At 36.3% G+C, this 144179-nt stretch overlaps 1 protein-coding gene and 1 long non-coding RNA gene across 4 annotated transcripts; one reads left to right on the top strand and one right to left on the bottom strand.

The window, feature by feature from the left end:
* Window positions 1-31774: 31774 nt before the first annotated feature.
* Window positions 31775-133149, bottom strand: fng (Fringe glycosyltransferase). Of its 2 annotated transcripts, none has more exons than XM_014240250.3 (7): window positions 132417-133149; window positions 110364-110975; window positions 79112-79160; window positions 67657-67759; window positions 34160-34298; window positions 33901-34093; window positions 31775-32691 (listed from the first exon to the last, which is right to left on the bottom strand). In XM_014240250.3, exons 1-7 carry the CDS (start codon window positions 132543-132545, stop codon window positions 32456-32458), a joined length of 1461 nt encoding a protein of 486 aa, XP_014095725.1. In that variant the 5' UTR covers window positions 132546-133149; the 3' UTR covers window positions 31775-32455. The 2 variants fall into 2 exon arrangements, with proteins under 2 accessions (XP_014095725.1, XP_014095726.1); XM_014240251.3 differs by having other exon boundaries at window positions 110364-110972.
* On the top strand, window positions 40962-42160 carry LOC118680762 (uncharacterized). Of its 2 annotated transcripts, XR_004976362.2 has the most exons (3): window positions 40962-41063; window positions 41133-42033; window positions 42087-42160. It is a non-coding gene; the product is annotated as an uncharacterized lncRNA (long non-coding RNA). The 2 variants fall into 2 exon arrangements; XR_011396970.1 differs by having other exon boundaries at window positions 41133-42160.
* Window positions 133150-144179: the final 11030 nt, after the last annotated feature.

The following is a 144179-nucleotide window of genomic DNA, read 5'->3' as shown; positions in this document are numbered from 1 at the left end:
TAATTATATAAATAAATCCAATAGAGAAGTATCAACATTATTGAGACAAGCCATGGAGGAAATAAATGCAGGGAAGTTCTCCATTAAAAGAAAACTGCAGCAAATCGGAAACAAATTTGTGAACGGATCGAAAATATCGGCTCAAGAAGCAGCTTGTAATATTTTTGGACTGCATCTATCAGAAGCCAGTAATGGGGAAATATTTATAAATACATCACATCCAAACAACCGAGTAAGGATGATAAAGCCCCGACTTGAATTGAATGCTTTACAGGAGAACTCTACGGACATATATGTGCCGAGTGTGCTGGAGACTAACTCTCAAAGGCCCGATCAATTGGAAGAACTATGCTTAGCAGATTTTGCAGCATGGTCCAGATTTTGCAAAACAAGCAGAAATGTTTCTGATTATAGCGAAGAATACAACGAAGTAGAGAACGAGGATGACACGACAGCTGCACTTCCAATGGCATTAAAGGATAATAATAATAATAAACCCAACGATTACCCTCCTCCCGCCCAACCGACGCGAGGGGCGCAATCCGCATACGTGCGGAATTAGCCGAGTCAGAAAAGGCAAGAGAGTTTTTTAAGTGTTGAGATCTAAAACTGCTCAGCTACAGAAACAAAAATTTCAACAGCGAAGATCTAAAGTTACAATATAATAAATTGTTACCTTTTCATTTATTAAGAGAAAACAATAAAGTCTTTTTAATTTTGAAAAGTGAGTCAGATAAGTCAAATGTGCTGGAATGAGAATTAAAATCGTGACATTACGGCGGAATGGCTCGTTTAGTTCAAAATTTGATCTACAGGATTTTAGCAGTAAAGGTCTAAACTGCCTCGAAAGGCGAACCGGGATATTAAATTTAATTTCAGACAGGAGAAAAGAACTGCAAACAGTTCCATTCAAAAGTTTCACTAAGAATATTATGCCAAGCATTTCCCTACGACTAGAAAGTGTAGGTAGATTAATAAGTTTTAAACGACTTGTGTATGGAGGTAGACTTACCCTAGTTTCCCATCGGAAATGCGCTAAGGCGAAAAGTTAAAATTGTTTTTGAACCGACTCTAACTTGTCAGAATGGATTTGGTAGCTAGGGTTCCATACCACAGAGCCATATTCCAATATAGGTCTAACCAAAGTTGTATAAAGTGTTTTAGTAATATACGGATCTCTAAATTCTTTAGACCAACGTTTAACAAAACTGAGGACAGCTTTTGCTTTCAAGACCATGGTATCAATATGAAGACTGGAATTAAGCTTAGGGTCCATATTAACTCCCAAATCAACATAGTTTAAAACTTGCTCTAGAATATGGTGTTTTATTACGTAAGAAGAGGGGTGCACAGATCTATGGGAAAAGCACATCGTCTTACATTTATTGAGATTAAATGGCAAATCATTTCTATCACACCATGCAACCAAATTGTTTAAGTCTGTTTGCAACAGACACCTTTCCTCAGTTGAAGTGTATGATTTAAAAAGCTTTACATCGTCAGCGTATAATAAAATTTTTGAGAATTCTATTACTGAAGAGATATTGTTAATAAACAACAAGAACAGAATCGGGCCAAGATGACTACCTTGCGGAACACCAGAAGAAACATTAATTGTATCTGAAGGTGTATCCTCAAATATCACTCGTTGTGTTCTATTATAAAGATAGGAAGATACCCATTGAAGGAATCTTGGCTGAAAGCCCAGCAGATCAAGTTTATGTATGAGAATCGAGATATTTACTTTATCGAAAGCTTTGCTAAAGTCTGTGTATATAACATCCGTATGCTTATGTTCCCTAAAACCCAATGATACATGGTTTACAAATTCAAGTAAGTTTGATATAGTCGAGGTCCCTTTACGAAATCCATGCTGAGATGAGGAAATTAACGGAGAAATCGAAAAGGTTATATGGTCAGTGATGATAGCTTCAAAAAGTTTAGGTATAACTGATAGTTTTGCGATACCTCTATAGTTTTCAATGTTGGATCTAAATCCACTTTTATGCAAAGGGATTATAAATGACTGTTTCCATATTGAAGGAAATACACCGTGTTTAAGAGAGGAATTAAATATCCTTGTCAAAGGCAAGTAAATATATTTGGCACTATTTTTTAGGAAGCATGAGGGTATCATGTCTGGGCCATAACTAAAAGATGGTTTTAACTTATTTAAATTAAAAAGGACGTCTTCTTCAGAAATAACTGGGGCGTTAATTAAAGTATTCGAACACAGCACTTGCTGATAAGAAAAAGTTTTGGAAGAATTATTACAGTAGTTTGACTTGAAAAATTCTGCAAACATATTGCATATAATATTATTGTCACTTGAAATGATAGATTTGTATTTCATTGCGGACGGAAATTTGGAAATCCTGCGTTTGGAGTTGACGAAATCATAAAAAGATTTTGGATTACTTACAATATTTTTTTTAACTTTATTTAAGTAATTATTATAACATTTTTTGTTTAGGTCAAAATATTGTCGACGCAATAGCGAATATTTAGAATAGTCGACAAGTGAACCGGTTTTTTTAAAATGTTTAAAGGCTCGAGTTTTTCTGTTTTTCAATTTATATAACTCTTTCGAAAACCACGGACTTATACTTTTGTTTTTGTTAACAATTACTATTGGAACATACTTTTCAAATAATTTCATAATAATATTATTAAAATGAGAGACACTCAATTCAGTGTCACCATTATAATTAGGCCATGTTATTGTAGAAAGTTCTGTATTTAATTTTTTTAAATTAGCTTTTGCAAAGTTAAACCGAGTACAGAAGCAAGTTTGATGATTATTATCCCGTACATTGCCTGAGATTTCGACAGATATTTCCAAAGCAGGATGATATGAGTCCTCTGGTAGAACAAGAGGATTACTCTGAATAACGGAACACTTTGCAGAGGTATCAACGTATACTAAATCTAAGCATTTACCAAATTTATTCGGAATCAAATTAATTTGGTTCAGACCCAACTCGGACATTTTTTCGAAAAACTCATTAAAACATGACCGATTGCAAATCGGCACGATATAGTCATCGAATGGTTTCCACGAAGCACACGGTAAATTGAAATCACCTAATACAATTATTGAATCTGCATTATTTGCCATCGAGGTAGCACTATTTATTAAAGAAGCATGCTGCATGTATACAGATAAGTCGGAATGGGGTGGTATATAAGATAGGGTTAAATAAATAAAGCAACTATTAACGTATACTCTAATACATTTAAATTCAAATGAGTCGGTCCCCGGAACAAGAATATTTTCAGATGGGATATAGGAATGCACGGCAAATAGAACACCTCCACCGATTCTGTTCAGTCGATCACATCTAAAAATTTGAAATTCGCTGTTTAAATCAGGATTTCTAAGGAAAAGGAAGCAAGCCCTTATTCTGCGTTGGAAACGTTTTAGCGTTGAAAGTTCAAGAGCCGATTTCTTCAGAGAAACCGCCATGATGTTTCACCCATGGAGAAATGAGGAAACAGACTTATAACCTAATGAAGTCGAGAGTATTTGCAATTCACACTAGGAGAAAATTGAGCTGAATAAGCTCAAATATGACAAATTTTCATCGAACGAACTAGAACGGATTTTGGAAATCCTTCATGTCGCAGCGGAAGAAACAGTTGATGATCGAGCTGCCTCACAACTTTTAGATCCCGAATTTAGGGCTCTAGCCGTTCCAGAGCAAACAGGAGACATTAATGTTTTTTAGGAGCACAACAATACATAGGAAGAGGAAGAGGCGGTTCGATTAATTAAACTCCCACCTCTAATATTAGAAGACCATTTACTGGCAATGGTGCAGTCACTTAACAGCTAACAGAGGGAATACTTTACTCATGTAATGCACAATGTCAGTAAAAGGGCAATCTTCTTCGAATATGTCGGAGGCGGTGCTGGAGTGGGCAAGAGTCGGCTTATAACAACTATATATCAGTCGTTAACATTTCGAGCTAATACTGTGCCAGAAACAAACCCCGAAACAGCCAAGGTGTTACTCTGCGCACCCACTGGCAAAGCAGCATTTGGAATTGGGGGCCTAACCCTTCATTCTGTTTTTTCACTCCCCGTCAACCAGTCTTCCGGCGATCTTCGGCCACTAAATAGTGACACATTAAACAGAATTCATGCCAATCTCATAGATATTAGGCTAATTATAATTGACGAAACATCAATGGTTGGAGCAAAGATGTTTGCATATTTAGATTGCCGGCTAAAACAAATTTTCAGGAGCACGGCTTACTTTGGAGGCATACCAATTATCGTGTTTGGTGACTTAAACCAGCTGCCGCCAGTAGGAGATCGATGGATATTTGCGCCGAATAGGATTGATCATTACAGTACAATTACAGGAACACCGCTTTGGGATCAATTTCGGTACTTTGAGCTCACTGAAATAATGCGCCAGCGTGAAGATCAAGCATTTGCCATCGCTTTAAATAACATGTCAGAGGGAAATATGACACACGCTGACATCCAATTAATCAAAAGCAGGGAAAAGACCTCTAATGAGATACCGAACGAAGCCATCCATCTATTTTATTCAAATGCTGGAGCAAATGATTTTAATTTAACTAAACTGGCGAACACGATGACCGAGGCGTTCATTTCGACTGCGAAGGATACAATTAAGTCAAGTTCCCTAACAGAACGCAGCAGGGCAAACATTTTAGATGCTGTGAAATTTTTTAAGTCATCGGAAGCACATGGATTGCTGGTGACAGTCAACATAAGCATAAGTGATGGTCTCGTCAATGGTGCCACGGGGGAACTAATGCAGGTTGATTCCGAATCACATAGATCTGAAAGTTCAGTGGTGCGACTATGGATAAAATTCGCAGAATCAAGAGTTGGAAGCTTTGCACGTTTCAAGCAACCTCACAGTCGTAATGCAGATTGGACACCAATCATGACCGTGGTCCGATCATTCCAATACAAGAGAAATGAGCAAATAACCATAGAACGCAGACAGTTTCCGGTCATTTCAGCTGAAGCCATCACGATACATAAAAGTCAAGGTGGAACATACACACAAGTTGCTGTTTATCTAGAGGGTAGAGTAAGCAGATCATCTTTATATTTAGGATGTAGCAGAGCCACAAGTGCCAATGGAGTGTATATAATCGGGACATTTTCTTCACCGAGCCCATTTGGACCGCAGGATCCAATTAAAAGTCAACTTAATAGGAGCATTGACGACATGCTACAGATTTTTGACTGAAAAATCGGAACAACGCCTAGATATTTATTATCAAAATGTAAGGAGCCTATGCAAGCATATTGAAGATATTAGATCAGACAAGCTGATTTGTTCTGCTGATATTCTGTGCTTTGCCGAGACATGGGCCTTACCCCAAGAAGAATTACCAATAGAAGGCTACAGTGTTATTGCCCGCCTTGATGGAGAAACAAGATCATCCCAACGACGCCCTGCCAACGGCCTTATAATGTACTACAAGCAAGATAGGTGCCCAGGTCTATCAGAAGGATCATTTTCAAGAAATGACACCGGTTCAACAAACGTTTACCAACTGTTAAACGTAAACAATTCAACAGTTTCCATATCACTTGTGTACAGGAACCCCCGCTAGAGACTTCCGGAATTTAGAAACCAAGTGGAAAATAATATCCGTCAGATAACTGAACAGTATAATGGACCGTCAGTAGTCCTTGGTGACTTTAACATATGTCGCCTAACAGCAACTGATGATTTGGAGGCTCGATTGCAACAGTTAGGATTTCAATCTTCATTGGCTAAGGTCGCCACAACAAAACAGGAAACAGCAATAGATTGGGTATGGACAAACATGGATTCTGCAATGACCTCATGTATCACATATGAAACACCATATAGTGACCATGACGGAATATTTTTAAGCTTTAGAAAATAGATATATTATGTATAGATATATGTTAGATTCAATATTATTAAATTTAAGTTTGTATTATAATATAAAGTGTAAGTCATAGATGTAGTTATTGTAATTTATATATCATATAAAAAAGTATTATAGAATAATAAATATTATTATATGTTATATATTTTCTAATTTCTATAAATATTATAATTTGTTTTGTATTCCATTAATTAATGTGAATAATCAATCAGCTTAAAAAATTCAAATTTATGTAAATGTCTGAAAGATCTATTTACTTCAATAACTAACCTTAATTCGAATAGAAGATTGTTTATAGCAAAGAACCTGGCTAGAAAGAACTGGCAAAATGCTTTCCGTTGGATGCAAACCGTTGGCAAGTCACGTTATCAAATGTAGTCATACATATAGTTACTAAAAGAAATGCACCTGTGAAGGGTATTATAGCTTCGGCGCAGCCGAAGATAACGGTTTCTCTTGTTTTTGTTATATGTTTGTGCCTTTGCTTACTTATTTTAGGCAATCCTGCTTACTGTTTTGTTAAAAATAAGGGGTATTGCCGGAAAATATTTTTAAGTAAATACTTGAATTATGTTTTTGTTTTTTATGTTGGTGGAATATGTGTGTTTGAAAACACAAAGGTAAGCTCATAGGCATACAATAATTATGTACATACAATATTGTACCAAACTGTTTTCGGTTTTTCTTATAAATTAAGCCCGAAAGTATGACAGTTTGGTAACCGTTATGTTGTTAAAACGGCTCTTGTTAACAGTTTTTTAGTCAGAAAGCATACATATTTACATATAATAAGTAAAAGGTGAAATCAATACGCTGAATCTGTTTTGTTTGTATATATGTATGTATATATATATGTATTTGTATATATGTATGTATGTATGTATGTGCGAGTGGTAAAATTCCTGTGCTTCTCTCTGCAATGTGTCCAGCTGATATTCTTGTAGTTTTTGTTGTTCGTATTTTTATACTCTCGCAACCTGTTGCTACAGAGTATAATAGTTTTGTTCACCTAACGGTTGTTTGTATCACCTAAAACTAATCGAGTTAGATATAGGGTTATATATATATAAATGATCAGGATGAAGAGACGAGTTGAAATCCGGGTGACTGTCTGTCCGTCCGTCCGTCCGTCCGTCCGTGCAAGCTCTAACTTGAGTAAAAATTGAGATATCTTTATGAAACTTGGTAGATATGTTTCTTGGTACCGTGAGACGGTTGGTATTGCAGATGGGCGTAATCGGACAACTGCCACGCCCACAAAACGCCATTAATCAAAAACAAATAACTTGCCATAACTAAGCTCCGCAATAAGATACAAGACTGTTATTTGGTACACAGGATCACATTAGGGAGGAGCATCTGCAGTTAAAACTTTTTTTAAAAAGTGGGCGTGGTCCCGCCTCTAATAGGTTTAATGTGTATATCTCCTAAACCGCTAATGCTATAATACCAAAATTCACTAGAAGCAAATGTTTTTAGCACTTCTATTGACGGTGTGAAAATAGTTGAAATCAGGTGGCAACTCCGTCCACTCCCCATATAACGGTACTGTTAAAAACTACTAAAAGCGCGATAAATCAAGCACTAAACACGCCAGAGACATTAAATTTTATCTCTGAGATGGTATAAATTGGCTTTATAGAAACCGCGTTCAAAATTAGTCAGTGGGCGTGGCACAGCCCACTTTTAGTTGAGAACCCATATCTTGAGATCTGCTCAACCGATTTCAACCAAATTCGGTGCATAACGTTCTTTTCGTGTTTCTATGTCATAGTGCGAAAATGGGCGAAATCGGATTACCTATTTCTCTTATAACACCATTTTAAAATCCATTTGAATCTTTCACATTCCAGTATGCAAATAAAGCAACAATGATTGTATCAGGGTAAGACTTTGCGTGAATAAGGCGTTTAAAGTATGCCACCTTGTGACCAAAAATTATCTAAATCGAACCAAAACTGTTCAAGCCCCTAAGTACTAAATATGTGGACCCCAGTGCCTATAGTTGACCTTCTACCGAAAATATCAGTCAATCCACAAAGAAATCTCAAACGAGTATACCATTTGACTTTGCGAGAGTATAAAATGTTCGGTTACATCCGAACTTAGGCCTTCCTTACTTGTTGTGGATAAATTTGTTTCGCGCCCGAATATGTGTTTTTGTTTAGGTTTTGTTGTATGGTGCTTTAGTATCGCGCTCAATTTATGTATGCTTTTAGTTTATTGTTTTTTTTTTTTTTGTTTTAGGTTCCGCGTGGATTTTTGTTTGTTTTTATTACATATCCATATAATGCTAGGTTTGTATTATTTTTGTATTTCATTTCACAATTTAAACTTTTTGTTCTAGCTCTTCTCTAGTGCTTTTGCTCTTTTTTAGTTTTTACATATTTTTGGTAATTTTGGCTATATGTATGTATGTGTGAATATATTATATTTTTCGAGTCACTGCACTTTCTTTGTTTTTAACTCCACTGCACTCTTTTGGGTTTTTTTTCACAAAACTGTTTTAATTTTTTCCTAGGACGTAAAATTATAGTGCCTTTCGTTTAGGCTCGAAGGACCATGATTAAATAGGTAAGCGCATACCACTGTAAAGTTTTGATGTGGCACTTACACTCGCGGTTAATGTGACAAATGAAAAGCAGATTTCTTCCTGATGCGAAATAACTGGTAATTTATTTATTGTTACAAAAGATTCTAACTTCAACACTTATTTAAATAATGATAAATATAGCCGTGTAGAACTGATGTCGAACGGAACGATGGCAGTTGACGGTTACAGGATCGAAGCGAATTATAACGCACTTGATCGATTTCGTATTGATGTGTTAATTTACGCGGCGCAGTGTGCTAACGAATAGATTTAGCGATGATCCCGTCCTTTTGGTTAGGTGTCTTCGTGAATGTTGTTCTCAGAGGCAGAGTGTGGCGGTGTCGTTGTGTGGGGTGAAATTCCTTGAGTGTTCACAGGTGTGGTGTGTTTCATTAGGGTGTGTCAGTTTTTCCCGAGTAGAGTGGTGCACTTGGAGGAGGGAGTTTAAACTCATTTAAACAGATGCGATATAAAGCTTTTGTATAAGGTATTTGAGCTAACGGAAGTATTGACCCGATTTTACGTATTTTTGGCATAAGGGCATGCTGTTATTACAAAAATACTCTCCACGAATTTCATTACTAGAACTCATAGACTAACCAACATGTTCGGTAAAAATCATATAAATACACTGGTGTCCACATATTTGGGTCCTTGAAAATTTATAGTCCGATTGCGAAAACTTTTGGGCGTTAGATTAAATACTTTTAGGACGCCATTTGCGTAAAGTTTTACCCTAATAACTGCATTTATGTTTGATTAGTATACTGTAAAGTAAAAGAAGAAACAGATAGAATTTAAGACTTTGTTATATGGGAGGAAGGCGAGCCTGTCAACCGATTTTACCCATTTTCAAAGCATGTAATAATATAAAAATGATTGTATACCTCACACACGAAATTTCGTTGTAAATGGTCTAGTAGTACCTGAGATATAAGATTTCACCTAAAAGTGGGCGGTACCACGCCCATTATCAAATTTTTACACCGGCTGCAAAAAATCCTTTCCCTGCCACCCTGGTTGTGAAATTTAATATTTTGGCTCTTTTATTCAGTGAGTTATCGCACTTTTAGTAATTTTCGACATAACCGTTACATGGGGAGTGGACGTGGTTATTATTTGAGTTTCTTCATTTTCACAGTGTATAAAGATGTGCTAGAAGAACCTTTTCTCAGCTAGTTTGGTTAAAAAAGCTTCTGTAGTTTGACCATTTGACCATTTAGAGGGCGAAGACACGGCCACTTTTTAAAAATGGTTAGCCCAGAAGTGTACCTTACCATTGCGATCCCTCGCACCAACTTATAGGTTTGTATCTTAATTGAGTGCTTAGTTATGACACTTTATAGACTTTCTTTCCCTTGGGTCTCATCTAGATTTCACTCAAGTTATTGCTTGCACGGACAGACGGACGGACGGACAGACAGTCACTCGGATTTCAACACGTCTCGTCACCCTGATCATTTATAGATGTATATATAACTGCATATCTATATCGATTAGTTTTAGGTGATACCAACAACCGTTAGGTGAACAATACTATTATACTTGTACTCTGTGCAAAAACGGTTGAAAGTTTAACATTCATATATTTTGGCTAATAATTTATTTAATCGCTTATTACAAATTTAAACAAACTCTCACTTTCACTTTCACTTTTTTCTTACTGACCGGTTTTTTATGTCCAGTACTGTATATAAATAGAAGTTATTCATTAGCTAATTGCCCCCATTGTTGAATGCTATTAAAACCATAAATTTATTGACACGAAATGTACTACCTAAATATATACAATATATCTAATACTTATATGTTTTCGCTATTTTTCTACCTATTCATGAACAGACATTTGCGGTACGTAAGAAGTAAGTTTTAGAAAACATTAAACCAAAGAATTTCTTAGGGATTTTGCTGGTAAATTCTTTCAATACTATTAAACAAATTATATATTTGTAGAGGTGCAAAACAATCGATGGGACAATCGATAGTATCGATCATTTTAGTTTTCTTATAATTACAAAATTTCACTTCATAAAGCTACATAATGATATACTCATAGTCTGTTAATACCAAATTTGAAGTATAATATTGGATAACATCCCAGCAAGTTACGCCTACGGAAACTCAATGCATTGAAGGAATTAGCGCGGAAACTAACACATACACACCGTGCAACTCATAAGTCCAATGCGTAAGAAAGGGATGAACGATCACACGTACACAAGAGTTTCGGTTAGAATTGTCAATTGGGCTTTAAGAAACTTTAACAGAAATCTCTGATAGCGCGGTTATTTAATAGGCTTGTAGGGATGGTAGCCTCAAAATCATCTTTTCATTCTTGGCTTGGTTGCGCGCATATAGTTCTAAATTGGTTAGTACAGAAAATTTTTAAAATAATATACAAATTATAAAATTTAACTATTTTTTACACTTTGATTAGCTGTTGGATGCGTTAGAAGGAATGTTGCGGAAATATTTACAATTAGGTAAGAATTTCTAATGTTCTGAAGTATCCGCTGCATAAGGGGTTACATACAGTTAGAAGGCCGAAAAAAAGTGATTTTTCAAGAAGTTTTTATAAAAAAAACTTCAAAATTTGTTGATCCAAAAATTTATACACATATTATGGTCTCTTTTAGTTATATTTAAGACTTAGTACTAGTAAAAAAACCACTAGGTGACCACTAGGTCTCTGAACAGGATCATCTGAAATTAAAAACCGAAACAGATTTCGTTAAAGTAATGTTAAATCTAGTAATTAATAACGAAGGAATAAGCAAAATAAATTTTTTTGACCAAATGGTGGTTTCTCAAAAAAAAAATCGATTTTTCACCGAAATTTCGGTCTTAAATTGTTTATAAAAACAAAAATATTTATAGGAGAGAAAGAATCTTAGACTAGTTACTAAAAAATATATTTAAAAAGCTCGTGTTAAAATATATGACTAATCGGTTTAGCCGTTTTCGAGTAATGTTGGTCACCGACTTTGAAATCATTATTCTGAGAAAAACGCGCTGCCGCTCCGGCCTTGTACTTCCAAGCACACTGAAACGCCTTTCCAAATTTGCGTGTAACTTCGAAAATATTCACCGGAACGATATGAAATTCTGTGCGTACTCTTAAATATATGTACATTAACAAAAAAAAAAAAAATTAGAAAAAATTGATTTTTTGAAAGTTCTAACTGTATGTAACTCCATAAAACCTCAGTTATTCACACTTGCAACCGCAATTCAGAACTTTTGACGCTGCAGTTTTCCCGAATTTTAATAAGAATTAAGAACTGGGGAAAAATAAGAATTGTAAAGAAACTTCCATTATGAAATTGAAACATATTATGTGGAAATTCTGTTGTGATCAAATTTCACATGGCATTAGTATGCCTACAGTGAATATAAACGAAAATCAAATTAATTAATTTTAATTTTACATAGTGGGAGGGAATGTTTAGCTAGGCTGGATTGTTGATGTCAGATAGGAGACATATTAATATTTTTAAACATAAACTTATTGAGTAATAAAGTATTCCACCGAAAGTATCTATAGTATTTTTTTACCATAAACTATGGAAAATATAAAGTAATCCGACAATCGATAGTTTTGCAGCTCTACAAATTTGTATGAAATACAGCATTGTGTATTATTATGCTACTGTATCCGTAAATATGAGTACACAGCGTTCATGTTCCAGTTTCGCTAGATTACTTGAGGAGTGAAATACTAATTTTATTGAAGCAAGTTTAATTTTTTTCTTAAAACTTCATATAACTTAGTACAACTAGACATATTGTGTTTAATATATCATCGCAAATACATACAAACACCAGCTGTATCTCCCGAATGCTGCATTCGGCTTCTTTTTAATGCAAAAATTTCCTACCAAAGATAAGAATTACAACTTTCAGAAATGCATTTGCCAAAAAATCAAAATCTAATCAAATGGGCTAAACTTTCCTGAAATACCAGAACCCAATTGAAGAACGTCTTATAATGCTTAGGTTGCCTTTTATGACAATCGCTCCTTTGTGATATCAAGGCCAGAGTTTGTTCAAAGGCCCATTCCTGTTAACAACATTGATGAGGCTCATGTGATACAAATGCACCTAACATTTATATGACTGATACAATGTTTATAACGGTTGAGTTATAGCGTCAGGTGAAGGTCAAAGACCAATTGAATTAATTCAGCGTAATAATTTCAGCGAATTTTCATTTGAAACAATATACGTTGGGCAGAAACGTACATGCTGTGAAACATACAGTAAGATAGTACGTTCGCTGCTTTGACAGAAGACCATTCAAAAGTTGTTCTACAATTATAAAAAATTAGAACTATTGTAAATAAAGAATAGTACATCCATTAGCCCTTGAAAGTTTTAATGTCATAACCGAATTATGGCCGAAAATCTATTAAACGGAAACTTTGTTCTAAACTTGATTAAACACGATGATGATTATGAAAGATGTTAGGTCCTACCTCTGCACTGACAAGCAGAAAAAAAGGCAATAGCTATGATTCGCCAATTTAGGCTTTCAACTTTTTTCACTGCTTTATCGGCTGTTGAATCTAAGTGCGTAGAGCTTTGGCCATTCTGTCAAACTTGTGCAAGATATTTTGACTTCCGCTATCGACAAATCCTTAAGCTTTTTAAAGATAATGCTGGCAGTTTTGGGGAGCATTTTGTTAAAAACTTTTACTGGAGAGTGGAGTTTCAACAGAGAGGTTCCACACATGTACACGCATATTGGCTTAATCTGCTCCCAAGATCAACACTAAAGACCCTCAGACATTCCCTGATGTCATTAGTTTCATTGACAATTACATTTCTAAAGATGAATCAGTCAGCCACTTAGAAAATTATTTGGGTTATCAAAAGCAAAAACACAGTCGTTCTTGTAGAAGACATTTCTAATTTCAATGATTTTGAACACTTCCTGTCCCACAGTAGCATAAATATGTCTTTTGATACCTATTTGTTAGCTCTGAGACCAAGCTTATCCAAACCTAAAAGTTTTCTAAAAATGATACTACAGGATCATTTTATAAATGCTTATAATCCTCTGAATTTGGAACTAATTGAGCAAATATGTGTACTCAATATATACTGGATATATAATTAATTATACTAACAAGTCTAACAGGGGAATTTCTAGGCTCTTAAGTGAAGCTATATCAGAGGTAAATGCCGGAAATTCTACTGTTAAGCAAAAACTAAAACATGTAGATCACAAATTTATATCAGGCACGGACATATCTTTACAAGAAGCAATATTTCTTTCGGAAACAAGTAATGTAGAAATATAATATTTATAAATACCTCTCGACCTGAGGAACGTGTTCGAATGGTAAAACCTAGAGCGAAAATTCAGAACCTTCCTTCACGTTTGGCCGAAATTTTCATTGCTGGTATTTTTGACCGTTATATGCAGCGATAAATTTTACATCAATGTATAAATTTCTTAAAGCTATTAGAAGAGCACCGGACAGTGGTTATGAAGATGATATGGGTAAGATAATAATAATTTAACAGAAAGTGGGATTGCCATGTCCTTTATAGACGGTAGCGATTTTGTTAAAAAACTTACCAAACCGGTTATAATTTGGTATAGAACATTGAGCCCAGATGTGTCCAGAGTATCGGATTGAATAGCAAGATGTTATTGAAAATAATAACGAGCAGGCATAATACATATTATTCTAATTGAGGAAAACCTAAGAAAATATGATGAGTTTGACCAAAAAGGACTTAAAGATGTTTTAGAAAGTCTTTATAATAAAAAAGACTTAAAATAAAGTGCACTAAATGAACTACCTCTTGTGGAAAATGAGTTCAGGGTGTTGGCACTTCTAGAAATAAACCCAAAAATTAATTTGTCGAACTTGCATGTTGCAGATTCAACAAATAATGGCATGGAACTTGATTGCAAAGTAAGACTAATTAAATTTTCCCCTTTAGTTCCAGTTGAAGAGTTTTTTTTTTTTGTTCAAAGTATAAATATTAGATGAAGTTCGTTCGGTTTTTTATTGATTTTTCAAAAAATGATAACTTTGTGTACATTTGTCCGATTTAAGTAAAATATGCACCGTTTTGTTTGTAAACTTTTTGCCAACGAGATGCCAACTTCATTATACCCCTCTCGTAGAAGGCTGCGTTCCTATTGGCAAAAAACTCGGATAGCCATTTTACAGGCCTCTCTTGAGGCCAACTTCTCACCATTAAGCGAGTTCGCCATGGACAGGAAAAGATGGCAATCACTTGGTGCCAGGTCCGGACTATAAGGTGGGTGCATAAGGACCTCCCATACGAGCTCCCAGAGCTTCTGGCTCGTCACCAAAGATGTGTGTGACCTGGCGTTGTCCTGATGGAACACAATTCGGCCTCTGTTGATCAAAGATGGCCGCTTCTGGATGAGTGCTGCCTTCAAGCGGTCCAGTTGTTGGCAGTAGAGGGCCGAATTGATCGTTTGGCCATAGGAGAGCAGCTCGTAGTAGATGATTCCTTGCCAAACCCACCAAACACAGCAAAACCTTCCTGGCCGTCAATCCGGTCTTGGCCACCGTCTGGGCCGCTTCCCCGAGCTTTGACCACGACCGTTTGCGCTCGATGTTGTCGTAAGTGACCCATTTTTCATCGCCAGTCACAATCCGCTTCAGAAACGGGTCGATTTTGTTGCGATTCAGCAGGGATCCGCAGATGGAAATTCGATCCATCATGTTTTTTTGCGTTAATTCGTGTAGCACCTAAACATCGAGCTTCTTTTTGAATTTTCTCTTTGCTGGTGTACATCTTTGATGAGCGCTCACAACGTACTGAGTCAATCAATCGAAAAACTGTTAAAGACAAGCTTTCAGCGCGAGTAAACACGTTTTCAGCGCCGTATAGTATGAGATGATGCGACACGACGCACTAGTACTATGGACAATAACGTCATCTCTTTGATAAAAACCGAACGAGCTTTTTACTTGACCTAATATATGTAAGTATATACCTATGTATAAGATTATTATAAAATCGTGTGTTTAAAATTGTCAAGATTACATATAAATTATATATATGAAATATTTTTTTAAGTTGATAATATTTATTACTTTTAAGTTCAACATGTATAATGATATTAATATAAGAAGTACATATTTGTATTCCTTTTCAAAAACAATTTCTTTTCATATTATTCTATACGGTTATAATGCATTTTATATACAATCAATTCATGATTTGAATAAATTTAGTCTAACTAATATCACTGCCATGGTAAATAACGGATGCAACACTTTCTACTGTTCTTTAAAATATTGTACATACGAACATCTCGTATACCACTTTACTTGGCGAGAGTACAAAATGTTCGGTTACACCGGAACTTAGCCGTTTCTAACTTGTTAAATATAATTTAACTCCTTATAATTGGGCAGTCACTATCCTAGTATTTTTAATGTATTTTGTTATAGAGGCTTATAGGTGACTCAAGATATTATGAAATTACTTTGATATAAAATGTTCCTCTTAAATATTTCTCAAGTTTCAAAGGGGCAATACGCTTTAAGGCCTCATCATAGTCTGCCACATATTCTTACTTACTCCAAATATACATCCCTAAATTAGTATGGAAGAAAATATATCAATATAATTTATTATTATACATACTCTTACAAAATGTCGCTGTAGAATATAAAATTTGCACAGGACAAATACTTTTGACATCTCTTACGACAATGTGAAATTAGGTGAAATCAGATGATAACCCCACTTACTCCCTATATAACGGTTTTGTTAAAAACGACTATAATTGCTATAAATTAATAACTAAATGCTTTCAATTTTACACTCGAGATGACATTTGCATACATGATACAGACGTCATGGAGCGCAACACTACGTAGCCATATAAACTTTTAAATTTTAAGATAATTCATTTTCATCATTTTCAGTTTTAATTATAAGAAAGTTTAGTAACAAAAATAAATAAATTAAAGATATGTGGTGATGTAAGTCCTCACATAAAAATGGTCAAAATTAGACGAGAGGTGTGGCACCCCCACGAAAACCCATATCTCAGGAGCTCCTCGAACAATTTCCACCAAATTTGGAAGGTGACAAAAAACACGCCTACTTCCCATATAACACAACTTTAAATTCCATCTTATTATTTTACTCTCCAGTATAGAAATCAAGCACCAATGAATATACCGGCATTAAACTTTGCACAAATAGTGCCTTTAAGGTATACCATCTCAAGTCTAAAAATTGTCAAAATCGGACCGTACCAGATACCGCAGATGTGGACCTTAGCGCCAATATCTGTCTTTTTAGCGAAAACATCAGTCAGTTTGTGAGATATAAAATTTAAATTCGGAGACAAACCTTTCCAGATAATAGTTTGTCTGTGTGTTGAATCGGCCAATATGTGAGTTATCTTAGTAGTGAGTGAGTGTGTTTTTCTAATAACAGCGCACCTTTGCAAATAAATTGGCTAAAATCAGGTGGACACTTGCCCTAGCCCCCATATAACTAATATCAGTATTTTCAAACATCCGGTTGACTTTACTCCTTATATACTGGCGATGATATGTGAGGTTCCTTAATGAATGCATGTTTTTCTGTTAATTATATGTAGTGTAATGCCAAAAATAGATAAAATTGGGTAAATTCTACCCGTATCTACCATACAGCTAATATAAGATTTTCAAACTTCGAGTTAAATTTATTTTGTACATACCTGCTAATATGTATGGTATCTTAGCAAAATTTACTGAACGTATGTATATTGCATAGACTATGTATTATATAATATATACCGTCGGCCCGTGCAAGAGATAACTTGAGTAAAAATTGAGATATCTTGATGAAACTTGGTACATACATATATTCCTTGGCGTTGAGGAAGGGTTGTATTTCAGATGGGCAAAACCGGACCCTTGCCACGCCATAAATCGAAAACTTATAAAGTGCCATAACTAAGCTCCAAATTAAAACACAAAACTGGTGTGGCACATGTGGTTTGAAAATCTGTAAAAAGTGGGCAAGAGCGGTTTTGTTAAAAACTACTGAAAGCGTGATAAATTTATAAATTAATTTAAATACCAAAAACATCAAATTTTGCACCCGAGGTGGTATCTACAAAAGGGCTTTATAAAAGCCGATGCCAAATTTATGGTAGGTGAAAAACCATATCTCGCGACCTATGTACTTGACTGATTTCAACCAAGTTCAGTAGGTAATATATATTATTATGAAATTCCTATATTATAGTACGAAAATCAGATACAAATCACGCCTACTTCCCATATAACACAATTTTAAATTCTATCTGATTCTTTCACCAGAATACAAATCTAGAAAGAATCAGTGTATCCGTAAACTAGTGCCTAGGAGGTAAGCCATCTTATGACTAAAAACTATCCACATCGTACTAAAGCTATTCACGCCTTTATATACCGAATATGTAGACCACAGTTCCCATCTTATCTGTGAGATATACTTGTATTATAGAAATTCGGAAATAATCCTTTTCTGATAATAATATGTCTGTATGTCAAAAATTGGTGGAATCGGGTCAATAATTCCCTTAGCCTCCATATACCTAATAGAAAGATTTTTGAACTTCCGGTTGACTTTATATCGCATATATCAACAAATAAATAAGATATCTTAACAAAATTAGAAAAACGTATAATATTGGATATACTGTATGTATTGTAGTTTAATGCTGTAAATATGTGATATTGGTCCACAAATTATCCTAACTCTACTACATAAAATGATTTTCGTTTGTCTAACACAGCTAATGCACCTTAAAATATTTCGCCGGCTTTGATCCTTGCCATTATAAAATGTTCGTTTACACCCGAACTGAGCCCTTCTTTTCTTATATAATACATAGTTTTGTCAATACCTGACGTTATTTCACCTTTGATCATTACTAGTAGCAAGAGTATGAAATGTCTGGTTACACACGATTTTAACCCTTCCTTAATTTCCTTTAGGCTCTAGGAACATTCTCACAAAACATTGTTAAGATGTATGTCCTCAGCTTATTATAATTGTTATTTTACTGCTTTTGTGGTATTGGATTGGTATAATAATAACCACTACACCACATGAATGTAATAATCATGGCATTAGTCCACCAGCTAAGCTGGCAGTCGCAGTGACAATATCAACGACAACAACAGCAGACTGCCGAAAATATCAGCAGTATTCAAATAATAAGAACATGACATATTCTTGAAAAGCCCTGTCCTTTGACTGAGCCGATATTTGGTATATATACATTCGTAGAAGTATCTCCCTAAGTATGTATGTATGTATGTACGTACGTACAGTCCTACGTTGGCACTTTGAATGAAGAGAAGTGTTAAGCGTAGTACTAAATACCGAACATACTCGTGTACATAATTTTAAGAAGAGATTGTGATTGCCCAAATTCAGACCTGTTATTTTTGATTATATTAATTCTACAAAAAATGTGCAGATATGTACATACAGATGTATGTGACTTTGTATTTTTCATGGTTCAATCGGAGATGTGATTAGTGCCGTGCAGGTTTGCCCTTTTCGGATTAAACTCAGACCATAACATGAGCATGACGATTCGCAGATCGTGGCACGACCTCAAACATTGGAAAGTTAATGAATCGAAAATGGGAAACCCAAATAAAGTTGTATTTGCCAAAAAATACGCATGACTACATACACACATATGTGCAAAAGATTCGAAGCAAATAAATTTATTTTGGTGCAGATGAGGACACATTTGATGCGCGGATCGAATTTCGCACAAATATTTTGCCCACAGTAAAACAAAAAAAACAACTGATCGAAAGAATAAATAAGAACAAAATTTAATAAAGCGAGAATTTTTATATATTTATCGTTTCGCTTGAAATGAAATTGGATATTTGCATTAGGTATGTTTGCTCAGTGGACTTCGAGCTCAAATATGAACATATATATTTATTTACATATATGGTATAAAAGTAAGTTTGCACATACATACACATACAAAGAGCATGCGCTAGTTTACATAGGCTATTTAACTGAGTGTGAAATTCAGTTCGGAAAATATTACTAAGCATCCTTTCACAAAATGCTCGTTGGCAAGAAGTAAGTGCTTCGCATCTTCAGTACTATGTATTTGTCTAACCTAGGAAAATTAAAAATATCTCTGAGAGTTGTTGTTTGAATAATACATAGTTAACCATAAGGCGAGTCGAACTGCTTTAAAAAGACGTTAACTTTGGTTGCACCGAAGTTATAATATCTTTCACAAATAAAAATATTCCTTACAGGAACTTAATTTTGATCGGTTAGTTTGTATGGCAGCTACATATATGTTATATTTATCTGTTCTGAATAATTTCTTTGCAGACCGCACCGATGCCTTAGACAATACTCCATGCCAGATGTCGTGACGATACCTTGTCAAATAAAAACGTTTTCCATACAAAGACTTGAGTTCGATCGGTCAGTTTTTATGTCAACAATATGCTATAGTTGTCCGATATCGGCAACAAAAAAGAACTTTCTTGGTGAGAAAAAGTCACGTCGATACCTAAACGCTGAGGAGACAGACAGACAGACAGACAGACGTACAGACAAACAGACATAGCTAAATCGACTCAGCTTGTTACGCTGATCATTTATATAAATACCCATTTTATAGAATTTCCAACTGTTCCTTTTGGGTGTTACAAATATCGTGGCAAACTTATTATAGGGTATAAATATCTCTGAGAGTTGTTGCTTTAATAATGATTAACCATAAGGCCAGTCGAACTGTTTTAAAAATAATGGAATTGGTGATTTTTGAGCAATAGCTTGTTATCCTTAACTACTAACTTTCTTAATTATCCGGTCCCAATTTAAGTCTGGAACCATGTCAAACAGACTTAGTCGATACGCAATATCTGGACTGTCTGCTTTAAATGAGCTTTCAAAATAGTTAAAATATTAAACTACACGGTTTGTGCTCTTTTATCTCCTACTTCTAGATGCTAGATTTCTTACATCACCAGATGCCATTATGGTGCCACCGTATGACGGGACGAGCAAGCGACAACCTCAACAGAAATTTAGCTGCCTTGATGATAGTTGTTGAAACGTATTGCAGATGGGCGGAATCAGATCTTTGCCCCATCCGCAAAATGCCGTAATTCAAAAACTTATAAAATGCTATAATTATGTCGCAAATTAATATACATAATTGTAATTTGGTACAGGTCATCCAACAATGAAGGAGTATCTGGGGTTTAAATTTGCTTAAATCTGGGTGTGGTCCCGTCCTCTAATATGTTTAATACTGATATCTCGCAAAACACCACATCTATATCAATCAAACTTAATGAAGAATCCTTTTCGTACATAAAGAAACCCAACAGAAGCGCCAATTTTAAAGTAGAAGTAATTTTATTAAATGGTACGGATGAGCTTCATAAGAATCGATAAAAAAATTGGACAATGGGCGTAACACTGCCTACTTTCAGGTGCAATGCTATATTTCATTATTACTCCGCGAATCTCAAAGTAATTTTATGCGTAACATTATTTTTAAATCCAATGGGCACATTTTTAAATTCCTCTGATTCATTCACTTTACAATATATACATCAAGCTCCAATGAATACATAAAAATTCGTTGCGAAGAAAGTTCCTCCAGGTAATGCTTTCATATGTCTAAAAATTGTAGAAAACGGGCCATAACTTTTCAAGTCCCCAGACACTGACAAGACCGGGTCAATACTACAGTTTATTTCCGGTTAAATTTATACAGTAAATATCGATCAATATTTCCGATATCTTAGATGAATTAATGAACATATATTAGATATACTATAGCTTAATACCGAAATGGGTGTAATCGGTCCACGAATTACTTAAGTTCGAGCAGACTTTATGCCAAATATGTCGGTCCGTGTGTCTGTTATACTTATAAAATTATAAACATGTTCTCGAGTTAGGCACGCAAAATAAGTAATAAAACTAAATGAGTCTATTATCTATAATTAAGTTAATAAGATACCAATTTTGTTTATAACACTTTCATATTTTCATCGAATAACGAATTTTTAATTCTTTCGGAACATTGTTATACCCTAAACAAGACATAATGGCACAAGTTAAAACGCCTTAGATCCTATAAAATATATATGTATATAAATGATCAGCGTAACGAACTGAGTGTATTTAGTCATGTCCGTCCATCTGTATGTCTGTCTGTACGTACACGAACTACTCCATCAGTTTGCGAGATATCGATCTGAAATTTTTCTCACGTCTTTTTTTCCAGAAGCTGCTCATTTGTAGGAATACTAATACTACTATAGCATATTGGTGTCACACAAACTGACCGATCATAATCAAAATGTATGGACAACTTTTTTATTTGACTAAATACCTTCATGATATTTGATTAGAAAGAACTAGCAAAACGATTTCCGTTGGATGCAAACTGTTGACCGGTTACGTTTTCAGGTTTTTATATGTGTATATGTTACATACACATACAACAAGTTGATTTAAAAAATTGGCATGGGAAGTGTATTATAGCTTAGGTGCAACCAAATCAACGTTTTTTTTTTGGTTTAATATAAAATATTGCCAACACCTGAAAGCATTTTCCAGGGTTTTATACTTATTCCATTACCGTGTGCTATTCATAGACCACTCTCTCATTTAAAATACGATATAATACTTAATATGGAATAGTTGTATGAGTTGCATAATAAAAACCAAAAATATGAAAAAATTGGCTATTTGTTTCTCATAAAAGTCTCTTTTTCAACTTGATACACTTGACGCAGCTCCAATTGATGCTCTAATTTATTTAACTCGTCTGAAAGTATGTTTTCTGTTGGTCTTCATGGGAGGCCTCCGTTGCTGTAATAAGTGTGTTCATCTCAAATTTCTGTCCGATAAGTCAAATACTTAGGAAACAAAATAAAGTTCCCTAATTCGGACGTTTTCGTCGCAACTTTCCCTAACGCAACTGTCGTGTTGACGAATTAGAAGTGAGCCGATGCGTTGTGATCGGTTTTCTTTGTCCAGGTAGTCGATGTAGATCAAAACTTGTATGTTGCAGAAAACGGTAACCAACAACTTTTTCGCCGGATAGGACAGTCCTCGGGCTCTTTGGAGCATGTTCGCTGGTAAAGTCAATTGTTTGACTCTTCCTTATCTCTAATGTTTTCCAGTTGATCCCTGTTGAATCATTAGTTTCGAAATCACGCATCAACGTTTTTGGATTGCTCTTAAAAACATTAAACACTGCCGAGAACTGATTTGAACCTCCAAAGATAATAATCGAATTAACGATTCATATTGGTTTTTTCCATTGTTCAAAAGTCCGTTGCCATATGCGGTCAAAACAAATCTATCAGTCCAAGTACGCTTAATTTGTTGATTTTGACCGTAACTGTGTACGAGAATTAAGAGTACTACACGTCAATTGATCTTGCGAAAAATTTATTTCAGTGACGCATAAAACTGACATAAGTTCCTTTTGTATTTTGAAATATGTATGTAGATATTAGAGTTATGGAAACAAGAAAAAAGAAGACATAATAATAGTTTTAATAAGAGTCTTTATTGCACGCGGCTCCGACTTAAAATATAATATAAACAAAATATGACTGGTTGATCCGTAGGAGACGCTTTCTTTATTTTCAACCTATTAGCATATTAATGTACCCTAACGCAACTTTCGTCATCATAAATTTTAAATTGAATGTATATTAAAATATAAAGCCATAGTTTTTGGCTTACAAGTCAATTATTTATATTGTCACCATCAACATATTATAAAATGTATGCGGCAGCTGTTACTGCATCCGTATGTAGCGCATTTTCGATAGGATTAAGTCAATGAGTGAATATGTATAAGCATACGTGTCCCTGCAAGAAAGCAAATGAATAAATAAATAAAACACAGATCGGTTCAATGCAAAAAACCAACGAAAGCACTGAATTATTATAGAGGAAACACTCTTAACTATATATGTATATAGGTGTGTACCTAAAGGGTTAGGCCAGTCAGGTGCCGACAATTTGATGAATTTGACAATTTAATTTACGGGTAAAGATAAAATAATCCAATGTATCTCTTTCAAGCTTTATTTCACATGACCAATCTTTGGAATACATTTTTCAAGAGGGCCTCTGAGGTGACGGTGATTCTAGGAACTTGTGTCATCTGAAACTAAATAGAACACACCTACATAATCTACCTAAACCTAATCTTTTAAGTGTCCTCCTTTTTTATATTTAGAAGTTTCCATATTGCGATTACTCGCATGAAAATAAATTGAAAGTACACCAAATAATTCAAAACGTTTTCGAAGAGAAGAGAAGAAGTGACCGCGAGTCGCTATTATAATATTAAAAATACACCTAATTCTGTTCTTACATGGTAGATTGGTTCCAGAAAAGAACCGTTTAAAAAAAGCTACTGATCATGCGCAATATTAGGCGATTGGTTCTTTATCTCTAAATACTATTACAATAAGTGAAAAACAAGATTTTTTTATTAAAAAGTGTTAATGTTTATTTTATCAAAGCACATATATAATTTGTATTTACAAAAGCATAGTTAATGAAGAAAAAACAAGAAAGAACGTTAACTTCGGTTGCACCGAAGCTTTAATACTCTTCACAAATACAAAAGGTGCCTTAGAAGAACTTGGTTCCGATCGTTCAGTTTGTATGGCAGCTATATGATACACTGGTTCGATATCAGCCGTTCCAACAAATGAGCAGCTTCTTGTTGAGAAAAAGACAGGAGCAAATTTGAGATCGCTATCTCAAGAACTGAGGGTATATATGTAGTCAGATAGACAGACGGACAGACGAACATGGTTAAATCGACTCAGCTCATCATGCTGATCATTTACATATATATTTTATGGTGCCGCCGATGTTTCCTTTTGGGTGTTAACAACTTCTAGGCAAACATAATATACCCTGTTCAGGTATAAAAAGATATGCACTCTAAGCTTAAAAGTAATGTAAAATAAATGTATATCAAGTTCAAGAACTAAAAAAGTTATGTAAAACAGCTAATAAGAACTGAATGCATATATAAACTGCTACGTGTAAACATGTGCTCTCCTTTTCATGTCGCTGTTGTTGCTTTGTTTGATCAGGCATACTCACAGATTTGTTTGATACACAGTTGCGAGTGGTTTCCCTATCCAATTTCACCCATATTTTCGTAGCTAAAACTACTTTCGCGCCACACACTAGTACATATTTGTTGAATAGGGCAACTTAACAACTTTTTTGATTTTTGCACGAAATTCGATGAAACAACAATGTGTCGCCGCTGCAACAAGACTAAAATGATGAATGCGGGGAGGTGGCGGTGTGCCCAAGTGGTTGTGTCGAATTCGCGTGTCAGCCTATCAACGCGAAGTGTGGCACGGCACAATGCTGGCGCTGCCGCTCTATTTGCTACAAAACTTTGCTGATTGTTTCGCTGTTGTTGGTGCTGCTGCCTTTCTGTTGTTTGCTCTCGACAACAGTGTGTTACACAAACTTTTAGTAGTCCGTTACGAACAGTGTTTTTCCTGCACATGCTATACGTTGTAAGCACACACACATATCTACACCCATGAATATGTACCATATATCCCCAAGGGTTCCGAATTCTCAGCGCCCATGTGGGGTGTATGCATGAGCTTTCTATTACCTCACTGCTCACATTCGGGCACTGCTACTTTTTGGATAGCAGCCAAAGGGTTTTACACGCTAACATAGTGTTCAGTTGAGTAAAAATCGCTGTAATCAGTACACACATTGCCGATAGTTGATGTTGCTTTGACTTTTATTCCTTATTTTCCCACTCCAGTTAGTCGTAACATTCTTCACCATTATACTGCCATAGATATGTACAATATGTACATACATATGTAACTGTAACAAAACACATAATTGTGATTTGAATGCAAGCTGTTATTGTTGTTGTATCAAACTGCATTACAGTTAGCAATTTGTTTAAATAACTTAATAGACATGGCCAAATCGAAAAGTAGATGTGCCTTAGCGTTGACTGAGCTTTAAGGTCACGAGTACAGAAATCAATAACTACCAGGAAGCGAATTATTGCTGCCCTTACGTAAAAATGGGGCATACTTAAGTATGTATTTAGTATATATATAAGTACAAGTATAGTTCAGTTTCTAAATACCAATATGATACTGTTAGGCAATGACTTAAAAGCGGATAACAGTAGAATATACCCTAGCAGAAACTGGTGTTAACGGCTTCAAATATATCATGATATGCTTCCTGATCGCCTCGTTGTGGAAAAGCCATTTGGGATGCTCTAATGCTATTAGAAAGATCCCTGTTGGCGTGTGGTTTTCAATGAGGCATTACTTTGTTCGGAGTTTGTCTTTTTGACAGCTGTTACTTGATTTATACTCAGCTTGTTTTGCCATTTCATAATGAATAGATTTACTTACCACATTTTCAAATTCTAATGACTTGGTTCGCGCGATGCATCGCACAGCCCCACGTTAACTCTATTGTTTTATGGAAGATTTTGAGGAAGCAGATTGGTTTGCGGGCTTACAAAATTAAGAGAAAGTCATTCATTGTGGGGTTATGTGAAGTCACTTATCTATATAGATACGTCCTATATGACTGACGAGAATAATCGACGCGTTATTGCTTACCAAATTGCTGCAAAAAGTGATCTAAAATTAAGGCTCTCGGCAGACCCTTATCCTTAGTATAAAACTCAATTTTTGGCCAATGCATTAAATTATACGCATTTTATTTCTTCTTGAAAACCACATGTCTGAAAAACAGCTTTTAAAATTAATTTTTTGCATGATTTCAGGGTAAACCTTTTAAAATTTTTGAATTCCAATCTGTAATCAGGACACCTCAAATACTCCCACAGACCTCTTAGCACATCAGTCGCAAAAAAAAAATTCCTATTATAGTCCTTGTGTACTTTAGACAAATGTTAAAGTCTCCAACAATTACACTTTGATTGCACAAGTCAGAAGTAAGGGCTTCCTGAAGTTCTACAATTAAATGCCTGATAGAAAAACCTGAATTTCTGTATAGAACCAAAATATTAATATTGAAAAATTTAAACAAAACTGCTTCCAAAACTTTGGGGCCTCTTATATATATACCTCTTTTATTGCGGTTGCTTGTTTCCGTGCTATCTATCCTCAGCTCGATAATTGGAGTAAATCCTGGAACTACTTGAGTTTCAATGAGTGATATGCCATCATTTGTCATAGTACCAGATGCCATATGGTTTAATCCAATGGCAAAGGCCTGATACTCCCTTTGTCTCATTACTTCTGTTAATCCAAAGTATTTGAATAACTTCCGCAACAGGGAACCGACTAAAGTGCTGTATGCATCACTGCGATTAAAAGAGAATATCCACCTATCTGCAACAGTTGAGAGTTACTTTAAGTCACCAAACACTTTGATCGGTATACCACCGAAGGGGTTGTCTGTTTTAATCTCGCATTAACAGAGCTTACCGTACGAGCATCTACCGTCGATATTTCTTCAATAATGATTAATTTTAAATCGATAAATCTGGAATACAATAAATTAACTATGTCATTACTAAGTGGACTTAACTCTCAGTTTAACTGTTAACAGGTAAAGATAATATTGAATGGAGTGCCATTCCACCTATTCCCAATGCTGCTTTACCCGTAGATGCACAAAGAAGAACTTTCAAGGAACTTGCATCCAGGTGTCTAATCGTCACGAAGGCTAAAGGTTTGATATATTGTAAATATCAAACGACACTTTCCTACACCTGCTATCAATGTACTCATAAAACGGACGACTTGTTTTTAGTTAGTGCTGCAAATATGTCAAATAAGTTCTTTGCTTAATATAATATTTATACTTTGAACCAAAAAAATAATTCTTCAACCATTATTTGTTGAATCTTCACCATGCAATTTCGACAAATTAATTTTTGGGTTTATTTCTTGAAGTTCCAACACCCTGAACTCATTTTCCACAAGAGGTAGTTCATTTAGAGCCCTTTCTTTTAAGTCTGCTTTATTATTATATCTTTCTGAAACTCTTTAAGTTCTCTTTGCTCAAACTCATCATATTTTCATAGGTTTTATTATGAAAGTCTGCTTTTCTCTTTTTCAATAACATCTTGCTGTTCAATCCGATATGGATACTAAACCAATACCATTCCGCGCAAATACTCTACTTTGCACATATGAGGGGTCAATCTTCTATACCAAATTATTCATGATTTTATACATTTTTCAACAAACCCGAGACCGTTTTTAAGAGACAACCCCACTTTCTAGTAAATTATTATTTTCCCCTCTTCTTCCTCATGATCACTCTCTTGTAACTAACTGATCGGGTCTTTAGTCTAAACTACTGGCTACGATTATTTCACTCGAACCTGAAGGAAAGTTCTGAAGTTTCCCTTTAGAAAAATGGAGTCGAATGCAGCAATACAAGTATACTGCTTTTTGTACAGATGTCTGTGCCAGATATTATATAATATTAATTTGCGACCTATATGTTTTAGTTTCTGCTTAACAGTCAAATTTCCAGCAGTTACCTCTGATATAGCTTCATTTAAGAGCCTAATAATTCCCCTGTTAGTCTTGTTAGTATAATTAATTAATAATTAATATGAACAGCATGCATCAAGTATATATCCAATATATATTGGGCAATTGCATTTTTGCAATTTGCTCAAAAATTGTAATTTTTACCTTCAGAAAGAAATGTTTGCATTAAAAAGAAATTGCGCACTTAGTGTAGAAACCATAATCCCCGAAGCAAATACAAATTTAAGTACGACGCTTTTTTATATTTCGAAATTAAATGTTTTTAACATCTGTAGAATTGTCAGTAAAATCAGTTTCTATAACACTATTTTCTCTCGAATCGAAAACAAATTTCTCAGCATAATTTAGAGCGTTTTAAGTGAAATAAAACCGATTTCTTGCATCGTGGCTTGGATCTACCACCATGATTCTAAATTGAAACAAGAACGTTTACATTGAACTAAAACTGATTGTTCTGCTATAAAGTAGGTGAAGTCACAACGATCAGCGAATAAGCTTATGTCATCAGTTTTTTGGGATGCAAAAGGAATTTTGTTGATAGATTATCTGCAGAAAGGTAAAACAATCAACTGTGAATATTATTGCAGCCTTTTGGATCACCTGGATGAAAAAATTCGTGAGAAAAGACTTGGTTTTCAGCACAAAAGAATAATTTATACTATTAAAGTACGAATTGTTTGACTATCCACCGTATTTACCAGATTTGACTCCCAGCGACTACTACCTCTTCAGAAACCTGATACAATTCCTTCGTTTAAATCATTTCGTCGAATGAAGAAGCTATTACAGCCGTAGACGGTATTTTGCAGAGCTTCCGGAAAGTCATAATAGGGAGGGCATAAAATTATTGGAGGATATATTATATACAAGTATATATTTCGTACCAAAAACAGTATTTTTTCATTTCGAGCGCAGAAACTTTTCAATCATGTTGACTTCATGAACTTCATATTAAAATGCGTCGCAAAACTGAAATGATTGAAAATAGCATTTGAACAGACAGGGACACGGTTTATCTATTATCACATCTTAATGTGAATCTTTAATAGGGAAAGTACGAGTATTGACCCGATGTTACCCCTTTATGGCAGCAGGGCGCACTGATGTAAGAGAAAGATATTATATTTCATGAATTTCATTATATTTAGTAAAAAGTCAACTATATGTACTGGGGTCCACATAATCAGTACATCGGGTCTTGAACAGTTTCGGTTCGTTTTCGACAATTTTTGGTCATTAGGAGGCATACTTTTAAGGCGTTATTGGTGCAAAGTTTTATCCCGACACATTTTTGCTTGATTTGCATACTAGAAAGTGAGAGAATCATATGGAACTAAAAGTTGTGTTATATGGGAAGTAGGCGTGATTGTAAACCGACTTCACCCATTTTCGTAACGTAACATATGAATGTTAGAAGACCATTACAAACCAAATTTTGTTGAAATCCGTCTTGCAAGTCCCAAAATATGATTTTTCTCCTAAAGCTGGGCGGTTCCACGTCCATTGCCCAATTGTTGTTTTGGCTCCTATAAAGCTTAATTGTATCATACTATTGTACAATTCAACGTCTCTGACTTGTTTATTTAATGAGTTATCGCACTTTCAATAGTTTTATTTAAAACCGTTAATTGGGGAATGGCCGGGAACATTAATTGGTTATTACAGCTTTAGCGGTTTGGTAGATAAGCCAATTAAACCTATTAGAGGGCGGGAGCACGTCCACTTTAAAAAAAGTTTAAACAGCAGATGCCCCTCACTTATGTGATTCGTTGTAGCATTGTCCTTGTATCTTATTGTGAGGCTTAGTTATGGCACTTTATAGGTTATCGATTAATGGCGTTTTATGGGCGTAGTAATGGTCCGATTAAGCCCATCTGCAATGTACCAAGATTCATCAAGAAATCTCAATTTTTACTAAAGTTACAGCTTGCAGAGATAGACGGACAGACTGTCACTCGGATTTCAACTCGTCTCATCATCCTGATAATTGATATATACATAATCCTATATCCAACTCGATTAGTTTTGGGTGATATTTACAAACAGCCATTGGGTGAAGAAAACTATTATACTCTGTAGCAACATGTTACAAGAGTATAAAAATGTTGCGAAAGAATTCAGCATTCACTATTTAACGAAATCGTGAATGGATAGCAATCGAAATTGGTGTTTCATTACTTATATTGAAGGTCATATACTCACTTTCAGGGAAGTACCAACTTGTACAGTTTAAAGTCCGGCGGAAAGTCGGAAATCATTATACACGATATATTGGGGGCTTGTTAGAAACACAAAAATTATTAAATGTATGTAGTACATGGGAGTAAGGGTAATGCGGTATATGGTATAATTCTAACCGGAAGTTTGAAAATTGTTTATTAGATATATGCGGTCTGAAGGATGCATTGACCTGATTTCAACTAGTTTTACAATATCACATACTAATAACATGCCCCATAGGTTTCATTAAGGTACATTTACCATCACCAATTATTATTATATATGGAGTAAAGCCAGCCTGATGTTCGAAAATCGTGATATTAGTAATATGGGGGCTAGAGCAAGTTTTCACCCGATTGTATTTATTTTAAGTACAAAGATACATTGTTATTAGTAAAACACGTTCTTTCGTTTTCAGTAAAATAATTCACATATTAGCCGATGTTAAGAGAAGCCTTCATCCGATTCAACCCATTTCTGACATACAGGCATACTGTTATCAGGACAGGATTTGCTTCGAGTTTCAATAACATATCTCTCATATTGACCGATATTATTGATAAAATGTTCGCTGTAAGAATTGGGGTCACATATTCGGTATCTGAGGGCTTAAACATTTGTAGTCCGATTTTGACAATTTTTGTTCTTAAGGTGGCCTACTTTAAGCGCAATATTCCGGCAGAGTTTTTTTCCTATACATATATTGGTGTTTTATTTGCATACTTGTAAGTAAAAGAATCAGATGTAATTTAAAATTGTATTAAAACGAAGTGGGCGTGGTTGTAGTCCGATTTAAACCATCGCACTGGATTATAGGAATGTCAAGGTAATATTATATACTTAATTTGGTCTAGATATCGGTAAAGTAGGTCCAGAGATAGGGGTTTTCACCTAAATGTGGCTATTCCACGAACATTGTCTTATATTGGCTCCTGTAAAGACCTTTGATAACTTCTCGGGTGTAAAATTGAATTCATTTTTTGATTAACAAAATACGTATGTTAAACCTGTTAGAAAGCAAGGCAGCGTCCAATTTTTCAAAAGTATTTACCCACAGGTGCCCATGCTAATGCGATCCCCTGTGCAAAATAACAGTTTTATATCTTTATTTAGTGCTTAGTTAAGGCATTGTATACATTTTTATTTAATGGCGTTGTCAGTGGTCCGATTACGCCCATCTACGAACTCGTCATTTTATCAAGGAGCACGTGTACCAAGTTTCATTAGGATATCTCAATTTTTACTCATGTTACAGCTTGCACAGACGGACGGACAGACAGACAAACATTCGGATTTCAATTTTATATATTTAACCTATCTATAATATATATAATATCTATCTCTATTAGTTTGAAGTGATACAAACAACAGTTATGTGAACAAAACTATTATACTCTGAAGCAACATGTTGCAAGATTGTAAAATATGAATTCTTGCCTCAAGGTCAACTTAGTAAAACACAACCTTTTTATTTCCGTCTACAAAATATATCATCAATCATTATTATTATATATTTAACACACCATTTTGTATTTGTAGCTAAATAGGTATATAAGGACTAATTGTATTTTGCATTGTGAATGCTTTTCTGATTTTCTGGAAGAGTTTATGTAAATGGAAGACTTAAAGTACAAATTGTATGTTTGTATATACTTACTATTTATGTATATACAAATTTTATACTAAATATTTACAATGAATATATTTTTTTGCGCAAATTTCAACAACAGCATTGAAGCATGTACACATTTGCATTGATTCTCTTTCAGAGACTAGAAATCCTAAAAAAATATAGAACAATACTTAATAATTAAAGGAAGCACTTAATTAGATGTTTTGGAACAATTTAGTAACTTACTATTGCCACTCCTTAGGATCTATAATTCAAACGATAATTTCTTATATTTTACATAAATATTTCTTATCATTAAATTTTAGATTGTTTGCGATGATAACATGAATTTAGCTAGCATTATATATATTGTCGTTTTTTATTTTGTTTAAGGCAACTATATTTATATAACTTATATTTTTATATACACGGGAATCTTTTTACACCTTAATCTACATCACAGTTTTGAGTTTTAGTTACAAAACTTTTGCAACTTTCTTGCTGGGGACTTCTCTGCATTCGCATTCAGCAGAATCATCTGGGTGGGCAAAAGCTGAAGTAAGGAAACAATTTGCAATGAAGCGAGTAGAAACGCTTTGGATCTTTTGCTAAATCGAAACCGTCCACCCTTACGACATTCCACTGATTTCGCATGTGCGCATAGCTGAAGGAAACCTGATCCTGAAAAGTGTCCGGACGTATGTGCTCCATGGGCTCCAAGTGCGAATGGAAATTCTCGACTACGCGCAGCGGAACTTTTAGTAGATGCTCTGAAATAGAATAATTCAATCAATAAAGCTCTCACCTTTTCGAAGATTTAAAATGTTTGTAATTAATATACATGAAAAAAAACTAAATATGCATATAAATACTAATGATTAGATAAAAGTTTCTTAAGTCCATGCAAGCTAATTGCATTGAACTTCCCTGTTATATTATATATATATTATAAAGATAACACTAAAAAAGTTTAACCGATGCTATAATACCCTTCACAGGTGCATTTTTTGTTATAAGAAGATATTTATTCCGCAGAACGTGTGCAAAATTTGATTAAATTTCAGATGGCTATCTCATAAACTAAAATACTATTTAGCGTATATACAGACGGACATGGCGAAATCGACTCAGCTCCTAATGCTGATCATTTATATAAGTAAACACTTTATTGGGTCTTCGACGTTTCCTTTTGGGTGTTACAAAGTTAATACAGTATTTAGGGTATAATTAAACAAAGCTCTGTCAAACTCACACCGTTCACTTCATGTCATTCTTGTTAGAAAAATTAGATAGCTTAATATAAGTCCTGAAGGACATAACAGAAGACGGCACCAGCACAAGCCAATTAGCTAATTGTGACCATTTTGCGAATTCTGAGTTTATTGAAAGTAATGCTCTTGTGGAGCCACATTGATGTTGTTGGGAGCTAAAGTGAGCTATAGCGTGAGCACCCCTGGTCTAGATGGTTGATAACAGTTGGCGGGCAAAATATTGAACAGAAGCTATATACCAAAACGCGCCTGCTTTTGAATCTGTTCAATCTGTGCATTCATGTCTATATTTTTGAAGGCAATTTTACCTTTTGCCGACTTTGACTAAGGGCTAATGCACTATGTGCAACTATTATATAATAATTTACAAGTTTTATAGCTGCCAGGCAGAATTTATATAGCAGGGTTGTCTAAACGACTAAAGTTTCAATTTTAAAATCGGGGGAATTGTGTTTACATACAAAAGGACATTCACAAATTCATTAAATATAGATTTATTTTAAGGATTTTCCATTATTAAAATTATGTTAGTTAATTTACTATCTAAAGCCTAAAAAAAGTCAAAAAGTTATTTCTCTCTTTTAGAGAGAGTTTCTTATCAGTCACAAAACTTCCTGAATTCCTCTGACAAATAAACTACTATTTCCGCCAGGAAATTAACGTATTCAATAGGAATTCATTTAATTGAAAAAAAGAAAACAAACTCACCGATGATAAAGCCCATGGTGACGTCATCAGGAAATCGTATTTTCCGCCCGATACTAATGAATTTGCCACCGCCGGCTATTGGCAACATTTTCATAGTGAGTGCACGACTTAGACAGAAGCCAGCGCCGCCTGTTGCAAACCAAAACGAAATTTTCTCACTCGATGTCTTGTTTTTATGCGTTGAAGTAGGATACTGTTTTCAATATAAATGTATGCATTAATTTTTTGATTCTTTATTGGCGACATTATATAAACTCACACTGTCCAGATGTATCTCCAGTGGCGAAAAAATACTAGGCTTGCCGAGGTACCAATCAACTGAAGGGCTGTACTCGTCCAAGAGTTTGACTAATCGTGGAATATTCACATAGTTGTCGTCATCGAAATGGCAAAACCACCTGTAAGTAATTTAAGAAAATGTGAGATATGAATATGAATAAACAGTAAGCACCTAATTAAATAGCAGAAATAACATCAATGCGGAAATGTGCTCTACTATAACCGCGAGATCGCTCAATTATGTCATTCACACGCACTCTTATTCATTCGCTCGTTGATAGTTCGTTCACACATTTGAATTTGATACTTGTGCGATTGCGGCTAATGCCTGGTACTCACTCCTCTAGTGGCACTACAAATATTCATTTTAGTTAAGAGCTACAATGGATTATAACCGTTTCTCATACAATGGTGGAATGGTTTGTTTGGTACTAAAGGATAAAAAATTATAGAAAGCTGCATCCAAACCATTTGACTGCCCCTATAAAAATAAAAGTCAAGTTTCGACATCAGTCTTAGACAAATTCATTAACCTTCAGTAGGGTACACAAACCTGTGTCTTTTGTCTGATATTCTAAGTTTGATTTCATTGAGGCAATTACATGTGGGGGGTCTGTAAACGGAGAGTGTACATTTTTTCTGATCTAATAAGCCAGAAAAAGTCTTTCTTTTCCCACGCTGCATGGTGCAACTGAAATGCTGTTATAAAAGTGTTGCAAAAGTGAATGTGCTACAATAACTACAGATATATTAAATAAATATTTGTGGCAATTAAGAAACACTAACATTAATTATATTTCAATGAAAAGTAGTACCTCGTAGCAGACCACCTTACAAAACAATTTAATTATGAATACACACACACACATCAACGTCGTTATTGGTTAACAGTTTCCACACAATTGATTGGCTCTTTATAAATTCTCAATTATTGGTCACTTATTAATGAATGTTGTCATGCATTGTTGTTGTGAATTTAACCAACGATTATTTATGAAAAAGCAATTACGTTCGTTTATTATTAAAATTTTCAAAGTTGAAAAACCCGTGGCTAATTTAAATGCTGCCACACACTCATATGCATGCACATACATGGCTATATATATATATATAAGTATATATATACCACGCAAAAACTAAGAGACATCAAACGATTTGACGTCCAGCTTAATGTGTTTAATCAGTCGAAAGCCAACGCAATACTTTGTTGAAATTATAAAAACACATACGCTATTCGAGAGCAAACGGAAAATGCAAACAGGAAACAAGTGACAGCAATTGGAGCGGCATCGGCATCATTAACAGCAACGTCACAAAAAAACAGGAAATTTTTTATTACTTTTTAAAGTTTTTTTTTTATACTCTCGCAACTTGTTGCTACAGAGTATAATAGTTTTGTTCACCTAACGGTTGTTTGTATCACCTCCGTCCGTCTGTCCGTCTGTCTGTCCGTCCGTCCGTGCAAGCTGTAACTTGAGTAAAAATTGAGATATCTTAATGAAACTTAGTACACATGTTTCTTGGTACCGTAAGACGGTTGGTATTGCAGATGGGCGTAATCGGACCCCTGCCAAGACTGCTATTTGGTACACAGGATCGCATTAGGGAGCGGCATCCGTAGTTATTTTTTTTTTAAGTGGGCGTGGTCCCGCCCCTAATAAGTTTAATGTGCATATCTCCTAAACCGCTTAAGCTATAATAACAAAATTCACTGATAACAAATGTTTTCGGACCCTCTATCGACAGTGTGATGGGGTGGCATGGTTGAAATCGGGTGACAACCCCTCCCCATATAACGGTACTGTTAAAAAATATTAAAAGCGCAATAAACCAAGCACTAAACACGCCAGAGACTGGCGGCACCTGGGATGGTATGAGATGACTTTATAGGAACCGCGTTCAAAATTATTGAGTGGGCGTGGCACCGCCCACTTTTAGGTGAAAACCCATATGTTGGGATCTGCTTAACCGATTTCAACCAAATTCGGTACATAACATTCTTTTCATATTTCTATGTTATACATTTGCTTTGCGAGAGTATAAAATGTTCGGTTACATCCGAACTTAGCACTTCCTTACTTCTTTTAATTTTTTATTGTTTTACTTTGGTGCAACAATATGTCGAACTAATTACGGCCTGCCACATAAGTTGTGGCCAGCAGTTGCGCTGAGTCTACAGTTAGCTAGTGATAAGGGTACAGGTTTCTGCCACAAGTGGACCTCTTAGTGTAGATCTTAGTGAAGAGGGTTTGCCACATCCCGAGACTCTACTGGTGACAGGCCAATATATATTGCTATACAGTTCAACATAAAAGGTCACAGGCTAAATACCTTCAAAATGATTAAAATTGCTTTCGATAAAAACATACTAACATAAATAACACAATAATACATAAGTATACTAAATATAGCTGTTTTAATCCAAATGTTCCCGCCTGTGTTCCCAAGATCCGTGGTACCACCGTATATGGTATAGCCAGCGCGACATAGACGAACTGAAGGGCAACGAGGGATGATTTACCTTTCAATACCCATAAGTCGTGATTAACGGAACTTTTCACTGACTGAATTATATAAGAGACTTTAATAGAAAAATGGCTTTGCAAATGTTAAGGAAAATCGAAATGAAAGTTGATTAACAAAAACCAAATTATTTTAAACGAGTTTTATAAGACGATTTATCGAGAACTTGAGTTGTTAAATGTATTGCATTCCTAACCTTTCGAGTTAACCTACACAGAGAATTTTTTAAAGCAAACATTTTATTTAACGAGTATTGATGCTAAAAGCTGTATTTTTTCCTTTTTATTAAACATGCTTGCATCGGTTTTGATCGGCATTGCGATTTGTCGAGCGCAGTTCATTTCATTACGGTTTTCTGCACTTCTGGCGGACGCTTGCATTGAACTTCACCCACTTAAAAAAGATGAGAGTGCGAGATACATCATCATTAACCGATTGCTGTGAGTTGATAACGCCGTCGCCGCGACTGACGAAGTCTCAAACACAGCAACCACTAACTGCCGACAGCCTCGTCCGTCTATCAGCTGACAATACAAACAGTTCAGTGTCCTAATTGAAGTATTAGCTACGTCAGACATACTATACATATATATACTATATATATAGAGAGAGATTTGACAGTTTTGGCCACAGAGTTGTTTTGATTCGTTCCTTTGTGCGGTTGTTAAATCGAAGCGGAAAGAAACGCCGCCGAAATTGCACGCTGCCGATGCACCACTTATCGCTCTGTGGTCATCTTAAAACGGTTTCGCTGCTACCACAAGCGCTACTGTTGTTGTGGCCTGCTGCTGCTGTCATAACCACACTGTGTGTGACGTGTAACCAATTTATCGTTATTCCGTTTTTTTGTCCACTTCTCCTTCGCTTTTGTATTCCTTTTGCAGAATATGGTTGCAAACAATTGTAAAAGCTTTTAACGGCAATCCTCTGTTCGACAAATATATTGGAGCAAATACAGCAACAACAGCAACTCAGGCATCCATCAGCTTATTTTAAACATGCTCACACACACATATGTAAACACTTTATGGCTGCATGTGAAGGCGACGCGTAAAACGTAAGCCTGTAGTCAAGTATATACCTCCTTATACATATGTATATGTGCATATACTTACATACAATACATTCATACTAAGCATTTGAGTTTGCATTCATGGTGTGTGCATTCTCATGATAGCCTGCTGTCAATCAATTTTTATTATGTTCACCACACGAAGCTGCAGTGCTTTCGGGACAAAATTGAAGCAGAAATGTGTAGATCCCTATACATACATAAGGTATATATTCACTTAAATGGTATACATAGATATATGTATATAAAACTTTTTGCACATGAGTACATATGTAAAGCATATGATTGCAAGCTATGTCTCCCTGCCTGCTCAATATTAGATGCCACGGCTTAGACTGTCGACCGGCTTGAATGGGTGGGAATTTCACGTAACCGAATCTAATTTTTAACCAAACTCAAAAAAGTTCTATCCGATAGTTGCTCAAACCTTTTTTTTTATAAACTGATGACAGCGGTTTTTGAATTTGTGTCTCTTAAGTGTTACATATTGGTGGAACGTGCCGCGTCGTCATCAGGGATTATGCAGTTGGCTGTTCACCAGTATATACTGCAACTAAAAATTCCTGGCTATCATTCAATTGTGCTAAAATGTAGTCATTTAAGTTTTCTATGTCAGATTGAAAATGACATAGTCCAAAATAAAACAGACTTGGTCCAAAAGATTTAGGAGATACCATATTTAAGACGCCGGATTAGATTACTAAACTTTAAATACTATGTGTCTATTCCACTAACCAAATTATGGTTTGGTTTTAAAATAATGCACAATATTACAATATTACCTTTACCTTTTATGTTAGTAACCAACTTTACCGACGTCTTTTAGCAACCGATCTGAGTATTAACATTATTTTGTTTATTTTATTATAAAAAAAATTTTCTAAAAGCCTGTAGCATTTTTAAGCCCACATTTTTTTATTTTAACAGGTGGCAACCCTTCGCAAAAATATCTCTGACATAAATATCTTTTAATCTTGGTCGGATGTTCACATTTTAATATTTCCATTGCTTTATTAATATACAGTCAAACTGGAAAGATATTAAAAGGTGGCACTCCTTAAAAATATTATGAACTAAAAGGATTATCTCCCTTATCTCTTTGAATTTTGTTGTACTTTATATACATTAAGTATCATGAAAGTGTTAATTTTCAATTGCTTGTGTTTCAAACCATTCCAGCGTAATAGATTGCGCTCAGATGAGGACTCTTTTTGTCGTTTCATATAGGCAAATTCTCTTTTGGTATCCCCATTGCGTTTACACGACCGACACACACAACTTGATTCGGACAATTTTCTGCATTTGCGTGCCGGGTTGAACGCCAAAAAAGTCCTCGTGTGAACATAATCAAACAGAGCTAGCCACCAAGTTGCATCATACACTTGAGTTATACTCAATGGCTTTGAATATAGTGTATAATTTGGGTTGAATTACCCTAAACACCGCCCAAATTTACACATAAACAGCCAGAAATGATGAATGATTGAATGAATTTAGAGCAGAATTATAACAAAAATAGTTAAGAGTAAAGGAATTGGAAGTTCTCTCCAGGAGTAAACACTTATTCACACTACAAATATATATGTAGTTTTATTAGCAACACAACCCACGAGATTCAATAAGTACAAACAATTTAATTTACGAAAGAAAAATCAAATCATAAGTCGTGTCGATATTATTAAAAACTTCAGCAAGAGAATCTTGTCATTAGTCATTAATAAGCCACATAGCGACAAATACGAATGTACCAATATATTTCGACTTGCTTGATAGTGAATAAATAGAATTTGCAGGGTAACTTTACGAGGACAATTCGACTTACTTACAAGACAATGTCCCGATCCGCAATGCAACTCTTACTAAAAGGTTTTCTGAGTCCAGAAAAATTCCGCTTTTGAAGTGGCCAGAAAAAAGGCCGGCTTAAAACCCTATCGAGGATCTGTGGCGAATAATAATATTATCTGATAAAGTTTTTAAAAATGGATGCTCGTTTATTACCGCAAAATAATTAAAAATGGCAATACAGCGAAAATGGGCTTCAATCGCCGTGTTAACGCTAAAATCTTTGCTTGAATCGATGCCATCTTGACTCAACCAATAAAGGAGAGCATATTAATTATTTACAACCTTAATTAATCAAAATATTCAAAGAAAATACCTTATTTTTTAACATGCGTATATAAATATTTTCTATCAAGTATATATTTACTTTTTTATTTTGTTGAATGTATTAAAGGAATCAGAGTTTATTTTTGCTGTGTGGTGTGACTATGCAAGTAAATAATTGAACAAAAACCAAAACTTTGATAACGCTTTTTTTTATATTACAAATTTGAAATCGTACAGATATCTTCTTTACTAAGGTGCTATCCCAGTAGAAAAAAATATCGTAGCAACACATAAAGCTCGAAAATGATGGTGTTTAGCTTTATTAAATTTTTTTAAGGAGTATTTCTTTGGTTGAGTTTTACTAAGGGTTTTAAGACAAAGTATGAAGACACCTAAGTGAAAATCTTATTGTGCTTACCATGACAATGCTAATGATATACTCATTATACCATGTTCCGACCGACACTTAATTACGAGATTTAGGCTGTTGAGTGCATTATTTCACTTACCTACTATTCAAAAATTAATCAGGGGTGTTGTAGAATCTGACAGATTTCAGAACTCAAACCGATAAAAAAATGTAGTATGTAGGCTTCATAAAGATAAATTATTGGTTCGCCTTTTGAAACAGAAGTTGTATCAGTTTTAGATATCATGGAAAGCAATTTTATCGGTTTTGTTATCAGAAACAAAGTAAGGAGATAGTCGCTGACAAATTTAAAATGTGATTTAAGAAATTAATTTATTTTATTGTTACAAATTAACTTAGCTTTATTATATAGAGGAAAACATAAGAATAAAATATAAAATCCCACAATTATTGAGGTTATAGAAATCAGATATTTTAAGAAAATTTTAAAAACATGTGATATACTCGTAAATCTTTAAAGTAAGCATGTAAATACATACAATGATGTGCGATAAAATAAAGCCACACAATCGCTGACGATGTTACTTCATTTAAAAGTTTATTGTGAACCTAATATTCTATGAACTCACGGTAGATAAATCTTTGAATATTATTCAAGTATTTCTGAAGTCAATTGCGAGTTTATTTTTTCCGAATCAGTGAAAGCCTGCTATTGACTGTGCAATGACGTGTGTGTTAATAATAATAGAGCCAAACGATAAAATTAAACATTTTGCGAAGCGAATAATTTAATAAAATTTTTAACAAAACGTGAGTAAAGAGTTTTAATTTTATACATTTAATGCAAATTTTGTTGTTTCATATAAATGAGCACCGCAGTTCTGAATGCCGAAAACTGATAAAAACTTTGAGTTTACAATCAAAAAGCCAAAACAAAATAGTTCGAATAGGCTGCTAAACCAAAATGGTTGCGAATGCAATAAATTATAAAGAAAAACTAGAAAATAGAGGTAAAAAATCCAAAATCAGTGCGGTTTTTCAAAGGCGAATCCTGAGTCAGGTGAGAGAAAATCCATTTGTGACCTCTTCCGCCCGTATTCTTTGAATGTGAATGCTTTAACCATTCGAAAGTTATAAATCAAAAAAAAATTTACCATAGTCAATATAAAAAAACGGTTAAAACTTGCCGAAGATCGTGCTGAATGGCCAGTTAGTACATGGCGAAAAATTCTTGGGTCAGATGAAAACAAAGTGAATTTATTCAACTTAAAGCAAGGTAGTCGTTCCGTGCGACGACCGCCTAATACCGAATTCCTTCCACAACACAATAAAAATACGATACAACATTGAGGTGGGAGTATAATGGTTTGGGGGTGCTTCTCATATTATAGAACAGGTCCGCTATTTCAATACACCAAGATTTTAAATGAAACCATATTACCTTATGCGGAGTTTAATATGCCCCTTAAATGCGTCTTTCAACAAGATAATGACCCGAAACACACATCGAAGCGGGCAAAGGAATGGTTGAGACAAAACGGCATGGCAGTTTTAAGCTCTCCCCCGCAATCTCCAGACCTCAAACCTATAGAAAATTTATGGCGGCAGCTTAAAGTGGCTCTGAGAGGCCAAAATCCATCCAATAAAGAGGACCTTTGGAGGCTAGTGAAGGCCGCATGGCATAAAATTCCAGCCGTTATGTACTAGAATTTAGTAGATTATATGTCCAGATTTTGCATAGCAGTTATAAAAAACTATGGATACTGCACTAAATATTAATGTAACAGTTATTATTCTTTATCCTTTCTTTGCTTATTTCATTAAAAATTACAGATTTCAAATCACCGGAAACAAATAAATTTAAATAACGTCTTCTGGCTCTATTTCAAAGCACAGCCAAAACGGGACATGCTAATGAGTTTTTAGTTTTGATTTTAGACTTAAGACTTTTAATTGGTATCTTAATATATACTCCATGCGTTGTTTCTTTTCTACCAATAAAAAAAAAATAAAATAATAAAAAAAATTCTGAAATATATTGATTTAAAATATATCTATAGTACTGGCTCTATTTCATCACACATCACTATATATATTTATGTACAAGCATTGAAGCATATGTAAGCTACATTTCATTTTGTAAACTTTAAATAGAATTGCTTCCAAATTTATTAATTTGCAAATTTTGTCACACCAATAAACAACTGATTATAATATTGGTTTTGCGTATGTTATGTTCGAAAAGGACAGAAGTGGTTTGCAATTCTGACAACTTAGCAAATCTGTTTTGGATTCCACAACACCCCTGAATAATAGTTACCAAAAGGGTTTGTTCGATTTGTCTACGAATATATCGAAATTATTGGGTAATATTTCCCATTTGTGTTATATCTTTTCTTCAGGCGTTTTAATTGAAGCCTGCTGGTAGGATGTTCAGTTCATTAAGAATTTCAATATTCTTGCACGCAGAACGCATGCCGAGGCTACCTTACACTCAACTCTCTACATATGATTTCATATTAGAAGTACTACAAGTACAATTGTACAATAATTTAAAACCAGTTGAGCGAATGATTAATTTATTTCTCAACACCTGAATTCAGTTTCAATTCTTAAGTCTACTACACATGCGTTTGTGTGTGTATTTATAGTTATATTCAGTTCATTTAGACTTCATTATTTTTACAATAATGTGTTTCTTTTAGACGCCTCTTTATTGACATAAGCTTGTGACGAACTCACAAGACTTGGGGAGACACCCAATTTGTTAGACGACCGCCCGCGCTTATTTGGGTCTTCAATGCGCATATGCTTTTACATAGATACATATGTCTATATGAATGAATATTTGTTAAATATTTGTATATTTCTTTATAAATGTGTTTGAAAGTGTTTGAGGTCTTCGATGTTCAAATAACAATCAATCATCATCATCGTAATCACCAGCCTGCGCCTCAACAGCGAGGATTAACACCAGCTCTGCCAGACAGTTCACTTACGCACACAAACGTAGTATACATATTATATGTATATACACATATATCCGCACTAATGGTCGCAAACCACAAAACATCAAACAGCCAGAATCAAACAAGGCAACAGTCAATATTTGTGAGAAGGCGAATGATTTTTAAAAGCGCAACAAAAATGGGTAGCAGATAAACAACAACAAATTACACTTAAAGGCGCTTTATCTAATGATGAATTTAGAATAAAAGAAAACACATTTATTTGGTATTCATATTCATATGTCTGGAAATATGTATGTTCTGTATATGTGTGTATATAGACCCATATAACCATTCGAGTGAGTTTCTGCCTAGAGATTGTGTGATTGTGTATGCTTCGGATTAGGGATCCAACTGTGTGAGACAATTATTCTGTTGGTGTTTTGTTTGTTGCGATCGGTTCCAAGGCGAATTGGGATGATACAAATCGAAGCGTTCGCGGGTGTCGCAAGCTGAAGGTGCAGGAGATTTATTTCGATAGATTTGGGTTTGAACATATCTATATATTTATGTGTATGTGTAGGTATGCGTTGTCTTATGTGTTTTATGCGGCTTTGTTTTTACCGCAAATAAACCACGAAGAATTAAATGAAAAATATGAATCTTAAATGCAATCGTACTTAAATGATTCATAAAGCAAACAAAAAAAAAACAAGAACCAAATAAGTAACAACAACAACTGAAAAATTTCTTAGCCACACCTTTTGGTGCCGAATTTTTGAATTCGAATGTCCCTTTAATCCGCTCAAGGAATGAGTTATTCAAAACTGACTTATGGTTTAATTCATTAGCTGTGGCACTTCGAGATTTTTCATTATTTTTATTGCTTCTAGCTTGAGAGTTAACAGAATTTATTAAACTGCGAGATTTGAAAACTTTGAAAACTTAAAATTAATTTGTCTGCTTTTTTTAACGGCACCCAGTAGCGGTATTTCGGAGTACAGATACATATGTATATACATAGGTTATAATAGGCACCACACCAGCATTTTAACTGTGGTAGCGTTTTGATAAATAACTTTTGGTTCAAAAGAAGTCTGTCAAATAGTATACACATATGTACTTATATTAATAAGATATCAATATACTCTTTTGTATTAACTCAAATCTACAAGTTTCATGTGGCTTTTAGATGCAAAATTTTTGATATAGGAACAGCGCGCAGAAATAGCATATAAGTTAAACAATTACATTTTATTAATTGTTTTTAAAAAGCTGGCGGAACTTTGTCCGCACATCACTTATTTATTTTGAATCCAACTTAAGACTAATTACAATTATTAGCTTAACTTAAAATTACACCTACTATTGGCCACACTCACGTTGCACTTTAATATGCGCTCTATTTGTTTTTATTGCAAAATCGATATTTTTGCTGATCGTTGTTTACTTCAATTTATTGATATTTAGCTGACTATTGTTTTAGTGTTATTTATTAATAGTTTGCTGACTGTTGTTTACGCAAATTATGTTGAGGTGTCAGCAATTATGCGAATGCGCGTGTAGAATGGTTGACCATTGGCAAAATTCAACCTAGTTGAACTTTTGCAAGTTCTTGTTTTTTCTTGAGTAAGGCAATGTTATCCTGTCTTTGTTGTTCTAGCTGTTGTGGGTCACTATAAATTCTATTTCCAAAAAATATTTCTATTGGTTTACTTTTTGTCGTTGAGTGTATTGAGGAATTGTATTCTTGAACTGATTTGAATAGTAATTCTTCAAATGTTATTCCTGCGTAATTTGCTTTTAGGCATCTCATTATTTCTGACAGTGTACTATGGAATCTTTCTATTTGTCCATTGCTTGTACTGCTATAAGGCGGAGTGGTGTAAACGTTGATGGACATTTGGTCTTTAAGTAGGTATGATATGGTAGCGGAATTAAGGGACTTTTCGTTATCTATTACTACGAGTTTCGGAATTCCGAAGGCGATCATTAATTCTCTGATTGGGTCTTTAACGTGCTCTATTGCTCTGGAAGGTATCACTTTTACCTGGACGTATTTAGAAAATTTGTCAATGGCGGTGAGGATTAATTTCTTATCCGTGGAATATATGTCAACATGAACTATTTCGCCTGGTGATTGTGGAATAGGGGTTTCTTGTATTTGAGGTTTAGGGGGGTGCCTATCGTATTTATGTTCGCGGCATGTGGAGCATTGTCTGACCGTTTTTTCGATTTTCGAATGCATGCTTTGTAAGTAGAATTTCTTTAAAATTTGTGCTTTATTTTCGCGACTGTTTCTGTGTGCTCTTTGATGTTCGCTTGCGATTATTTCTTCTTGCTCTGTTTCGTTTGTTATATCCTGGAGCAAGGTTTGCGTAAAGCGTATTTTGATATTTCGGAAGTGTAGTGGATATATCTCCTGGATTTTTCCCATCAAGCTTTCTGTGGTATGCAGACCGTTGATTAGTGCTGGGTCTAGATAGCGTTTGAATATGGCTATAATATCCTGTTCGGAATAGTTTTGCTTTGTAATGGTATGTCTGTGATAACTGGGGAATGGTATCTGGAATGAGTAGCTGTCCTCATTTCCAAACTTTAGGAATAGTTGGTTCTTGAAGGCATTAATTGGTGCTTCGGTGGCGGGAATTAGAAGATGTGAGGAGCTTTTGTTGCTATGGTCTGTAATGGTAAGGGTATTAATATCGGTTTGTGGTGGTCTGGATAGCGCGTCTGCAACGACATTAGTTCTTCCTGGTTTGTATTTCATATCATAGTTGTATTCTTCGAGGATACACTTCCATCTTTTCATTTTTCCGTTGTGATGATTAAATGCAAAAGTAAGCGGTTGGCGATCTGTGAAAATTACAACTTTCGCTGACCCATACAAATAGTTTCTAAGTGAGGTGAGAGCCCAGATTATTGCCAGCATTTCTTTTTCGTTCGCGGCATAATGTTCTTCTGTTTTGTTGAGTGATCGGGATATGAAGGTTATTGGTTTTCCTGATTGTTCAAGGACAGCACCTAGAGCGTAGTTTGATGCGTCAGTAGTGAGGTGAAATTCTTCTTTGAAATTGGGGTAATATAGTATGACTTCGTTTGATGTTAGCGCGGATTTAATTTTATTGAAAGCAGTCATGGCGTTACTGTCGAACACAACCGGCTTTTTACTGGAAGAATTTTTGGACACGTGTCCATCTTCCCCTCTCAAAAGCGAGGTCAGGGGTTTTGCTAATTTAGCATAATCCTTCAAAGTTTTTGGGCAAGGAAAATCTTGAATTGCCTTTACTTTCGTGGGATTGGTTTTTAATCCTGTGGGAGAGACAATGAAACCTAAAAATTCTACTTCTCTCTTGAAAAATTCACATTTGTCCAACTGGACCTTCATGTTCGCTTTTTCTAGCGTATGGAAAATTGTTTCGACATTTTCTAGGTGGCTTTGGTCGTTATTGCCAAATACTATTATGTCATCTATGTAGACATAACATATTTTACCTATATGATCTTTTAGGATGTCGTCTAGCGCTCGTTGGAAAATAGCGGGTGCATTTTTCAACCCGAATGGAAGTCTGGTGAATTCGTACTTTCCGTTATTGATAGAAAATGCTGTCTTCTCAATGTCGGATTCTCTTAGTGGAATCTGATGGAAGCCACTCTTCAAGTCAAGAACGGAAAAGTATTTGTTATTTCCTAGTTGTGAGAGAACCTCATTAATTTCGGGGATCGGGTATCTGTCGGCTATTGTTAATGTATTTAATTTTCTGTAATCTATTACTAATCTGTATTTTCTTTGGCCTGATGCATCTAATTTTTTTGGTACAACCCAAACGGGTGAGTTATACGGTGAGCAGGATGGACGAATAATCCCGTCCTTTAGCAAATTTTGTATTTCTTGGGAAACAAAATCTCTCATAGCAAGAGGATATGGATAGTATTTAGTATAGACTGGAGTATCCGAGGAAGTCCTGATCTCTCCTACAACTGTAGTGGTGTATGTTAGTTTTTCGTCAGGTTCTGTAAAAAGATGTGGATATTTTCTTGTCAACTGAATTATGTGTTGTTTTTGTGTAGCTGTCATATGGTCAGTTCTAACGTCAATTTGATGAACTGTAGGTGAGAGTTTTTGTTTAATTTTAATTTGTAACCCGTTATCTATTGTCAAGGTGACGTCCCGTATGTTGATTGTTGCATGAAGGTCTTTTAAGCTGTCGTTTCCTATTATTCCGTCAAAAGATTTTAGAGTGGGGAGTAAAAAAAATTTGAGGGATGTGCCAGTTTTTCCAAATAAGTTTATAACTGTATGGTGGGTAATTTTGATCTATCCAGCGATAGAATTCGCAAAGAATGGTTCGGCGTTAGGTATTGTCTTTGGGACATGGCAAGGTTGTATGTGCATTTAGCACAGCAGGTCGAACTAAATTGTTAGGGTTTGACATAACTCAAAAGATTTATTTTTTTATTTTAGCTTGTTATTGTTAGATATTTTCAATGATTTTATTTTATATTGGTTAGGTGTCCTTATACTCTGGAGGGTCCCTTTGGTGGTGAATCGCAGAGTTGGACTCTAGTTATTTAGAACCGGAGGGTCCCCCGTTAGGTGGTGAATCTCGGTTCTTTTTTTTTATTCTTGTAAGTTATTGGCTGTACGAGCCTTTTTTTATTTTGTTTTATAATTTATAATTCTCTGGAGGGTCCCTTGGGTGGTGAATCGCAGAGAATTTTAATTTTATAAGCTGGAGGGTCCCCCCGAAGGTGGTGAATCGCAGCTTGTATTTTTATTTTTTTTTATTGCCTGTACAAGCCTGTTATTATTTATATGTATTATTTAGGGTTAGTAAATATACAGGTTTTAGATTTACATTTAATTAATAGTAAGTCGCAAGACAGAATATTTTTAAATTCTTAAAACTTTCTTTAAATATTTTTTCTTTTCCAGTTTCTCTCTTACTTTGTTTTATTTTAATGTTTACAGTCGCAAGACAGAATATTTTTTAAATTCTTAAAACTTTCTTTAAATATTTTTTCTTTTCCAGTTTCTCTCTTATTTCTTTACTAATATTTTTATTCTTAAATTTTATTCTTAAGTTTATTCTTACTCTATTCACTTCCTGGCGGTGGGGTGTGACTCCTTTTTGCTATCGGCTACTCCGGCACCTCCAAATCGTCGCACATTGGAAGCGTGCGTTCGTTTCCTATAGGAATCCAACGCTGGACCGGCTCTAGGTTCGCGTTCTTGGTGTCTATTATTCCACTTTACTTAACACACGATTTAGAAAACTTTAGCGAACTTTAACCCGGTCCCTGCTCGGGCGCCAGTTAAACAATTACATTTTATTAATTGTTTTTAAAAAGCTGGCGGAACTTTGTCCGCACATCACTTATTTATTTTGAATCCAACTTAAGACTAATTACAATTATTAGCTTAACTTAAAATTACACCTACTATTGGCCACACTCACGTTGCACTTTAATATGCGCTCTATTTGTTGTTATTGCAAAATCGATATTTTTGCTGATCGTTGTTTACTTCAATTTATTGATATTTAGCTGACTATTGTTTTAGTGTTATTTATTAATAGTTTGCTGACTGTTGTTTACGCAAATTATGTTGAGGTGTCAGCAATTATGCGAATGCGCGTGTAGAATGGTTGACCATTGGCAAAATTCAACCTAGTTGAACTTTTGCAAGTTCCGGAGTTAACTTATACAACTCGCATACAGTTATTCGTTCAGTTCATGAAGATACAAATTAAACAAGCAAGGAAGGGCTAAGTTGCAAGGATCAAATCCGGGGATATATCTTCCAGTGTTGGCAAACCTTTATATTAAAAGTTGTTCCGAAAGAGTTCAACATTAATTGTTCGAGAAAGCATTATATAGAGTATATTTGGCGCAATAAATATCTGAGTAAATATTAAGATATCTTACTAATTGACCGATATTTTCTGTACAAATTCTACCGGAAGCTCGAAAATTTTTAGGTATTTGTCGACTAAAGGAAATATTGAGCCCTCTCCTTTGATTTCGAGAGGTTCTTTAGCCCAAATATGCCTTTTGCTACTGCGATCCCTTCTGCCAATTACAGTGTTATATCTTTATTTAGTGCTTAGTTGTGGGCGTAGTAGTGGTCCGATTAAGCCCATCTACGAACTCGTCCTTCCTCTTTTGCCAAGGAACACGTGTACCAGGTTTCATTACGATATCTCAATTTAATACGGGCATATGGTTTTAGACGAACAAAACTATTATACTTTGTAGCAACATGTTGCAAGAGCATAAAAATTATAAATTGATATAACTAACAATACTAGAACGGTGTTAAAATCTTTATAGAAATAAGACCTCCAGCTAGAATTAGTTTTGAATAGTTATTATGAGTATTTACTTTACGAATTTATTTACTCTGATTGCAAGTCATTAGAAGATATATGTATATATTTTATCTCGCTAGTGCTAGTAGTAGGTCAGCGCTGGCCAAGTTATAAGAGCCCCCCACATTCAAACGCAAAGCGCAGCAAGACGAGCGTGTTTCTTCGAACAATTTATATTTTTTGAACTCAAGCTTCAGAATACTAGATTTGAGTTATAAAATGTCACAAAAATAATATTTTCTCACGAGTGCATATGAAATTGAATTGTATGTAAAGTAATCTTACCACAATTGTACAAACATACATAAGTACATACACGTAATGAAACTTAAAATGCATTTCGTTAAATATTTATACGACCAAATCTAAAAAACTCGCGAATTTGCTCTTGAAATCTGTATGCATGTATAATGGCATGTAGCGGCAAATAACTGGGTATTCGTTGACAGTTGCTTATACCCTACAAGAAACTGCTGATGGGTTCACCAATACACTCACATTTATTATGTCAGTACTGACAGTCAAATGAACAGTAAAATGACTGTCAATGTTTACGATTTTTCCAAAAGCAAATTCTGTATACGTCGAAAGTAGACAGTATATATTTCCATAGAAGTTTCGATAGCTTATGTAGCTGTTATTTCGTGCGATAAGCCAAAAGTATTGCGTGCTCCTGTACAATAAAATTTTTTGTTTTATTAAATAAATAACGAAGGAGTTTTGAAAAATAATAAACGTAAGTTATTATTAAGTTTACAATAAAATTATTAATTTTTAATTAAGGAATTAAGTGAAAATTTCTTTTCATAATTTATTATTTAATTATATTTTTGTTACACTCTTTTTTTATATTTATGTATATTATTATAACCAATTTTAATTAAAAAATTTGAATTTATTAAAGAAATAAAAATTATATTATCTACTGCGCAAAAGAATTTTTCACTTGTGATTGACTTACAGTCATAACTGGCAGTTTTCATTTAAGGTCAGCAATGACTCAGAAAAAGACATGAGAGTGAGCAGTATAGATAATGAGTGAATCAATTCCGAATACCCACTTGTTAAAGAGAGATGCAAACTCACACACATGCGTTGTTTATATCAGTTTTTGCACAAGGCTCTTAAGAAAATGTTAAAAACTTTGTTCGCGCGCTGGCAAAGTTTTTTAAGCTGTGACTGTCATTTGACCAGTCAGATGACTGTCACTGTTCTTGTAGGGTATGTTCATAATTACATGTGTGTAACTCATTTATGCGACGTATTTGGAAGCAAGTGACAACTGTTTGAAATTGATTATAATCTGCACGCCAACACAATAGTGTTTAGGCAAACCCCAGCAAGTGCACAAATACACATACATATATATGCACAAATACACATACATATATGTGTAGACACAACGAAATGTGGAGCACATTATAATTGAGACAGAACGGATGTTGCTCCAACAACAATAACATAGCAATCAAATTAACACACGAACACACAATATTCTCACACACACACACATACACATAAATAGAAGTACTTATTTGCACATTTGCATTCTGATATGTGATTGCCAGTTGGACTTTCTGCGCTGCGGTTCGCCCTGCCCGCTTAGTCAATTTGCCGGTAGCCGTTGTTGCTGCCACTTATGTGCCACCGCCGTACAATCTTTAAACATCATTGTTGACAATATTGGCGGCGTCACCCGCTCCAGCCATCGGGGCAGACTAATTTCGTAATCATGCGGTAGCATTGATGCTGTGGGCGCTTCTTCTTGTGTGACATTGTTTGTTGATGAGACAGACGAGCTGTGTGACCTTACTGCCACTTATTTAATTCAACTAGCTTGTATGTATTTATTATTGATGCGCGTCAGTTGTTGTATTAGTTCTTTCATTTAATGTTATATGTTTGGCTGTTGGTGAACATACCATTGCTGCCATTGTGGGCATCTTCGCAGGCATACTCCATCTCTGCTTTTGATACCACATTGAAGAGTAGCAAGTGTGTGTATGTAAGAGTGTTTATGCGTAAATTACAATGCATCCGCTTCGTGTTTGTTCTTGCGCCAACATGCGTGTGTACCTTATTACTTTTCTGTTTGAAATCGTCACCATAAAGCCGGAGCAAGTTCGCTGATTATGTCCATAAGTGGCACTAATTCAACCCAGCGGTGAGACAAAACGGAAGAAGTGCCGCTAAATACCGTGAAATGGATGTAGATTCCGTTAGACGTGCACACGCATAAGTCCACATAACAAACTACATACATATATTTATGATGATAGATGTATAGATGTGTGCGGCATAATTGAGCAGGAGCGGAGTGCTTACTTGGGAATGAGCGACTTTATAGCTGTGAGAACCGTTTGATGGGAACCGATATTAAATCACTCGCAGTTGCTCGTAACCGGCATTTAATGTCACAGCGCTCAATAGTGAAAACCGCAATTTTATCTAGTGAAACAGCTGCGCCAAGACTTCTTGTAAATATAACTTAGGAAGCACATATATGAGGAAGCAACGTCGAGTTGCATAAAATTTCCACGATTTTAAAACGTTGTGCCAGTGAAATACTTTTCTTGATAATTTACCATATGTGTACTTTGACAGCTACACATCTATAAACGCTCTTCACCTATTAAAAAACTCTCTTCATAATACTCAGACTAATAATAGTTTGCTTGTTTTTCTTTTTATTTACCAAATTTTAAGATTCAAGATCAAGATCATCAGTTTTTTTTTTTTTGGATATGCCTATGCTCAAATCTAGCAGTTTCTAAGGCATTACACCTTTCTTATTTTCGCTAACGTTCTCATGTTATTGGACAAATACAATAAAGTTTAAGGTCTAAATAGTAAATATGATAACAACGTTAGAGCTCAGGGTTCTATCGGTCTCCTGACGTACGAATTCACGGGTGTATCGGATGTGTCGGCACAAAGACAGTAAAAAAGAATCCAAGATAATCAGTAACGAGTTCTGGGAGACGACCACTATTAGTTAAAACATCTCATATTCAAAAGATCTTTCGGTATCGTATGATGTAAGCATATCTGCACTTTAAGGAAGCTGTGGGTGCAATATTTGCCTTTTCCTGCGAAAATTTCTGCTTTATTTAGATGAATTTTGTATTCAAATGCAAAAGAACCTTCAAAGCTATATTACATTACACAAATACAAAAGTTTTCCATACAAGAACTTGATTTTGATCTTTCAGTTTGTATGGCAGCTTGTGCAGTGCCACACCCACTGTCAAATTTTGAACGCGGTTCATATAAAGTCATCTCATACCATCCCAGATATAAAATTTAATGTCTCTGGCGTGTTTAGTGCTTGATTTATCACGCTTTTAGTAGTTTTTAACAGTATCGTTATATGGGGAGTGGGCGGGGTTGTCACCTGATTTCACCCATTTTCACGCTGTCGATACAGGTGCTAAAGACATTTGTTCGCAATTTTGTTAGTATAGCTTTATCGGTTTAAGAGATATGCAAATCAAACCCATTAGGGAACGGGACCACGCCCACTTAAAAAAATTTTAACTTCAGATGCCCCTCTCTAATGCGATCCTGTATACCAAATAGCAGTCTTGTATCTTATTGTGAACCATAGTTATGCCAAATTATTTGTTTTTGATTAATGGACGGACGGACGGACAGACAGTCACCCGGATTTCAACTCCTCTCTTCATCCTGATCATTTATATATATGTATATAACCCTATATCTAACGCAATTAGTTTTAGGTGATACAAACAACCGTTGTGACTTATCAATGAATTCCCGGTAAACGCGACTAAGCGTATATGGGCGACGTATTTGGGCGCAGGCGAGCATTATCAGCGGTTAATGCAGCTCATCGCATAAAAAAGCTGCTAGAGCAACAACGAGACATGTTGTATGTAAATACATATAAGTATACTCATTACTGTTTCAATTTGTTTACAGGGTGGTTCGAATCATGAAAGTACCTAATACTCATATTATTACCCATATTTATAAATATGTCATATATTTACCTTTTTTACATCCATTAATGTGAGTTATTTCCATACAAACTTAACAATGAACATATATGTTCATATGTGTGTGTAGATTTGAGACTCACTTGGAAAGGTAAAAATTATTTCTAAGCTTTTGACTCTTTTCATAAATAAAATTCTTTTATTTGAGAATAACAGTCGATAGGTCTTCACGTATAGGGACATCTTAATTCGGACTGAACTATTTGAACTACACGTACGAACTAGAATTTGTTAGCATTTGTTTTCTAGGTACAATCTTATTTTAACGTGGGTGAGGTTTGATTTCAGTCAGAGGAGGTTATAATAAGAGTCAGTCTGCCCAATATTAAGTTAAAAAAATTTAATTATTTTAAATATAATCCTTATAATAAACTATTTTAAAACAAAAAAACACGTTAACTTCGGTTGCACCGAGTTATAATATCCTTCACAGCACTTGATTCCGATCGTTAAATTTGTATGGCAGCTATATGATATCTAAATAGTGATCTGATCTGAACAATTTCTTCGGATTCCGATTGTTCAGTTTGTATGGCAGCTATATGCTATAGTGGCCGTTCCAAATGAGGAGCTTCTTGTTGAGAAAAGGACAGGTGCAAACTTTCAGATCGATAGCTTGAAAACTGAGGGACTATTTTGTATATGTACAGACAGACGGACAGACAAACGAACAGACAGACGGACATGGCTAAATAAACTCAGCTCATCATGCTGATCATTTATGTATATTTTTATTGGGTATTCGACGTTTCCTTCTGGGAGTTATAAACTTCGTGGGAAACTGAATATACCCTTTTCAGGGTATAATGAGAAGAACGTGCAGTTCTTATAGCAATAAATGTATAACTAATGTTTTACTAGTTTTTTCTAGTCGAATTAAGGTTATTTAAATAGGAGAATCGATCTTGTATGAAGATCTTTGTCTTGATTTTGATCGGTCAGTTGAAATAACAGCTATATGCTATAGTGATTCGGCAACTTGTTCGGAAATCGTAGCGGACAATAATCTATGCCGAGTTTCATGAGGATACCTTGTCAAATGAAAATTTCCATACAACAACTTGACTTTGATGGGTTAATTTGCGAGCTAATAGCCTAAAGTGGTCCAATAACTGCGTTTCCAACAAATGATTTCTTAGGGAGAAAAAACGTGTGCAAAATTTCAGCTCGACAGCTCAAAAACTGAGGAACCACTTCTCGTACACAAGCACACAGACGGACATGTCTTGTCACGCTGATCAATTATATTATATAATTTATAGTTTCTCTGAGGTTACCTTCGGAGTATTGAAAATTTCGTGGTAAACTTAATATACTATATGTAAATAAAAATTCGTTCTATTAAGCCATTAAAGTGAGTAGCTTTCTATCAGGACCTTCAGGTAATGTTTTTTCAAACGCGTTTTTCACAATTTAACGTTCTTGTAAATTAATTTTAATAAAAGTAAATTGTAGTTAAGAACCTGGAGGCAAGAAAAATATTTTAATTAAAAAATAATTGTTCAACTATTTAGGTATGATTCTCTTCATAAATCAATTTTATAGATCCTAGTCAAGTGAGAGCTACCAGTTATTATGATATTTTGATAGAGGTTGACTGTAATTGATGAAATTAATATTTTAAATGCATGCTGTGGCCAAGCTTTAATGTCACTTATTTCCTTATACTTCGTGTTTTAGATTGAATGCAATTTGCGCAACTGAGTATGTTGGAGAATTTCGCCCTGCAGTTACAAGACTCCTGTAGCACATGTGCATGTGTTCAACTTGCAACAAGCACTTGCGTTGGTCAGTGGCAGCAGGAGTTACGGCACCAGTCAGTCAATGCGAACAGCTGCAGAGTGAAGGAAAACTGCAATAGTTGTAACTCTCAGCTGAGCCTGGAAAGCCGTTCAGTTGCTGCTATGCTCTTATTGCAACACGACGTAATTACCGGCTTCGTACTAGCTAATTAACCTCTTTTTCTCGCCGTGCTTGCTGTGGCTCACTTGTTGTTACTGCTACTTGCACAAAGGCTGCTTGCCCGAGGCTTAAGAAAGGTGAAGTTCTCGAAGGCCTTAAAGTGCGAGCGCATAGGGACGGGTGGTACAGTTTTGAGCGCGGCTTATGTTGAATGCCACTTGGTGCCACCGAAGGTAAAAAAAAAAAAAAAAAACAGCAACAAACAAAACCCAGATTACACCTGCCACAACCGTCGTGAGTGTGTAACTACGAACTCTCTCTACACATGGTCATGAGTACTAGTTTGCGGTGCTATCCTCCTGCTTATGGGTTTTCAAGATGCTTGCACTTGTTTGGCACTTGGCGTACGGCTGGGCACACTTGCCGCCACAAATGCAATAACAACAATGTTTAACGTTGCAGCGGCTACTGGCCGTCATCAACTGCGCAACCGCTACCAAGTCCACACTTTGGCTCGATGCCAGGAAACGACGGACGAAACGAGTTACCCACACACTTGTTTTGCGGCTCTTGCTCCATTTCGATTTTTCTTATGTAAAGGTATTGTTATAGTTTGGTCGCATTTGCACATCAGCGACTCTAATTCCGGCCACCATAAGCAAGTTTATGAACTAATTCCTTAAGCTCACATTAGGCGGACCGACTGTTGCCAAATGAACGCACATAACTAACACACCCACTAAAAGGCATTCGAACACGCATGGAAATGTTCAAGTGGAAAATACAAATTAAACCTACTCTTATTGCCGTGTTGCGTGTCCGATGAAGCGCCGCGAAATAATAGCAAATTGTCAACGACTTTAAATCACTGAGTCTCTCAGAAGTGAACGCTGGAGGCGAGCGATTTGTAGAGCCATTTTTTCCAGCGCTTGTGGCAACTAATTGCGGCATTTGATTACTGTTCTAGCGCTGCATTGCGAGAAATTGCATGCCACACAGTATGCAGCGCATTCCGGTACTGCAGAATTATTTGTTGAACATATTAATTTGGCTGTTGCAAAATGAGTGCAACTGCTGATTGCTGGCTCGCACCGTTACAATAGCAAAGTAAGGCAGGCAAGTTGCACAGAGCACTAATTACAATTTTATGCCTTCCGTCGGCACCCAGCATTAAGTCCCCTTCAACGTATAGGCCCCGCCGTTGTTTTGGTCTTTTTTCTGCAGCACACGGCCAACCAACAGTTTGAATTCCAGCAGCAGCATATGAAGCAACCAAGCGCACTAAACCACACCGCCGACCACATTTGCCACCAGCCACAATAGAGGAGAATAGGTGCTACGCCGCATTGATGGTGTTGCTGACCGCGACAGCGGACGACTGTACATGTGACTGTGGCGATGATGGCATTCACATTTTATGAAGCGATTCTTTTTCTCGCTGTGACATTACTAGCGAGCTGTTGTTATTTTTTGTTGAAGTTTGTGTTTTTCCGTCTCATGTTTGCTGGTTGAGTCTCACGCACCGGCACTAAGAACTGGAGCAGCGGACATAGACTTAGAGCTTCAGCAGAAACAGTGGCGGCGATGTTGTCTCCGTAATCAAGATCGAAAAGAAAACGGTGGAGTTGATGAAGTTGATGGAAATGCACTCACTTACTTACTTGGGAATTCGGTGGTATTGCTTGATTTGATGGCCACCTCTTGCGGTTGGCATTTACAGTAATTGAAAAACATAAAATCTGCTCTTAAGTGCTTGTTGTTAGGGGAAATGAGGTTCAACGGAATAACTTCATTGCAAAATGAACGTAAAAATACATACATTTGTATATACGGGAGCCAAGAAACATGAAGCTCTATGAAAATCTAGGATAAAGGTGCTTGTGATTGCCACATATTTCCTCATATCAATTATAACAGTTAACGGTTCCTATAATTATAGAGGAATCAGGAATAGAGCGATTGCTGATTGTAACTTCTAACGAAAAAAACGGATTATTTTGACTGACTGTCGGTCCAAGCCCAAATTGTTTTCAGTCTTACACATAGTTTAAATCTTCCGAACTCTAAAACTGATAAGACCATATTATTCGAAATAAAATACAACACGGAATACCTTTCGACTTACGGATAATGTTTTATGTCATCCTTAAAAAACCAAAGAATAAATTTTGGCATTCCACTGGAAGTCAATTTGGTTTTCATCTCGTGGGATGTGATCATACAATTTCATTACGTATGACTTTAATATCGTCTCGTGAATATTGTTTTCGATGAGGTCCCTAAAGTTGCAATACGGATTCACAAAAGAAAGCATACCGGCGAATTAACGAACCAACTCAGACCTCTTTATGTATGATTTTAAGCTATCTCCGCGTGTCTGATGGATAACAGGGTAAAACTACGCCCTAGAAATCGTTATTTGACGAGAATTCTAGTACCTCGACACTTCAGATAACGGTATTCTTGTATTATTATTATTATAAAAAACTAAAGAGGCTTGTGGTCGATTCATATATAGCAAATATTTGTGCATATAATTGAAAATTTCATATGTCTTGCAATATTTTCACTTGGAGCATTTCCCCTGCACGTACTTTCGTCATTTTTTTTCGATTGACCTTAGCCGTGACTTCAAGCGCATTCGCAACATATTCTTACACAATGGTTGTATGCTGAGCAGGGGAAAAGTTGCCATAGTGCAAATCGCCAGAGCAAAGTTAAGTATGGTCACGGCTGCAAATATAATTTCATGCCGATTGTGAATACTCATACCGGTATACGTAAGAATGCACAGACCCGTAAATTACCGCGGAATATTGTATATGTACAAAATGTGGCCCGATGCATTAAGTGCAACTTCTACTCATATACCATATACACGCAATTATGGGTATATATTTATGACCGCTCGAGTGACCACTGCGCCGCGCTTCCTTGTAGCCACCACCGTTACGATTGGCTGCCGCACCGTTCTCAAATATAAACTAATGCAATAATTTGCCATGAAATTATTATTTTCAAAGGTGATTCTTACGAAACTCGTTATAAAACATATGAATGCATATATGTTTATAGCAATGTGTAGCTTTCGTTCGACTATTTGTTCTTTTTATATTACCTTGTTTATTGCTAAGGATTTGGCTTCTGGCACAGCTGCAAGCTGGCAGAAATTAACATATATATTTACCCACATTTATTTAAAATCACAAAACGTTTATTAAATACCACGTAGAATCAGCGCTGTTTCCGAAATCGAGATAAGTAAGGAAGCATAGTATACTAAATGTTTAAGGCCTAATAAGTTATATCAACACGATGATTCTGAAAATCCTGCTTCCTTTTTATTCAGATTTAAAATTTTACTATGCTACCAAGATACCGAGTGTCCACGGTGTTGTAGGAAAGACAATGTGGTATGAATTTAATCCAATAATTATTATTATTATGTAAATTTTAAACGTATTTAAAACTACCCTGAACATGGTATATTAAGTTTGCCACAACGTTGGTAATACCCAAAAGTAAACGTCAGAGACCCTGCAAAGTATATATATATAAATGATCAGTATGATGAGCTGAGTTGATTTAGTTATGTACGCGAACGAGTCCGTCAGTTTTTAAGATATCGACCTGAAATTTTCATAGTGGGCATGGTTTTATAGCAGTATTTAATTTTTCACTAGACGTTAAGAAAAAGAATTCAAGACTATAGACAACAGTTAGCAGGAGGGAGTATCTAAGATTGATTTTGGTAAAAACCAAAAGTATTAAAAGTTACTTCCGGTACTTAATTCAACACTATTATTATATTATATAATTTCGATAAATAAATAAGTCTAAAAATGTAAACTCTTTCCGGTGCGATTTCAATAAAAACTAAATTTCAATATATCCCAAGGAGTTTACAACGACAATTTCATCAGTATTGAAACCATTTTCGGGGTCTCTGATGTAGAGTATTTCCTTCTATTTACTCGCATGTAATTGTACTAGCAAGTAGGCTCACTTAGAGCACATTTTTTTGCACTAATGTGTAACGTAAGCTGGAGCTAACAGTGTAGCACCAATCTAAACCACAGGAATTTCTACTGAAATCACAACACAATCAATTTGAAAGAAACGGGAATTCTTGTCGAACATTTTGGGATGCCAAAGTGCCAAAAGCACGAACTGAGCCCAAAAAACATGTCAACCGCATAGCAAAGCTAACCGAAAACAATAACCAAATTGCGACAAAGAAAAAATACTTGTAAAAATAGTCAACAGCTATCACACACACAACACCTACCAAGCACCGTTTTAGCTACGAGACAGACAAAGGCATAGAATGCCGCATAGGTAAGCAAACAGCCGACAGAAGTGGCAATTGGGCGACAACCGCTCTTAAGCAATTGTCCGCCAGCAAAAGGTCTGCTTGCTGCTGCTGTTTGTTTTCCAACTGAACTGTAACCGAGTCAGCGCTGAATCCACTGTCGACACTGGAGCAATTCAAGTGACACCTGGGCATTTGTAAGTTTTTCTTTCGGTTTTACTATTCCTTTTCCAATTAGTTTCAGCTGCTTTTTTGCTTCGAGTTTAACACCCCTTTAGCTCCGCACTCTTGTTCCCGCCATTTAGACATTGACGCTTTCGAGCAGGCCAGGCGCGCCATAGTCGAACTGTCGAATCAACTCCAATTACGGCACAAGCGGATTTATCGCTGTTGTCGTTCAGCATTAGACATGCCACACCAGCAGCGGCGACAACATGCAATCGCAAAAAACGAAGTCGCCAACGAGAAAAAATAACAAACAGTCATGGTGAACAACCGCACTCGCGAGTTCAACGCTGACAGCTGGCCAACCTCGGTCGCAACTCGAGAGTCGACTATAGTTACAGTGAAAGTTGTAGTCACGCTTGGGCCAGTTTAATGGGCCAACACCCAGTGCAATAGCGCAGTCGACGCTGCACTAATCGGGAAAAGAGTGCAACAAAAAACAAAAACTGCGCACCCAAAGTGCAATGAAATTCATCGATCGCGTCCTTCAGCAAACGTTAATCAATCGCTCATTTAAAATGGTGCAAGCTGTTGGTGTTGTTGCATATTGATGTTTGGTGTGCTGTTTGCATTTGCATTGCTCATGTTGTGTTAGTGGAAGTACGCAGCTTGCAATGCAAAAAGAAACAATGTTTAGCTTCGTAGAAAAATCAGTTAGTAACTGTTCTTTCATATATTGCATGCAAAGCAGAGCTAGCGATTTCAATCAACTACACGGAAAGAAAACGTTCGCAAAATTTTAGGAACAAAAGTGTAATAATTCGATTTCAATAACTTCCTAGTTGTTAAGATCGTTTTGTTAAATTTAAGTTTACCCACTCTTAGTTCAAACATCTAATAAGGATATTTTAATAAGACGTGATTTCCTGATCCTGGATTATATAATACATTAACCATCTTAGATGCTTTCTTTCTTTGGACTCGGCTCTCATAAAACATTTTACACGTAAAAACAGCAACACAGTTATCTCGCCGAAAGCAACAAAAGAGAGGTTACTTGCTGTCCCTTCTCTATTTTATAATGCCAGTTTGGACCAGTTGCTTGTTCGGTTTGTCACTCTCCAATCACCCATATTTCAAATTTTTTTCTTAACGAGTTCATAAAAAAGTTAAAAAAAGTTATATCTACGCTTAAGGATCAAGGACTGATAAGATAATTGTAATGGTAATAAATGCCTCTATAAATAATAAAGGAACTCTTGGTTGAGAAAACATTTCTATTCTCGTGCAAACAATACTAAATGAGAGAGGAAGAGGAAGAGAGATATCAATGACATCCCTTCCTTGAGCACTTTACGGTTTTTGTATGCAAATTATTAGACCCGCATTATCACATTGATTTCCAAGTAACGAACCATATTTTTATTTAGTGAACATATTTGTATATGATTATTTATAGAATTTGCGCTACTGTGTACCTTTTTTTAATTGTTTCGATATTAAAGCGAAATTTTTCGCCATGTGCAAATTTAATTTATTGCAACCCAAGTGGCCAAGGTTCTCGACTAGCTGCACCAGTTCGGATCTCACAACCAAAGCAATAAATAAAGGCTGACATACATTCATATAGGTGTGGTTTTAAGCTTTTGCAACAACATCAGACTGCAGGCAAAATTAAAAAAGTAATAAAGAAATATGCTGATTTTATCAGATCCAATCTGCGTTATGAAAGTCTGAACTTAATAGCTCAGCTGCTAACTCGCAAACCAGTGTTTACTTTGGAGACCGTGCAATAGATTCGAGTGCTTGTGCCCACCTGAAAGTCATAACTCGAACATAAATACCGGTAAATCAGTAAATCAATCTCTCAGCCAAATGCCACAAATACAACAACTGCAATTCTTTCTTGTAAAGCGGAACTCCAACGGCAGCAACTCCTTCGTGCTTTGTTTGTTAGCCATAACTGGGAAGGGGGTGCACTGCGGTGCGGTGAAGTAACTTTTCGTTTTGTAAAATGTTGGTCACGTGCACTTCTTGCAGGCAACACGTGAAGCAACAACCAGCAATATGCTAACTCATATGCTTATCCATTTACTCGTACTTATGTGCTCTTGTATATTCAAATGCAACTCTATTGTAGCTAAACTGGGCAATAACAGCTGCCACAAAGTGGTCACATGCTCGAATACTTCTGTACATTCTTTTTAATATGTTGGCATGTGTATATATATATGGAGTTTTGCAAATCTACAATGCCCGAAATTATTGGATACGTTGCAATAAGATTGGGCAATCCATGCACTAGACACCACAGCAATATTGTGGTACTCGACTGCAGTTGCAAACAATTTGCATGACCACATTTTGCACAGCAACTGCACTGTAGGAAAAGCTACAACCATTCACAAAATTCTGTGAATCCCAACAAAATTTGCTGAATTTCTTTCTATTCATACTTGCCAAGGCTCGCAAATGAGTGTGATCGAACGAACGTCAATTGTCATCAAGGCTCAGAGAGTACCGAAATGAACACGCCCACTTTTAATGTTCTTTTGTACAATGAGAAGCATACTTTTATGAGAAAACACTAAAAAGGAAAACTATTTCTTAGTCCTATTGCTGAACAGTTTAGATTGTCGATTTAGTGAAAAAATTTTAGAAAAAAAAAACAAAATAAAACCGTTAATAGTTTTTCTATACTTATATAATATATATATATAGCTTGATCCGTCAGATGTTTGACAGCTATATGCTACAGTAGTCCGATCTAAGCAATTTTTTTGGGGATTGTAGCGATTCCTTAGATACGCCAAATTTTATGAAAATACCTTGAGAAATAATGGAGTTTTCTATATAATGACTTGAGTTTGAACGGTCAGTTGTATGGCAGCTATATTCTATAGTTGTCCAAATTTCTTGAAGATATCTCGTGAAATGAAAAAGTTTTCCATATAAGCACTTGATTCCGATCGTTCAGTTTGTAAAACAGCTATATGCTATAGTGATCCGATATCAGCGGTACCGACAAATTAGCAACTTCTTTGATAGAGAAGTATGTGTGCAAAATTTCAGACCGATATCTCATAAATTTAGAGACTAGTTTGCGTATATGTATGTACAATATATAGACGAACAGACAGACGGGCATGGCTAAATCCACTCAGTTCGTCATGCTGATATGCTGATCAATTATATATACATATATAGCAAGCTTAATATAACCTTTTCAAGCCATAAATATGTACATATTTTGTCGCCTGTCTCTAGTTTCCTATCTCCAGCTGGATAAAATGTAAAATTGATTTCAATTGGTAGTTAAATAGTATATTTTACACTGTAACTTTGTATTAAACTATCATAAAAGGATAATGGATCATTGATTCATTCTGGTATTCGTACTCTTCCTCTTGATATCTTGATGTAAGTCGTCTTCGAACAAAAATTTTCTAAAATATTAGTAACGATGTATATGATTAAATTTGTTAGTAATTTAAAGCAATACAGCTCGCAACTAAAATATTTTCCGCCACGGTAATCGTACATCGCCCACATTACTATATTACTTACACTGTTGCTCCGAAAAAGCAAATGTGTTATTTGTATTACGCAAGCAGTGGAAACGTTTTGCAAAACTGAAAGAATGAACGTAATATTTCTTAGGATTATTTTTATTAGAATACTACAAAATTTGAGTAATAAGAATTTTTCCAATAAAAATCTGGTTTCTGTAACGCTCTACTCTTCAACAGACGTGTAAAGCTGATCTCTTTTAGTAATCTCTAAGTTTAAATTTGGAGCGACTTTCTTTCCAGTTATCGGGGATGTTCATTCAATCTGAATCGTTTGCATTGCTTGTTGCAGAAATTGCTTAAATCGATTTGTTGTGGCAATATTTCCATAAAGGGGTAAAAGGACATCCTATCATTCAAAAAAATGCGCACAGTTTTAATGATCGGTTCGCTAAACAAGCATCGTTATAAAAATATTTGAATTCTTTTCGAAAAATGTTTCCAACATCATCACAACTAGCGAGAGAATTACTTTAGCACTTGAAGTAAGAAAAAATTATACTGACTTGAGACAATATTTTGTTGTTTAGGTTGTTTAATAAAATGTTCTTATAGAGCATTTTAGGCCGTCTTATGCTTGTATTATTTAAATCAGTTTTAAAAATAACAACACAGTTATCCAGTTGGATTCTATACAAAACTATATGTGGAAATATCAATAAACTGGCATAATAATTTACTGTTTACTGTCTACAATAATAGTGTAATCGATTCACCACTCTTCAAGCTCTTTCGGACCAAAGCCAGTGATCACAAAGCGTTCCAATGTCAACAAATTGCATTATTTCGGGGTTAACGAGAAACATTCTAAAAGAAGGAAGAAGAATTCATTCAAATCTTGACAATTATATAACTCTAAATTGAACTCAATAAATCTAGAACATACAGTCATAATAAAAAGACTGCAAATCCAGCGATTGTATATCAGCTGATTAACCTGTGAAGCAAAGAAGTAATAAAATTGCAATGTCAGCTCCTAATCTGATACTGCTTAAAGTCCATATGCTAAGGCGCACACACACACCTAAGAGATATATTTCTGAATAGATGACTGGAGTAGAGAGCATCTGTCTTTCAACTTCACCTAAAATTCTCGCATGCATAATTACGTAACAGGCACTCAATGCGGCTGATGATGATTTAATGGATTGCTTGCTAAGGTTACGGTGCAGGAGAAATAGTGTGCGGCTGAGAGTCCACCGAATCATTTGGTATAATCACCGAGGCAATTGACTTTGAGCTCGTTAAAGTTGGCAACTGCAATAATTTTGCCATCAATTTTATCAATTAAATAGAGTGTCTTACACATGAAACCGGCATGCAACAGTGGCAAGCGCATCGATAGTACCTGGATGCTGCCTAGTCTGTAGCAGAGTGGGGTGCCAGTTAGAAGTGCTAGAGCATTTATTAGAGTCCTCCTTATTTGCACTTCACTAGATGAAAATTTCTATTGGCACACACATACACACACTGACGAACCTCTTTGCTATTATGTGCAGCACAAAGTACATAATTTGAATTACCGCAGCTTTTATTAATACGTGCCGGTGAAAGCGTTAATTGGTCTTAAGCACTCGACAGCATAAGAGAAGTGGCGTGCACGAGAGGGCCGCTATACATAATTCAAAAGTCGATTGCGAGCTTGCAACACTGCTGACTTCAGCAAAACATGACACAGATACGTATGCGTATAAACGTCGGTGAGCGGTTGCAATGAATTAAGGCATCACTGTCGAGTGACAAAGCGCCTGCGATGGCAACCCCCCCTAAACAACTAAACAACTGTCGAGCTTGTGAACTTTGACTTGTGACACATGTCACAGGCAACTACTAAGCGAACTTGCAACATGCCACGTCTGTGCGAACATGCGTATGCTGCGATGTGGGTGTGCGTTAAGCCCGTAATTATGCGATCGATCAAATGCAAATCACTACCACAGCGCAAGGCCAATGAACCTCACTGCATCCCGCCCATCGTCATTGCAATCTTTCTGTAATAGCTGGTGGGCAACTAAATATGTATATGTACATGCATGCGTGGTGAGCAACAAGCACGGCAATGACAATGGCTCCTCATCTACCCTGCACTACTATAGCACAATCCGCACCAGTGCCGGTTGTTGCACTCGCTGCAGCTGTTCTGGCGTTGCTCAGTCGCTGTCGCAATGCAATCGATGCTCGAACCACTTTATCTATTCATAGGTTTCGTCCGCTATTTGTATGATGGCGATGGTAATTTTATATGCAGATGCGGTCAACAGTTTAGCCGCAATGTTACACACAAACTTGTTGTTATGGCTGCTTTTGTTGTTGCTGTGGTTGCCCTTGTAGCCTGCGCCGGTCGCAGGGGAGAGACTCACCAGTCACTAGTGTTGGGTATGGCAAAACACTATAGCGAGAATTGCAGCTGCGAAATTGCAGCCTGGAGGCTGTTGCTGCAATATTTAACCGGCTTTTGTTTATAGGCGCACAAGGCAAACAATGGATTAAAGGTGAAAATCAACACAGTTCCATATACGCGACTATAAGGGCGCATTTTTATTGAGAACGCGAATTAAATAATTTTTAATGGTATCCTCGTAGATCACATTATAAAAAGGTAATATTAAATATAGTTAGGAAGTTGAATTTTAAGTTTCTTGAGTAACAATTATCAAAAATATTATTTTCATATTAAACGTTATGTGTCCATTTTATTTTCTTTTCTTCGTTGATTTACATCTTCAGGTAGATGTTATCGACATTCAAATAATAAGACATGCTTAACTTAAATTCCGACTTAATATGGACGAATTGTCAAGAATTCATAGATGCAACATATCCTATAGTTAATAGGAAATTAAAATTTTGTGACAAAACTAAATATAACAGATAAGGAAGGGCTAAGCTCGGATGTAACCGAACATTTTATGCTCTTGCAACTTGCAAGAATCAAAGCCCGGGAAATTCCTTGGTATACTCGTTTGACATTTCTTTGTGGATTGACTGATATTTTCGGTAGAAGGTCAACTATAGGCACAGGGGTCCACATATTTAGTACTTAGGGGATTAAACAGTTTTGGTTCGATTAGACAATTTTTGGTCACAAGTTGGCATACTTCTAACGCATTATTCACGCAAAGTTTTACCCCGATATAATAATTTTTGCTTGATTTGCATAGTGGAAAGTGAAAGAATCAGATGGAATTGAAAATGGTGTTATGTGAGGAAATAGGCGTGGTTGTAGTCCGATTTCGCCCATTTTCGCACGATAACATAGAGATAAAAGAAGAATGTTATGTACCGAATTTGGTTGAAATTGGTTTAGCAGATCTCAAGATATGGATTTTCACCTAAATGTAGGAGGTGCCACGGCCATTGTCGAATTTCGAACGCGGCTCCTATAAAGTCAGCTCATGCGATGGGGAGTGGGTGTAGTTGCCACCCGATTTCAACTATTTTCACACTGTAGGTAGGAGTTCTAATAACATTTGCTTCCAGTGAATTTTGTTATTATAGCGTTAGCGGTTTAGGAGATATGCACAGTAAACCCATTAGGGAACGGGACCACGCCCACTTAAAACAATTTTAACTGCAGATGCCCCTCCCTAATGTGATCCTGTGTACCAAATAGCAGTCTTGTATCTTATTGCGAAGCTTAGTTATGGCAATTTATTTGCTTTTGATTAATGGCGTTTTGTGGGCGTGGCATTTGTCCGATTACGCCCATCTGCAATACCGACCGTCTCACGGTACCAAGAAACATGTCTACCAAGTTTCATAAAGATATCTAAATTTTTACTCAAGTTAGAGCTTGCACGGACGGACGGATGGACGGACAGACAGTCACCCTGATTTCAACTCGTCTCTTCATCCTGATCATTTATATATATATAACCCTATATCTAACTCGATTAGTTTTAGGTGATATAAACAACAGTTAGGTGAACAAAACTATTATACTCTGTAGCAACAGGTTGCGAGAGTATAAAAACAAGTTAAGAAGGTCTAAGTTAGGGTGTAACCGAACATTTTATGCTCTTGCAACTTGCAAGAATCAAAGCCCACGAAATTCCTTTAGGTGCTGGCAAAACATAAATAATATTGAGATGTTACATAAAGAATAGTTTACTCTTACTTCTTGCCACTGGCTAGGAAGACATCCAATTCCGCAGACATTTTGCAGCACAAAGCTTCCTGGAAGTGTCCCTGTGAACAGTTTGTGTTAATTAGATGTCCCTCTGAAAATACACAAATATCAAAAGAATAATGATTAAAGAATATCACCGAAAATCAGCTTAATTAGTGATAAATTCTCCAGCAAATAAATATGAGCAAACAAAAAAGCAAAAAAAGGAAGTATGCTGGATAAGCAGCGGCAAAAACGGTAGCTAATGCCATGGCGCATGCACAAGCAGCAGTCACATATGGCCAATCAAACAAAAACAAGCGGGCAAAACCACAATGCAAGGCAACTGATCACAGAATATTTGCAGTGCCGCAGAAACATATTGAGTATAGTGCTTATCTGCGTAGCTTGGCAGCGCCTGATACGGACACACAATATCGCGAATGTCTGATCACTCATACCGCAAGTGCCTGCCTCATATGCCATACATACACCTTAATTGGACGAAAATTGTTGGAATATTTAAAATCGCCTCTTGGCACAATCCATATACAAATGTACGCATATATGGTATGGGCTCGTACATACGTCTACCCCGATTTGCTTGGCCCTTTGCCGCACCGCTTACTAAAAAGCGAAACCATTTGAGATGGCGAAGATTTACGCATATCGACGCACACATAGAAATGCACGTTAACATCAACGAAAAAAAGAAATGAAATTGACGCGGCAGCGTTGCAAGTAAAGCACTAATGGGACCGGCGGGGCAACTCTACGGTCGCAGGAGGATACACACATTTTTCAAAATCCAACGCGCGTTTAACAAAAATTCAGTGGGCATGTTGTAGTCCTAATCAAAATTCCGTTCGGATGCTTGAATGTGATGCGGTTGCCGCGAACACTCGCCGATCACTGCTTCGCCACCACTCTTCGTTCCACATACCTTCTCACTGCCGGGACTGCGATCTTCCCAACCGACTAGCTGACAGACTCATCGGCAAACTGGTTAGTTCGTGGCTTGCATTGCGTTCGCTTCTGTGGCAAGTTACCTCAAAGAATGCGATAAACGATATTTCGGTAATGACACAAGAGTTGCCGAAACCAGACCGCCTTGCTGATTTTTAATTTATTATGCTCAACAATAACTCGAAAGTTGTTTGTACGTCTACAAAGCAATCGGTTGACAGGGGCGATGAAGACCATCGAAGGTTCCTCATTAGTCTGTTCATAATGGTATATTAATCAAAATGTCACAATGTGACAACAACAACTCAGTCGATTGGATAGAAAAAGAAAGTGTAAGTGTAAATTATAGTATAACCGTACAATATACGTATCAAATTTACAAGTCATAAAATCTTTTAGGTCAATGAACTGTAGGTCTCCAAAACAACAAAACTCAGCAAATCATTGGTTTATCCTGACTCCTTAAATATATTACGCACATCATGAGAATACCATAGATCACTGAAATGAAGCACCCTTAAGTATTGGACGACATGCCTGCAGAAGTGGCTCAAATTCTTAGTCGGTACAATGAATAGAGGGAAGTAGTTTTGCAACGAAATTTCCATATTAACTGACCTTGATTCGCCAAGCCTTACTCTCTAGCGAATCAAAAAAATACTATACCAGATGCTCAAACATACAGGCAACAATTGTGGTGCAACCCCGAGCAAACATGTCTTCTGATGCATGCGCATTAGTGTTATGATTCTTTCTTGGTAGCGAAATTCTTTTTTTTTGCGTTAAAAAACGTTGCTGTAACCCTTTATTTTGTTTTCTATAAATTACTATAATTGATTTTAAGTATTAAGTTTTGAAAATAAAAGAAAAAAAATTAATTTATTTTTTCATTTGTCATTTGAACCATTCACAATAGTAAAACTGGTCTAAAATATATATCGGCATACTCTCTTACACGAATTCAACTCGATGACTTGCTTTGGCTTTTACATGTAATTTTTTTGACAAGAGAGCGGAAGCGAGCAGAGAAATGGCGAATCGAAGATAGCCATTAAGAGTTTGGTGGGCTGAAATCAGTAAAACCATAAACGAGCAAGAAGACCGGAATGTTTTTTGCTTGAGTGATACTCGTAAGAAGAACATAGTTGTAAGAAAGTAAGCCACTGTACATATTAAGCCAATCAGCAGATATCTGACCTCCTTTTATATTTCTTTTACTTTATATTTCACATGTGACGCGTCTATAGCAACAACAATCACAACGGGTCGTTAACAAGGCAACAACAATAAAACCAAACATGTCTTATCGCCCACAAAATAGACAATGCGACAATCATTTAAATCGAAAATTGATTTGTTGACATTTGTTACAAAAACTGTCGTAATCGGGGGTAAGCTGAGCGATGCGAGCGCGTTATTGGCTGACCGCTAAACCGAAAATACGCTAAGTTGACGCATGAATCAAGTAATCAAGTATACACACACATGGATAATCATATGTGCTTTTTTGATGGCTTCATATACTACAGTCTTAGGTGTGTTCGATCCCAAGGAAATAAAAAGAAGCGGCGGTGATAAATGGCCGACGAATTTGATTAATACACACGTGTGCGGCAGTTGGATGGGCTGAGTGACGATTGGCAGCGGTCAATTTAAGTAACTGTTATTTTTTCTACTTTCTGATCAAGCTGTCGCTATGTGAATGTACCCCTTAACATATATACATACATACTTATGTGGATAAACATCTACATATGCACGAACAGTGCACCTTCAACCCAACACAACTCAACTCATTCGGCATTCACTTATGTCTGAAATCAATTGTAGATGGATCACAAACGTGAAAAGAGCGCCTCGTAAATCAAAGCAATTAAAAAGGTAAATTAAAAACTCCTAAATCGAATTAAACAAACGCAAATGTAAGGAACTACATTTAAAGCGGCATGAAATTTAAAGGCAGCTAAAGTACTTAAATCGAGTTGGCCATCAATAAACACACTCGTGATCAAATAAATGTGAATAATGAGAACTGACATTCTCAAAATTTTCATAAAAATCCATGTTTCAAAACCATTTTTTTCATTTTTGGTTTACAAAATCGAACGTCTCAAGTATTGAAGCCGACCGACCGCACGTGCAACGTGAATGAGTCCAAAATGAAATTGCCTCCGATGTCGATTTTCACAAGAAAATTTTGTTCAGCGAAGAAACTCACTTTCGGTTGAATGGCCACCGTGACATCCTCCAAAGGTCACTGCGTGCGCTATGGGCAGAGGGAATCATTGGTCCATATTTCTTCAAAACTAAAGCCGACCATAATGGTACAGTCAATTGAGAACGATAAAGAGCGTTGATTAATGACTTTTTCCTGACTAAATTGGAGGATGTTGATGTGGACCCTTGGTACCTACAAGAAGGAGCATATTGTCTCGCGTTGTGAGCCTGTGGCGTAGTCACCACAGTCGTGCGATTTAACACCGCTGGACTATTTTTTGTGGGATTATGTGAAGTCGCTTGTCTACGCAGATAAGCGCGAGACGACTAGACGCCTTGGAAGAAAATATCCGGGGCTTTATTTCTGACATACGGCCAAAATTGCAAAAATTGGTCGAAAATTTTGCTTCTCAGGTGGATTTTATTCCAGCCAGCCACGGCGGTCACTTGCCTGAAATCATTTCTAAAACATAATGGCTAACCCTTATCTTTATTGTAAAGTTAAGTTCTTGGCTATAACATTAAATTCTATGCGTTTTATTTCTTCTCAAAACATCGACTGGGATATTTTTTGCTTTAATTCATGATTACATTTTTATGCAGTTGATTCACCACGAAAGACGTGAAAAGGTGTAAAGTGTCTCACATAAAAACTTTGAACAAAACAAGTAAGGAAGGGCTAAGTTCGAATATAACCGAACATTCTATACTTTCACAAAGTCAAATGGCATACTCGTTTTAGATTTCTTTGTGGATCTTGCCGCCTTGTTCTATGTTGACCGATATTTTCGGTAAAAAGTCAGCTATGGGCACTGGGGTCAACAAATTCAGTACCCAGGGACTTGAATCGTTTTGGTTCGATTTAGACAATTTTTTGTCACAAGGTGGCATACTTTAAACGTATTATTCACGCAAAGTTTTACCCCGATACAATCATTGTTGTTTGATTTGCATAGTGGAAAGTAAAAGAATCAGATGGAATTTAAAATGGTGTTATATGGGAAATAGGCGTGGTTGTAATCCGATTTCGCTCATTTTCGCACTATAGCATAGAAATATGAGAAGAATATTATGTAATAATTTGGTTGAAATCGGTCAAGCAAATCCTAAGATATGGGTTTTCACCTAAATGTGGGCGGTGCCACGGCCATTGTCTAATTTCGAACGCGGCTCCTATAAAGTCAGCTTATGCGATCCCAGAGATAAAATTTAATGACTCTGGCGTGTTTAGTGCTTGATTTATCGCGCTTTTAGTAGTTTTTAACAGTACCGTTATATAGGCAGTGGGCGGGGTTGTTACCCGATTTCACACCGTAGATAGAGGTGCCAAAAACATTTGTTATCAGTGAATTTTGTTATTATAGCTTTAGCAGTTTAGGAGATATGCACATTAAACCTATTAGGAGCGGAACCACGCCCACTTTTTCAAAAAAATGGTAACCGCAGCTTAGTTATGACAATTTATTTGTTTTTGATTAATGGCGTTTTGTCCGCGTGGCAGTGGTCCGATTACGCCCATCTGCAATACCAACCGTCTTACGGTATCAAGACACATGTGTACCAAGTTTCATAAAGATATCTCAATTTTTACTCACGTTACAGTTTGTACAGACGGATGGACAGACAGTCACCCTGATTTTAACTCATCTCTTCATCCTGATCATTTATATATATATAACCCTATATATATAACCCTAATAACGTGTTGCGAGAGTATAAAAGTTACTATTAAGGAACTTTGATAGAGTGAATTGTGCGTTTCTGAATTAAATTATATAAAATCGATGAAAAACTATATTTGTACCATATTTTACTATAATATTTTTCTGACCACCACTGTATACCGGACATAGGTATATATCTACAGACAGCTGTAAATTTGTAAGCTTGCCATTCGCATACGAGCTTTTCCAATGATGGATGTGCGAGTGCCTTAAAATCGTGGCATCCACTGCAAATATGTATCTTCGAAACGAATTAACGCGCCTTCTCGAAGGTACTCAGTTCAGTCAAAGTAATCTGCATCGATGAGCTAATGACGTCCACCGGCACTCATTATTGCCATTGGAGTGGGATTTAAAATTGAGTTTGTTGTAATCATCACTTTTATGGTCTTTCTACCCGTTGTTCACTCACACATACATAGACCGGTTGATTAACAATACAACTATCACACAGATATATCAATGCGATGAAGAGTCATTTAAAATACCTTAATGCCCAGTTAATGAAATTCGAATAGCCCATCGCTTTCGAGATATAATATTTATGTATTTGTATGCATTGGAACAGTAAACATTTTGTTTGTTATTTGGTCTGTAGATACAGGTGCCCCGATGAGTATACGTTATTAGAAAGACACAATAACAAAGAGTGAAAGCAACCACAATAAAGAACGAAGCGAGTAGCGGGAAATAAACAAGCAGCTTAACAACAGTTAAATTAAATTTAATGGAATACAAAAATAATTTTTTTTCTTCCAAGCAGCTTTGTTAATTTGTAATTTTTTGAATATACGTTATATTAGATTAAACTCTCAAGGAATTCAGTGGAAGAGATGAAGCACAACGTAACTCGAAAAAGTAATTTTTATTTTCGATTAAGTGAGCTACAAAAATGGTATAAAAAGACCTTTACCTTGATTTTGATCGTTCAGTATCAGTGAAAGCTATATGTTATAACTATGTGTTCGAACTGAACAGTTTTTTCGGAGATTTTAGTCATGTCTTGGATAATAACCTCTGCGAACTTTCATGACGATACATTGTCAAATAAAAAGTTTTCCATACAAGGACTTGAGTTCGATCGGTCAGTTTGAGTGACCGCTTTATGCGTCACTAAATTAGTAAAGGTTCCTTTCCGAATGGAAATTCAAGTAATGTTTACCAATAAAAGGTATTTGCGTTAAGGCTTACAACACTAACTAGGTAGTGATTATATGGTACAGTTCAAATAACATAGAGCCACATAGTACTATATTTGGGTTGACATCGCAAGGGCATAAATTCTTTATTCATAAAAAAAAAACCTTTAACTTCAATTGGTAATAAAAATCGATAATACATCGATATGAATGGCAAATATTAAAAGTTTCGATAATTTAGTCTGGTCCCAAAATTTGCATAATAGCCGGAAACTGCAAAGTAGTGCTTAGTTTCTATACTAAGAACAACTGCATAGAAACGCCTCAAAAAGGGAGTTTATTCCCGTCTTCGTATAAAGTTTTCGTGAATGTGTCGCGCCAAATTGCAAAATACAATTTTCCCTGGCAATTTACACATTGGACTCGACTCAATTTTCATAAAATTCTACTTAAAACTGTCAAAAACTGATTGATGATTCCTTCAGTCTGGCCATGGCTGTTGAAATTGTCCCGTCGCACACACTAAAGACGCGACCAGACAAATGAATCTACGCAGCATGGTGGAGGATTTTGACGGACACATGAATGGCCCGAAATGAAAGGATGCAAAACAAACAACAAAAAGAAATAAATGAATAAATCGGTGTACTTGCTTGTAGGTGTCCGAATGCCGGTTAGTCTGGTTTTTAGTTGGTATAAATTACTTAAGCCTATACAAACGTAAAAGCTGGTTTAGCAGAGCAAATAATAACTGATATATATATACATATATACCATATATATAGAGCTTAACAATAGATATATACAGTCCAATAGGAGCGATGGTGTCGAATACATTCAATCTTGCAAAGTGCAAAAGAGCTGATATCTGATTATAATATAGTGGCCTATAGAACCAAAAGCATAAAAAGAACTAAACAAAAAAACTAAAATCGACATCGGAATGATATATTAAATTAATTTTCGTTTGATTAAGCTACGGTTTGACATATGTATTGCTAAATTTTCTCATTTGAAATAACAAGCCAAAATAAATAAATAAGAATGAAAAATTAGATCGTTTTTCATTTCGTTGCTCTGAGGTTCTTCGGTGAAGTCTTCGTTGGACTTCAGCCGGTTTCAGCCATTTCGTTGCTCTGAGGTTCTTCGGTGAAGTCTTCGTTGGACTTCAGCCGGTTTCCTTATATATATTGGAAGCGTTGATTAAGAGTTAAAGTGACAGCCGGTTTTAATTTTTGTTAAAATTTTAGGTTATTAACTAGTAAGACCACACACATTTATTTAGCTTGTTAGACTGTAAGTACTTAAGTGACTTGTAACTAGTAATTTGACTATAAACTTGATCGAGCTTATGGTCCCCATGGGGGCCGCTTTATCTGACAAATGGATAAATCTATAAATTTAAAGTTGACCCCAATGATTGATAGATTTAAGAAAGATCATTTATCACAGAAATGACATTATCTGGAGAGGCAACTAATACTAAAAATATCGATATCTGTCGACCCAGGAATCAAATCCACGTCTTATGGATTAGTAATGGGGCTCTAACAACTGCATAAAATGCCTACTTGTAAGAAAGTTGAGCATCGCTTCCGCATTTGCGCATGCATCCGCAATATTCTCCCAACTTAGTGGCATGAACTGTTTGCCTTTATTTTTGCAGTACAAAAAACTGTTAAAAGACCACATTTTGCATTAAAAAATTAATCAGTTTTATGCCGGTGTTGCATGTGTCCAACAAAAATACTAATAATAAGAATTCGGATGTTTTAACACAATAGCGCGTGTGGAAGGAGGCAACGGTGCCGCTCCTACGCGTACCAAACCAACAATGTACGATGTGTATACCGGCAACAAAAACAATACCTATTCATATATTGTTAAATGTATATGCGTGTTTGTATGTGTGCGAAAGGGGGCAGCTTCTTGTGGTAGCACTTAGGAGTTGAATACTCGACAGACAGTGGCCAAAATTAGGCGGTCAAGTAGGCGGAGCAGATTGATGTGAAACTAAATTGGGATTTTACGCAATTTCCGTTTTCACCCATCATTCGTACACATGCATACACACATACTCACGCAACCGAAGATGCAAATGCCAAAAAATGAAGTTCAAAAATTGCTTCGAATGCGTTGAAAGGCTTTCGGGTAGGTTGTTTTCGAAAAGTAATCTGTAAAGTATTCGGTGTTTTGTTATTTTTGCTGCTGAATTTCATTAATCAACTGCGAGTAAATTGGTTGGTGATATAAGGGGAATCTTACTAGCCTGTCGCTTGCTCGCTGACGACAATGAACAGACAATAAAATGCAAAAATAGGATACCGAAGAAAAAAGTTCGTTTTTAATGCATTTTAGCGGCTGAGTGGCATAAAAAGCATAAAAGAATGTTAACACAATTCTAAAAGTATTTTGCTTTTATTTTGATTTATGATTGAAATTTATTGCGTTCCCTTATAATGTATTTCAATCACCGACACTTTCAAGACCTACAAGTATATATTTATGTACAAATTAGTATTTAGTTGAGTATATTAAATTTTTGTAAATCATTACAACAAAAAGCCATGATTACAAACGCTAAGCTTTTGCAAGAGAATAGGCAAGGGTTGTGAAATTGCGTAATATTAAAAAAAAATCCTTTAAAAATAAACCTTTATTTTAGGTACTTGATAAATTAACAATTAGTGAAAATTTATCAATATTTTTATCAAGTAAAAACCATTTTTTATTTCGCGGCTATATAAATATGATAAAATTTAAATCTTCAGAACAAAATTTGATGTCTACACATTTTTGGTGTGAGCCGTGGCCAAAGAAATTTATAACTGAAACGGCCCTTACTCCCTATTTAAAGGCAGTGAGGCTTTTTGGTTATCATGTGGGGCCAGGTCCCAAACAAAAATTTTACATAAACTTTAGACGATATTGATGTCACATAAGTAGGTTACAAAAAATTGTTTTTATTAAAATACTTTATGAAAAGGTGTTTTTCAATTAATATTCAAGATTTTCTTTTGGGGTAATTTTTTTAAGAACTTATAATGTCTATTATGTACTAAAAAAGTACACTAATAGTTATAGTTGTGCCTCAAAGATGCATTGTTATAAGTTGTAAGTTAATAATTTTCAATACTCGATTCGCCAAGCATTGAAGAGTATCTAAAACTATTTTTTAAGTGTCAAAAAAGTTAGGTTTCTACCTTAGTTTTGCTTTCTATAAATTATAATTCATTTTAAGTTTTAAGTTTAAAAGAAAACAAGTAAGGAAGGGCTAAGTTCGGATGTAACCGAACATTTTATACTCTCGCAAAGTCAAATAGTATACTCGTTTGAGATTTCTTTGTGGATTGGCTGATATTTTCGGTAGAAGGTCAACTATAGGCACTGGGGTCCACATATTTTGTACTTAGGGGCTTAAACAGTTTTGGTTCGATTTAGACAATTTTTGGCCACAAGGTGGCATACTTTAATCGCATTATTCACGCACGTGAAATAATCAGATTGAATTTAAAATGGTGTTATATGGAAAGTAGGCGTGGTTGTAGTCCGATTTCGCCCATTTTTGCACTGACATAGAAACATGAAAAGAACGTTATGCACCGAATTTGGTTGAAATCGGTTAAACAGATCTCAAGATATGGGTTTTCACCTAAAAGTGGGCTGTGCCACGCCCACTGTCTAATTTTGAACGCGGTTCCTATAAAGTCATCTCATACCATCCCAGAGATAAAATTTAATGACTCTGGCGTGTTTAGTGCTTGATTTATCGCGCTTTTAGTAGTTTTTAACAGTACCGTTATATGGGGAGTGGGCGGAGTTGCCACCCGATTTCAACTATTTTCACACCGTCAATAGAAGTGCTAAAAATATTTGCTTCCAGTGAATTTTGTTATTATAGCATTAGCGGTTTAGGAGATATGCACATTAAACCTATTAGAGGCGGGACCACGCCCACTTTTTTAAAAAAAATTTTAACTGCAGATGCCACTCCCTAATGTGATCCTGTGTACCAAATAACAGTCTTGTATCTTATTGCGGAGCTTAGTTATGGCAAGTTATTTGTTTTTGATTAATGACGTTTTGTGGGCGTGGCAGTGGTCCGATTACGCCCATCTGCAATACCAACCGTCTCACGGTACCATGAAACATGTCTACCAAGTTTCATAAAGATATCTCAATTTTTACTCAAGTTAGAGCTTGCACGGACGGACGGACAGACGGACAGACGGACAGACGGACGGACAGACGGACGGACGGACAGACGGACGGACGGACAGACTGACGGATTTCAACTCGTCTCTTCATCCTGATCATTTATATATATATAACCCTATATCTAACTCGATTAGTTTTAGGTGATACAAACAACCGTTAGGTGAACAAAACTATTATACTCTGTAGCAACAGGTTGCGAGAGTATAAAAAGAATAAGAAGAAATGTTGTATTTTCATTTGTCATTTGAGCTATTCACAATAGTAAAAGTGATCTAAAATATGCAAAATAAAGTTTGTAGCATTGAAGATAGCAGCTATACCACTTCAATGACGTATCCGTATACTCTCTTGTACGAATTCAACTTTGTTCTTGCTTTTCTGTTGAAAACAGTCACCGATGTTTCGCCCTTCCATACTTACCGCCCGTATTAAACCAAATTTGTCAAAAGTTATGCCCGTATAAATCAGTTGTTCTCTATTGTTTTCATTTCACCAATGTTGCCATTGCTCAATTTGTATACATGATTTTGTACATATTTAATTGTTTACTTATAAATTTTCATAATGTAAAAGCTCAAAACTAAAATCCAACTATTAAAATCATCAGCGGATTCGGTCTACGGTTTTGCGTCGGTGACTGTTTCCAGCATTAGATGTAATTTTTGTCACATGAGAGCAGCGCGCAAAGATAGCGAGCAGAGAAGTGGCGGACTTCAGCAAGGCATTCAACGCACAAGGATCTAGTAATTTCACGATTAACGTAAAGATTAGTTCAAATCAACAACTCTAAGGATAGTTCTCTATTGTAGAGTCCAAAAAAACTGGTCAGTATTTCCAACTATATTTTCATAAAGTTGAACTTAAAAAGCAACTGAATGCATCGGGACATTTAGAACATTTCAATACACTTAGCAAGTTCTTAAGAATATTATACCCTTCTTGCCATGGTATATTGAAGGAAAAAGTAATATGGCGATGATTTCACACTCATTTCGCATTTGAGCTGACTTTTTCACATTTTTGTTTGCAATAAATATTCAAGCAGTAATATTTATATATGCATATATTATGTGTGAATTAATCGCACACAATTTAATCCACTTAAAACATTCCGACCTAAACGTCTACCAAATTCTACCACATAGGCACATAATGACTTTGTAAATATTATATAAAGCATGTTACACAGTATCTACTCACTTGTCTTCTCCTGATAGTAAGCGTCATCGGTATCCGTGAAGAACCAAGTCTGAAAGAATAAAAAACAGAATAAATCAAAATAATAATTAATGCAAATGTGCTTAAAATAATTAAAAGAAAATGCATTAAGTGGAGTAGTTGGTAGACGACGGGCGAGAGTAATGGCACACGTAATTGTGGGAAACCCGCTGCGTGACAAATCTCCATGCTCGTTGATTTCCAAAACATCAAGAATATACGAATAAAGACCTATACAAGAATATACATACATATGCTCGTACAAACGATGTAAAATATTTACTTTGTAGGTGTCTGCATGCGCTGAAGATCTTTGTATAGTACATGACTATGTCTGTATATATCTTTTATGCATTTTAAGTGCTGAAAACTCCTTCTCCACTTGTGACGAAAAGTTATTTGTTTGACGCTGGAAATTTTCTTATGTTTTCTTACAAGAAACGAACCAAATCAGATAAGAAATTTCCCACACACATAGACTCGTTTGTGGGAAATGCAAAGAGTGCCCGCATGAGTGCAACGCATCGTTGGTTCGTCTCCACAACATGCAACATTTCCTTCCTGCCGAATGTACATTTATGCATCTCGTAGGAATACAAGCGTTGTTGTTGTCGATTATAATTGTGGTGGTGGCATTTTATTCAATTGGTTTGTTTTGCATTGAAGTTGTCGAATTTTATGATGCATTATATTGCAAACAAAGACTTAGGGGTGATGGAACTCAACCCAGGTAAATTGTTTCCACAAAAAAAGCTTATTCCAATTATATCGATATGTATAATGAGAAAAAGGGTTTTCCAGTAGAAACCTATAAAATTAAAAAATAAAAAATTCCCTCAGAGCAGGAGTTTTGAGTTTTGAAAACAAAACCCATTCTTTGTTAAATCTTGCAACTTTGGACATAAAAGTAAGATATGGTTCTCCCATTTGATCTCGTACTTATGGCAAGAACAGAACTTATTTCTGAATTATTATTCCGATTAGTTTGAATGGTCTCACAAAGCAGTAAAAGTGCTCTATCATCCATGTGGTAGTTATCTTGAATATATTACAAATTCTTATTAATCTCTAAAGCCCACGATTAATCTTTTTGACAACTTGTACTGCTACAGATTGAAAAATAAGGTCATCTATACGTACATAGTACGATTTATTTTGAACGCAAAAGCATGTAAGAGAAAATAACTTTTTATAGCAAGAAGGGGTATATTTTAAATCAAAGACCCCTTTGATGGTTGATGTATACATATATTAAGAAGAAAAATGTTTATGTTTTCTAAAATTTTTGTGATTTTAAGCTTAACTTAAAATCGTCATCTCTCAAGGAATAAGATGTTGAGAAATTCAAATTTTAACTAACAAATAGATCCCATGAAGAATAAAGTTGATTGATAATACTTCGGCTGAAATTCGTCCTCACACGATTTGAAATTTGTCCTAAAGTATTATCTTACAGAGAAATGTAACGAAAATAAAAACCTTAAATATTTTTTTTAATTTTTGAATATATTACAAGAATATACAAGCTGACTAGCAAACAGCTGGAAAATATATTTACTTCGATAAAACGTGATATTGAGTTAAGCAAGCTGCTGCTGCAGCACAAAAAGTTCTGATCTGACTCAAAACACAAGCCTTCACTGTCGAAGATGAGTATATATATATGTAAGTAAATATATATTCACATATACGTCTCTATATACCTATACGTGTGCATTGCTTGCAGATTCATAACATAGCAGGGTAAAACGGAGCTGAGCAGCGTAATAAATCGCTTCAAGTTAAGCGCTCGCCAGTTATCAAAAAACTGCAGTGACGAAACGAGCAAAGTGGGTGTGAAGTCCAGCGATTAAAGATAATGTGGCGCCCCATAAATGAAAAAGGAAAGGAAAACACAGTTGGCAAAACAACACATTATTATGGAATGCAAAGCAAAGTAATGCAAGACCTAGAGATTTCTCGTTTTGAACTGATCTGATAAGTCCAGTAAACAACTTGATTGCATATAGAAGGAAGTGCCATAGGATTTTTATACCTTTTTCATGTAATATAAATATATACGCATATGCAGACATGAACCTTATACACAGTGTATATGCAATAGTAACGTTTTTAAAAACACAAAGATTATAAAATTGGAAATAAAAAAGAAAAAACGTTACATTTGGCTAACCAAAGCTATAATACCCTTCACAGGTTCATTTTTTATAGCATATAAGGATATAAAGAGATCTTTATTCTCATTTTGATCGGTCAGTTTGAAGCGCAGCTATATGCTATAGTAGTTCGATCTGAACAATTTCTTCAGAGGTTGTAGCGATGCCACGGATAATAACGATGTCAAGGATATTAATCTATGTCGAATTTCATGCAGATACGTTATTAAATAATAAAGGTTTCCGTGCAAAGACTTGAGTTTGATCGGTCCGTTTGTATGGCAGCTAAGTTCGAGAGTTGTCCGATATCAGTTCTGACAAATGAGCACCTCCTTGGTGAGAAAAGAACGCGTGCAAAATTTCAGACCGATATCTCAAAAACTGAGAGACTAGGTCTCGTATATACAGACGGACATGGCTATATTTATGGTATATGTGTATTTTGTAAGGTTTCCAACGATTCCTTCTGGGTTTTACAAACTTCGTGGCACACTTAATATATCCTGTTCAGAGTATAATGACGAGCGTCAACATTTTTTTATGCAGTTGCATGGGCAAATCGAATACGTTTGCGCTTCAACAACTTACAAAACCTAATTAATTTCTCAATTGATTTCTCAAACCAACAGACCAATCATTTATTGTCCGGCTACATATTTACAACTGTACTTATTTGGACATACATACAACTGTATGTACATAGATACAATGTAGTCGCGTTCACTGGTGCTCGTGGCGGTAAGTAATTTCTTTGTTAATCAGATAATTAAACAAACAGTGGGTGGGTAGATATTCAGAAAGTTAATTACATTTGGAGGGAAAACGCTTGTCCGAAAGAGTGTTTGTCGCAGGTAAAGATGGCTGGACGCGCGTCAAGCAAACGTTACAATGTAAGCGTGGAACGCAACGCGCCCTGTATTTTTGAATGTGAGTGTGTATGTTTGTGGTCGTAGAAAGCATTGTTGTCATCATATTTCAATATAACTTTGAGCAGATTAAGACTATTCGATAGTTGGCAACGGCAAAAATACCGCAATGAACTATATTTGGCGCCCGCTTTAACAGCGGCGTGACGCGTTAGTGATTTTATTGTCTGTATACAATACTTGGTGGGTATGTTTGAGTAACTGTAGCATTTACGTCAGAAAGCGCCAGCACACAAAGCCACGTTGCGCCGTCAGCTTTTGACCAGCTGCGGGTTAGCCCAGCAGCTACTGGAAAATACTCGAGTATTTAGTTTGCTACAGCCGCAACCTTAAAGTACGCGATCAAAGCGAAAATATAGAGAGGGGGCTGCGAAGTAAATAAGCGCGGAAACGTATCATTGAACTCGTTTTTATGCCACGAAATCCACAATTTTTCATTTTTTGCCTTCTCTTGCATTTTGCGTTTTTCCGCCTGCATAACTACATGTAGTGTACACATTTCTGTAGAGTGATTTTACTTTTTTGCTCTTATACTTTGGTTGCTTTTTAAGTTTTACGTTTTTATGTTGTTGTAGTCGCGCATGCCTACTGTAGGGTGCGGCTTGACTTTGGCGCACGTACGCCTCGCGGCAGTACGAAAATGCATTGTTCGGTCAGCGCTAACTCCTAATCCGCGCGCCACACAGTGTTGCACACGATTTGCCATTCATCGCCAGCGCTGCTGCCACAAGCAGTTTTCTATTTTGGCTTTTGCGTACTTTTTGCGCGCTTTCAGCTGCTGAGTTATTGTGGTTGCAGCTGCTGCAGGACGACGCCCCCGCAAATTACTCACCCGCACGAGCTAGATTTCTGATTCGCATTCGTATTTATTTTGCACTGTTTTCGCAATAATTTGTGCTTTTGTATTTCTTTTTGTTTATTTGATTTTCCTTTTGTTGTGCTGTGTTGCGCTGCCTGTTATTTGCTTGCTAATATTGCAACTAAGTTGGAGTGCTGTTTGATTTCTTTTGTTTTGACTTAATTTTTGACCAAAATCTGTTTTTCACTTAAATATTATCACATTTTGTAATTCTGCTTCGTGTAAGACGTTCTTCTTAGTAGACATAGCACACACCGCTTCAGCGCTTCTGTTTCCATCTCAACTTTGCTTCAAATTGCAAATGGGATTACCTACGACGTCGCACTTAATTCCGGTGAGTAACTTTTAAACTAAATGACGCGGTGCGACAACGCGAGGGAACGTTTGTTACCAATGGCGTATGAGCACATCTGCACCGCTCTCCTCTGTCCGCGCTTCCAAGAAGCGGTTACATTCATTGAGGATTTTAAAACATTAAGTAACTTATAAATTCTTAAGCCTCCAGGAAGCGTAGCTGCTAAAGAATGCAAGCTAAGAAGCAAAAAAGAAGAAAAACTACAACAAAAATACTATTATTTTACTGACAGTGCTATGTCGCATCATTGGAGGCTGTTTGTTGTGACTTTTAAAGCCACATACGTTCGAGTACAATGCATACTTTAAGGCGTTCAGGCACACAACTTAACCATCATCCCTCTTAATTGCCGGCTATGCAATTAAGAGCGCTCTGAAATGTACTTTGAGGAAAAGTTGAACAGCCTCAGGTAAGTGAAATACTGTAAAAATACGAAGCTGTGTTGCTGCAAATGCATTTGCAGAAAATAGTTTAAAGTGTCCGTAAATTTTCTTAATTAAAGAGTCGAAACTAGATTCTAGCATTGTATTCTGAGGCTATTGCGCTTGAGCATAGAAGAATTTAAAAAATTGTGTCACAAGGCAGTCAGGTCGAAAAAAACAATAAAATTTAATAAACGGGAATCTGAACAGCAATATACGAAATACCTTACGGGAATATCTCAACTAAAGGCACTTTTACGCAGTCTTTAACGACAAAAATAATTATTCTGTAGAGACCAACTTAGCGGAACCTTATCTTCTGAAATTTTCCTATTCGAGATTTGAATGATTTATATTGAATTGATTTAATTATTTTAAAAGAAATTTGTATTTTATTTCCTAAGCTTTATTGGGATTTGTAATTTTGTTTGAGAACAAGAACTTCCCCAAATTCCCCCCCCCCATTCATCCACATCGTATTTACCAGTTGCTCTGCTCTCAATTCAACCACCCAAGCGTTGAAGATCTCAAAATATCTCTTTAGGTGTTGCTGCTGTCGATGTGTTTAGAAATACTTTATCTCTCCTCTGATGTTGTAGGATACATAATTAACAAAGTTCGAGTTCATAATACTACTTTCCTGATGCAAAAATCAAGTGAAGGGAATATTATAGCGATTTGGTGTCTCAAATTCATATAAGGTTACCCCCAAAGATGTAATGTGACAAAACTTTGTTGCATTGGCTTGTGCTGCTTCACACTTTCTAGCAGCTCATGCTCTAAGTAGAGTGATTGATAAACATGATAAAAGTGGAGGCGAGCTTGCATACAAATTGAAATGAATTGATTCATAACTGGAGGACACCCCCCCCGTCAAAAAAGTCGCCATGCAAAATTGCATTTGTATGGGAAATACTGTTGATTGTTGGAAGTTATGTTTGCGGTTGAGTTCAAAACTCTGTTGTCTGCTTGGACTACCGATTAATTAAAGCGATGAGCCACGCGCTGTGCTTGGACAATTAAGTTCGTGACTAACATATGGATATGCGTAAGTATATATTTGTATATATGTATGTGCATATATTTAAGTGTATTTTTATGAGTATGTCGTCGCACAGAAACATTTTTTATTAGATTGTTTATTGCATATACTTTATTCAAACATAAATATGTATATGTATGTGTGTGCGGGTGTTTGATTGTTTATACATCCATTGTATTCACGAGCGAGCATGTGTGTGTGTGTCGATGGATAAACTCCTCAATTCATTTCAATTAAATTCAATTCATGCAACAAAATGAAGAAAAATCGTCGCTTGTAATTCACCAGAAGTGCAAAACTGCTAATGTTCACGACTATTTTTTCTCTCATTGGCGACATTGCAATTTCTGCTGCTGACATGTAGAAGTACCCTCACGCATACATAAATGTTTTGTGTTTATACGTCAATATATCTGTCATTCTAAAGAAACGTTTGTTAATTGAAGTGAAAATGAAATTGTCGCCACTGCGATAAAAATTTTACACAGCAGAGATCCTTAGGGCTTGGTGTGGGTTGATACCGCAGATGAGCACATTTCCTGACTAATTTGTGGCGTTTTAATTATTTGTGGCATGAACAGCCAGTGCACACAGATGCATAAATTTTTATATATTTTATTTAAAATAAAAACGGCATTAAATAAAAGCATAAATTACCGCATAAACACACACTCACATATCATCATCGTCATCAATTTTCATTAAATTTTGACCACACAACAGCCAAGATAACAAAAAAATTATTAATATAATTTTTCATGAAACCACGATTTAAAAAAGCTCATTTAACGAAAATGAGTCATTCAAACTGATCACTAGAATGTCTGTATTTGCTTTGACAATTTCTCGAACCCACTCGGATTTTTCCGCAATAAAATATTATATTTAAAACAAGTGTCGCATAAAGATTGAGAGAGCGCGCTATAGAGCTAACCTTGGTGAAAAAAATATCGCGTTAAAGTCATAAATACAAGAGAAAAACTTAAAAGATTCACACTGGTGAATTTTACCCTCAAACGTCGCATATTTAAAATTGGACGACGTTTCAATCATAGTATTCAATGCTTAAATACAAGTATGTGTATTTTCGTCGTCAATTTCAATTCAGACCTTCCAGTTGGAGCAGTTTTGCGTTTTTTCTTATCGTTTTACTTTGCCGTTTTGCGTTTTGTGCGATTCTGCTATATTATGCAGCAAACAGAAATTTAAGTGAATTTATGACGTTGCTGCCATAATGTGTTTTAGTTGATTTTAATGGCAAAATAAAATTCGTTTGTTGAAATTTATGTTTGCACTTAAAACCCGGTAAGTGGAATTCTCTCCACAAAAGTCTTAGCTAATTAGATGCAATAATATCTCTAATGTTTTTATACTCTTACAACATGATGCTGCAGGGTATGATAGTTTTGTTCACCTAAAACTAACCTAGATATGGAGTTTTATTGTATATATATATAAATGTTCAGGCTGACAAGACGAGTTGAATTTCGAGTACCTATCTGTCTATCCGTCCGTCCGTCTGTCTGCCTGTGAAAGCGATAACTTTTGTCAAAATTGAGATATATTGCTGAAACATGGTATTCATGTTCCTTGGCACACAAGGAGGGTTGATATTGCAGATGGGAGGGATCGGACCACTGCCGCGCACACAAAACACGATTAATCGAAAACTTATAAAGTGACATAACTGAGCTCCGCAATAATTCACAAGGCTATTATTTTGTACAAAGAATTGCATTACGGAGTGGCATCTATGGTTGAAACAATTTTTTAAAAGTGGGCGTGGCCCCGTGTCCTTATATGTTTAATGTGCATATCCCCTAACCCATTCAAGCTATGATAACCAAATTCGCTCCAGGCAAATATTTTTGGCATCCAAACCTACCCTAATGAGTGAATTCGGAATATAGCCCCGCCCACACCTCATACAACGGTTTTGCTACAAACTATTACGCATTAAATAAATGCGCCAGAGACATTAAACCGTACACTCGTGATAGTACAGAAAGGCTTTATAGGAACCGGTGTCAAATTTGGACGATGGGATATCAACTAAATTCAGTTGGTACTATTACCCTGCCATTCCTACATTGCAGTGTAAAAATGAGCGAAATCAGAAAAAAGCCACGCGTACTTTTTTATAATACAATTTTAAATACCATCTGATTCTTTCACTTTCCGGTATACAAAACAAGCACCAATGAATGTATCCGGATCAATCTTTGCATTAATAGTGTCTTTGTGGAATGTCACCTTATGACCACAAATGGTCCAAATCGGCCCGCGGACTCCAGTTCCATTTGCAGCTTTTTATCGAAAATATCGGACAATCTATGATCTATATTATTGGAATTCAGAAAAAATATGTCAAAAATGGATTGAATTGAATCAATACTTTTCTTAGCCCCCATATACTTAATATATTGTAAATATTTTCGAACTTCGGCATATATCGGTCAATATTTGAGTTATCTTTATGAAATTGGGAGAGCGTATTTCTTTGTGCCTAAAGTGGATAAAATCGGAAGAAAACTTACTCCAACGCCTTATACGACTAGTATCAGAATTTTCAAACATCCGGTTGACGTTACTCCTTATAAATCTTTTCTGTTAATTTGCCAAAACTAGATCAAATTGGGTCAATACTACCTCTATCTCCCATATACCTAATATACGATTTTCAAACTTCCGGTTGGCTTTATATCGCATATATCGGTCAATATGTACAATCACAACAAAATTGACTGAAAGTATAATATTTATTATACACGTACAATAGTTTAATACCGAAAATATGTAAAATTTGCCTACAAATTACCCAAACTCCCATATACTACATATAATTATTTAATTATATTTTATTCTTACAAACCTTATGCTGAATATATCGGTCAGTGTATGAGTAATATATGTATTTATAAAATTGCTTGAAAATAATTTCTCGATTATACCTGGGTAATGTCAAAAGTTTGTGCAATCAGTGCAATCTTTTTTTGCCCCTGAAATACCCCAACTTCTCATCTGTCTTAAAAATTGTGAAGGTTGGTCAAAATGTGTGATTTTTTAGTAAAATTAAGTGGACAAGCTTTCTTAAAAATTATGTGTCTCAACACTTCAAATCAATGGAATGGGTTTAGACCTTAGTACAAACCTCATACCCCTAATGTAATCAATTTCTATCTAAACCTAAACTTATCTTCTTCGATTGAGTTTATGTCAGATATGTCTTATTTGAGGACAATTTTAATATAATATTCGCTGACGGGAAGTAAAATATAGTTATAAAACTAAGTTAGTCTATGACCTATGATATAAGTTAATAATATACAAATTTGATTGTAATCCATTCACGATTTCGTCGAACAATGAATGTTTAACTCTTTCGCAACATTTTTATAATCATGTTTTGCCTACACCTGAAAGTATTTCCGCGTAGTTATAAGATTTGGAAATGTTCCTAACGCCTTAAAACGTTTTCAAACGCCCCATAACTCAAAAAAAGTTAATTTCGCATTTCATTACTATGAAAGTTTAAAGATGCGGAACGTAATTCAATGAATCTGGAATGTAATTAGCATTGGAGCTTAATGTTCCACTAACTACCATTATGATCTCGTATATGATATAAATTAATAATTTCTTATATTCATTGGATAATGGAAGTCGAATTTAATTTCTTTCAACAATAATGAGTAACACTAAAGGCAGAAGGAAAATCAGTCTTAGGTTACAAATATTTACCTAAAATGAAACTATGGGCTCAAAGTTAGCTAAAACTTTAACCCAAGCGTGCTCCTGCAGATGGATTGGTTACTAATGTTCTCATGATGTAGAAGAGAATAATCCTTATGTAAGAAGTTAAGTTCACTTCTTATACTATATTTATATATATTATACCTTATATCGATTTTTTGTCAAAACTAAAAATGGTTAAGATGCATGGGTCAAATTTCAGATGCAGATTCAAAAAATTATTAGTTTCTCGTCAACTCCCAGAGTAGATACTTCTTTAGTCAAAGATATCACATAGGAAATTGGACAGTTTCTATAGAAAAATCTGAATTTTGACTATTCTTCTATGTGTCATATGCAATTTATACTATAAATATATTTCCAGGTGACATTTAGAGCCATAGTGTTAGATAAAAATCTAATAATTTTAGCCTTAAGGGCATTTAGTGACACCCTTATGTAAGACTTTAGGTAGCGTTTGCAAACGAGCAGCTGCATTTAATTTTGTTACTATTTCCTCGTCCATAACTGCAGAGATTTCCACATATTGCTTTAATCTCCGATGAAATAGCCAACGAATTGCATTGTCCACATCATAATTTATAAGCTCGTTTTGTTTTGCATCGTTGTCATAACAGAACCTGGCAAAATAGATGAAGTTTATTGCAACTACGGCGAAATGAAGTAAATAGAATGGGTGCTGGCAAGGAGGCTGACAAGGAGGAGTAGCCACAAAACACGTAGTTTCTGCAGATAACAGCAAAACCAACACAAAGTGTCGGAGAGTAGAAAACAAAACGAGGCAGACAAGTGAATGGATGTGTGGCACATACTACTATAGATATGCCACTCGCTGAATGTGTGGCTGAAGTGAATGTGTATGTTGATATAAGCAATTACGTGTTGCCAAAAAGCATTTACCTAGGTATGTATTAACCGGGCTTGCGGTGGAATAAGGCGAAACTCCAAAATATTTAAGAGCAATTGAACGGTAAGTCGAAAGCTTGACTCGGCCGGCGCTAAAAACATTCTGCTTCCAGTGTCAGTATGGAGCTGGCGCTGCAGTGAACCCCGCAAACTTCTCTCCACTAATGCATGCAAGAGTTGAAAAGTACTATAAGGGAGTAGCAGCGGACCCCGTTCTCTTCGCGCAGCACCGTCCGTCTTGAATGGAGAGCGCTGGCTGCTACTGCACTGCTGCTTTCCATTGTTACGACTATTCATTGTTATTGCTTATTATTGTATTATTCCCGAATACATAAGTAGTTACATCGATACCTGTGGTTCTGTTACCGTTACTCCTTTATTCCTGCTATTTTCAGTTTCAGCATGCTGGTAGTATTCTTGTTTGGCTTTTAGTCGCTCAACAGCTTTATGAAATATGATGCTTTCACTATGCGATTTTTGACGTTTAACGGTTCGTTAAAATATCGTTTTACCAAACTGATAGAAGATAAAAAAAATATTTGAAGGTATGAGGTCAGGGCGCACGGTTGGCGAACATACTTAGAAGAATTACACATTAATCAGATTTTATACGGTCATGTAGATTTTTTTATAACGTAATTTCAATATTCTTTAACACTAAGAAAGTAGCCGGAAGACCGGTTTCGGATTTAAAGAAAGGTTTACATATATGTGTGTTGATGAAATGATTCAAATTTATTTAATTTAGATACACCATAATAATTAATACCATAGATACACCATACCTAAACAAATCAAGGCGTTAAACTACTGATGAACTAGTTTTTATTTAATCCACTTGCCCCTATTTCCCCGCGTTTCTGTTCTCCACCTAACGTCTTCGCTTACGGAGACTTAAAATTTAGAATTAACTAAATTGTTGAAAAATTTATAACATACAAGGTGCGTTCCAAAGTAAACAGGACTTTAAAAAAAAAGACAGAACAAATGGTTTTATCGGCCAAATCAATTAATTTTATTCAAAATAGTCTCCTTCTGCTTTAATACAGCTTTTTGCACGGTCTAAAAGCATGTCGAACGAGTGTTTTAGCTCGTTGTCCGGTATGGCCGCCAGTATGCCGGAGCAAGCCTTTTGAATGGCCTCCACGTCTTTTGGTACCATATCAGGTGAATACGGGGTGTGGTTGATTGTTAAAATGTGATTTTTGGTCAAATATCGGCCACAAGCGTCGATCGATGAGACGGTGCATTATCGTGCAACAAACGCCAGCTTCCATCTTCGCGATATTCGGGCCGAACACGTCGAATACGGCGCACCAAACGCTTAAAAACTCTAAGGTAGAATACCGCATTAACGTTTTGGCTGGATGGAACAAATTCTTTGTGGACAATACCCTTGGAATCATAAAAACAAATTAGCATTGTCTTCACTTTTGACTTCTCCAGGCGCGATTTTTTGGCTTTCGGCTCATTTCTCATTTATGTCCTCACGACCACTTTGAAAACGTTGAAACCACTCGTGCACTCTGCTACGGGATAGGCAATCATCGCCATAAACTTGTTTCATCAATTGAAACGTTTCGGTAAAAGTTTTACCAATTTTAAAACAAAATTTATTCTTGGCTCTTTGTTCGAAGCTCATTTTCGCACCGATGACAAAAGCATACTGACACTTTAAACGCATTAACTTCACTTCCAATAGATGAAATGTCATGAAATTTTTACTGGGAGTCGATGAAGGATAGTACATTCTAACGCACTAGTCGACACATAGATTTAGTTTACTTTGTTACTTTTTTACTGTTTACTTTGGAACGCACTTTGTATATAATATCGTTTGTAATAATATGCGGCTAATATCAATCGCAGCCACTTCTAGAGTTCGACGAAAGTGTGTCCACTGAGATGTTTCAACTTCAATCTGGAAAAACCTGGACAGTTGAGAAGAAACTGTCTAGATAATTCCACCCTACTTTCCGGCATCCGGAAAAATATGTAAACTTACCATATGTGGGCCTGTTGGACAGTGTCCAGTCAGAACACCTACCATGGCCTGTGAATCACCTACCATGGCCTGTGAACCACCTCGTGCGTATCACTTTGGGCTCGAAGAATCTCGCAACCTCATAAGCTTGCCAAGCTCAAGAGAGATCCATAGAACAGCGAAGTACCGAGTCGTTGCCAATCTGGTTATTGTTCTAAAAATTTATAAAACTTTACAACACTCAGGAAAAAGTACTTCTGCAATAGATACATGCAAGCAGTTTTTCGAAAGAAAAAATTCACATTAGAAAGCTAATTTACCGGAATGAATTCCAAATTTTACTTTTTAGTTTGATAGGATAGTCAAAAATCAAATGGTTATCTATTGCTGACCCACCGAGGAAGCGCGAACAAAAATAACTTTCGATTACTCATAATAATCGACATTAATTATTCATGCGACAAAAAAACAACAAAATAAGGACAAATACATATCATACACATGTACGTCAATTTATGTGAGTAACATTAGTCGTCTTTTAATGACATATGACATTGGTTTGGGTATAATAGCAGCCCTTGTGTATGAGGCGTATCGATTTGTGAGCAATAATTTGCACATTACATTTTGATAAATGTTGTGTGTTTTCAATGGCCAAGGGTGATAGATATTGATTTGAGTTTTTAATTGAAGTGCCTCTCTATTTAACTCTTTGGATACCGGAAAATAGTAATACTGTGATACCTAAGTCCTTCGCTTCTTGTTAAGCCTTGTGATAGAATAATTCATTACACAAAACGATTGTCTAATGTTAATAACGGAAAATTTGGAAAAGTTTTGACGAGGCTTTTTTATTAACATTCTATCGCCAGTGGCAAGTTCCCACATTAGACCAGTTTTAAGATCCCCTAATTTACGATATGAATGTATTTATTTATTATGTTGCGGTGTCTGTAGGTAGGTTTTTAGTTTTAATATAGCTAACGCCATTTTAAAATTAACCTAGGTATATATATACATTTTTCAGGGCTTCTTAGCAGTCAACATGAAATACATTTCGTAAAATCCGCACTCTAAGACGTGCCTGGTATAAAAAACGTCACTACAGACACAGGTCTGATCTTTTCCAGCGATGCTCCTGGACTATATAAGTACAATATTTGTACGAAGTTTAAAATACTATATTTTTGTATCACATTATGAAACACGAGATGTGTTCAAAAAATAAGCGGTATTTTTATATTTTGAAAAAAATATTAATTTGTCTTGTAAAAAGACGACCATTTAAGGTTTTCTTTACTTTTGGAAGTATGAAAAAGTCACACAGAGCATCGTTACAGTATTGTTTTTGGGCAATAATTCACGCACAAGCAAAGAAATGTGAGCTTTCAACAAACGAAAATCGCCAAGGTCATAAAAACACTTCTGTACTTAGCGACTGCTACAGACAAAGTAAGCAATGAATACCGCTGAAAATTTAATCGTACTTCAGGACATTGAATTCTCCAAACCCTCGAAATTTTAATTTAGAAATTCTCGTTATTTTTTTTAACATACTTCTTACGTAATGCTGAATGTTAATAAAAAATGAGTTTCCAAGAAAATAGTTAAAATGGGGAAACTCAGATTACTCAGAAACTCGCAGCAGAAATTTGAACCCCAAGTCCACGATTAATAGTGACAAACTTGATTACAGAACTACTTATGCGAAACTAACGCTAGCCAATTTTACTTAGCACTATTTTATGGTCGTATTACATATGCATTTATACATAAATGCCAGCAACCAGAATCAAAATAATATCATACATACCATACATATGTTCATATGAGTAACAAAATTTGAATGTTGTGTGAAACAAAAAGAGATTATTTTCAATCCCAATTGCCGAAGAAGGCGCGTACGAGTGTCATGTGGGCGCAAAAAACTTGCGTCATAAAAATATTTTATACCCATAATAACGACACCAGCTCCAGCAGGAACACCAAACTCCACAATGCGTACGAACAACAGCCGATGTACGACGACTGTGTGCGAATGTGTATATTTTCGAGGGCATAAAAACGCGTACGATCAAACAGTGGACCCTTCCACATTAGCAACCGAACTTTGCTGCTGCTGTCGCCGTACCGAAACATAAGCGAATGGGAGGTCCGTAGACTATCAAAGTGTGAAATCGCAACAGTTGAATTGTGAAGTGTTTTTTGTTTAACGACAAGCAATAAAAGCCGATATGAAAACAAAAAGTTATTACAAACAAATGTTCATAAAATTCAATTCAGAAGTCCATAAATTCTTCAAAGCGTTTCATAAATTCTCGCAACAGCCGGTTTCTTATTTGTTGTTGTGAAAAGCAGAAATATGTTTATAGAATTTAGGCGCAAAGTTGAAAAAAAGAAGCGATTTTCTACTGAACCAGCTGAAAATTAATGTGTTTCTGCCGCCACCTAATGCCATCAATTAAGAAATCATCGCCACAAACATTATAATTATCGACAACATGGCAAGTGCAACAACAATAACAGCTCGAACAGCAAGCGCCGTTTAGCCGCCAACATCAATAAGAACTCTTGAAGATTTCTCAAAAACCGACAAGTACACTCATACTTCATACTTCAGATCAAATAGTTTGAAGAGCAGTTGAAGAAAACGCTTCGAGCTATTTAAACACTCACCGCTTGAAAGCCGCCAAAGCCACAAGCGTATTTGTTGCCGCTAATACGCGGTAGCCGACACGGCTAAGACGCCCTGACCCTTGTTTCGTACTTGGATACATACACACACGCTTGCGAGCAAATATATAATTAAGACCGCATATGAAGACTGGGGTTAATACACATCTATACACACACATTCACATCGACGGGTGGATTTCTTCATATGAGTATACTTAGCTACTGTCTACTTCATATCGGCTATTTTGTGGTTTTATAAAAACAATAAAAACAAATTTGAGATTGTAAAACCAAAAAAAAAAAAAACTGAAAAAATAGGAAAATAACACTTCGACACCTTCTAAGGTCCCGTCATCATCATGTTACTTTGATGTCTTCATTTTGTTAGCTGGTCTGAACGCCTATATTGGACCATAAGTGAATTTTTAGAAGGCATTACTATATTCGCCGCTTTATTGTATCATCAGTGGAATTTCAGCGGGAAAAAATACGAAAATTTAATAACACAGTATCGACATTCTAAATAGCTTCAGCTTGCTCCCAGTGCGCCGAATGGACAATAAAAATTCACAAATATATTTCGAACAACCGTTTATTGTTAGCTACAAATGAAAGTAAATTAATTTCAGTAATTTAAAGACAACATAAATTATAAAAATCCATGAAGGTAGGAATTTAGTGACTCTACAAGGTACTATATATTCAGTCAGCAAAGCGTCAAACTTAGCAGAACTCGAAAATTTATATGATAAGTATAAACCGAGTATTCGGTGATCTAATCGGGATCCAAGTATCCCAGTTTTGAAATAAATTTAAACGGTTGTTTCATATCATGTAAAACCGATATTATAATCTGATTCTAGTAAAAAGACAAAGATTATCTGTGGTCATAGTTCGATGAGAATTTTACAGCATTTTGAAGATATCGGTCCCTCTTTTGGATAAATAATATATTATAGTTTAAAAAAACTAAAAAACAACCTTTAAAGGAATTTTTAAATCTCCTCCTATAAAGCTCTTCCCTACCATCTTATTTGGTAATTATTTAATGCTTATGGCGCATTTATTTCGTCAGCTATCGCACTTTTAGTATATTTTAACATAACTGTTATATTGGGAGTTGGCCTGGTTATTATCTGATTGTGCCAATTTTCACAGGGTATGAAAAAGGGCTAAAAGGACTTCCTCTCAGCAAATTCGGTTGAGTTAGCTGTAGCGGTTTGGAAGACATATACATTAAACCATTTAGGGGCGCGGTTACGCCCACCTTTAAAGTAATGGGAAACTGTTATCAAATTATTGCATTGTCATCGGTCCTTGACATGTCTTCAAAGTTTTAAGTTGATCAGACTTCTGGAAACCGGTGAAAATTGAGCTCTAAGATTTCATTACATACATACAACCCAAGCTAATAAAAGGGTATTAATAATAGATTTTGCTATAATATTACATTCATACCTTTCTTCCAAATTCGCCATGATATGGAATATATTCTTGTAAGTACCACTCAAAGTAATGCCCCGAATGTACATTCCTAAGAATTTAATTTTTTGACTGTTGGCCAAGTAGTTTCTTTCTCAACAATTTAGCTTTTTTTCTATTACTTTGAGGCTGATTTTTTGCTTGTTCCCTAGCAGATCAACTATTACCTCCCGATCAGAAATAATAAAGTATAGATAATGTTTAATTTAACAGTTTCGAACTTAAGTATGTATTTATAAATCGATTCGGATTTCTAGTTATGAATAGGACAAGGAAAAGACGCAAAACAATTAAGTCTAACAATAACTATAATCATCAACAGTACGACCATGACAAATTTTAGGGTTCAAACATAAAAAGTGTAATGTCTATAATAACTCCTGCAGCTCAGGCGGAACTAATACATATGATTCGCATAAAAAGCTTTGGTTAAGGTGGGTAGACTAAAACCGGCATTGAAGCATTTAATTACGGCCCACTGAGGGAAAAACGCAAAAAATCATAAAAGGCAGCAGTAATAAGCGACCAACTCGACGGCAGTGGCCGCTGAGTTGAGTGCCTGTGTGGAGCAATCCCATTTTGCGGTCGTAGGGTCGGACAAGTAGCCTTTGAGCGGCCGACCGGAGCGCCTCTTTAAATGCCGGCAATTTACTGACATAAACGTGCATTTAATGTGTGACATTTACTGCGCTCTTCCCAGCAGAGTGTGCGTTTAGCTGTATGTTGCTGCGTAAATTACATGAGTATGAGTGAGTGTGTGTGTGTGGCTAATTCAATTTCCCGCAACCGCTTCAATATGTCCCATAACCGGACAAAGTCAGGAGACATAATAACAATTTCCATGGACGCGGCTACTACTTTGTTTCGTACGATAACAGTTGTTGTTGCTGCGCTTGTTGTACAATCACTTGCGCATTCACCAATGCTCATACGTATGTACTTACATATGTAAGAATTTGCACTTTAGATTGCGTTAGTTTTGCACACAATGTTGTGTTAATTATTTTTATATGGTTCAGCCACACAGTTTCATATAAACACTTACACACACACACACATATACGCACAATGAAACAATGAAAAGCTCGAATATTGCGTTCAGTTGAGTTTCGCATGTACCTACATTGGACATAAAATACGGTTTATTATGCATGTGCAAATTTATCATACACATACGTACATATATACTTTCGCGCATATGTGTGAGTGTGCGCTTATTCGGACCATGAAATTATTATTGGTAGTTTATTTTCCCATAAAAAGTGATGTGTGTCATTTCATTTATGAGGCAACGTTAACTGACCCACCAAATGTCATCCACCACACCATTAAAAACACCGCATCTCCTCCGGTTCCTTCGGTGCTTTCATTTCCATGCATGTATTTTTAATGCCTTTGAAGCGACAGAAAACACTCATCGAAAGTAACTAAGTAAGCATTCGTGAAGGAAATTGACCATCACCGCGTGGTGTGTTTGTAGGCGTATGTGTTTTTTTTACATAGAAAGAGGAAACAACGAAAGCCGGAGTGCGAAACTTTAATTTGCTAAGCTGACCTACTCCCAACTCAAGACTCTCCCACGGAACCACCGGTTAAGTATTACTTCGTGGGAGTGACAGGACAATTAAATCTCCTCTATTGTGCGGACTGACGGATGCCTAATCTGTTGTTAAAATCTCAGTTTTGTCATTATTAAAGCTGACGTAAAACTACCACCGAATGTAGTTTTTAGCTTTTCCCTTGTAGTTAGATAGCGAGGGCAATAAAATAATATATGTTCGCTAAGTATTTGGGTCAGATGAAAATACAGGTACCCGTGTCGTCTTTCTATCTACGATAGGAAGTCCCCGATGCTCCCACATTTTGGTGCTCTCAGTTCTCTCCTCTCTTTTTCGATACTGTTCTAGGCGAAAGCTAATCACTCGAGTCCATCTCTCTGGATATAAAAGGGCGGCATACTGGCAAATAATTCAGCAGCGTTGGTTGAAATAGTCCGGAAAGCACTCTAATTGCAGAAGGCCTTTGCACTGCATTTATTGGTCTAGCATATGATTTTATGTTTAGCGCCTGTATTCATATTGGTGCTCATTGCTTTTGCTATTAAGTTTCACGGAAGAGAACCATTGCCGTAGAACATTTAACATATGCACTCGTTGCATTTATTTCTTATGTCGTTTAACTTGTTGCATTAACTTTTGACATTGGACAAGAATTTTCTCAGAATTTCAATTATGTTCCAACACATTGACCAGTATTTTCTGTAAAAAGTCAGTAACAAATTCTCATAATCGGTATTTGATTACCTTGAAAATTTATAGTTCGATTTTAACAATTTTTAGATGTGAGGTAAAGTACTTGAAAGGCGCTATTTGTGGAGAGATTTATTTCAGTGACGTCATTGGTTTTCGATTTATGTATATACTGTAAAATGAAAGAATCAGATTTAATTTAAAAAGTTTTATATAGGAAGTGGATTTGGTTAAAAGTGGCCAAGTAGTTCCTGAGGCCTAAAAATGCCATTTATCCAATTTTGATACCTGCTTCTATGAAGACCTTTCCTATCATATGTTTATGTTATGTTTTTGACTAACGGAATTTGTGGGCGTTGCAGTGGTCCAATTTCTCGTGTCTACAATACCGAACTTGTATGGTGTCAAGATACATATGTACCAAGTTTTCAAAATATCTTCCGCTTTATTGTAAACTTCGTGTGAATAAATCGATCCCGTGTATTTTTACTTTCACGCGAACGAAAAATTCGTAACACGAATTTTGTGTGGATGAAAACTTATCTTCGAATTTAGATTATGCTATTGTGAACATCGGCAATCATTGCTCATCTTTATTTTGATTTATTGGCATTGGAAAAAAGGTTAATTTAAAAAGCCACAGAGGGACGAACAGACATGCAGTCTACATATTAGCAGAAACAGCAGATAAATATATCAGCTATTTCTGACGATATGTTTTCTTAGAAACCATCTCTGCAGTTATTTGTTTGAAGCAAAACCAACACCTAGGAAGATAGAAAAGTCATTTTTACAGTACGTCGACAAAATAAAATATTTAATCGAACATCGGTGGTCTTCGGACATGACTGAAATTTGACAGGCATGAACGCCATAGAGGAGCCTGCCTCTTCCTTTTGGTTCCTGCAAAATACCAGTAAGGATGCTGAACCCATTAAAAGAAGGGTTACACATTGTGAGATGATTTGAGATGCTTATTAATTTTCTACTGAGATCAGTATAGCCACTCCTCGTTAACTGAGGTCCTGCCTAAGTGAAAGACGCAACGATGCATAACACGCATCTCCAGGATAACTGTATCGTTTGATTAGTATTATAAAAATTTTCTTATCAACGACGAGTGCGACCAAAAACGAGTGTTAAAATGCCTATTAATATAACTATTTATTTAAAGTATTGGAAACGGAGACAAGAGTGACCCGCTCTTTAACAAAACAACGCCAACGCAACCCACATGAGCGCGTGTGACTGTAAAGCGACACATTTACAACCTATGTATGTGCGTTGCTTTCCTGTCAAAGTGGTGACAGCCGAAACGGCATAATATAAGGTGATTGATTACAGTCCGCCATGCTGACATTTGACATAAAATTGCAACAAATGAATTTTTGTCAATGAACCAAATACAGACGAGCCGAAAACGGTCTTTGTACGCAAAGTTTTCCCTCATTTTCATTTTTATAGTGTATGCGAATGTGTTAGTGGGTAAGAGGGTGACAGAGAGAGAGTGGAAAAGAGGAAGAGAAATGCCAATATAGTTGGCAAGACAAATGAAAGCGCGCTGTGACAAACATCAGAAATTTATTCATCAATTTAGTGGACCGATGAATGCCGAAAACGAGACAGCTAACAAAATGACAATAACAGAAAGAGTAACAGCGAAGAATAACAAAAAGCTGCACAACAGATGACAGGAAAACATCAACAAATTCATGTAATTCTTCGATAAATTGACGACCGTTGCGACAGCTAGGTAGGTGGACGACTAACTGGCTCGTTCATTCGGCTAAATTTAGTCTGTCAGTTGGAATCGAAAGAAAAACTCGTCGATGAATTGTTATTGTCAAGAATGGATTGTTGTTGGAACTACACGAAAAATGACGAAATGAGCGAATAACTTAAAGGCTGTGCATATGAAAGTATATTTACAGGTAACTCTAAAACTGGGTACGTATGTATTTGCCCCTCGCTGGGCATACATATATGGTATATACTTAGGGTTGCCAAATAAAATAAAAATCGCAATAACTCATTTGACAGTTCGTCCGCCAAATAGAGTCGAATCGTTTTGAGAAGGCCATATATATATATACGTGCGCATATCAGAAATGCTCCGAAATACCATCAAGGGTGTCAATAGAATAAGTACTGTTTTCATATTTTGTTTTAGGCCGATTTGGAAAACCACTTACTGTCTTTAATTTTTAAAAATAATGATAAATTATGTATTCAAATACAAAACATCAATTAAATCTTCGATAATCAACACATTTCTTTGTACATTTTTAATAATAACTCAATGATAGATTGTAATTTAGTTCAATTATATAATTCACATTCATAATTAGCTAAGTTCGTAGGCAACCCACTATTTAAGAGCACATTCATCCATTTATGCATGTATAGGTAGCAGTACCATTAAGTATGCCAACTTGAAAGAATTCAAATAGGCAATGCTGTGAAAATAAATGAAAAACAATGGCAAGACAAATATTGGTGGCTGTCATCGGTAAAACCAACCCACGCCAGATAGCGACCGATGCAGGAGGCCAACTGAACGCCCAGCCAATGAAGCATCCAACCAACCGACCGATTTTGAACAAATGATCATGTCAAATGGTAATTTATCTGCGCTCTAGCGGCAGCCAAGAGTCGCCCGCAGTCAATACGCACATATGTGCACTTGCACAGGCATATAGGCAACAATATTTGCAAGTGCCAGCCATGTTGGAGGCCTCTCAAAGGAACACATATGCACAAGCGAACGTTCACATTCAATTGCTCATATGAGATTGTGGCATGTTTGTGTGTGCTTTCGGGCTGCCAAGCGCCCGAACGTATGACGAAATGCAAATTTATGGTAAAACAAAATCAAATTTGCTTAAAGACGGAAATGGTGAATGTGCACAATTGCCGCAAGGACTACTGTAGCCGCACCCGCCCCCATACATCCATATCGAAGATTGCGATGTATATATGTGTGTGTGTGTGTATTGGCAAAAGAGTGCCAACGGGATAGAAATAAGAGAAAGCCATTCGTTGCAGTCAAGTATTTGTGTTGTTATTACTTTTGGCATTTACCACACATTCTGCAGATGCAAACCGCTTTTTGTTGATACATTTGCGCGAGTTTAGCGGGCATGCGCAATAAATCCATAAGCTGACAGACGGCATATTGTGTGCTACTCCTCTTGGCTGTCTTGGCAACTAGTATATCCCTACATACATATATATTTACGTGTATGCATATGTGGCATTGCTAATATTCATATTGCTGTCGAGGTTTAATGTATGCGCTTTTGTAACCGTTTCTACTTCACTACTCTAAATACTTTCGAACCAATTCTTTCGAAACGTAACCGTCTTGGCGTTGTCACTTAGCTTAGTTTTCCTCTGAGTTTTCTTTTCGATTTCAATTTTCTTTTTCGACATTGTTAAGCAGCTGGTCACTTGGGGCGACCGCAGTGTGGCTGGCGTAGTCTATCTGGGTCCCCTTGCTGCTTAAAATTCAACTCAAAGCCACACATTTAATTCGTCTACAGATCGCAGTAAGAAAGGCGGCACTTTGGCGGCGGCTACCCAAGCACCTCAATTGCTGCGTTTCGAACGAGTCGCTCTGGCATACACACACATATAGGGAAAAGGATTTACTGTAACCCTTGGGTATTTGAATATGGTGGCATTGTGTGGTTAACTGTCGCCTTTGTGCGAAAGCTAAAAGACTGACTGAAAATAATTTATTTTGTAATATTGTTTAAAACCAAGCTAAGAAATGGAAAGCTTGAAAAAGCCCTCAAACGTTACAGAATTTGAAGTTTAGTTTTATAATTACCTTATAATCGGCTTTAGAGAACTATTAATTAAATATTTATATAGTAATAGTAAAGTTCTAATGCATTTTAGGAATTGATTTCTTGCATTAAATAATCTTACAACGATATTATTGTATGTATGGCGAAATTTAGCAGCTAGACAATCGTAATCTTATATTTGCATTATACATGGCAACCGGTTAATGATAATAAGCTGCTCAGTAGCCAGTCGCAAGTTTTTGTGTATTATGCATTAGTGTCATCTATTGTTATGATATACAGAATTGTCAAATGCAGGCAACTGTTCACTTGACTACCGAATTGTTAAAATTTTTGGGTGTGAATCCACTGAATATCTCTAAATAAAATATTTATAACGTCATTGTTTTCCTTTTCTTTCTACAAATTTGAGCAATGTTACTAACAAAAACTAATATAAATATGTAGCAGCAGTCCTTAATAATTATTTGTGTAATTCTAGTTCCGGTTTTTAATTAAAATTGAGAGTTTATTTACTATTTTTCGAATAATTTATACTCTACATTCATCATACATATATACAGTTATCTTGCGGCATCAATCTGATTATTGAGCACTTTGTTTAACTAACAAGCAACTAATAAACAAGGCAACAAGTGCAATTTATACATACATCGCAATATCATAAAAGTTACAAAATTACTTTTACACCACTTCACTAAACACTAACTGTATATTTTGCGCATACAGCAGTACCACAGGTAAAAAGCTCCTAAGGAGAGGAGATAGCATTTAAATGGTTGCCACATTGAATGCAAATATATTGAAACTAGATAATTAAAAACTCCACGAAGTGAGGTGGACAAGCGACGAGAACTGAAAAGTAAAGCTCAGTCGCTCAACATAGCAATCAACGGCATCACCACTAACTAACGACCAGCAACAATTTAGTGATATTCGATACGAGTACAATGTCACATGAATGCAGAAAATTTATATAAGGGAGAAATTAACATCATCAAAGAGGGTTTCCCAGCTGAACAAAAATATTTACCTACTTCAAATAAAATATTTTTAGATTTATGAGAGTCTGTTATTTCTGAATATATGTAGTACAATAACATAATAGCAAGAAAATGTAAAGATAGTGTTTTATAAGTGACTTTTAAATTATGTGTTAAAAAGCTGTTAAAAATTAATGCCAACATTGTTGTATGTATTATTTAATTACTGATGACTTAATTTAGCCGACTTGCATACTGAAAGGGTGTTTTTTTGAGGCAAACTTTTTTCGGAGTTGGTCTTTTTGACAGCTGTTACTTGATTTATACTTACTTTGGTTTGTGTTTGCATAATTGGCAGACTTACTCCGGAACATCATGTGCAAGTGGTGCAAATTTATTACTAAGATAATGCATCGGTGTTACGACCAATATTCGGTCGACATAACCGCCCAGCAGAGTTCGAACAACCAAGAAAATTTTGTTAAGCAATGATACTCACTTTTGGTTGAATATCGCAATTGCAGTGTTGATAATCCAAAAGCCATTATTGCGAAGCCTTCCCCAACTTGTCACAGTTTGGTATGCTCTATGGGCAGAGGGAATCATTTGTCCATATTTCTTCAAAAATGAAACCGGCTATAATGTTACTGTAAATAGGGAACGCTATAAAGCCATGATGACTGATGTTTTCGTGACTGAATTGGAGGATGTTGATGATAAGACGGCGCTACATGGCATACAGCCAACGAAACAATCAATTTATTGAAGGAAACTATTGGTGAGCGCATTATTAATAATTTTCGTTATTATATTGTTGCAAAGGGTGGTAGGAAATTGGGCACAACTTTACAAAAGGAATATATTATACACAAACTCCCTCAGCTCAAACATACGCTTTAGGCTTAGCTTTTCCGCAAATACTGTTATATTTATATTCAAATCGTCAGCAACACACTGTCCATCGCTAGTTTCGTTTAACTATTGTGTAAAGACAAAGTTTTTGTTTCTGTTTTGCTTACCTTTCTTATTGGTGCCGTGTCATTGTCACCAAAGATGGCAGCGAGAACCCGTTGGTGACAGACAAAGACCAAGGATATGTTCGACACCATAATGGAAGATAGAAAATTATTGAAGAAATTGTCTGCAACTTTGATGGCAGCGACGAGTGCATGGAGAAGTAGATCGAGTTGAGCAAATTGGTGGATCGATGAGAAGCGGCGCAATCAAGTCTAACGAAATAATTTATTGTGCATATAAAAATCATATACATGTGTATGTACTGAAAATTATATATGTACAAATGAATAATGTATATTCATCTGTGCATATTTATATGCATAGATGGAGCGTTTATGCAGTCCAAATATGCAATGGTTTTATATGAATACATATATCATGTCATGCATTGGTACTTCTGTATACCATATTATATACATCAAACATAGATATGTGATAGTCTACACATGTCCACACAGGCATCCGGCGCATGCGCACCTATAGTGGTTATCCCCATTGCAGTAGTAAATCGCACAATTTATGGACCGTCGCCGCTTCATCGTTCCACTTTAAATGGCCGAACGATTTACGAGCTCCTTAGTTGGCGAAAATTGCTCCTACTAGCTCTTACATGGTGACTGGCAATTTTCTTCGCCGCTCGCAATTGGCTCACTAACGATTGGCACTTAAACTGATGTTCGTTTTACTTTTAGACGAAGTGCGTTTGGTTGAAACCGGGATTTTTATGGCATGACGGAACACAGGGCTGATTAGAAAAGTGAAGTATCTCATCGAAATTGCACTATCAAATAATTGCCTGCACGGAAACCAATTATGATGCACCTGCCGAATCAGAGTTTCATGCAAAATTCAGAACAGAAGCAAACACAGCTGCGATGGACGCCAAACCGAACTTTGTGTGCATAACTGTGTTTGCATGTGTGCGTTCCTGTCCTCTGCAAATTAGCGTCAAGTTACAGCGCGTTTGATTACAAATATTGTTTGTGGAATACATAAGTACACATGTACCTAATTGTACGTATCATGCATCCATATAGAGGCAGGCAATTAATATTGTTTGTTGCAACCGACTTATTTATGTTTAATATTTTCATATGTATGTGTCTAGGTACGCACCTGGAGCGAAGTTTAAATCAAAATTATGCATTGGCCAACCATCCATTAGTCGTATTTTTCTCGTGGCCAGCGCATTATTGATATTCAATGCGCAAACACGCACCGAAAGAGCAGGAAAATATTTATATTTCATTGCCACTCTTACTGCTGCCGCCCCGCCCCGCACCGCAGCGCTTTTCCTTTGTAGCCGGCGGTAGTTTGTCAACACGGCGCACACACGGGCGCACGTTACGTGCAATATTAGAACCGCAAGAGAATGCAGTTAAAAAGCAGCGTGGCGAATCCGCTAGGAACCCAAGGCAAGCACAAATCAAAGAAAAGACAAATACGATTATATGTCTACGGCGTATATTTGTATATATGACTAGAAATGTATAGAGGACTAGGATACTACGGTGCAGCGGAGTGGCGCGGAGAAAGCAGAAACATCAAAATAATGTTTATTTTGACTAGTCGCCCGTTGCCGTTGGTTGTTTTCATTGTTGTTGTTGTGCCTCGACTGTCATCACTTGTACTGCCAACATAACAGCAACAAAGCGAACAACAGCAGCGTAGCAACTAATACCGTCGCAACCAGTTAGCAAATGCACACATAAACAAGTGTCCGTATGGCTGTGTGTATGTGTGGATGCGGCTGCCTTTGGCGAACGTGCTCATCACGTTTATTTGCCATTTGCCAAGGCGTTTATGTGCGTCTAAAATATGAGTTGTTGTCACTGTGTATCCGCACTTTTCTATTGAGCATAAATGCTTGTCTCGGCCACGTCGCACTTCGATTTTAATTCTTGCCACGACAACACGCAACAACAACAAAAGTGGTAAATAAATACCATGAATGCAATGCGACAACACAAATAAGCAGTAAACAAATAAATATTTACAACAAACGAAGCAAATGCGTGAGTCTGCATACATTTTCCACTCGGACATTTATCCTCGAAATAGTGTAATTCCCTCTGCTTTTCGACCCTTTGCACTGCGTGAAGTATTGTCTGTGAACCAGCATATCCTCAAAAGACGACGCAAAGGGATGTTCATGAGCAATCTTCGACATTTATAGCGATATAGAAGCGTGAAATAAAAATATTATTGTAAGTCAGCTTAATTTTGATTTTTTGTTTCATTTAATAAATCCGGTGCTCGAACCGGAAGGATTTAGGAATTCATCCTGGTTGATTTCATAAAAACGTAAGAATGCAAAGAATATAAAAGGCTTATTTAGCCCTCATAATCTGGCGATATGTCTTTGTCTCTGGCTATATAACAACTACAGCCAAAAAAGGTTTTTGAATGCCTGTGTTTACACATGGACTTTTTGGCGCTCATTCATTATCGACAAATTCTCTCTAGATGTCGCTCATTGCGATCACACGGTCGACACGAGTCCGATAACTTGAGTCGGACAATTTTTTGCATTGCCTTTCGTATTACATTTTCAAATTTCTGTACGTTTCATGTACGCGGTGTTCATTAGCTAACTTTTGACCTTATTTACCCTTTTCAAAAAATATCTCTCCAGACACGACCGTCACTGTTTTTTCGTATTTCCTCGTCGAAGCGAGCCCAGTTTGGGCGAGAAAGGCGTACGTGTGTGAACCGGCTAAAAACTACCGTATCACGGATCAAAATGCCTTGAAAGACAGAATCTCTCGAATAATATTTAATAAGGTAGTTTTTAGATTTATTAATCCCATTTCAGTCCAAATCACAAAAGTTGTACTTAAATCTAGTAATTCAAGACTGAAACTATTGATGTGTTAAAATTCTTATTTTCGAGAAACAGATTCACAAATTCTAGTAGTTTGACACCGATTTTGTGGGGAAACAGACATATATATAAGTGATTTGTTTAAAAATAATATAATATAACCTTAGAAAAATTATAAAGAACGTTATTCGATGAAAAATCACCAACAAAACTATGGCTGCCAAAAAGAGTATATATCCAAATATTTATAAAAACTTGTAGTATCTTTAATTACAGTGAAATTAAACTGCTTCAAAATTTAACTAACTGAATTTTTTTATTAATGAATAAGAGTTTTGAATCTAATAAATACATTTTTTCACGAGCACTAAGTTTCCGAAAATCCAGCCCCGCTTATCTGCATAATGAATTTTATCGCCATGTTAATCGAATTTGTTTTGCTAATAAGCTTAGTTGCTTGAGAGCTTTAATGCCTCAAATACAATTGAATACAAAAACAATTTAATTCGAAAGAAAATACACAATCTTTCAATTCAAAATCCATATTAATGTCTTCGCAACGGTCGTCTCTTTGAGAAGCAACATTCATTAATTGGCTTTCGAAGACACGAAAAGTGGCACAATCGAATACATTTAAATATACAAGAACCACATAAGAAGTGATTTTGAAGAGTGTATATACATATACATATGCGTTAGGGTGTCTTTCTCTTCCTCTTCTTTTTCTTATTGAAATTTAATTAAGTGTTTCCCACTTCATAAATCAAACACAGCCGGGTGCATCTGTTGCATATCGTTGCACCGACAATCATGTTTTTCCCCTTATTTTCCGAGCGATTGCTAAGCAGACTTTTTAGTAAATATTTACATAGTGCCGTTTCAGACAGGGACTCAAAAGAGTCTCAAACCAGTTTATTGTGGGCGAGGGGACGACGAGGAAAGACGAAGGGACCGTGCCACTCGTGTTCGGGTGGCACGCTTTGTGTTCTTGTTCGTAACAGCTCGCTGCTACCCTTTTCAGCATTCCTTTTCACTTTCAAATCCTTTGAATGGTTGCAAGAGCGCTCGGTTTCAAATGAATTCGATCGCAAATTTGAGTTCTGTTATCTATTTTTGTATGTATATGCAAATATGTATGCATAGAATAAAAGAAATATTATGACAAATTGTAAATAAGGAGAAAATTAAGATATAGATTATGGAGTAAAGAAATTATGAGTTTTTAATACTTAAAGATTAGGAAATTGCTATTATAAATTTGGCCTTGAAAATATTAGTTGCGGATATTCAATACATTCTTGTGGATTAGGGAATTCCCGTCTTTAGTATTTCTTTGAAACTATTTAGCGGGTAGGTACTTGTATTATGCATATTGTTCTACCATATTCATGGTAATTCATTGCAAGCAAAATGTGTGACCATTATCCCAACATACAAATGAAATACGCAGCACGCAGTGTTGCGCGGTGTTGCGCAGTCGAACCGCACAAATATTTACGAACATTTTGTGAAAAGGAATGCAGAAAAACTAGACTCGAGTTGCTGGACTCTTTTTGACCGTGTGAATGCCCAGAGCGACACCAAAAGAAAATTTGAAAAAGATCAGACTCTTTTGCATCCCTGTCTGAAACGGCAGATAGTAAAACGCATGAAACGCAAGTGTAACATACATACATAAATACTCGTACCTGTGTGGATGTGTGTGTGCATAGATATACAGCTTAGTGCCGTTTCACACAGGGACTCAAAAGAGTCTCATACCAGTTTATTGTGGGCGAGGGTACGACGGGGAAAGACGAAGGGACCGTGCCACTCGTGTTCGGGTGGCACGCTTTGTGTTCTTGTTCGTAACAGCTCGCTGCTACCCTTTTCAGCATTCCTTTTCACTTTCAAATTCTTTGAATGGTTGCAAGAGCGCTCGGTTTCAAATGAATTCGATCGCAAATTTGAGTTCTGTTATCTATTTTTGTATGTAATATGCAAATATGTATGCATAGAATAATAGAAATATTTTCAAAAATTGTAAATAAGGAGAAAATTAAGATATAGATTATGGAGTAAAGAAATTATGAATTTTTAATACGGAGTAAAGAAATTATGAGTTTTTAATACTTAAAGATTAGGAAATTCCTATTATAAATTTGGCCTTGAAAATATTAATAGCGGATATTCAATACATTCTTGTGGATTAGGGAATTCCCGTCTTTAGTATTTCTTTGAAACTATTTAGCGGGTAGGTACTTGTATTATGCGTATTGTTCTACCATATTCATGGTAATTCATTGCAAGCAAAATGTGTGACCATCATCTCAACATACAAATGAAATACGCAGTGTTGCGCAGTCGAACCGCACAAATATTTACGAAAATTTTGTGAAAAGGATGCGGAAAAACTAGACTCGAGTTACTGGACTCTTTTTGACCATGTGAATGCCCAGAACGACACCAAAAGAAAATTTGAAAAACATCAGACTCTTTTGAATCCCAATGTGAAACGGCACTTAAACTGTAATTGAGGCGCAACAGTTGAGTGTGAGTATGAAATGTAGTCCCATATGCTTTCGTGGTGTGCCAATTCTTCCCTTGACATTTATCTGCATTAAATGTAACTGTATTTGAGCGTGTGTGTGGGACGACGCAAGAGGGCGCTTAAAATATGTAAGTGCGGTACGCATTAATGTTGACAATTTGTGTTTGTTCTTCTCTTTGGAAGATTCCCCGAGTTTTATGTGCATGAATATCCTTCGATTGTCTGTGAGAATTTTGCTTTCCTGAAGTTTTCGACACACTCAGCTATCACAAACGACAGAACGAACCCTCAGGCAATTTAAATCACCAGTTGCGTGGGAATCTGAATGGAACGCGTTGGAAACAAATATTTACTAGTTCATAAAGTTCAAAGCAACTATGCGCTAACATATGTTCTAACATATCTTTATATATACATACGTGTGTATATGTATTTATTTGTTGTAAACATTCCTTGATATAAATCATCGGCACTACAAGCAAGAATTCATCCTTAAAGCCTGCCAGACTCTAGAAGAGTTCACTACCACTTTTCACTAAAGATTCAATTCATTTTTTCAAGAGCCTAAGTATAACAAATTTACTTTTTCCCACTCATGCTAATTTTACCGTTATGCAGTAGTTATGTAGTTTCCTGATTTTCATACTTCTATTTACTATAATAAGGGTTGATAATATTCGATAATATAGTACACAATTGTCTGATATGTATAAACACTGAATTTGCCAGTGTAGTCAACGCTCTCATAAAATGCGTGCTATCAGTTAGACAATTATCTCAGTTTTGGCTTCCATTTGCAAAACGATCGCTCTGGCGGAAATTGTCTACTAGGCCTTTTTCAGATGTCTAAGTAGATATGCATTTGGCTAACACAAAATTTGTAAGATATTTGGTTGGGGGATCAGTTACTTTAGCTATATACTAGTAAATACGTTTTGACAAAGCAATATCTGCATTTCCAGCCACGATCAGCGCGCTTTTCCCAATCAAGTACTTTAACCTCATTAACGCCTCAAAATTGACCCAATCTTCGTGTCAACACTAAGCAAAGGCTTGGTTATAATTAGCCATCTGCAAAGCCATCACAAGTCGAAAGTTTTTAGTGATTTTCTCAACAGTTAAATTGCACCAATTAAGTGCCAACCGATCTTGCCGATCGCATTGAACATAGTCTACCGTTTTCCTTCGTGCCGAACTATATCTATACATTAGGTATTTCTGTGCGCCAAGCTAGTCTAGCCTTCGCATTCGCACTCACCTGATCGCGCGCCAATTGGAACCATGTCTTGATAATCAGCGCCAAACGAGTGTCGTGATAATTTTTCGTTGTCTTGACGCTAATGAAAATGTCATCGAGTTCAGTGATCGGCGGCTGTGGCGTCGCCGTAACGGCGCGCTGCCACAGATCGTGCAGTAGTTCACCGTTGCGACTGCGACGCGCCAAGTCGTCCAACCGCGCCGCCGCCGTCGCGACTTCCTCATTGATTTCGATGCCAGAGAAATTGAAACTTTTAATGTCCTTGCGAATAATGTAAGGTGTTTGTGTATGGGAAGCTGCCTGCGAGGGCACAAATGGGGGTGGTGCAGGTGCGACCGCCGACCTCGCGTTCACCGTTTGATAAGCGGGCTGTTTCGAATGCAGCGAAGATTTTGGCAGATTTTTCAGAAGCTTGCGTTGTTGTTTCTGTTCATGTTGCTTTTGTTCCTTCAATAATTTGAGCTTTTGTTGTTGTGGGCTCTTTGAATTACGTAGCGGTTTGGTTTGAACCAACGTTTGCTGTGCTGCCGCTACAGGTCTGCTCGAGGAAGACTGCGTCAGAGCTGTAGAAGTTTGTGCCTCAACTATGTAGTGCTTTTGCGTCGGTAGCTGCTGTAAAAATTTAGAAAATTAAATGATGCTTTTAAGTGCAGGCGTTTCAAAATAGATGATGTATGTATGGCTATATGATTAAGTGTGGCTGACAATGTGGGCCGTGTGTAGGCCGCCCCTTTAGCTGATAACTCAAGTGACAACTGTCAGCTAAGCTAGCAGAGCTTCTGGTCTTCTAGTTATTTACGCTGACTTTTAATTTATTTTGTAGAACCAGAATCCCTTTCCAGAAGCCAGAAGCACAACTCAACGCCTCCGCGTCACTTTACAAAGATGCATATCGTGTAGTACTCAACAGCACTAGCTGAACAAACAACAATTTATATATCTAGGTCTAAATGGATACGCACTGAATCGTTTGTGCTTTTGGCTTTATGTGCGTTTATCTACTCATACACGATTCCTAAAACCCACACGCATGCGCATTGCATGGCTCTGCGAGGCTTCGAGCGGAAGATGTTAGGAGCAGATAGTCGTTCGTTGACACAAATGCGTCATACAAACATATTTAATTGTGAACGCATGTATGTGCTTGAGTTGTTCTTCAAGAAAGTGTGTGTTGTGCAACTCGAGATTGATATTGCTTTTGTTTTATTACCATTGTTTTTGTGAAACGTGTTTCTAGCTCCCTATTTTACAAACAACTCTGATGAAATCAGTCTAAGATGCTGTATAAGTATCACTAGTTAAATTCAAAGCTAAGCACAAAGCGTCGTTACAAAATAACCTTCTGGTGTATTCTCCTCCTCATAGGAGACCAATGGATTATTAATCATAATTGATAATACTACTCGGAATACTTAATAATACTAGAATTAGCTAAGCACTTGGCTAAACTGGGTAATAATAACAAAAGTTCAAATAGTCAAGAAAAAAGTTAACTTCAGTTGCACAGAAGTTATAATACCCTTCACAATTAAAAAAGTTTTCCTGACAAAGATTTGATTTTGATCTTTCAGTTTGTATGACAGCATCGTAATAGTTGCCCGATATCGGACCGACAGACGAGCATGGCTAAATCAACTCAGATCGTCATGCTAATAATTTTCATATAATATACAAGTATACCTATATGAATTTTACAAGATCTCCGACATTTCCTTTTGGGTGTTACGAACTTCGTAGCAACCTTAATATAACCTTTTGAGGGTATAAAAGCAAAGTAAAATAAAATAGTTTGAAAAAGTTGCGTTTCTGGTGTTAGATGATCATAGACAAATGAAATTAAAAACTTTTGCACCTTTGTTTTAAAATTAGGAAATATGTAATATTGGACGAGTAGCGAATCGGAAAACATCTGGATAAAATGAAGTGCACTGGTATAATCAAATATAAAGGGTACTTTTTTAGACAAGTGGTTGTCGAGTGAAATAATTGAATGTTATGACCAAGAATTTAGCTTTATTTTAAACATAAGGGTTTCCCATTACGTTTTTAAAAAATTATTTCGAGCCAGTGACTGCTGGCTCCTTCGATAAATTTATTGTTTCGTTGGATGTATGGCAGCACCTTATTGTTGGAAGCAAAGATCGTCCACATCAACACTCTCCAATTCGGGAACGAAAAAGTTATTAATCATGGATCAATGTCGTTCCCGATTGACTGTAACATTATGGACTGCTTCATTTTTGAAGAAATATGGATTCTATATGCCCATAAAGCTCACCAAATATTAACTTTTTGAGAATGTAACGGCGCCACAACAATGGCTTGTGCATTATCATCTCTCCAAATGCGTCGATTTTTTTATTAACGTACCCATTCAACCAAAAATGAGCTTCATCGCGGAACAAAGTTTTTTTTTCAAACTGAGTAACATCTATCAAAAAGAACGAATTATTTTACTGGGGATTGAAAACGCAGAGCTCAAATGTAGCGAGCAGAGAAATTGCGAATCCTATGCGGTCGTGTCTTACTATTATTATTGCACCCATTTACTGCAATAGAATGATAAGAGGTACGTTGGTGTTGTTTTTGAGACAGAAAATATGACGCAAACTGATTGACAGTAGTTCTGAAGACGCGTAGGGCTTCTTTTTGAAAATATAGAGAGATATCGAAAGAAAGTACTCGATTTTTATTTTTACCATACCTCCTTTCAAATTTTATTTCAGTTTATATGTATGTATATATCCATTGATAGAAGATAATGTACTACGAATTCACTAATTTGTACTTGAAGCATTTATAAAAGAAGCATACTCTTTAAGTTATCTCTTTTTTTGTGGGCCGTCGATAAGAATCTTTCATGAAAACGTACGCATGTGCAATGATAATGCAGGAATTACTTTACAAAACATTTTAAATATGTACATAAGTATGTGCATGGAGTCATATGAGTTTACTAAGCCTAGGCAACCTCGCAATAATATACTACAAGTAGGTATGTATGTTTTATTTAAGTATGTGCTCGACCCACTCAAGGCAAACGCTTCTTAAATGTACATAAAACATCACAATAAGTGATAACGAAAAGAGTAAACAAACGCCACAAAGGTACATGCATCAAAGGTACTCATCTTGTGGAAGCATTCATGCACATTTACATATACATACATATATTCTAAAAGTATGTTTACACATCTTCAAAGCAAGCCAAGCGCGCTCGCATTTCATTTTTATCGCTTCTCCTATATTGTTGTAACGCGATTCACGGAATAAGCAAAGACAAAGACAGCGGCCGCCAAGCAACTCCTAATATCCAGCGTGTAGTCAACAACAACAGGAACTACAAGTAAATGCATAAATTTGTAGGTGTGTGCGGCAGATTGCAGCGACAACAGCAGCATTTGATTAATTTCTGGTGATAACAGGTTCATTTGCTTTGCAGCGCTTTAGCACTCACTTCATTTAAGAGCGTTATTGCATTGTGTTGTTGTTCAAAAGTTATTTAATTTATAAATAATGCGTCCCGCTCCATATAAATATATATATGCTATGTATGAAGACATGCACAGAAAAGACGGGCACAGAGCTGCTATGATTTATGCCCTTAAACTTGTTTGATTCATATAAAAAAATATAACATACATATAATATAATATATGCGTATATTTTCAGTTTTACAAGATATATCTTTATAAATTTTGGCATCCACACTGGAATTGTACAACTTTCCATTATCATCCATATAATCGCCTTTGTTGTAGTTGTGGCAAGCCTTCGTCTACTTATGGCTTCAGCACGTACGCATACTTAATTATTTATTTCCTTTATGTCAGCATTTCTCTAGAAGTTGATACACATAAAACGCAACGTGTGTTCCAAATATTAACTATATTTTTGTGTAAGCGGCACATAAAACGTGCCACCGCCATTTAGTATGAGTCGCAAGTTATCATCTCTGGCCGCAGACGCGACTACACAGATTTTTATCTCATTTTATACTTGCCTAAGTAAGTGTTTGCATATGACACATACATATGTACATACACATATAGATACTTATGTTATATAATTTTGTCAGCGAATTACTTTTATGCGCATTAGTGCCGCCACACCCACGTATGCGAGGCCGAACCCATTAGTGACAATTTTGATACTATTTCTAATCATGATGTACATATACTTGTATTCATTCCGCTGACGGATGCGGACTCCGTAGAGTGTTCACACCTATATAAGGTCTGGCACAAATAAATATTATATATTGTTTTTGTATTAAATTGAGGGTGTTATTTAGCATAGTTAATATAATGCCGTTTAGGTTATATATGCGCGGTTTTGTTCGATAACTAATAGAAATTCTCGTCCCAATTAGAAAAAAAACTGAGATAGTCGATTTTCACAAGCTTCTTTTGGAATGAATTTTTCACCAGAAAGTCATTCGTTATTGACATAAACAGGTATTAATCAGTTGGTGCCAGATGCGGACTATAAGATGGATGGGTAAGAACTTCCACCCCACGCGCCCGAAGCGTCTGGCGAGCCACAATCGATGGGTGCCCTGTCCGGATTGAATATAATGACTCTCCTTTTGGCCAAAGCTGGGCGATACATGACGGTCGGACCTGACGATTTTCGTTATTTTAACAGTACTTTCGACAATTGGCCTACCAGCATATTTGACATTAATATTACCGGAACGGAATCGACGAAACCGAAATTGCGAGTAATTGGCTGTTTCAGTATCTGGACTACAAGTATAAACACTACTCACATTCTCAGCCGCGTGGCATTCGTTTTCGGCATTATTAAAGAAAAATGAGACGTATTTTCTCTTTGCTGGTGTAGATTTTTGACACGTGCTTAAACAATACTGAGTCAAGGACAAACTGTCTGAAATTTTTCTAGTACGAAATCTTATCTTTTTAACGCCGTATAGCATAATCTGATCTACTAAACCGTCTGTTGAAAAAAATGGATTCCTTTTTACTAGACCTTATAAATATACTTTTTATAATAATAACTTAAAAGCAGCTCTTTATTTATTACATGAGTTCAGTATCTTTACGTCTTCTTCTCATGAAACAAAAAATTAATTTTCTCAACTTTGATGGAAAATTTGAAAAGGAATTGAATTAAAATTACTCACGTTTCATGCCAAAAAACGAAATCTTTAAACCAACATGAGCTTTTTCATAGGTTCGGCAACCAACTTTGACAATTGCAGTTCAGTAAATGAGGCTTAGGTAGACATTTCGTTAGGCGAGCCAAGAGCATTGTGTACTGATTATATGTATGTATGTGTGTATTGTATGAACAAACCGTTCCTGGAATATTAAAACTTGACTTGTTTGACATGTGTATCTAAATAGTGCGACAATTAACGACCACTTGACTTGTTGCTGGAATACCGCATTGTATTTAAAACTTACTGATGCAAAGAGTTTATGTTATAAACAACAACACCTCAAATCGAAAATTCTTGAATGTTGTTGCAAAGATATCCAAACAATTTTCTTAGATCTTTGATGCTAAGGCTTTGGGGATAATGTAATAAATGTAGTATACGCTAATTTTCAAAAAATAATACTACTATTTATTTAAATCTTTAATGAACTGAAATAATTTATCGAATTCATTGAAGGATAATGAATGCATATCAAGATGTGAACATTAGAATAGAAGTTGTTAAGGGAACCAATTAAAAGAATTTCAAAACCTAGTATTTAGTTTTTGTGTAGCTGGTTGGTTTTATCTATGTACTTATATATATATATACATACCTATGTATATGTAATTAACATATGTTGTTTTGTGACACCTTCCCCTCACAATAACTTCTACGCATCTTGGAATCAGCAATAAGATCCCAATAATCCGAATTATTTGAACAAATTTATAAATAATACTTTAGTAAAAGCTTAAACAAAATTAGAAACCCTTATTTTTTAAATCCTGCTCCTGAATGTTAATCTATTAGTTCTGTGATTATACTAAATCGTGAACTAACAAGTAAGGAAGTTCTAAGTTCGGATGTAACCGAACATTTTTTACTCTCGCAACTTGCAAAGATCATAGCCCAGAAAATTTCTTCAGGTGTTGGCAAAATTTTATATAAAGGAAGATAAGATCCGATTCAACCCATTTTTGACATAAAAACATACTTTTTCGAGTTTCTTTTGTTTATTTTATTATATGAATTTCAATTATATATCTTACACATTGACCGGTATTTTCGGTAAAAAGTCAACTATAGGCACTGGGGTCCATGTATTCAGTACCTAGGGGATTGACCAGTTTTGGTTCGATTTAGACAATTTTTTGTCACAAGGTGGCATACTTTAAACGCATAGTTCGCGCAAAGTTTTACCCCGACATATTCATTGTTGCTTGGTTTACATAGAGGAAAGTGAAAGAAACAGATGGAATTGAAAATAATGTTATATGCGAAATAGGCGTGGTTGTGATTTGATTTCGCCCATTTTCGCACTATAACATAGAAATATGAAAAGAATATTATATACCGAATTTAATTAAAATCGGTTAAGGAAACTCCAAGATATGGGGTTTCACCTTAAAGTGGGCGGTGCCACGGTCTAATTTTGAACGCGGCTCCTATAAAGTCATCCCATACAATCCTAGAGATAAAATTTAATGTCTCTGGCGTGTTTAGTGCTTGATTTATCGCGCTTTCAGTAGTTTTTAACAGTACCGTTATATGGGGAGTGGGCGGGGTATTTCGAACAAATATACAATATACATATGTATTGTACATATGCACATAGGCACTACAATATATGACAGATAAGCGGAATCACTGGAAAGTGAAAACATTCGGACTTTTGACTTTTGCATCTCCATTTTTAACTACAACACTTACTAAACCATTTATACCAGATTTGAAAATTAGTTTGTGTGCGAAAACAAGTACTAAATATTCCAATCAGTTGCGACAGTTTTACCAGTTCCTAACACTTCAACATTATCACATATGTATGTAAGTACACACATCTAAACGTACGTAAGGCACTTTCCTATTTATGTGAGTAGTTACAAGTGTACGAGTAAATTGCTAAAGAAGTAGCGTATTGTTGTCACTTGAAAGTTTTCTATTACCGCAACATTAACTCTTTCACAGAGCAGAACTTGCCGTGCATAGATACTACAAGTATGTGTGGATGGGTGTGCACTACTGGTGTTTATCTGGGAGCACCAGATAACTGTTCGTGCAATGGTCGCGCAGCAATTCAAAGGAAAAGTGAATTGTGTAAATAATGCGGAAACATGACGATGGGCAGCGGAGAACGAACCGAAACACAAATAAAATTTGCTTTTAGGAAGCATTAATTAACGGCTTTTAGGTCGAGCTTTCGCGGCAGCGGCTGGGTGCGATGCGCGCTACTTGTAAGCGCCATTTTTAAAAGTAATGTATTTGTTTTTAGTAGTTGCATGTGTTTGGTTGTGTAATCCATTTGACGTTAAACAAGCAACGGCGGTCATTGGTGGCAACACCACTTGGCTGAGCTGATAGCAGCAAAACAAACAACAGGAAAAAAAAACAACAAAACGGTGTTGATAGCAAAGTTGCCGCTGCGCAACAAGTTTAAAACAAATTTTAGCTAAACAACAACAACAACAGTTGAAAGGCTAATAAACACAAGTACAACCGAAAGACAATGGTCAGAGACAGGCAAACAAGTAGCGATGTTTAAATGATGACGGCAAACGGCAGAGTAGGAGCGAGTAAATGAGCTCGACTAGCCGGCGGCAAGAAGAGCAAGAAGTTAGCGAACGTAGTGGGGGACGCGCGGATTGTTGTACAAATTCAAGCTTCCTTATTTGTTTACGGATGCTGAAGCGGCGGCATGCATCTGCCCGTAAAAGGTACGAATGGAGGCGAGGTAGGAACGCCAACGATTCGAAGCTGCAACGCCGCAATAATTATACAAGCCAGTCACAAATGAGTATGTACACAAGCCATAATACATACAAGTACCATATAAAGGTATGTATACAAGCATGTGTGTTCAGGTTTTCAAAAGAATCCATAACAACAATGTATAACAGCAATTTTCATGTACGAGAGCAAACCGTTTCGTTTGTTGTTGTTGTTGCTGTTTCGTTTACAGTCTCATTTCAGACGAGCAAACGTTCCTGTTTGTAAATGTTGTAAACAACACTTAGTAGCAACGGCAATCATTCCAACGACGAGAACGACCAAACTGAATGACCAACAGCAAATGGCAATAGCTTTTCCTTTGCTTTGTTCTTCGTTGCGCCACGTCTCGTTCTTTGTAACAAGTGTCGTTGAGTAAGCTCCAAATATTAGTTTCGCGGAACAACTTCTTCAATGCCCACTTTTCCGGAATACAAATATTTCACTGTCAACGGAAGCGCTGTAGTATAGTAGGTATTCGTGGCAGAAAGAGTTTGCTTAGTAACAGACAAGATGACAGGTGTCCCAACTTGTCAGCAATAAACCAACTTAAGTTTTGCTTATTACAACTCATTCTTGCTTTGCTTAAATGGAAGTAAAAGTAGAATTTCGGTACGCTATTTCGGCACTTTTCCAGCAAAATGTTTCAACTTCTCGGTCCGCATAAATTGCAATTGAGTCGTCATTTATGAAAAAGTTCATTAGAAATCCTTTTTTTCCTGTAAAGACATACTTCCGGAGTGGCTTCTCTATCTGAAGCAAACAAGTTAAAAGCCAAATGCCAAAAAAATATATTTAGTTTTACATAGTGAATATTTGACGTGAATCATATGATTCTGCATTCATTTGCGGTTATTATATATCATGGCAAATTTAATAAACCCTGTTCAGTGTACAAAATAGGGAACAGTGAGTACGATTGTTTTTCAAATGTAGCTTTAAAGGTCAATGCTACCACTAAGTCGGAACTTAAACGAACACGATTGCAGAAATAACGGAGTTTTCATAATAACGTACCAGACTAGGACTAGGGTCACTTGATTTAAAACTCGAGTAGTAACTTCAAAATAGTTGTAGAAGAAACGTCCTCCGAGGAAGACAGCATCCATCAAATACGGTGTTCTATTTCCAGTAGAATTATTGCGATTAACACAGCATGAGGTAACACATTCATAAAACATACATACACACATCTAATCAATTATAGGTGAATAGCTCACGAAGTGTTCCACAAACCTCAAAAGAATACCCCAAACAAAATCTATCCAAGCAATGATATTTGTTTGAATATTGTCTGAATGTTATCAAGACGAATTCATAAAAATACGTATAAGTTTGCTTAATTATTACGGAAGTAATAAACTACTTAAATAAAATAAAGTGCTCAGTACTCGCGTATCCCATTAGCGAATTATCCAGTGCATTACTGCGAATTACCTCACATTAAGATGACAAGTTGAAAGCTGCAAATATCCTAATGACTTCACACAATGATCGAGTTTAGCGCTTACAAAAACACCCAGCCATTAGTGGCGCAAAAACCGATCGCACTCGCAACTCACAGCCAACAACTTGCATCGAAGAATTCAACATTTTCATGTTTATGCCACTAGCAAACCACCAATGGAAATTATTCAATTTGTAGACTCAACAGTTTGGCGCGAAACACACAGGGCAACACAAACATCCCGTGCACCACGATCGCCGATAATCTATACGAGGCACCCAAGCGGACTCACATACATACATATGTAGAAGATCTTTCAAAATTTATTGCCTTATCATAGTTTCAGTTATTGGAACCAGTTCATTTTACCGATAACTGGCCAGGCAACGACTACAAAAACAATATCAATCGAACAGTAAGTTGCTGCAAATTACAAGCCTGCTTAGCCAACAACAACTACAACCAAATTAAACATTGCCTACGCACCTGCTGTTGCAGCCGAGTGAGTCGCTGCTTGTGGCAACTGATTGCACCAACAGAAAGCGCTTTGACCAGCAAAAACAAGTGCAGGCTTGCATGTTTCGCACGAGGAATGGCAGTGGGGTGTCATCACCGAAGCGCTGGTAGTTCGGTGTCTTCCGTATCAGAAGGCAAACTTTAAATTATGTCAATAATTTATCCACTTCAATGGCAATGGCAACAACCGACACAAAATAACAACAACATGTGAAACAACGGGCCGAACAATGAAATGATGACGATGATGAGGTGCACCAGCTGCCACTGCCGCTGCGGCTACCACTGCCAAACCCCAGCCCAATGAGGGCAGTGAAGCAGTGAAATAAAGTTGCGGCGACTAGAGTTAAAGTTGATGCTAGTAAATCGAGCCAGGAAGACTTTTGGCTGCAGTTAATGGTGCAGACTACAAGCAAGTCGAAGGAGCAATCAGGCAGCAACTTGTAATGTGGCAGGCAGTAACCAACAAAAACCAGCAAATGGCGCAAGAACCGGTGCAGCGGCGCAGTGGTCTAGAAAGGAAAGTTTGCAATACTGTGATGGGGGCATTGGAGTCTGCGTAGCAATAATAAGCGTCAAGCTCTGAAGTGCTGAAGCGGCAACACGATCGACTGCCAACACGACTGACTGAAGACGCTTTTGTTGTTATTGCTTGCACTAAGTCAGACACTTGTTTAGCTGCTAGCCGATACACTTTCTTATGACTTCGGTTTTTACAGGTTTAGATGGCGGAGCTGTACGGCGTTGCTGCTGAAGCTTCTGCAAGGTAAAAAGTGGCGAGCTGTGGCAGATTTGTGCACTTGCTGTGATGTTTCTAGCTCATTGCCGGAGTTGAACTCCGCTTTCGTACACACTTAACTCGTATTTGCAGCAACTTAAATGCGCACATAAACACATACTCACCCATTGGGCACGTACGTACTACATCTATCTTCACATAGTCGATTACAGCTTAGCTCCGCAGCTTCGCAAAGTGAAAGAAAGGTGCGCGTTGACTTGATTTTTACAGAATAAATTACAAACTACATTTACTGGCAAAAACAACACCGGGCGCAAGCACAAAACAAGTCGGTGTGCTCCTTTTTCAAAGCCAAATACACACATATTTCTAGCGCGCATAAGTATGTGTGTGATTATAGTCATACATATAAGTATGTAGCAATTGCAACAGCAACAATTATGACAGGCTACACTTAATGAACTCGAACCGTGAAACTAATCCAGTTTTTATCGGATATTTTGCAGACTCAGCAGCAATATGGGTACCTACGCCATTGTTGTCATTATATATTCTACATTTGTGTAAGTAGATACATATGAAAGGTAATGCTTTACTACTTTTTTACTAAAAACTTTTCATATTTTAACTGAAGTGTACTCCTCAAATCAAAAATTAATTTAAAATGGTTGAGGTAGTAAATTTACACTGACGATACCGCTGTAAGCAACGAACTCGGCTCAGACCAACATTTACTTTTCGTTACTATAAAACCTTACCTTATATAAGGCTACATTAGTTTATTAAAGGTCGTGTGTGGGCTTTTCGTTCTTGTTTACATATCCGCTATGAAGACAAACGGAATGTTAGGAATTATAACTTTTCGCGCGAGATCATGGTCTACTTTGAGTTGCTCTAAGGTCAAGAAAGGACTAAAGAATTATTTCAGATCAGTTTTCATATGCCTGCAAGTGATAAATCAATTATATCTTATGAGCGAGGTTTTCCTGAATTATGGGAGTTGGATATGTCTCATTTCAACCAAACCAAATATCTTATATATTTTGTTTTCAAAGCACACAATTCTAATACTTCCGCAACATGTTGTTACTGAGTTTAATAGTTTTGTTCACCTAATGGTTATTTGTAACACCTCAAACTAATCCCGAAAGTTATGAATGATACATAAGTACAGATATACATACGATCAGAATGACGGGGCGAGTGGAAATCCGGGTGAATTTCTGTCCGTTCTTAAATGAAAATTGAGATATCTTGATCGAATAGTAACTACGCCGACTCCCCATATAACAATTATGTTGAAAACTCCTAAATGTGTGATAACTCACTAAATAAATACGTTGGAAGCATTAAATTTCACATAAGTATTCCGTTGAAGTCGATATAAAAATTGGACAATGGGCGAAGCACGGAAATCTTATGTCTTAGGAAGGGCTCGACCAATTTTTACCAATTTCGGTACATATCACTATCGTATATTTCGAACTAAGTGGTTATATGGATTATAGTTTATGCTAGATACTAATATTGAGATTCATTTATAATTTCGTCAAATAATGAATATTGGATTCTTTCGCAACATTTTGTAATAAAAAGTTTTGTCAACACCTTAAAATATGCCTCCGGCGTTGGTCTTTAAAAATAATGAAAGTATAAACTTAGCACTTACTTATTTAAGAAAACATTAGGGCCATGAAGTGAAAAAATCTTATCAACATAATATTTTCCTCCGAGTATTTGATTTGCTCTTTAGAAGGATATTACTTACAAGTTTACCCCAATTTAAAGGAAAAGAGTGACAAATCTTAGCTTCAACCGTAGAATTATGTTTCGAAATCTTTCGGTTTCAGGCAATGAGCGTCCAGATGTGCTCGAGTCGTTTCTAATGGTATCAATGCATCCAGTCTTCGCAGTTATTATTATTTATACCATGAAAATTTACCGAACCGCTAGATGGAAATTGTAAATTTCGAACCTGCAATCACGCCAGACTTTCCGTATAAAAACTAACGCTGCCAATATCTTCTTAACCAATATTATCGCAACTTCATTCTTATATTATACCTTTAACAGAAGGTTCGCCTAACAATAATGATGAGTTCGATTATAACAAACAAAGCGCCACATACTTCCATGCAATATATCTACATACATACATATGGATCATATGTATGTACAATTGTTTGTATAAACAGCTATTATAATGCTGCTGACTGCTTGTAAGAGAATGGATGCACTAATGACTATGCTGAGGTGCGAACAAGACGAGGAAATCTAAAGCGAATAAAAGAGTGCTCGAATCGAGAGTTTCTAAAAGGAAGCAAGAGGCAAATTCAGCAGCTACTATAAACTGCTCAATTAAGTCGCACACGTGCAACAGCAGCTGCCACAACGCCAACAACAACAGCGTAATTTAACAGCAAGCAAGAATAAGAAAAGAATGAACACAATAGCAGTAGCCTTAGCCTCAGCTAAAGCACTGTGGTTGAATTTAGTTGGGTAACCTAAGATGTGTTACTAGTCGTTGAGTGGCCAAGGCTTGTTCGCAACAAGATTGCTTATCAACCAAGTGAAAAGGAAACAACAAGACACATCTAGCCGAGTCCAACTCGACAAAACGTCAATAGCATAGGTGATCACAATATAAAAGAACTAAATAACAACGACAACACACATATACAAGCAAGGCGCACCAGAGTTGATGAAAGCGAATGTCTCTGCATCGGCAAGTGGCCGCTAGCGGACGGAATGCCCTGGCAAGAAAGCCGCAGACCACACACTAACCCACACATCTACAAGTACGACTATGTATATATGGAGTTATGTATTCAAAATATTTAGTTGCTGTTTGATTGTATTGAGCAATGTGTTCTCTATTCGACACCGAATTTCACCGTCAACGCCGATAAAAAGTAATCTAAACTATGCCGCGCGCCAACAACCTTGTTTCAGTTCTTTCTTCGGTGGGTCATCAAAGCCCTTTCAAATCCACTCGAAGTAAATGGCGCACACACACGCATACAAATAGTTGGAGGAACTTAAAAAAATTCACCGAAGTAATCTTAAAGTTGCTGTTGTTGTTGTGTTTTAATCATTGTTGGTGGCTACCATTTGAAAATGTTGTCGCGGTTGTTAAGAGAATATTTTAGATATGCAAATCGTTTGACCGCCTCTGTTCGAGTAACACGAAATTTTTATGTTGCATTTCAAGTTAATTGCTCGGTCTGATGACGTCCAACCTTGCATATAAATATGTATGTATGCACACATAGATCAGTGTGGAAGAAAGTTAATATTTTTTTCGTGTAACCCGAGCCTTCGCAATGGCACCGCCGTTTTGTTTTGTTTTTGAATTGATTTCAACTGGTATTTTGTTTATTAAACATTAACATATTTTACATATGTATTGATTGGAATTTTCTCTTTAACAGTTAATTAGCGAACATCGATTTTTTACTTCATCTCTTTACATTGTGATACTGAGTCGTTTGACTAAAAATAAAACCACAAAAACATATACTTATATACATTCAGTGCACTATTTGATGGTGTAAAAATAAACCAAGCATACGTATTGTGCACGGGAGTAATTGCAACGGCATTTGTTGGTCTAAATCACTCTTGGAAGAAGAAAAGTCGTTAACTTTGGTTACAATACAAGCATTTGTTTTTGATCGGTCATTTTGTATGCCAGCTATATGCTATAGTAGTCCGAATTGACAATTTTTTCGGAGAATATACCGTTGCTTTAGATAATAATTCTTGCTAAATTTCGTGAAGATATTTTTTCAAATGAAAAGTTTTGCATACAAGTTATATGCTATAGTGGTCAGATATCTGAGAAAAAATTTAGATCGATATTTCTAAAACTGAGGGACTAGTTCGGATTTATACTTACATACAGATGGACATGGCTAAATCGACTCAGCTTATATACCCTGTTCAGGGTATACAAATTATATTTATTCTGGGAATCTTCCACCAAAACTTTTTGACGAATTATTGTTGATTTATCTTTTTGAATGATCTGCTCCTTGTTCTTTGTTGGCTCACAGTGAGTAGCATGATAACCAATTTTAAGTGGTGAATTGGCAGCCATATTTTCCCAAACATTTTAAAATATTCGGTCAAGATCGAGGCCTAAATACAAATATTTTGTATCCGGAAGTTAACGGAAACACATTACGTTCATGGAAATATTTGCATATAATTTACACTTGCTGTCCTGTAAAATTTCTTTAAAACCAGCATTACTTCCTTTCGGCAATCTCATCAAAATAATTCTCGTATACTTCGTGCAGTTTGCCAAAAGATTGTTATTGTCCATCTTTTTTAGCATATCATTAATTTAAGGCGTAAACAACAATAATTTTTTTCACTCAAATATGTCGAATGTTGTACCTGAAAACGTGTTTTTGCGGGGAGATCTTCTTCATTACTTTATTATGAAAAAAGCCTCAGCTGAGCGAAAGTGCCAAAATTGCTTGACACGATCTAAAAATGAAAATTTTGGTTTGGAAGACGAAGAACGTCCTGGACGGCCAAGAAAGTTTGAAGATCGGGAATTGGAAGCATTACTAGATGAATATTGTCGATGAACACAAGAAGAACTCACAGAAACTTTGGTAGTTACTCCAGCAGCCATTTCAAAACTTTTAAAAGCAGCGTGACACATTCAAAAGCAAGAAAATTGGGTGCCATAGACGTTGAATGGTGACATTTCATGACAGAGTTGTTGCTTGAACGCTACGCTACAACTTCTATTAGTTTTTGTATCGGATTGTTACTGGTGATCAAAAAACCTGACCAACCAGCCGAATATTCATGGCAACTCTCTATTTGGTGGGTTCAGGAAAGCGTGCGATATTATGAGCTTCTAAATCCGGTTGTAACCATTAATGGGGACGCTACTGACAACAACTCATCAAAATGAGGTGAGCAATTGCCGAAAAACGCCCAGACTTTGCGACTAGACCAACTAGGCAATAATTTTCCATCATGACAACGCTCAATTGGGGTAAAATATGGGCAATATTTCAAATGTGGGGACGGTATATAGTTTGGGCATTTTAATTACTACAATTGTTTAAATAAAATTAAATCTAGTAGAAAGGTGAACCCTGTTTCAAAGTTGATGCAATAACAATGCACATCAAATTCAAATTCCTCCTTCATTTTTCATTATTGGCAAAATTAAATAGATTTACACTTACATATCTGTACTCATACGCAAATGTACATATGTACGTCGAAATTTAAATTTGCATGACTTACACATATCAATTTTGCCACATGTCACTGATATACTATTTCGCATTTATTTGCATATTTTTCCACACTTCACCAACACAAGCAACCAAAAAATGTATGTCCATAATTCCACGAGTAGTTATGTACATACGAGTATGTGTACAAAGTGAAGGCAAACAAACAGAATACTTATTCAGATTGATTGATTGCAAATACAGCATTGTCGTGCAGTCGATTAGCCCGTCAGAGCGAAGTACATGACAACTGCTGACTTTAAAGCCCAAAAAGAAGTGGATAGGAATAGGATTAAGCCGCAGAGTAATGCAAGGAAATCAAACTTAACAGACCGAAAAATAATTAAATTAATTAAATTAATAAATATAATAAAAAACATTGTTAATAGAATATACTTTTTGAATAGACTATTTCTGCACAGTTGCTTCGGAATCTTGAAGCTATTATTCCTTTAAAGATTATATTTACAATTATCAAACAAAATTCGGGATTGAATCCCTTATCACTAGATGATTTCACTCAATTTTTGACAGAATGTGCTCAAAAGCAAAGCGCTTTAGCATATTAACAAAGATTACCGCAGAGTGGGGCTTCACCACCGAAATGAGCTAATAGAAATTCAATGCCTAAAATGAAGCATATAAATCTACAATTATGTTTGTATATTCACATGCAAATTCAGCACTGTTGGAATTGATTAAAAGTAACATGGGAATAAGGAAGATACAATGGAGACGTAGTCGTGGTCAGTGAATCGCAGCAGCGCAGTGGAAATGACAACAAGTGCCGCAGACTGACCTCAGGAGAATGTATAATCAATCGGACGGACGCGCAGACATGGAACAGATAAAGAAACAATACGACATCCTGTTGACAACGAATCGCGAGATCAAGTAAGCGGGAGAATGCTGAATGAGACAGTCAAGTAGCCTAAATAGCCGGGCAGATAGCGGGTTGGTAAGGGGCTTTGGGTAGCCAGCCATGTCGCGTATTATCCCATGTTTTCCACGATACGACAACGTAAATCTCAAATACATATGTAAGTATATCGGCGCGGGCGACGGTGGCAGCGGCAAGTAGTGACCCATCGCGCATTTTTGAGCAGGCAGCGTAAACAATGTTTAAGGGTGCAGACGGAACTGTGGCCAAATGTGGACCACCACGACACTGCGGTAGCCCAGTTTACCAACCTAATTGAGCATTCTCGAAACACAAATAAAGCGACGATATGAAATCAAAAGAAATTAAAAAGAAAATCGACCCTCAACAAACGCGATAAAAGGTTAATAAAAGTAAGTAAGTAGGCAATGCATACGACGAACACAAAAATTAAATTGTTCCAATGGACAAAGAATGTAATGACAAGTTATCTCAGCGCTTAAGAAGATATCAGCGAAGGTAATCGTTGATAAAAATCAGCTGAGAATCTGAGAATCAGAAGACAACAGACCGACATGCTGCAACAGGCCAATGAAGAGCATATGTGTGTGCATATCTTCATACATGCTTCTGCTGGGTCCAATTTGAAGCATTACTTTTGTAGCAAACGATTCAACGCTGTAGTATGACCGCGGAGAAACAGTTTGAATAATTAAAAGGCGAAAACGTTTGATAATTACTCTCAATTACCTATTCGATCAGTGCACATAACCGTTAGCCACATTCGTTCTATGCAGTTACTAGCCGTTAATCAAGCGACTGCGACTCATAGCGTGTGTGTAAGCGATCGCCGTGGACTCTGGGAAACTAATGAAAATCTTAAATTTTAGAGGCGAACGTGGTGAAACAGCTTAGGCTAAATGATTTTTCAAACAATTCATGCTCATTTATCTATTTTTATTCGATTTGATAAATTGTTGACCATTTCACGCATTTCAAATGCATTAATATGAAGTAAACACACGCAAGTGCATGTACATATGTATCTAGACAAATATGAACCATGTCGAGGTGGTCTGTACAAAACAAATTTATTGCGTGTATTTAAAAAATAATTAATCAGACCAGTTTAGGGAAACAGCCGAATATATAATAATATTCGATTGGAACGACTCAACTGTAACAGCATAAATCGCTCAATATCCGCGCAAGCGTACAAAATCGATTCGACACATATGGTACACACACGTACCTTCAAAATGATGGATTTGCCACAAAAACCAATTCTTTTGCCAACTGAAATCGCACCATTCACTTCTCGTTGTTTGTACATACATACATATATAATATACATACATGCAATAAACACTAAAATAGATACATAAGTACACGAACTAAACTAGATAATTTGCTCGCTGAGATTTTTAAGAGCTTTAACTTTCACAACAACTGACACCACGGCTATATGCAACGGAACAAGAGCAATAATATAGAAAATGGTGGGAAAAATTTGGCATATGCCAGCTAAATACAGAGAATTTCCGTCTATTTTACGTTTAAAGGAAACCGAAAGCTATACTTCATTATGCTTGCTCATCCACTTACTTCTGCTCGTACTTATATGACTACTTAATACTCGGAAATGTTGAGCAATTACCGAAAAATAATCAACCGATTTTCTCTTCAAGTTAGTCCATCCACAGCTTTTGTTGTACTGCTCCTTACTAGTACTCAGGATCGTTAAAGGCCTTTTAGAAGATCGAAAGAAATAAGGTGAGAGATCTGTCGGTCTTCCTCATTGAAAGTGGAAAGTAATACCTTGAATGATCGGTTTATAACAATGTATGTTTCACTTAAAGGCAAATCTGTGCGTGAGGAAGAGCTCAGGTCTCGAAATGTCCCTGATGAAAAGCAGATACATTCACCTTAGGAAGTATGTACGGTTGACAAACCAAACAACTGCTACTTTTAAGTGAAAGAAGTTTAGTATTACGATATTGCTCATCACATGAAATGTTAAATGTTTATAAAATGAGTCGCTCAAACAGGGGATGGAGACAACCTTTGTCGTTTGGTGATTGGATTGGAGGCATTTTAGGTCATCATATTTAGTTGATCAGCAGATATTCGTCAATAGATATTTCTCCGCATTAAATTCCGAGCGATTTGACATTTACTGAAAGTCGGTGTAGACGAATCAAGAAATCTGATTAAAGGGAAATTTTGAATTATGTCTATAATTTGTTCATGGCAGACAAGTACAAGTATGTAAATGTTCATCCAATATGAATACGGGGTTCAACCAAAGTAAAAAAAAGTTTACTAAAATACAACCAAAAGTGTATTTTTCTGTTTAAAGATTTTTTTAAAACAGTAAAATAAACTCCGTTTAAAATTACAAGTTTCTATCTTAATCCATATGTAAGATAGGTTAAAATTCCGACTGGGTTATTGATTTATCACAGCCATCACAGGCATACATCGTGAATGCAATATTGAAGTACTTCCACTTTTAATTGTACTAGGAATCAATATCTGTTAATCGCAGCTTAACTTGATGAGAAATTCAGAATAACTTTTGCAATACTACGAATTTGCGACGAAACAGATAATTAAGGTGTGAAAGCGTCAATTGCAGTGCCGGAAATGAGCGCCCAGCAGTGGACGCTTTACTCTATTAGAGCAAATCCACATCCCGGAATGGCTTATTCCAAGGTGTGATTGGGGTTGTTGAAAAGGGGCCATAGAAATACTTCGAATCATGAAATCATCGACCCACCGACTAAATAGGTGAACGACACAAGATACCATCAACTGGCTGTTGCGCCATTGTTTATGGCCAAGTCACACGTAATGCGCGCACAAATAGCGCACAAACCCAGCCGGGCCTGGCGTAATGGCTACAGCAACTGTGACGCGAAAACACTTGTTTCGCAACGGCCAAGTCACATTCTGAAGAAATTTGCAATTTTAATTCTTAATCACAGCCGTTGACCGGACCAACAACGCCAACAGCCGATCGGAACGTGAACCAACAATGCACTGCAGCCGCCCTGCGCACTCGTATGTACGTATGTATGTAGTACATATGCCCTGTCGTGTTGAATTTATGCAAATTTATGCGACAACGAGCGAACTTTTCTGGCAATTTGTTGCATATGGCGGATGTGCGCGCGAATGTGACGCAGTGGCGCAGGCGGAGCCGGTGGCGACACTGCCAACACACTCGCTGCCATCGCTGCTATCGTTTGTTAACGATTTCGAGAGCGAAGAAATAATTGCCGCTGATAGTCGAGGGGATAGCGCTGCGTAGCTGACAATTAATTGGACGTACTGTTGGGCTGCCAGTCTGCAAGCGATCCGCGTAGTCAGTGCGCCAATCGTGACAACAAGCACACTATCACGCGTTTATATGCATGTATGTGAGACGGTAGTGGCTGCTGAAGGATTAAAAGTACGCCCACACTATTGGTGCATGCAAACTCCTCGTAGTGTTGGCATTTTAAGAACGCGTCCGAACGCCTTATATCCGTTCCACTACCTACATCTAGATTAAGTTTGTGGCTTTGTGTGTGCGCCTAAGCTTGCATAAATACGCATAAAATTAAGTGTAGCTGCAACACCCAAGCAGTTCAAAGGCCAGCTCTTTAAAGCCCAAACAGTGTGCAATTCATTATTTACCGGGTTGCCAGCACAGAATGCCGTTCACCTACAAACAGGCGGGCTTACATGCACCAATGCGATTGAACAAACTCTTGCACACGCTTCATATTTGTGCAAATGCAACACTTTTAGGCAATAAACAAACAAACAAATACTATACCCCAATCGCCTTATTTATTTATTGCGTTGCACAATGTGACTTGGACTTTGCTGACTGCTGAGCTGAGTTGAAATGGTGCTCGTAAAATCAAATGACAAAATATTTACTGAAATATGAGTAAACTTTGCGCTGAGCCCTCTATGCTGTCTCATTACAGTATTTGTTGTATTTTTGATGTTTCGGCAAATGAAAGCAATTATGCAGCTGCGTTGGCACATGATTCACTTGTACTAAGCGAAGAGAATTGCTTAACTGTTGCTTACGACCAGTTTCATAATTAAAATAAATAAATGAAATGTTCTTTGCCGACCGAAGTTTTTAATTTCATGTATCGGACCACCAAGTAGCATGATAAATGAGACAACTATAGACCATAGGCAACCAATGTGACATAATGAAACAGTTGATAAATAAAACAATACACTTTATTTAATGTTTACGAAAAAGTGAATGGCTGCCTTCGACTCGCCAAGCGCTAGAGAGTTGCATATCAACATTAAAAAAATTGTATTTTCATTCGAGGCATTTTTTGATAAAACAACGCTGGCATTTTTAAAAACCTTACAATGGATGGCTTCGAGAGTAGCCAATCGAACGAACTTAACGAGCTGAGTCCATCCACTTTACGAAAGATTTTGTGGAAGGGTCTTGGTTTGTTGACTTAGAAAAACAAATTCGTGCAAGAATTGAAGCTGAAGCAGAACGACTATCAAGCACGTCACACGAGATGGCCACCTATCCCTTTTACTCAATTTTGTTCAGCGAAGTTTAATTCGTTATTCTAAAGCCGGAACGGAACGTTATTCTAAAGCCGACCCTTTATTCCAGCCAGCGGCGGCGGTCACTTGCCCGAAATCATTTATAACACATAATGGCAAACATGTCTAAAAAACACCATGTAGTATGTAAAACAAAATGTGTATGAATTTACTTGCAATTACATTATATCTCATATTTCACAAAAACCTTGTTTTATTTAGTTAAACCAATATTTAATGAAAATGATCTCGATATTAAAAATGCCGACGGCAAAGTAAAGCAATTCATTCGCAAATGCTGGGAGTTTATATGCACACATACATACATTTGCATATTTTCACATTTGCAGTTCCACAAAAATTAAGCATTTTTAGCAATAATTGTCAAGTTTTACTTTTTATCGAAAAAAGTAAATAATTTGAGCACACTTTCCACCCAATATATCTTCATATTTGCATTGCTTCCCGCAAGCCGGGGGGGGGGGGATCAGCTGATTTTTGCGATTAGTTTATTATCTTTGAACAAGATACGGCCCACAAATCGCTTCCCTTTACTCATTCGACCGAATGCATAATATAAATATCTCGCTATCTGCAGCGAATGCCCACACAAAAGGGCCACCTCAACACACACACATACACATGCATATGGATATTCTTTTTGTGCAATTTTGAGCAGTGCTCACTACCCACCTGTAAGTCAGGATATCCGTAGGTGCTCTGATACAGCACCAGTGTGGTGTAAATTATTGCCACGGCGAGTGTCATTGCTTGCAGTAGGCGCTTGTAACGATGTGGCAATGACAACAGGATTACACTCATTATTTTGGCACGAAGCGTTGCTGGATTGCAATGTTTCTGATTTTTTGCGGTGAAGCCGATAACTTTTTGAACGCAAGAAAGCGTTGCAAAAGCTTCATGAGTGACTCGGCTGCTATTTCAAAGCTTTTCTAAATAAACATAAATATTTAACACGAAAAACAGCAAAGTTTCTTTTTAAATCATAATTGTGTTTAGCACCGTTTTGTTTTTGATTATGACACAAACGCACACTTTGAATGCTTGTATTTTTGCTTGGGTGCAATTAAACGGAAAATTGGCACTACTCAATTTATAATTTATAATTCTTGTCCGTTCTAAACAAAAAGTCGCGCGGCGATTCTCAAATCGAAGACAGCTGTGTTGCACATGCTATATCCTCATTAGCATTCTATTTGTGCCGTCACTTCACCAACTTCAATTATTAAGCGTGCTTTTGAATAACGAAAACTCACTGAGCGTAGCGTTTTGAAGCGCGCGCATGCGTACACTCTTAACCGTGGTGTAACAGGGTCTGAACGCGACTGTTAGCTACGGCTGCGGTATCCAACAGTTATCCCCTATGTTTGAAGTGCATATTTACGTGCAACATTTCCAAACACACTCACACCTCCACACGCCAGCGGGCAGCTATAGCTGTATCTTGAGCCGATCGTTGTCCATTATTTTTGCTGCATGAACGAATGACGAAACAAAACAGAATTCTACAAATAAACCTACTCAACAAGTATACCACAAGTCATCGTGCGATCGTGCCGCCTGGAAGAGCGAGCACAAGCGTGAGCATGTTGTTCCAATTGGAAGTGCGCACCGGCTCCATAGTGTAGAATGAGTCAACTATAATGTGACTGGCGCTTTCTCTCACATTGAATCGTGAGTTGCTGACCGCTCGTGTCTCAGCAAACGTATTTGCAATGAAACAACTGCAATTTTCCAATGAGAGCAGCGGCAATTGTCACACTGAACCACGTACTCGGTAAAAGCAGGTAGGCAAGGCAGCTCTCCTCACCTTCCTACTACTACAAAAGCGTTCTGGTCAGATACTAGTTTAAAATATAAATACTCATACTTAAATCGCAACTCGTTACGCGCCGCTAGCTTTCCTCCAGCTAAAACTTAAATGTAATATGTTCATATATGTGCACTCATGTACATTTACTGATATTTAGCTCCTATTGTTTGAGCTTTAATCCGCTCTCATTTCCCATTTGCAATTTTTCATTATTGCGTCTTACGCTCCGCTTGCCTCTCGAACCGGGCGTTAGTGGCTTGCGTGGAGGTCAGTTAGCCGGTGCCCGGAGGCCTAAGCATTTCCTCTGTAACTTTTTCTTCAAATGTTTTGTTGTGGTTATCAAGATGATTTCTTTTTTCTTAATTTTTACTAATAATGCGCTTTTTTAAACAAATCCTTAATTTATCTCTTAGGTAAGTTGGTAGGGCGACATTGCACGGTGGACAATCTCCATTTATTTTTACCTCATTGAAAGAGTTTTCACTAAATTAGACACTACGCTCACGTTTGATTCTCACACTATTCATCAATTTCATAAAATATCTACAGCAGAAAAACATAAACAAATGGTTTTATAAACGAAATTTAGCAAATTTTGTCCACAATTGCAAATACATATTTAATTTGTATCGTAATACGATTAATTTACACCGCCTAGTTCAAAGTAATTATGTTGTTAAAGGCTTTATATAATATTGACCTTCAGACATAGACTTTTCTTGCTCACAAAGATTTATATTAGTCGCCACAATTTTGTGGGAGGAAATGTGGTTCAACCGCCAAACTTGGTAAAATGCATAATTTGGTAACAAAATCCCTCTCGATTAAAACCTGAATTTATTCGCTCAACGAACTCCTTCAAATTTACTGGGATAATGTCTTCTGATCTTTTTGTCAAGAGTGTTTAAGAAGTCCTTTCTTTGAAAATAACCTTACTCGCACATTAGTACAAATTGATTTGAAACTTCCTTCTAGAAGGTAATCGTCACATCCTTGGATTCTAAAATGGTGCTACCCAAAAGACGTTGAATCTATGTAATTTCAGTCGAGCACAAAGTGATCAAGTACGCTTCTTTAAATTTCTTCGAATATTGCCTATAAAGAAAGTCAAAAGCCGCCAATAAAGAGTAGAGCACCAAACCGTATATAAAATTTAGTTAAAAATAGTCGAGCAATTACACATATTTGATCATGTTTGTATAATAAGTGTATATATTTATTTAAGCAAATTCTTAAGGACAGATGTCAGTTTCGCCAAGTCCGTTTGTGTCTCTGTTTGTCCGTCTGTATATACTCGAACTAGTCCCCCAGTTTATGAGATATCACTCTGAAGTTTTGCACATTTATTTTTCTCCCTAAGAACCTATTTAAAACTTTTTTATTTGACAAGATATTATATATTCACAAGATTTGACTCGGATTATTATTCACGGCAACGGTACAACCTCCAAACAAATTGTTTAGATCGGATTACTATAGCATATAGCTGCATTCAGCCTAAACGATCAAAAGCAAGTCAAGAACTTTCTTGTGCGGAAATTTTTTTATCTGTGAACGGTATAATAGCTACGGCGTAACCGCAGTTAACGTTTTTTCTTGTTTAAAATTTGAATGTCATACCGCACCAGTTATAGGCACCATATAGATCCGACGATTTTAAAGAGATTGGTACATTTTAAATAATTTTCCATAATAACATGTCGGACTTGGCCCTCTGTATATTAATATGCATCAGTGGAAGCAAATTTGCATATGTTTGCCCAACAGAAGAAGATTGCATCGCTTAACGTCCCATTATTGTTGTTTGTGCTGCTCTTTTCGTCAGTTGCTTGTACCTTTTGCTCGACTTCGTCTCTGATCTCACATATGCACATATCCATACATACAAATATATTATGCATAAACAGATTCAAGCTTGCTGAGCCTGCACTGTATCAACGTAAGTATGTTCGGAAGTTTGTACGATTTGTGCAGACGAATCCTTCAAATTACTTATGGGCAAGTATTCGTTTACGCTATACGCATAAATTCTCCATTGTTTCGGCTATGATATTCATCATTTTCGTTTCATTGGATTGTTTGCGATTTTTTACTTAATTCGTTTGTCGATTCTTCGTTACCAATTGTCTTACTCTGTCCTTTAACATATTCAATTTGATTAATTTTGTGTTTTAATTTACTTGTATACAGGCTACTTGCTAAACACAAAATTTGCATCAAATTTAAATTAGAGATATTTGCTTCGATATCTCCAAAAATATACCATGAACTATTCCAAGATAAATTGACCCTTACGTAATCATAATAAAGGTGCCGTCAGACATGACAAGTGAAGTTAGTTAACTGAATAAGGAATAAGTTTAGTTTCGACTTTTGACGGTACGTTAAGTTCCTCGATATTAATTTTTTAAATCTTCCTATGACTTGGCAACTGAGTTCTGCTTTAAAGCGACAGAGGGCGCAGAAGGGTTAAGCCTCCCTCGACAAGAACCCACAGACTGGAGCGGCACCAACGCTTAGCGAAATCGTTAAACCTCTATTGAACTCGGGTTGTTAGACCGCAGCAGCCATCTCCCATGATGAGTGGAAACAGGTAGCGACGGCTATATCTGCACGGGATTCTCACTGACCACCTCCCAGATGCGAAAGTGCCGGATGGTGTCATGGCCTTCACAAGATGATTAGATGTGCTGACGAATGGTCGGCATCACTTTACAAGGAAGGGGAGATTTGTAAGGGAGCTAGACTAGAGGTAGTGGCTAAAGTGGATTTACCATTACACCTCGCTTTCAGTTGATGGTGGTGCGAAACTCGCACCCTGGAGAATGAAAGTCCTGCATATTAATCTTAATCACGCAACGGCGGCTGAGTAACAACTGCATCTCTGGGTTAAAGACAAAGAGCCATAGGCTTTTGGCGATCAACAATACAGGTCGAACCAAAGCTTGTCTGTTGGTCAAAAAAGAATTTACTGTTTTTCTTCTAACACATTTCAGCAACGAGGACGTCGTCACCGGCAGGCTAGAGGACGTCACCGGAGAAATCTGGTTGATATCGGCCTACTTGCCCCATGATAACTGGATCGGAAGCAAACTAAAGGCACTCGGTCTGGGGGAACTCGGACATACAGTGAACCCAAAAAAACTTGTACAGGGCAACGGTTTGACTTTTAAGTGACTTATCTCCCAAACTACTAAAACTTTTGAGCTGCATCCGAAAGTTAGAAAAATGCGGTTTTATTAGTTTTCATAATATAATAGAAATTTATTTTAAAAAGTCCAGTTTTCTCCAAAATATTAAAAAATCCAAAATACCTCCATTTTCAAAAGCCAAAAACTTGTAAAATTTTTATAAATTGACATTTAACACTTTTTTTTGCTAGTAATGTTACTTTGTCTCTATGTAGATCCACAGATGTTCAATGGGATTGAAGTCGGGACTCGGAGGAGGATGCGGCAGCACTTTTTTCACGTTGTACAACAACCATTGCTTAACTACTAAAGCAAAATGCTTCGGGTCGTTATCCTGAATCCACCTCTTAATATTTTTAATTTTTTAATATTACCTATTATTATTATTATATTACCTTCTTGTTATTTATTTACATAATTCCTTTGATGAAAACAAGGTTACCATCGCCATTTGCCTGCATTGCACCACACACCACACGATGCAGCCTGCCTATAGGTAAAAATTACGGAATCACAAAATTGTTATCACGGTGGATATACCTACTCTTTGAAATATAGTAAACGTTTCGCAATATTTCTCTTTCATAGTTCTGCCTTATTTCGTGGTGTATACGCTCTAAAATCAAGAAGTTCCAAACAATTTAAAGGTTATGTTTTGCAATGTTACCTTTTTCCAGCTCCTTAGAGTTAGCGACTCCGGATTTTTTGGTGTATTCCTTGATACTCCGATCAACTTTACTTTCAGTCCAAGCGTGCAATTTTGTTGGCGCTCCACTGCCATCAAGTATTCCAACTCCACCAGTCTTTTTGAATTTATCAATAATTTACTGAGCAATATTCGAGAGTACTTTTGTTCTTTAGCCTGACCACCTATGCCTGAAAATTTTGAGATGTTTGTTTATTCACCATTGTTTCTTCAAAAACTACAACTACACAAAATTACTTCGATATTCAAACTTTATGTAATCGGTAAAATCAAAATTTATTTGATGTTAAATTTTTTATAAATGTACTAAAATAGCTGAAGTAGTTTAAGAGAACAGTCCTTTCAAAGTCAAAACATCTCTCTGGGAAAGTTTTTTTTGATTCACTGTAAATGCTAGAGTAATATGTAATAGGGAACTACCCCATTTTTGTAACTAAGGACAGGGAAGAAGTCCTTGCGCTTGCACTACGAAAGGTCAATAGTGGCGCACCGGAAGGTAGGGTTCTGTCTCCTTTACTCTGTATCTTAGTGGTAAGCCGTAGTTATGCCAACACTGTTTTATGGTGTATTGTCTGGTGAGGGGCGCTCGGTTAACCTACCCCTAGCGGCTTCTTCTCCGCGCACATACCTCCGAGAGACTGTGAGCTTAAAGCTAATCAAAAAGTGCATGACCTCACCAGCAGTAGCATCAAGCTTCCATATTAAACTTTTCTGGGTGACTGGTCACAGCGGAATCATCGGAAATTGTAAAACCCAGGAGCTTGCAAGAAATGTCGGCTATTCTGTGAGTTCTATCTGGCTATGATGTAATGCTTTTATGTTCGCCAATATATACATACTTGTATGTTATTTTATTAAAATTAATTGAACAAATTTTTGAAAAATAATTTGGTTTAGCAATAAATATGAATTAAATTGGTCTAGAACTTGATCTAAACCTCATATCACTAGTTAAAAGATTTCCGATCTTATGGTTGATGTTTTTCTTATATACCACATATATGTATGTAGATATTATGTAAATTTTTGGTTGAGTTTATATCTCATACATATGTACATATGTCTCATTTGGGTTAATCAGTTGATTTTAGTATAAATATTTCGCAGAAGCAAAATATAGTAATGAAACTAACCGCGGCAGATAAATACATATATAAATTATCAGGATGACGAGACAGACGAGTTGAATTTACTTTGAGTGTCCGTGCAAGTGATCAATTGAGTAAAAATTTAGATATTTTGATGAAACTTGGTCCATGTGTTCCCTGGTATCCAAAGGAGGTTGGTATTACATATGGATTTTATCAGAATGTTGCCACGTCTACAAAATGCCGTTAATCGAAAACTTATAAAGTGCCACAGAACGTGGTGTTAATCTATGTTGCAATACGCACAAAAACCGTTTTTAAAAAGAACATATACTTGATCAATAAAAACAAACCTCTTGTATATATAATTTTCTTTGGAGATATTTATATCTCCCAAAAACTGTCTTAAACGCCCAAAGTTGCTTATAAGCAACTTTCTATATCTCGTGACTGGATAAAGCTAGTGAGACATTTTAAGCAGACAGTTGGTTTGGGTGCGGTGCTGAAAGGATTAAGTCAAAGCAGTGTGCGCCTCGCTTTTTGGCACATAATTATAATTATGGCACATTATGGAACCGAATTCTTTCCTTTATTCCTTATAATAATGTAAGTAAGCGGGAATTGTTGTAGTTACATCATTATTATCAGGAAACCCACTTGAGCCTCTTCTGCCCTGGTGCGCTATCAATAAAATCAATATCGGATCTACAACACTTTTGTCACATTGCCAATTCTCTGATTCGCCTGTGTAGCATCCTCCCACACACATGTCTTAAGTAGAGAGTGTATTTATGGATATAGTGTGTCGAAGCGGCCATACAGACGTTGAAACAGCATTTTTGTCGCCAAAACTACAGCTTCGTTTAAGCATGAGTTGCTGTTGCTCTTTCATTGTTTGTCTTTTGGCAGCAGCCCCTTTGTCCCGTCCTTTCTACTCTGGCGGCGCGCTTGTTCACTCCGTTGAAGCTGCCATTTCTGGCAGACAGCTCGCATAATTATTGTCGCCGTCAACGTTGTTGTCAACATACTTAGTTAGTGTTGTTTGTTGTTGCCAATGCTTTTGCCGCAGCGCTTTTTGTTGTCGTCGCTGCCATGAAGCAGATATTGTTTTTACACTACATTTTACATTCTTTGTTGTTGATGTTGCTGTTGTAGCTGTTGCCGCTGTCGTTTCTGTCATCGTTGTCATCGAACGCATATTTTGTGCGCTCGTCTTTTCCCTTTTTCGTTCACTATTTATTCTGTATTGTATGTGCGTTTGCTTTCATTTTGCTCCATTTATTACCCTCTCCCGTCGACATATTGCCTTGCAGTCATTCCATACACAATACCAGTGTCAAGAATGGGAATCCCAAGGGGAGGTGCGACATTTCTCGTAGAGTTCAATCAGCAGTAACTAAAAGCTCGGCCTACACGAAAATCAACTAAAATCCCTTTAGTTACTATAGAGATTGCCTGGCTGGATACAACCCTTCGTAAAGGCTTGGCGCGTTGTGTCATTGTGGGCGCACAATCTTGCGGCTCAGACCTTTTGTTCGTTTTTTAGGCAACGCTTCGATCCATTTTTGTCGGACGATAGCCGTGGCGAAAAAAAATCAAAAAGCGAACGTTGGAACCAGAAACGGAGTCGTAGTGAAGCCGAAGCTTAACAACAATCGATTGTCCTGCATGCTTCACTTATTCTCCATTAGTTGTCAAGGTGCTGAGTCGAGCATGTGCCTTTTGTCCCGTGCTTGTGCCGATTGCATGCTTATAAATATTTGTGTCGCTTCAGTGGTCGCTTCAGTAACATTGTACCTTCGTATGTACGCTTTTAGGCAAAAATGTCCCATGTGCCACAACTATTCATATCTGTCATATTGGTACTACTATCTTATGTAACCAGGAGGCCTTAGAGATCAAGTTCCCTTCAAAACTAGTGCCATGTTAACTAGACTATGGTTCCTTCCAGATTATAGCAAATTTGGCGCAAGGTGTAAGCAAAATTATGGAATCAGATTTTTCGGAAGATTAATATTCTTTAAAATGGTTTTCACCTCTGCTCATTTCCAGACAACAAAGATCATGACAGGATTATGAAAACTCTTAAAGTGACATTGTTTTAGTACAAACAAGCAAGGAAGTGCTAAGTTCGGATGTATCCGACTATTTTATACTCTTGCAACTGGCAGGGAAACAAAGCACGGAATTTACCTTCAGGTATTAGGAAAACTTTATACTAAAAAATGTTGCGAAACAATTCAACATTAATTATTCGATGAAATTGATTTCAACTCAATTTGGTATTTTATTAGGTTATATTATAGGTCATGGACTCACTTAGTTTTATTACTATACTAATTCCCGTCAGCTTTTTCTTAAAATCTTTAAATGAGATATATGAGATATAAACTCAACTGAAGAAGCTAAACTCTTTCATATTCCCACACAATTTAAAAAAAAAAAAAACTTGCTCATTTAATTTTATTAAAGTATCACATTTTTTGCCTAGTCGAAAGTTATTATACATTCTAAATTGACTCTGAACTCAAAGGTATGGGCTAATGGAGTTAATTTTGACATTGCTGCGGTGTATGGTACTATTGATCATATTCATTATAAATATTTAACGACATATTCGGCATATGGTTTAATAAAATAACGAAACTCATTATGTATATTATGAATTGGGGTAGTTCTTAGACTAAATTCACATATTTTCGGCACACTATAGTACAAGGTGCGTTCCAAAGTAAACAGTAAATAAGTAACAAAGTAAACTTTAGTGGCGCCATCTATATGTCGACTAGTCCGTTAGAATCTGCTGTCCTTCATCGACTTCCAGTAAAAATTTCATGACATTTCATCCATTGGAAGTGAAGTTATTGCGTTTTAAGTGTCAGTATGCTTTTATCATCGGTGCGAGAATCAGCTTCGAACAAAGAGCCAACATTAAATTTAGTTTTAAAATTGGTAAAACTTTTACCGAAACGTTTCAATTGATGAAACAAGTTTATGGCGTTGATTGCCTATCCCGTTTGTTCCACCCGGCCAAAACGTTAATGCGGTATTCTGCCTTGGAGTTTTGAAGCGTTTGGTGCACCGTATTCGACGTATTCGGCCCGAATATCGCAAAGATGGAAGTTTGCGTTTGTTGCACGATAATGGGCCGTCTTATCGATCGACGCTTGTGGCCGATTATTTGACCAAAAATCACATTTTAACAATCAACCACTCCCCGTATTCACCTGATATGGCACCGTGCGACTTCTACCTTTCCGGAAAAATTCATTTGCCGATGAAAGGAAAGCGTTATGCAGACGTGGAGGCCATTCAGAAGGTTTACACCGGAATCCTGGCGGCCATACGCGGCAACGAGCTAAACCACTCGTTCGACATTCTTTTGGACCGTGCAAAAAGCTGTATTAAAGCAGAATAAGACTATTTTGAATAAAATTAATTGATTTTGCCGATAAAACCATTTGTTCTATCTTTTTTTAAAATTCCTGTTTACTTTGGAACGCACCTTGTCTATGGCATAAGGCCAACCGGAAGTATGAAAATCTTATGCTAGGTATATGAGAGACATTGACTCGATTTTATATATATTATATTATTGGCAATACAATATACTATTCACAGAAACAAATGCTCCTTGAGTTTCATTAAGGTAGCTCACATAACATCACCAACATATATGGAGTAAAATCAACCGAATATTTGAAAATTCTGTGATTAATTATATGGGGCTAGGGGAAGTTTTCACCTGATTTTACTTATTTTAGACAGAAAGATACACTATAATTAGAAAATTACGCTCTCAAATTGGCTGTTATGATATATGCGGTATAAAGTCATCAGGAAGTTCGAAAATATTTATAATAGGTGTATGTTGGCTAAGAGAAATATTGACCCAGTTTAACTCATTTTTGACGTTTAGACCTACTATCATCATTAAAACATACTCTCTAAATTTCAATTATATATCTCACACATTGACCGGTATTTTCGGTAAAGTCAAATATAGGCACTGGGGTCCACATATCCGGTACCGGTGATTTATCACACTTTTAGTAGTTTTTTACAAAAAGAAGTGGGCAGGGTTATCATCCGATTTCACCTATTCCCACACTGTCGGAATAAAGGTTGAAAATATTTGCTGTGCGCAAATTTAGTGATATAGCTTTATTGGTGTGGAAGATATATATTGTACATTGAACTAATTATGGGGCGGGGCCACGCCTACTTTTTCAATATTTTCAAATCACAGGAAGAGCGCTCTTAGTTAGACTCCTTGCGCCAAATTTGAGTTCTATAGCTTAATTTACGGCTTAGTTATAGCACTTAATACGTTTTCGATTAATGGCGTTTTTTGCAAGCTTGCACAGATTTCAACTCGTCTCATTATCGTGATCATTTATTTACCATATATATATATAAGGTTATCAATAAATCGGCTTAGCAAAGCGATAAGATTCGTCTAAAATAAAGAGTTTTATTATTATTAATTACAACTATGTTTATTGATTACAAGTAAGCAGGTTTTCAACTAACCTAAAATAAAGAGAATCAACAATCAAGACTATTGCTTAACGGATCTCTCAACAATCACTGAGTTTAATTATATTTTATAAATTCATAATTGTTATAAACAATTCTGACAAACTTTTTACCAATCTTACTTATATTTAATAAACACTATTATGTTTTATATAATTTTATTAATAATTCTATCACTTGAGTCAATGCTCGTGGAATATCTTATACTGTCACCGACACGTCGATTTCACGTCAAGTTATCAGCATTTCTTATCAGCATACTTGAATATACGCACGAAGCATAACCCTATGTCTAACTCTATTAGTTTTAGGTAATACAAACAGCCGTTAGGGGAACAAAACTATTATGTCTATTATATAATATAATGTCATTTGGATATCGTACAGACCGTACTTGTTAAAAACAAAAAGTTTTCTAGTCATTTGTTTCTGACACTCAGCCACGTCAGTTTCAATAGACATAAAGGAAGCGCTCCGTTTATTTCCTCTAAATTGCGCGGCACGAGACAATACGAAACGTAATGAACAAAAACTAAGTATATTCCCAAGAGTTTCTCATACCTCGTCCATCATTAAGAGGCGCAGTTCGCATGTCTTACTGAAGTTGATTTTTATTTTGCGCCAAGTAATGATAGGCAAGATTCTTTTGAGTGTAAAATCTAAAAATGTTGAGCAAAAAACTAGTAGAACTAATAAAGAAGGGTTAAATTCGCGTGTAACCGCAGATGATTTCAGTATTCGAGGATAATATGAATGGATTACATATTTGATATTTTTTCAATTTACCCTATGGGTGATATGCTCATTTACTTTTAGTTTTATTCCTATATTTTGCTTCATGTCCGAGATATTTATACCAAAATGAATTTGAGTCGGATGATATATGTGATATATGTAAGCTCATTCAAACAAGAAATTTTATAGAGGAAATCATTGTATTAACGAAAGGGGACTAGCCCAATTCCCTTCATTTTCGCGCTTAACCACATTATGGTTAAGAAAACATCTCCACTTAATTCCATTAAAATATCATATACATTGACCGGTATAAAGCTTACCTATCCATTTTAGATAACACACACTAATATTAGCAAAAGACGT

The sequence above is a fragment of the Bactrocera oleae genome, chromosome 6 (genome assembly GCF_042242935.1).
Source record: "Bactrocera oleae isolate idBacOlea1 chromosome 6, idBacOlea1, whole genome shotgun sequence".
NCBI classification, from domain to species: domain Eukaryota; kingdom Metazoa; phylum Arthropoda; class Insecta; order Diptera; family Tephritidae; genus Bactrocera; species Bactrocera oleae.
The sequence above is the reverse complement of the archived record's forward strand: the minus strand, read 5'-3'. Positions and strand labels throughout refer to the sequence as shown.

Excerpts from the sequence above, each read along its gene's own strand:
- fng (XM_014240250.3), bottom strand. The coding sequence starts at position 132,545 with ATGAGTGTAATCCTGTTGTCATTGCCACATCGTTACAAGCGCCTACTG. Across the intron at positions 34,094-34,159 it reads TGGAGATACATCTGGACAGT|TATCCTACTTCAACGCATAA; the intron begins GTGAGTTTATAT and ends TATTGAAAACAG. Across the intron at positions 32,692-33,900 it reads CACCATGGGCTTTATCATCG|AGCATCTACTAAAAGTTCCG; the intron begins GTGAGTTTGTTT and ends ATTCTATTTCAG.